This window comes from Sebastes fasciatus, chromosome 17, assembly GCF_043250625.1.
Source record: "Sebastes fasciatus isolate fSebFas1 chromosome 17, fSebFas1.pri, whole genome shotgun sequence".
Lineage (NCBI taxonomy): Eukaryota > Metazoa > Chordata > Actinopteri > Perciformes > Sebastidae > Sebastes > Sebastes fasciatus.
In genome coordinates, this window is record NC_133811.1 from 8,921,441 (window position 1) to 9,065,619 (window position 144,179).

A 144,179-nucleotide genomic window follows, 5' to 3' on the forward strand; every position below is an offset into this window, starting at 1 on the left:
CTTTGACTAGTGACAAAGAAAGTGGAGAGATGAGCAAAAAAAAAGAGGAAAAAAAGAAACTGGAAATTTGAGACACTTGTATATATTTCCAATTTTTTTTTTTATTTACTTATTTTATGATTTTATTTATTTATTACAAATGTATTCTTTATTATGGCACTCCTATGACTCCACTTCGGTTGGCTCATTTGGTCCAGATCGTATTCACAAAGAAAGCTGTAAATATGAATTCATACAGACATACAGGTAACTAAGTGATTGGACAGTTTTGACCACATCCATCCCGCATCATCATCAGGACCCGCATGGGAGAAATCAAATTCCAGTGACAGACAGACAGACAGTCGTGCAACACTTTGGTGCGTTCAGCACATTTTCTCTCTTGTCATTTGGAAGAATTTGACCGCTGTGTTTATTCGATCCAAACTTAATGTACCAACTGTACGTTAGCTGTAAACCAGCTGGCAGCAGATGTATTTGTGTGACAGCTCAGCCTCTGACTGAACTCACCAGAAACTCCACTTCTTTCTGTTATTTCCCTCTTGTGTCTTCATGTTGATAAAGCAGATTCAGAAAGCCCCGGGATACAAATGTTTCGCTCAAGTTGAAACATTTTCAATCACACAGACAGCTCTCCGTGGGTTCACAAAGAAATAACTGATTAGGAGCGTTATTAGTATCATTAGACTGCAAATCAACCACATGCTACAGTGCACGGTGTAATGATAAACAGGTGGAGGCAGGACGAAAAAGAGTCGTGTACAGCAGTACTGCAGAGGAGTATTACTGTGGGATCACGATGTTGCTCTTTTTAATAGACTCAATGAAGTCATGCTAAAATCACATATCAATTATCACTAAATCCTGCGGTTGGTCTGAGGTGGACCGAGACCCTGCTGTTCAAGATGTTTTGCTGCGGTTGTCTAGTCCGCTCCAGAGTATGTTGAACCAAACATGTTATATGTGAATCTATTATAGTGTGGGACGTTTTGGTGACCAGCAGGACTTCTGTTCATAATTATTCGGCCCAGCAGTTCGTGAAATAGTCACGTAATTTGATGTATTGATTCATGTAAATTTTTTTCGTGATGGTCAGCATGAAATCAATTCATACGTAATCCATGTAATTGTGAACCGGGAAGTATAAAGAGTGGCAAACGCTGCATAGAGAGGAGGTTGGGGTGTATGGAAGGCCCAAAAAAACACACTACTTTCACCCAGGAAACCGGTGTTTGTGTCCCGTTAGAAACCAGAAGTCAATGTTGATTTATTTGTCACGTTACTTCCGTACTTAAGTTACGGCACTTCTGGTGTTATTTTAACCCAAACTGCCATCTATTCCTAAACCTAACTAAGTAGTTTTGTTGCCTAAGCCTATAACCAAGTTGATCTATTCCTAAACCTAAGTAGTTTTATTTTGAAAAGACTGGAGCGAAAACTGACACATGCGTCACGTGTTGCTGGACATTCGTTGGAAAACGCATGAAAAATACGTTGTTGAAAGTCGTGCTGAGCATCACAAAAAAAAGAAAGTAAATTTGTGTCTATGTACACGAATCAAACAGATTAAATTTCGTGACTATTTCACAAACTGCCGTGAGACTGTGTTGAATTATTTCCACACGTTTGATTAGACTTGCAAAAATAATCACAAGGAAATTGAATGAAATGTCAACCAACATTAAATAAACATAGGCAGCTTTTAACCTGCTCTTGAGAAGATAGTTTTATTTTTTACCTCACTATATTCTAGGAGTTACTAGCCTTGCTGAAATAATCTGATGTTAGGTATTCTGGAAACAACTGGTCTTCAACGAGTTGAAAAGCTCATTCCCTTAATTTTTGAATTTCTTACTCGATGAAAGTTTGGAAATTATTTCTACACTGAAATCCTCTGCTGCAGGTCAACACAATATTTTGCCTTTTTTTTTAAATCCAATCTATTTCCTCTAGTGTTGTAGCCTGAATGCACAATGGTGTTACACCCAAAAACTTATTGGCTGCAGTTATTCCTTTGTTTAAGTACAGCAAGCGTTATGTTCTTAGCAATGTTGCTCATCAACCAGATGTGACTAAATTGCTATAATATGTTGTGTTCAGTGTCACTATATCCCTAGAAGAAGTTCAGTATTTCCTCCAAAAAGAAAAGTGAACATAAACCAGCGGTGAACCCTCTGTCATCATGTTAGTATAAACTGTCATGACATTATTTAATAAGTTCAAATAATAGTTCAATTAATTCAAAGGTGTTTGCTGGAACATGCAATATGTGGCTGAAGACCCAATGAGTGACACAGCAATTAGACATCATAATTCACATTAAATTAATTTTTAAATTTCTATTTTTTATTTATTTATTTTTTTATTTTATTTTATTTTTACATTTTTTTTTTTAATTTTAAATAATTTTTAAAAACTTTTTAAATTTTTAAATTTTTAATTATTATTTGTCAATCCACACAATCCACAAGGAAATTAGCAGTTGAAATGTATTTTTCACAAATAATGAAATCACCATTCTGCTTCAGAAAATTGTCTTGCATTTGTTTTTTTATTTTCTCACACACAATTCAGCGCATCATCATTCATACAAATATAAATACATCTCTGAATAAGTTAGAGAATAAATTAATTGTTCTATATACAATTCAGCATTTAACAGTAAACTTCTAAGCTGGTAAACCATCCATCGTTTACAGCATTGAGATAGCATTGAGGATGAACATTTCCTGTCTTACAGAGGACTAAAGTGAATAAGGGGAGAAAAACAATTGTTGCATTTTTGGCAAGCTGCACGTCATTGAAACCTGCTGGCTTAGCTTCAATCAAATCATTAAAAAGGAGCTATGCAATAAACACTCGAGCCAACACAATAGACTGTTGTTGTTATGCTTGCAGAAAGTTGAGTGTGTGTGTGTGTGTAGAGGAGCTCACAATGGACTTAAAGTTAATTGTTTGTGAGATAAAATCCCAAAGAGTTGACCTTCATTTCACTGAGGCCGTGTGTGCCGAGAGTGAACAAGCTGCCATTTTCAAGTACTGCCTGATAATTAAAAGCAATTTGCTTATTTGCCCTATAAACGCGAGACAGGACAGCAGATTCCAGCTCTGATACAGAGGAAAATTAAACTGAACCAAAGGCCAGCAATGACATTAGACCATTAGAGTAAACATTGACAGACAATTCCCAATTACATACAGGGTTGATATGACTCTGGAATATGTAATGATCCTATAATCCTCGGTGTAGTTGTTGGATTTAAAACTGTCCATTCAGACGAGTCAAAAGACTGCTATAAGAACCACAGATCAGTGGCTGATTGTAAACTTTCTTGAATGTGGTTCCCCAAAAAGGCGGATTTAATGGATCCTTCCTTGGCATTTGTTGTTCAAAAAAGTTCAAAAAGAGTTCGAGACTCTAAACGTCTCCACCCAGCATTGTTCCTGCTGCGGGGCTTCTGTCTCGGTGAGCTGCCAGGCCTCCGAAGCTTTGTTTTCTTGATCAAACGATTGATCTGCTGCCTCTTTTTGCCTTCCATCTTTCCATTCTTCCACCTCCACCAACATCCCCCAGAGTTGGTAAGACTCTTGACAACCCTTGAAGGTATAGCTGGACGAGTCTCCGGCCCATGGAGGTTGAATCCATGGAAGTTTGAACCGCTTCATGGTGTTTATTCAGTCCTCTACCTCCTTGTTCTGATTCTCAGCCTTTTCTCTTTAGCGATCGCAATGTTGGATTCAACCACAGATCTGCAAGAACAAAAAAAGAAAAAACGGTAAGTTTCATACGTAGAAATGACCATCAAACACACCACATAATGGATTAAAAGCTTCATCCTTAAATTCTTCTTTATAGACTTGCTTTCTGTTGGTAAACATGATGACGTATTTATTTGTGGGCGGAGCATTAAGCAGATGCAGAATAATTCTCCAAACACGTCAGTTAACGCTGGCTACCAAGGATTGTTGGCTTGTTTTTTTAACAATGGCTGAAGACAATGCGGTTTCTCTCAATATCTGCTCTCAAAATTGGTGGGCTGGTGGCCAACGGCAGCGCCGTAAAGATAAATCGAGGGCGTATAAATCTTTGGATGCCTATAGTTAACTATCCTGCAGTAAAGTCAGTCAAAAAGAGAGTCGTACAATATCGGCGGAAGCGTTTCAGAGATGGAGAGAACGGGTTGCTAATACTTTAGCGCAGCCAATGGCTCACGGCTGCGGTTGGCAGAAGGCGAAATATTAGCAACATTTTCTCTCCATCTCTGAAATGTTTTGCCAATATTGTAGCTCGCTAGAGCCTCAAATCAACAGTTTGTCATCTCAAATGTATGTGATATTTAGATTCTGGCTAGATTCTTTCCTTTGTTTTTGCCTCCAGCAAACACCCTGACATAATCATGACACAAAAAGGGTCCATACCTGAAAGATGCCAGCAATTTGTTGCCGTTTGTGCTCGCAGATTCTACCAATGGACCCACGACATTATCAGTCCTTGGATTCTCCGAGCTGTGGACAGAAACAACAACGGTGTTAAAACAAGGACTCAACTCTTCCAATGCCTCGGGGGAATTAAACCGTTAATTGAAGCAAAAGTAGCTCAGGGATGAGTAAGCAATTTCAAACTAATATATCTCTAGATGCCTTATGGGCAGGAATGAAGGGCGCGCCTTCCAAAAAACCACCTAGGATAACATCTATAGAGACGGTGACTAATCCATACTGGCGGTTTCATGAAGGCAATACCTCAAAAACGCAACAGAAATCTAAACTTTCCAAAAATAACAGCATTGCTAATAAAGCCTTTGTGATTCCTGTCAAGGCCTCTGAGGAAATGCGGGTCCATTCTCTGCACTATTATGACTGCCACCCCTATGCTGTTGTAACATTATCACACACTGAATCATTCGGCCTCCTCTCTGACTCTACATCAGCATACTTCAGGCTCGTCACACACGGCTGATACTGGAAGAAGACGCTTCTTTGATACTATCTGGACTCGTGCTGCCGGGTAGGTCTTGTTTTGCTGTAGGTCTACGTAGGTTTGAAGAGGGAAGGGAAGGGCGCTCACCTTTTGTGGCAGAATCCGGAACAGGTTTTATCGGCCGTGTTGAGGCATTCGCAACGCTCAGCTGAACGGCGGCGGCGACGAGACAGGGGATTTCCAAGGCCATAAGGAAGGAGTTTGCTGTAAAGGAAAGCGAAACATATTAGGACAGTGTCGGTGAAAGCATCTGGGAATCAGGGATTAGTTTCAAAATCATCCCTGATGGGGTTAGGGGGGGGGGGTTTACTCCATCTCTCAGCTCTCTGAGTGTATATCTGCAGTATACTCTGCAGCCTCACCTTGGCGTGTTTACCCAGATAATATCCAGGTGGCAGAAGTAGATGCATTCTTTATCATCCCAGCTGTTGCAGGAGCAGCGTTTGGTCCTGACGTGGTGTGGATGTGGAGTCTGAGCTGGCGGCTCTGCCCGGTCTGATAAGGGGAGTCCACAACCTAGAGAAAATAAAACCACACAAAGGATCCCGAGATTAAAAAGCGCCAACTAATCCTACGCAGTATGAGTCTGCAGTTCGTGGCTATCACATGTAAACACAGAGAAATCCACTTGGCGGGTTAACACCCACTTGTGCGGTTAAACAAATGAGATTATGATTAATGGTGGAACATATTTATTATATCATAAATCAAGGAGCTTAATCCAAGTCAAACAAGTACAAATTTTGTGGTAGCGATGTGATTACTTCTCAATAAAAGGTGGGTTATTTAACAAAGGACATTTTCTCTGATCGGCGGTTGAAGATGGATGGATGGATGGATGGACATTTTCTCTGGAAGGCTGAACCCAGATCTTGTATTGGACTTTCTGTGGTGACTGGCAAAGAGTCAAAGGCTGCAGTTAACCAGCATCTTCTTCATTTGCTCAACTCATTTTTACTATTAAATGCTTATTTTTGGTAAACCTCAAACCCTAGCCCTAAAACCTTTATCTAATTCAGCCAAGAAATAACTGAAAATGTATTGCATGAAAGAAAATGAATAAGTTTTTACTGGATTCAACAATCTATAAAAGTATTTAAAAGAAAAAAAAAGTCACTCACCCTCTTGCAGAGCCATGCAGATGATAAATAAGGTCAGTGTCTTGCACATGAAGGAAGCCATCATCGTCATTGTCATCCCTAGTTTGATGTGTAAAAGCAACAGTCAGTCAAGTTGCTCCAAAGAGATGTAGACGAGTCTTTTAGTGTGTTGAGGCTGGAGAGCAGCAACAGGTGCTTTGTGTTCACGTCCCTGCCAGGACATCTACTTATACCCCCCCTGTGGCTGGTATCATGACGGCCCCTCCTACCTCTGTGTACTCGTCAGAGCAGTGTTGTTACACAACACACACATACTCCACCTGCCCTCCTCACATTCCAGCAGTGACCTGAACATACAGCGCTGTCAGCGCCCCCGACAGGCCAAGAAAGGACAGGGACAACATGTATTACTTTTTTTAGAAGGGATAGATTTGAAAAAGTGCCAAGGGCCGGACATTTCTATTTCCTGTCTGATCTACAAAGCAAGGAATTTAAATGTGAAGACAATACACATTATTAATCTTAGTAGATCATTGTTTTAATAATTACAACAATACATTTAACATCTTTTTTTACTCAATTTCTGCAGCTTAAACAGCCTGGGTTCAAACTTCTTAACAAAAAAAAGTGTTTCTGTGCTTAACAAGACATAACAAGACTGCTGCTGAGTAAAATCCCACCACACAGCAAAGATTTCTCAAACATAAAAAAACATCTGATCTAAATAAAGTTAGAATATCACAGAAAATTTTTAATAATTTGATTTAAAATATGAATATGCTGTAGTTGCCAGCTGAGGCAACTTGTAAACGGTACCACTTTCCTTTACATTTTGCATTTTTAATCAATATAAACACCAAATAAATGGATTATAACAGATTAGTTGTAAGCAGATGAGTGTTTATCAATGTCTTTGTCGACAGCTGTAACGTCTCTTATGAATTAACTGTTGTATAATGAATGATTGATTGAACACCGCACAACATAGCTGTGTGTTAAAACATTATTTAACTGTTTAAACACATGTACAAATCAATCATAGGTGGGTTTAAAACTGTTTATAAATGTGTTATTATATTTTATATTCATAGAATAAACTATGAAGTCATATTTTATATCATTACAACTGTGCTATACTGAATCATCCATAATTCATTAACTGTTTATTAGGGCTTTCAGTCGATTAAAATATTTAATCGCGATTAAACGCATGATTGTTACTTTTTTTATCTTTTCAAAATGAACCTTAAAGGGAGATTTGTCAATTATTTAATAATTTTACTCTTATCAACATGGGAGTGGGCAAATGATATTCTGCTTTATGAACATGTATGTATATATTCATTATTGGAAATCAATTAACAACACAAAACAATGACAAATATTGTCCAGAAACCCTCACAGGTACTGCATTTAGCATAAAACAATATGCTCAAATCATAACATGGCAAACAGGCAACAACAGCTGTCAGTCTGTCAGTGTGCTGACTTTTCTATTACTTGCCTCAAACTGCATGTGATTATCATAAAGTGGGCATGTCTGTAAAGGGGAGACTCGTGGGTACCCATAAAACCCATTTACATTCACATATCTTGAGGTCAGAGGTCAAGGGACTTGAAAAAGGCCATGCAAGTTTTTCCTTTCCAAAATGTAGCGTAAGTGTGGAGCGTTATTTAACCTCCTTCACGACAAGCTAATATAACATGGTTGGCACCTTCCTAGATTTTCTAGTTTTATATGATACCAGTATCTTCACTCTAGCTTTAAAGCTGAGCCCGCCACACCTAAAATTCGCAAGTTGAATTCATGGGTTAACGAAATTAGTGGCTTTAAAAACGAATTTGCCTTGACACGTTTGACAGCCCTATACTGTTTATCCACCAGCTACGGAAGCTTCAAGAAATTGTAACAAATACATTAATGAACACTTAAAAATATCCTTATCTGCTTGCAAGTACATCATACTGTATTTACCATTTATTCATTGTTTATATACGGCTTTTAAATTCGGGATGGGAAATAGAGAAATCAATGATTGATGATTAATCTTGATTAATACGAGCATTTGTACAGCAGGCTGACAGAGTCTGTCAGGCAGAATAATAATAATAATACTTTAATTAAGCAGTCAGAGTAGAGTGGCAGCAGATGATGAGGTTATATGAGGCCGTGACATGCCTCGTGTTTTTCTTTCTTTTTTTTCTTCTTTTTTTTCCAGAGGCGTTGGGCATGCAGGATGAGGCCGGAGGCGGCAGAGGAAGAGATGAGCGGTGGAAGTAGAAACAGACAGAGGGCTCGCATGTGCCACGCGGCTGATATGAGGATGATGAAGTCGAGGAAAGCCGTCACCCCCAGGATGGATGGTGAGGTCATGGCACGATCGTCCCACACGCCCCTCCATACTGTCACACAAACAACATCTCAGCGTGTGACACGCTTTGACCTTCGTAAAGAGATACGCCGCCGCCTGCCACATCAGCTCTCTGTAACCCACTCTTTTACTCTGCCTTATCTCTACAAGTGACAAAAACAGACATCATGAAGTTGACCACAGCCTGGCTGCCCACGCAGTCTAAACAGTTATAGTATGGCATGCAAACACCCTCAGGTATTCCTTATACGCTTATCAGCTATATAGAACGGGTTATATATTTAAATGCACAGGTATGTACAGTCATAAGGAACTGATGTGTGTAATATGTGCATCTGATGAGAGGATACCACAGAGAAGAATGATGAACTTGGAATGAGACTCTGTTGATGCAAAGAACAAATTTATTTTTCATTTTTATTCTACTGACTTTAAAGGTTTCATATCAGACAGGAGATTATAGTACACAAAATAGACCGGTTTCAAAAATATGATAAACTGCATATTGCATATTAATATACTATATCATCTGTTATCTGTTATTACAGCCCGGTTGCACGAAAAAGATGTATGAATGAGTCGATAATGCCCAAGGATAACAGCATGCAATATGAACGGCGTTCTTGCTTTTGACAGGTCATTTGTATGCCATGTCTGTGCTGACTGCAAAGTAAATGCATCTAGTAACGTAGAATAAAAAGTGAGAAAGACTGTTTATGGCTGACGGGAGGGTCAACACATTCTCACTCCCAACTTGTCAAATACAGCTGCTTGGTGACACACGAGGATGACGCACGAGGTACCCCTCTTACATTTCTTTTGGACATGTTAGGGATGGCGCGTCAATATACATGCATAGTGTCCTTTCAAAATAAACTTCTGTTTTCACAGGAAGTTAGGTTTAGGCAACACAACCACTTAGGATTTAGGGTTAGGAAACGGACGTGGTTGACGTTAACTTCTCAGACTAGCGACTCATGTCACTCACAGGACCGACCATACCGACGAGTCGAGTGACTTATTTTTTTTTTTTTATTAAACTGTTGTAAACTTAGTTTTCTATTATAAATAAAAATTAAAACATGCACAGTTCAATTCAAATTCCTTGTAAGAGCAAACCTTCCTGCTAAACATGTATATATTATATTTGTATTTATTTATTTAAGCATTGCCAGAGTAGAAATCTTTTAAAATTGTGTAATTCCTTCTTATTGGTTTTCCCGTATACACACTGAATGACGACAATAAATCACAGAATAATGTGTTCCACTTAGGAAAAATCAGCTCATTGATATATTTTCTCTGATTTTCCAGGGTAATTTTCTATGGGTAATTTTTTTCAGGTATATATAAAAATGATCAGCCCGTTCTCATTCTCAGGGCATCAAATACAAACGCTTTGTCACAGCCATCGGCGTTTGATACCGGAGATGCACCGGGTCCAACAAACTCAAGGCTTTCATCCAGGAGACCGTTGTTTGTTTCCCGTGCGTTACGTTTCACTTTCACGTTCATTCAGCTGTTTGTAAGTGTCCCATGTTCACAACATTCAGTCACATTTTCACTGTAAAAACTTAGTAGTTTTAAGTGGTTTTGTTGCTCAATCCTAAGTGTTTTTGTTTAATTTACAACATTAAGCATGTGTTTACTGCGACGGAAAAGTGACGCAGCGGGGTCTGACAATGTATCAGTAGTAGTAGTAGTTTCACACACTCTTTACCATAAATGGTTTTAAGTCCAACTGAAGTAGAAGCCAGACCAAAAACAAAGCTATTAGAAACAGGAAGGAGTACCATTGTTCAGGTCATTCAGCTCAAAGATGGAAAATCTTGCGAATATGGAGGGATTTTACATCAGAGCTCCAGCAGGAATGCAGCAGATAGAAAGAGACACCTCCAAGAACAGGAAAAAACACGGCTGAAACGTGCGTATTTGTGTATAGTCATAGTTTATAAGGGATTACGTGGTGGGTGAAATATGCCAAAAGGATGTCACAATGCAGAAAGACTGGCGTTTGACCAACTATTTGTTGCAGTGAAGAAGAACAATCGTCATCTAGAGCAAATATTTGTCCAGCGGTGCAGACTGGAGGACTGGGCTCAATCTAAGGGATCCCCTTCCTCTACTGCTGCTGCTGCTGCTCTCCAGACAAGGCAGCAAAGGAACACAGTGACTCTGCAGTCGCATCGTAAAACACGTGCTCTTATCTATTTCCCACTTCCGGCTGCTGAGGAATGTGAGGTGGCGCGATGGTAAACAAGTAGCGGAACCGTGATTGCAGAATCCTTTGAAATTCCTCTGGGATGAGGTTAAAACGTATATGGGCTGTGACACAATAACACACAAACAAAGTCCTCACATTCAAGACGCAGTGGAAAAGTTTAAAATGTGTGTTTTTACAGCCTGGTCTCCTAAAAAATACGTTCCCAAACAATAAAACTACATTGTCAATTATGTTTCGAGGGAACATATTTTCTGCTGGATTACGTTTGTATATCAGAAATATGTGTAATCAAAGTTTGCGTAACATAGGGAGGAGGTCGGGGTGGATGGATGCAACCTGATCTCATGGGACGACGTATAAAGAGCACAACATTTTAAGGACATTACGTGTGTCATGTTAACACATTTTAAGCTTTTCATGCGTCATTTATCAGCTATAATAGTATCAGTACAGTATCCTGTACTGACTGCAATGTAAACACATCCGTGTATAAATGCTACGGTAGTATAAAAAGCGAGAAAAGACCACTTTTGCAACCAGAGGAGTCGCCCCTTGCTAAAAAAAGCAAGTTTAAGGCACTTCAGCGTTGGCTTCATTTTTCAGACCCGGAGGTTGCCCACTGGGTCGCTGACTATAAACAAGAAGCCTGCTTTTGTCCACCTCTGTCTAAAAATAGGGGCCAATTGTTCACATAAAAAAAATTTCACACCAGCCTCCAAGTTGTAATTCCGAGTTGGAGATATCAGGAATTTCTTAGAGCAGCGATTTCTCTAAGTCGGTGAAGAGAACTAGAGTCTGTCAACAAACTGTTGGCTAAATGGCTGCAAAGCCACCGTCGCTCGCTGTCACATCTAAATAAAATCCAGATAAATCCAAATAAAATGCTTTGTTATGTTTGTTACGTTCTTAGATCTTCTTTCTAACCTTAACCAAGTAGTTTTGTTGTCTAAACATAACCAATTGTTTCACAGCATAAACCAACGTGGCATTGTGCGTTTCTGCAAGCGTGATACGAGGCTGATACGAAACGTCATCATTCATCAACATTTTTTCTGGCAACTCGGTTAAAAAGGCAATATAAGGGGGACAGACAATTTAACTTGAGCACACTTTCTATATTAGATCAACAGGACTCACTCCCTCACTCATTTTATTCTAACGTTTTTATCTATTCTTTTATCTATTCTTTTGTTTTTATCCATTCTTTTGTTATTATATTGTACTGTTTGTCTCGCACCAAAAATGCCAAAGAAAATTCCTAGTGTATACCTCTTACACCTGGCAATAAACACCATTCTGATTCTGATTCTGATTCTGATCTCGGCTCTAATATTAATCATTACCACCATCAGGAATGTGACACCACACGAGAGAAAAATGCAGACGTCATCATTCTTCCTTTCAAAAAATGTGTAAACGACAGGAAGCAAACTTGGCAACTGTTGATGGAGTCTGAGAAGAGCATGAAACTGTGACTCACACCGACACGACCCTGATGTGAGTGAGGTGAAGAGTATGTACCCCTGCATGAGTAGATGCAGGCTTCGATAGCAACGTCACTTATACAAAGACCGAAACTCACCGAGACGGTTTCGGTGTACATGACACGAGCGATGAGGGTGTCTGCAATGAGCAGTCATCTTCTGACACCAGTTAGACCAATTAAAGGAAGAACACGGCTGATGGAAGCTCTGAGTCATGTCACATATTTCTTCATATGCTTACCAAGAATTGTACCATTCGTGTTCTATATTAATCCAACTAACACAACTTCAGATTAAATTTAACAATGTAAATGATCATATTCTTGACCTTGGAAACAAATATCTGTGATAAAATTTTAACTCAAGGTTCACTAACTAGCTTTATTCCCAACCGGGTATCACGCCAAAGCCGGTAATAGACCCGCCTGTCCACCAGAGGATATAGTTTGTGAAATAGTCACAAAAATTTAAAAAAGAAATGGGTTAAATGCTACCCCGTCACTACTATCATCTTCATATTACAATCACGCCCCATATTACAATCTAGACCCTTTCCTGTACCCCATTTTACACAGTTAAAAATATATATATATATTTATATGTTTCTGTTCTATGTTTGTCAACTCGTTGTTTTCTGTCATGTTGATATTTGTCTGTTTATGTGTCCACGTCCGCTCTTGAACGTTTTTTGTCGTTGTCTGTTTATTTGTTTTTATGTCGTCGCCAGCTTATTCACCCCTGCTTTTTTTAATTTATTTTTTTTATAAGTAATATGGTTGGACTAAGATTATGGTTATTATTATCACTTTTCTTTTCCTTCATTGTCTATGAATTTGAAAAAGAATGAAAACATCCGAGCGTCACAAGAAGAAAGGAAAATTCGTGTCTATGTACACAAATCAAATAGATACAATTTTGTGACTATTTCACATACTCCTGTGAGACCCTCCTTTCCAGTTACCAGAATAAGGTAGAGGAACGCTGGATAGCTAGGCATGAAACTCTAGACCAGTGTTTTTTAAAGTGGGGTCCGGGGACCCCCAGGGGTCCTTTAGGGGGTTCCAGAGGGTCCCTATAGCAACACGGGGAATCATCTATTTTCACTTTAAAGCTTCAGTAGGCAACAATTTTTTGGCATCATTTTGCAAAAATTCCATGATAACCTTTCAGCATATTGTTATTTAAGTGTTCTGAGAGAAAACTCCTCATGGCTGTTTTCAGGCTTTAAAAAATCTAGGGGTGACTTTGACCAAGAGAGAGCGTCCCTATTGGCTGTGCTCCCGCTGGTGGGCGGTGCTTGGTATTTTCTCAACTGTCCTCAACATGGCTGCTGGGTCACAAACTTTTTCATTTTACAGCTAAACAGTACACTACAAGATGTTTCTGAAAACATTTGAGGTGAGAAATAGGCATTACAGTAACAGAATATTGATTCATATTTGATCAGCGCTGCCTAGTTTGACCGTTTGATCGGAGTTTGCGAGTGATTGGCAGCTGCTCAGAGACACCAGCTGGACGGCAGACTCCAGATCAGCTCTGTTTGGTTGTTTTCTCTGTGAAATCTTGCAGATGCCATTAGGAGCACCGGAGGACATTGGGGCACATTATTTTTTCAGGATATAGTGACCGATTTATAAAAATAACTTTTTTTGAATCATATTTGCTCCATTTCTACCCACTGCAGCTTTAATTCCATCCATAATTAACACAATGACCGAATGTGTGACTATTTTGGTCATGGGTTTCATACACTTTCTGTAATAAAACATCTAAAAGCAAAAATCTTAGCAAATGAGGGTCCATGGTCTAATTCAGTGTCAGTTTCAGAGTCCTTTACATAAAGAAGTTTGGGAACCACTACTCTTGTAAATCTGGTAAAAGGAAAGTGAATCTGGGCTGCTATAAGAATGAGTGGCTGACCAGGATAATGAGATCCAGGTGTGGACCTGAGCAGGTGAGAGGAAGGAGCTGATTGGAAGGATGTGTAACGACAGGAGAGTTAGTGAACAGGCAGGTGAACAGATGCAGGGAAAAAAAAGCATGAAAACTAGTCACTGTGGTGAACTCGTGACAACAGCAGCAACATAAAGTCTTAGCACATGGAGCATGTTCATATATGGTCTGTAATGCTCTCAGTTTTGTTGGCCTAAGGAAGTCAAGAATATTTGTAGTTGTCAATGAGCTGTTGCTGTGTTACCATGACACCCGCCGATCCAAATCCCGGTTTGATTTCCACAAGTGGCATAAATCCCCTATTATTCATCATTTATTGTTTCCCATCATGATTATCATATTGTTTTATCTCCTCTTCTAGTGAACCTTATCACAGCTCTCCTCCTCTGGAAGTACGTCATCATATTCAGTTAATAATTGTCTGTAATCACATCATCGTTGGGTAAATGACACTCACTATTTCAAAGGGAGTCTTTGGCTCTTGTTATTTCCGTTGCTGTGGAAAAACAGCAACATAATCTGTTGAACATGGTTTCTATCACTATGGACTTGTTAAGGTACCCTCTATCTGATCAGTCCTGCTGTATATGGAAGACGGAGTTTGCCAAAATAATAAATAAATGAATAAATAAATAAATGACTTGATAAATGAATAAATATGTCATTAAATGTAGCAAAAATAACATTAAAAATAAATGTAGCCATTCATTAATTGATAAAATGTGACATAAATTGATATTTGTTTTAATTTGCTTTATTTATTTATCTATGTATTAATTCCCCTTATTTATTTACTCCTCTGTTTAACTTTCCCTTTTATTTATTTATGTGTAGCTAGCTAGCATATAGTCATGCACCCTGACCTCTTGATGACACACATTTGAGTGACACACCCCTCATTTGCATAATGAAGCAGAAATGTATAAAGGGTACAGAAAAAAATAAGTTCGGGGAAATAAATAAGGGGTGAAATGCAAAGGGAAAATCGGGATAAAATAAATACATAAATAAATAAATATAAAGTAAATAAAAAATAAGTGCAAAAATAAATAAAATGGAAAATTAAACAGATTAGTAAATAAAGAAGGGAATTAATACAAAGATAAATAAATAAAGAAGCAAATTAAAACAGAAATATTATTTTATGTCACATTTTATCAATTAATTAATGACTACATTTAATTTTTATATTATTTTTGCTACATTTAAAGACGTATTTATTTATTTATTGAGGCATTTATTAATTTATTTTCATTTTTTTTATTTTGGCAGGCTCCGTCCTCCATAGCTGTATGTGTGTTATCTCCCGGATGATTTATTACAGTCCAGTACCTTCAGTGTGTGATGTCATCCCTCTCAGTACACAGGCAGCATGAGCCCAGATGGACTTAAAGTAGCTTTCTCCTGCCACCCGGTGGTCACATGTGACACCTTCAGCTCAGGCAAACAAAGACGAGCTGCCTTCATGACCATTTATACACCAGAAGAGAAAATGATGTCGAACACAAGACAATGAAAATACATAAATTACTAAATCAAGATAGGCTATACAACTGATTTTTAGTAAAACTCCATCCTGAGAGATGAACATCAAGTACCACCGCCACAGGGTGGAGCCACATTCATCACCACAGTACCTGGAGGGTTCAGGAAAAAAACAAATTAGTCTCTTCTGCATAGTTTTATCCAGCTGGAATTGAATTGTAAAGTAAAAAGAAAGCAAGATAGTGACTGAACATTATGAAAGAAAACACTGTACAGTAAGAAAAAAGACAAAAGTACAGTTCTGTAAACAACCCATATAATATAGTATTCAAATACTCCATTACAAGTCAAAGTCCTGCATGATAAACCCTACTTAAGTAAAAGTACATAAGTATTAGCAGCAAATTGTAGTTAAAGTATTAAAGTCAAAGTACTGTTGGTCCCTCTGACTGATATATTGTTATATATGACATCATTAGATTATTAATACTGAAGCATCATTGTGTCAGCAGCACGTAGGTTGAGCTACTTTATAATATACTGTTATATATGATAGTTTTATACACAGGGACACCAGATATATCTGAGGGATCGTGACATGATTAATGGGAGACGAAGGAAGGAAAAAAAACAAAGTTCTGATACAGAAATCTGTTTAAAGTTTTTGGACGTTTTTTCTTAACTTTGATTTTTGGTGAGATATTGAATCATTTGAACATTTACTGACACAAAACCATGTGAGAAGTTTAGAGGGGGGGGGGGGAATTATATTTGGTGGAGCTGCTAACAATTTATAGATTTCTGAAATGTGACTCTGACTACACACGGCTTTTTATAAGACGTCAAAAGCCCAAAAGGTTGGAAACCAAAAGCTTGTTATATTATCCATTGTGTTAAAGCTGCAGTAGGCTGAATATTTTTGGCATCATTGGGCAAAAATTCCACAATAACCTTTCAGCATATTGTAATTCAAGTGTTCTGAGAGAAAACTAGACTTCTGCTCCTCCTCATGGCTCTGTTTTCAGGCTTTAAAAAATCTATCGTGACGGGAGACTTTGGCCAATCACAGGTCATTTCAGAGAGAGAGAGCGTTCCTATTGGCTGTGCTCCCACTGGTGGGCGATGCTTGGTATTTCCTCAACAGATTTCAACATGGCTGCCAGGTCACAAACTTTCTCATTTTACAGCTAAACAGTACACTACAAGATGTTTATGAACACATTTTATGTGAGAAATAGGCATTACAGTAACAGAATATTGATTCATATTGATCAGCGCTGCCAAGTTTGACCGTTTGATTGGAGTTTGCGAGTGATTGACAGCTGCTCAGAGACGACAGGCTCCATATCAGCTCTGATTGGTTGTTTTCCTCCGGTCTTTGAAATCTTGCAGATGCCATTAAGAGCACCGGAGGACGCCGGAAGACGCCGGAGGACGCCGTAGGACACAGAGGCACAGGATTTCATCGGAGTTCACGAGTGTTTGACCATTTCTTAATCATATTTGCTCCAATTCTACTTACTGCTGCTTTAAGTCTTCATCTTAAAAGTAAAAAAATAAATGTAGTGGAGTAGAAAGTACAATATTTCCCTGGAGTGGAGTGGAAGTACAAGGTACCAGAAAATAGAAAGTAAAGTACAAAAATTGTACTTAAGTACAGTACTTGAGTAAACGTACTGTTAGTTTCCACCACTGGAAGTATTAACCCTCTTGTTGTCGTGGGCATGCACTGAAAAGTGAGTACTTATTAGACATTAGAACGGCAGTAGGTCATAATTCGTTACAAGTACCGTTCAGATTTTTATTTTTCGGTCCACAGGAAGGGGCGGGACTTCGCCTCTCTATGGCATTTGTAAGATTTCCAAAAACAACCAATCAGAGCCGAGCAGTCTCTACAGCAGCTGTCAATCACTGCTCGCGAAACTCGTTAACTCAAACTAGGCAGCGCTGATCAAATATGAATCAATATTCTGTTACTGTAATACTTATTTCTCCCCTCAAATGTTTTCAGAAAGATATTTCATTGTACTATTTAAGTGTAAAATTATAAAGTTTGCTCCTTCTGATTTCCATTCATTCCTATACATCAATTAGCATTTAAAAAAAAACTAACTCATGTTCCACTCAAAAAAAAAACACACGCGTCGCACAGTTTTAATATAAATCTGTAAAAATGAGAAGTTTAATGGTAAACATGAAAATGACAGAGTGATTGTATCATTTATAAAAGCAACAACACAAAAATACATGTATCTGTTTATGAAAAAAACTGCACCGTAGCTACCATGTACGCGAAACAGGTTTTCCTCTGGATATCAAATTATTTGTCAGTGCACTCCAAATGTCTTGATGTGAAACTTCTTTTCCTGAAGACATTAGAAAAGGAGGTGATCGTAAACCCTGCTTCTTTGAAACACAAACGAAGACGACAACAACAACAGCAACAACAAAAACTGACAAATAATAATAATAATAATAATAATAATAATAATAATAATAATAATAATAATAATAGTCACAGCCTTTAAGAATGACATTTTCAAACCACAATCTTGACATAAAATTGCACTTCAAAATACTGGTCGGGGTGAATAAATATTTGTGGTACCTTTCTATATCCATTTTGGTAATACAGTACATTAACACAGCAATAGTATATTAGAGCTGTCAAAGGGTTAATAGGGAAACTAATTAAAACTTTGTCTATTTTCATTCCAGCTGCTTTTGCATATAGTACAGAATTTGCATAATAGCACGTAAATAAATTAACACCGATGACATCAAACAAGAGGGTAAAAAAAGATTTACAAAACATACTGCATATCTAACATAGTGTCTATATATATATTATTCATATAATTACATAGTAGCGTCATTCAGAAGCGGTGCTGAAGTGCTCTTGCCTTTTTCCGTCTCCGAACCAGCGCTGCGTTTTCACAACACAACTCTGGTTTCCAGTCTTTTGCACTGTCCCTTCAGACTCTCCCTCCTATCAGAGTTGTGTCTGGGAGGAAGGAGCCTTTTTTTGGCCTTGGGTGGACTCGGGGTAAACACACCTCTCTGTAACATCTGCGTCGACCCCCGGATGCCTCGCCTCCGTCCCGGGACTCGACGGTTGCCGGACGCTGGAGCATCCTTGACTGTTTCTGTGTAGTAAAGCGTCCGATCGGCTGCTCCCGGACGACGCCTCGGGGTCCTGCGGGCTGGCTCGGCTGCTGGTCTCTTTGAGGGTATCCTGGCGCTGCAGTGGAGGAAACCTCACCTTTGGAGCGTCACTTAGCCTCCAGGATGTGCCCGCGGCGGGGCTGGCTGCTATGGGGCTGCTCACAAGGCGGTACAGAGGGAGGGTGGACCTGGGCTGGATCATGTGAATCCCCCCGATGGGAATGAGGAGGCTCGGGGCCCTGCTCGGCTGCTGGGAGTGCAGAGGGAGGTGACTCAATAGGTTGTGGGCTCCCCGAGGCCGCGTGGGATGTGGGTTGATGTGGGTCAGACCAACCTCATCCTACAACGAAACAAGATGAAATGAAACTTGAATGATTCCGCTGGGTGAAACTAGGTCAATACAAATGCAGCAAAAATGAATCAGATACAGTAAAGAAAAGACAGAATTTAAAAAGGGCAATAAGTATGATTTTTTAAAGTGCCGGAGCAAACAATGACCATAACTGTTAATGCTGTCGATCAATAGCAATGATTACTTGGCCTTGGCTCTGAGAAAACACCTTTTAAAAGCAGAGCTCTGGGGAGGTGCTGTGAGTTAGCGACCAACAGTGAAAGACATTTTATCTCTGCAGGTTATTAGGGTTCATTCATATGCTAATTAATTAAGTCATAATTAGGGCTGCCCCCCCGCCCTTAGTTGACTAATCGGTCATTTTAGTCGAAGATTTCTTAACTATAAGTCGTTTCCTTATGCTTTTTGATGCTGAATGACTTATTTCCAAGAAACTTCTGAGCATAATCTCTGGTAAACACAAGATTTAAAGGGCCAGTGTGTAACATTTCGGGGGATCTATTAGCAGAAATCGAATGTAGTATTCATAACTATGTTTTCTTTAGTGTGTAATCACCTGAAACTATAGAATTGTTGTGTTTTCATTACCTTAAAATGAGCCCTTCATATCTACAGAGGGAGCGGGTCCTCTTCATGGAGTCCGCCATGTTGCTCTGTCATGTTTCTACACTACACTGGCTCTAGAGAGAGCCTTTCGCGTTTCTACGTTACCTGAAGGACACCGTAGTCAAACAGTATAGAAGCAAAGAGATGAAACTCTGGTGCTTTTTTTGACAATGGGCCACTAGATGCGGTAGCGCTGCCGCCATTTTGGACTGAAAACGCCAAAGAGTCCGTAGACATGATTAAATATAAAGAGATGTCTGTAAATCAGAGGATACATTTTTTTATTAGGTAAATCAACTTCCCAGTACGAACACTTAAATAGCCCTCATTTAAATCATTAAAAGTTGTAAAATTCACTAATAGCTGAATCCAGAGTTATTTTCCTCGGCATAATAAACGTGCATCAGACCCACGGGTCTGCACCGCCCTGCACGCTCATATGACATATCCAGTTCTGCTAGTTTCCTGCTAGCTGTATGTGGCTGTAATAATGGATATATTGGCTTTAATTTATCACTTTTATTATCTTATAATACACCCATGGGCTGTATGCTGTAAGCCTGTAACGTGGTGGACGTAATAACGTCTCTGCTCCCAAACAACCGGCTATCGGCCAGTAGCTAGTAGTGCTAGTAGCATGACATAAACACAATTTAATGTAGTTGTAGGCTATTTACTAACACGCAGGGCAAACGCACAGGGCACAACCTCTTATACATCCATGGTCTGTGGTCTTTGAGATTTGCAGGTGCAACAACGCTCACTTTTGACAACATCCAACCCCCCCTAACTGCTGGATCTAATAGTGCATAGTGCGAGAAAATCTATATGTAAAGTGTGGCCCTTTTTATATTTACATATGTACCCATCAAATATTTAGGTATATAAAAATGGCTCCCCTTACCAGATACACCCAGTTTAAAGGTGTAGCTAACATGTAAACAGAAATGTGTGCAGAGTGTGAATTAGTATCTACTCCTATGAGACCTATATTAGTGTGAGGAGGAAGTGGTGAAGTTACACCATAACATAACCACAAGTTTGGAGTAGACATGTTTTTTTTTTTATTATCATTTCATTCGGGTGAACCGATGATATTCACCCACGTTGTTTTCGTCGTCGACATGTGGTTCCAATCTTTGGTATTTAACGATCGGCCTGCTTCTCGTTTTATCAGCGGCTGCCCAGGGAAAACATGTTGCGTCTATTTGGGAGCTCTCCGGCATTATTTTAAGGCTCGGAGCTGCAGGCTTCGGTTTGAGTGATATAAAACAAGAGAGTTGCCTTTCCTTCCTTTTCCAATAAATGTGCGACTTTTAAATAACCTCGTATGTACCAGCCTATCTATATTTGTTCTAGATGTTGACTTACTGGGATTTAACTGAGCCACACAAGATTAGCTTTGTGAGCCGAAGGCTGATTTATTTAAAACTGTCGGCTAAACTAACAGAGATGGATCAGGTCACAGGTGAGTGAAGACTGCGGTTTGAACAAAAGCCACGGTTTGTCCAGCGTTAATTATACACACGACAAAAACAGAGCATCGTGACAGATTCAGAATAAGAACAAAAAAACAATGGCTGGGTTGAGTTATATGTAGAAAAACGCTGCAGAAGTTGTTATGTCACCATGAAGCAACAGCTGAAGTGACTCACCAGTCTTGCGGCACACGGCCGGCCTCTAGGGTGAGAAGAGGTGTCTGCCAGGGAGCCTGGAGGCCCAGAGGACTCCGATCCATGGGACTGGACTATTATAGGAGAAAGACCTCTAACTGGGGAGACTGGTCTCAGAGTGGAGGTGGAGACCTGGCAACTGGATGGGGAGGGGGAGGAAGGGGGAGCAGGGGACTGGCTAGGCCCGGGTGATGGGCTACGGGGTGGAATCAGCAGTTGAGTAGTTGGAGGATGAGAGTCTCCGGAGGACGCCGACGCTGAAGCGTCAAGGCGTCTGCGGGCGAACAGGGCCCTCCTGGCGCTGGCCGAGATCTTCTGGGAAGAAACCTGGGGGGAAAGCGGGACGGACCGGCTGGGTTCAGGCTCCATCGGCTGGCCTTCTGGATGAGGTTTCTCACTATCAGAAGAGGCAGTGTGAGAGCTTTCAGCCACCTTGGACCTGTTGTCTTCATCACGTCGGCCATCTTTGTCCCTTGAATCGTCATCCTCATCATGACGACTTTTCCCCAGATCAGAGTATTGAGGATCTTTTCGTTCATCAGGGTGAAGTGAACGGTCTTCACAGACTCCTAGGACAGAAAAAAAAGTCTCTTTTCAACACATTTTCTTACACTACAGGACTCCAGACTAATTTTCTACATTGGTTGCACCGGTGCACGTACCTTTTTTCATTAAGAAGCACCAGCACAAAATTTCTTAACACATTATGTAAATGATTGTTAACAGGTATAAAGGTGCAGATAAATGTTTTGTGAGGCAGATGAGGTCATCTCCGCCGAAGATCTTGGATAAGAAAAGCACTGGAAGTAGGGTGGTCCACGGTTAGGTTTAGGAAAAGACTGTGGTTTGGATTAAAATAAGTAAGTTTGCTACATAGTTGAAGGTGCTAAAGTCGATATCCAGAGCATTAATGATTGATTCAACATGCTGAATCGGCCAAAAAACTCCGACACAGGCAGAATAGAGCCGATGGTGCGACACACCGCAAAAACTAGGCCGACGGACGCTCACCAACTGCCCCAAACTGTCCGACGACCGACCATTGTCTGGTGTGCAAGGGCTTTTAGCACTGTTAGCATCATTAGCTACAAGCCGCCAATTCAGCCATTGCCATTTTGAAAGCCGTTGAGAGGCAATAGCAATGCTCTCAATTTCGCGTTTAGCTCCTTTAAGTAGGCTATATTATGTACACGACATAGAGTAACGTTACGTAACTTAAAATAAGTCAGCGTTGACTTTTGGTTTCACACGGGACACGAATAGCGGCCCCCTGGATGAAAGTCTTGTGTTTTTGGACCCAACCATCCACCCCAACCTCCTTGTTACGTGGACTTTATCACTCTTTATACAACACAACCTCCCGACATAACTACAACCATGTAGAGTGTCATAGTTTGACGCACAGGGCCAACTGACCAAGGTGCCATACTTGATGCATTGGGAGTGAGAACGGGCCGCTAATGCACATTCAACGGAGATTTCTTCCTAATTTGGGCTATTTTGTATTTCTACTCAGTCAAGCATAACATTCTGGTGGAAAGACCATGTAAAAGTATTACATTTTCAATGAAATTTCACTTTGTGTTATTAAAGTCTTAACTTTCCTAACTGCATCAATGTGAAGAGCTGTAAAATGGAACTGTAAAGGTGTAAGTGTGCTGCGTTGTGACCAGTTAGTACCACCTAGTACATTTTTTCCCTGGGTGTAACGTATGAGAGCCTCTCCCATGTTTCAACGCCCAACATCTTGATATGCTGCTAACCAATGTTTACATTTCTCTTCAATTGCATGTTGCTCAGGTTACAGCAGTGGATAAATAATCACTAATAAAACGACTGCTTGTGATCTGCTTAAAAAATGAATTAAATAAAGCCAGTAACTTGTTGTACTCTATCTACTGTGTAGAGGGCATTATGAGTAAAATCTTGTAGTTGTTTCTCCATTTTATAATTTTATTATAATATTATTATTCATTTTAATATTCCCAGCATATTTTAAAAGGCCATAAGTTTGAAATTCTTGAAAGGGCTGTCAAAGTCAACGCGATAATAAAGCATTGATGCAAGTTCGTTTTAACGCCACTAATTACTTTAACGAATTAGTATGAGTGAAGATACCAACCATGTCATACTAGCTTGTGGCCAAGGAGGCTAAATAACGCTCCAAACTTATGCTAAATTTTGGTGAGGAAAAACTGGCATGTTTTGTTATGCAAAATGCAGTACCTGAGGGTTTCTGGACAATATTTGTCATTGTTTTGTGTTGCTAATTGATTTCCAGTAATAAATACTGTATATACATACATTTGGATAAAGCAATACTCGACAAATCTCCCTTTAAGGTACATTTTGAACAGATAAAAAATGTGCAATTACTTTGCGATTAATCGCAATTAACTATGTATAAAATATCAAAAGATCATAAAAAGTTACAAAATATAAAAGATCGATCGACAATGAAAACAATCATACTCAGAACATACTCTGCAATCTGCATTTACATTTTATTATAAAATGCTTACATGCACGAACATATACTAAAAGTATGCACGGTTTGCCCGGCGATGTAAACAAAGCACAGAGAAGCTCTGAATACAACACACACAGAGGGAGAGTGACTTCATTCTCTGCTCAGGTAGACATTACTCCTCTATATATTTACACAGCAAATAGTTGTTTGCTGCTATATTAATGCTCTGGATATTGTATAGAGCACTTTTAAACATTCAGTGACCATGTTCTAATAAAGTTTTTAGCATTAAAAGAGCAGTGGCAGAAAATGCTGGTTATTAATACATCAAAAATGAACAACATAGCATACCTTCACCTGGGTGACAACAGGTTTCTTTTCCATGCGACTCAGATCTCAGGTGTTCAAAAAGGCTTCCTGTAAAATACAAAAGAGCTCATGATGGATGCACAGTTAATATCACAAGCTCACTAAAAACATAATAATTCCCTTACCTTTGGCATCGAGAGAAAGATTGCAGTGTTTGCAGTTATATGGCGGCGATTCTGTGATGCGATGGGCGCACTTTTGAAGCACACTGGTGGTATTCTTAAGGTGGAGCCCACAGTCCTCACATTGGCACTTCCCTCCACCTCCACCGTGTGTGATAGGTTGCTTCTCATTTGATCTGCGGGTGTGAGGAGAGTAAGAGGTTTCAGTTTCATCCTCAGAGCTTTTCCCTGTCAGTTGTCTATCGATGCCGCTCCTCTCAGGATGGTAGTCACAATCAATATGAGTGTAACTGGAGCTGACAGACAGGCTGCAGGCCCTTTAGCACCTGTAAGCAGCTTTTTAGTGACCGTATTTATCCAGTGTAAGTACGCTATCTGTTTGGCCTTTACTACACAGTGAGCTCACACTGTGGCAGCTGGGCCCGGGGTCCACCCCTCCATGTAGACTGAGGGTCCCTCAGCGAGGCACCCACTTCAGCTTCAACAGAGCAGCTTTCATAAGCCAAGACCAGACCCCCCCCCCCCTCCTCCCTTCCCTTCCCACTGCCTTATAACCCCATCACAACTCACACCACCACCGAGTCCAAACAAGGGGGAGCCTACGATGTGGCCCAAGGTCCGGGGTTTTGCTGCAGCCAGCCAATATAAACAGGCCAGAGAGGGAGGGAAACCCTGGCCCAGACCAGCTGCTGCTCCAAATAAGCATGAAAAAACACAGAAAATGAAAACACATTCCTACGACAAACAATCGTTGTGATTATAATCGGCTGTTTTTTCTGCTATTTTCACTACAGGCTTTGACGGCTGGATAAACTCGGCAGGTATCATAAACCTGGTGGCCTTTACAGTCTTGAAAAACTTTCAAGTTAATGAAAGAGAAACACTTTGCCGGGACACTATACGCCTACACTATAAAGCAGCTATACTCATAGGCTTTTCATGCAACACCCAAGACTTGAGTCTAGGTGCCTTTCCCCTTCCCAACAACCAAAAAAAATGTCAGTGTTCGACTACCTCGCTGCCTCAGTTTTGTCCCTCAGACAGACTGAACAGACAGAGAGGGAGTAAGCGAGCAGGCGTGAGGATGACTCACTCTTTTAGGAAGGCTGTGAGGAGCGTCAACATGAGTCACAACAGGGAATTTGTTCACAGACACACTCCCAAACCGAAAAGAGACACACAGATGGCACCTCTCTGCACTCGCCTGCATCGCAGCAGTGTTTATTTCTGATGGGTATCAGAAGTACTGAGCGTGTCTGGTTTAACCTCGCCGCAGACTCATTTTGAGAAGTGTATGTGTGTTTCAATTAAAAATAAATAACAGAACTGTGTCCAAATAAATTCACACCTTACATGTTTGCATTCTGCATTTCACTTTACTTTAGAGTGACTTTCTGATCGCTGACAATAACCATTTACAATTCTATAACATGAAAAAGAGACAATATAGAGCAATGTGTCCTGAACTGTGAATATAAAGAGTCCATTATGTTCTATATCAGGACACCTCGGGTGTGTTGTTCACAGTTAACACATTGTTGGTCCATTTCAGTGAGAGTTATTATCTGGTCAGCATTAAGCAGAAGTATGGTTGCTATGGTTACTTGTATTTTAATGTACCATTTAATATGCTGTATTGCAGACTCAGTTTGAACAGTAGTTAAACTGTAGGTTGGATGTTTGTTTGATGTGTCCTGATATAAAGTATAAATAGATACCTGCTAGCCAATCAGAAACAAGCATTTTCTATGGTGTATAAAAAAAAAATTCTGCCCATTTAGAGTAAGATACATTTCGGTCAGACAATGTTCATCCAATTACATTTTAGTAGGGCTGTCAGTTGATTAAAATATTTAATCATGATTATTCGCATGATTGTCCATAGTTAATCGTGATTAATTGCAAATTAATTGCACATTTTTTATCTGTTCCAAAATGTACCTTAAAGGGAGATTTGTCAAGTATTTAATATTCTTATCAACATGGGAGTGGGCAAATATGCTGCTTTATGCAAATGTAACAATATATTTTTTATTGGAAATCAATTAACAACACAAAACAATGACAAATATTGTCCAGAAACCCTCACAGGTACTGCATTTAGCATAAGAAATATACTGAAATCATAACAAACTGCAGCCCAACAGGCAACAACAGCTGTCAGTGTGTCAGTGTGCTGACTTGACTATGACTTGCCCCAAACTGCAGGTTGTAGCAGGTTCAAATGTAAGAATGTCATACTAGCTTGTCGTGAAAGAGGTTAAATAACACTTATGAATATAATAAACGTATGCTACATTTTGGTGAGTAAAAACAGCCTTAGCCATTTTTCAAAGGGGTCCCTTGACCTCTGACCTCAAGATATGTGAATGAAAATGGGTTCTATGTGTACCCACGAGTTCCCCCCTTTACAGACATGCCCACTTGATGATAATCACGTGCAGTTTGGGGCAAGTCATAGTCAAGTCAGCACACTGACAGCTGTTGTTGCCTGTTGGGCTGCAGTTTGACATGTTATGATTTGAGCATATTTTTTTTTATGCTAAATGAAGTACCTGTGAGGGTTTCTAAGAGTTTCAGCAGTTTGGTCAAATTTTGCATATTTTTGCCCTGCTCTGCTGTTAGTTAGTATTTTTTTTTTTTTTTTTCATAAGTGATGAATTTGTAAGGACCCAGCAGTAGAGATGAAATGCTGACCCCTATTTGTTTGGAGTATGTGGCCAGATGTTACACATTGCACCTTTAACCTCCCTGGGAAATACTCAATTCATAATAAAAGGACAGTACACACCTGCCAAACTAACCACAAATTAATACATTTTGAAATTCAGCATGGCAGGCTCCCTTTAATGACTAATGCTATGTACGTACATGTACGTACTGTGTATATGTTAGACTCATTTCATTGGTGTCAGTGTAAGAAAATGAAACGTGCTGCCGCTCCACGTGAATAGCCGTGATGGTCGGTGTAAATGAATCTCCTGGCTTCAGCCCCTCAACAGACGGGCTCTGTTGGTGCAGACAGCCAACCCTTGGCCTCTCCAACATGGTGGACAGACAACGGTTTCCACAACATACCACAATATGTGACGCAAGCCGTCAACACTGTCAGCAATGAGGGATTTAACTCTGTAAATGCAGACAGTATGTCACCGGTAAACTTGATGTTATTCGCTAACGTTCTGAGCCGTCACAAGTTCATACTCACCCTCTCTCAGAGATCCAAACTTCGGGAGGTTGTTTATTTCTGGAGCATGACTGCACTTCCTCCTCCTCCTCCTCCTCCTCCTCCTCCTCCTCCTCGTTCTTCTTCTCTTCCTCCCTCTCCTCTCTTCTGTTTGACCTGTTGTCATCTGCTGTCTGCTGTTCCTTCCTCGTTCCCTCATGGTCTCTGCTGTATGGCCGGCTGTTGTAGACCTACACCCGAAAGAGACATGGGCAAATTCACCAACTCTGCTCCAGCATGCCCAGGGAGACAAAAATTGGGAAGTCTCATTGAACGTTGTGTTTAATAGCATTTGTTAAAGCACATATATTTTTTTTCTTGTGGGTGTCATCATTGTAAAGAATTCATACTCATGTCAACAACATAAATATTTACTGCTGGCAAAGTTAGCTATGTATAATTCCTGCCTTTTTGATCATTGAGGCAACTGTAAGAAATGAAAAGATATAATCTTGCAATGAAACCCACACTTTGCTGCACCTTCTATCGAGCTCAACAGTGATGTCCCGGAAGTGAGAATCCCATTCATATATTCTGAATCGTGGATTTGATTATTAGCCATAATGTCGTAACCATCCATGGTACAGTTACCACGAGCTACGAGATTATGAAACGATGGTATATGCTCCTGTAGAAGCCACAAGTCCGTATGATATCAACTTTGTTTTAAGAAAAACATGTTTTATCCGCGATGTCATGGAGAAGTATCACACTACCCACAATCCTAAGTGTAACAGTGACGTCTCTGATTGGTGGAGCTTGCTGTTACCATGGAAATGTATACCGCACCCGCAAATGGCATATACGCTTGTACGTGCTGCTCCGTGATCTGGTCCTGGATTTCAAACCAGGCCAACATGGCGGCTCATTTGGAAACTTTCTCTTATATTGGAAAAATAGTTCACCGAAATATGTTTCTGAAAACATTTGAGGTGAGAAGGCACGCAGCTGCTGAATCTGTCTTCGTTTTAGTCGCCATTCGCAATGGTTTATGGGATGAGTAGTTCCTTCACTCTTATAATAATTATGTACACAGTCTTGTACCTTTGCCTTTTTTTCCGTTTTACAATGTTTTTTTTGCTCCGAATCAAATGTTTTAACGTCATAACTAATTTCGTAGCTGGTTGGCTTGGTTCCATGCTTAAAACTCTTTATATAAGGATTTTCTGAAAAGTCAATGGAGTAAATGAATGGGAATTTCTCTTCCGTACCCAGAGCCTTTCAAAAAGTGGACAGTCACTGTTGAGCTCTATACACCAGAGGAAAAAACGAAAAGAGGCTTGCAATGGTAACCATGCCCTTGAATCATTTTAACCTGAATTTGGGGTCTTCAGGATCTACCCATCTACCCTCTCCCAGACTTTCGTGTCCTTCTATATTTTGATCGGTTTAATAAATGTGAAATTGTGGTCAATTTTTACACACAGTGCTATCCTGATCGTAATCAGTGGTTAGTGTTGTAGTTACCTCAGTGGAGCATGGTCTTCTGTTGTCCTCTTGCTCCATTGACTCAGTTGTCCTGTCTGACATGGGGGATATGGTGTAGATGGAGGGACTGAGCCTCTGCTTGCAGTGCAGCAGAGAGAGAGCCGTCTTGCTGGAGAGGCCAGGTGGGTTGGGGTCGTATCCGCTAGTGGACCACGATGAATACACTGAGGGCTCCTGTTCATCCAGAGTAGAAGGGTTTGGTTTAATGTAGTTCAAATAACACCAGCTGTTACAGGTGTTGGATAGCAGACTGGGGTATGATGGTCCAACATGGGTGATGGGAGAACAAACACTGGGTAGACATGTCTGATTCTCCCTTTTGAGTTCCTGATTGCAAGTGTCCTCTGACGCCTTGTCAACACGTCCCACCTCCCCCTCTTCTTCTTCCTTTACTCGTTTCTGCTGCTGCTGGGCCTCAGGGAGGAGCTCTATACTGCTTGAAGGGGAAAGCATGCGCTTGTTGCCCCCTGAGCCTGATATCCTCAAACCGTCGTCAGACCACAACTGAAGGTCTGGACTTGTATTCCTATGGTTTCTGTAGTCAGCTGTTGGGATGCCTATATCATGTGAAACAGCATCGACCGCCTCCTGGGGCCTAGGGGAGGTGGACTGAGAAAATGTGGTGTATATGGCACATGCTAGAGTGAGGGTGTCTGTTTGATGACGCACTGCTACTGTTGGAGATGCGACTGGCCTTAGTAATTCCAGACTGGAGGTGATGTGAGGGGCAGAGTGCTGGATGTGGGGGGGACTTACTCGAACCTCTGAATAATCCTCGTGTAGTAGAGGAATCTCTAGCTTTAGTCCAGTAGACATGGGGAGGTAGCGAGCTCTGGCTGCCCCTGATGGTCCATGTGTAGGATAGGCCTGTGGTGCTTGAGGAGGGGGCTGCTCTGTATGGATGTGTGAGGCCTCTTCTTTTACAGGATCTACAGATGTGAGTTCTGTGCTGCCTGTTAACTGAATATTCTGACTGAGTTTCCACTGAGAGAAGATCTCTTTGCATTGCAATCTTACTGGATTACGCACGACTGTGTCACCTGATATCGGGGAAGTAGGGGACCTGCTGCAGTGCACAGAAGTTGGGCTTGCTTGAGAAGATGTGACACGTTCGGGACTACGGCTCGGTTTGGCGCACTGCTCCTCCTCCTCCTCCTCATCTGGATCTTTGATAGCAGTGTGTCTCATAAGGAGACATTTCCTTCTTTCCCTCCAGCCGACTGCAGAGCGCTCAGGGGACAGACAACTGTAGTCAAAAGACTTACTGCGAGTCTCTGCCATTAAGACACTTGGTTGTGGGTCATGAGGCGCCTGCTCAGATGCAGAGCGCCTCATCTCTCTGTGCTGATGCACCCCAGGCACCGTCAACATGTGAGGAGCTCTCGATCTCCTCAGCGGTGTTGATCCCGCTATCTCCATGTCTGGTCTATTTGACTCTTCGAAGGATGTGGAACGACTGGATGCGTAAGATGCGCTACTGTCCTGACTGGGGCTGCGTGGCAGGGATATAGAGTCAAAACTGGATTCCCCTGAGGATTGGGCAGCCTCGGCTAGACGTAAGCGCTTCTTCTTTGGAGGGAGCTTTTCAATGGGGAGCTGGGCCAGAGAGGGGCTTCTCTGTGGCCACTGGAATTCATCAGGTTTCTCTGGATGTTTTGGCTCTATTGAGGTCACTGTGCTCATATTTGAATCCTCCGTGACCAGTATTTCTGGAACCTTTACATTGTGTTGGCGGACCAGTTTCCGACTTGTTAGTTTTGTTGACTGCTGGGGTTGTTTCTGAGGCACCAGTTGATATTCCTCATGAGGTGGAGAGTTTTTTGTTGTCTCGGCGACTTGACTCTCATTGCACAAAGATTCTTGTTTTTCAAATGAACTAGTGTGTTGTATTACAGAGCAGGTTTGTAGTGTAGGTCTCCTGGGCCCCTCAAAAGCCACATTGCTTTCATCTTTACACTGTCCTGACAGGAGGGCAGGAGAGGGTAATGAAGGAGAAGAGGGATCGTCAAATTCAAAACTCTCCTCTTTCCTTCTCTTGCGCATTGCTGAAGCTCCTGCTCTGACTGCGTGGTTAATTAGCTGTGAGCACCCCATTTGACTAATTACCACCTCATTTCTGGGATGATGTGCTAAGCACAGGCTTTGCTTGTGTTTCTTATAACCCTCCCAATCTTTGCATCCAGTTCCACACGCCTCACACTCGTATGGCTGCGGTAGGCTTTGCTTGAGGTCAGGCACAGTGGCAACGCTGTCGGGGTAAAGTGAATGAGAACCCTCATGCTCCTCTTTTGTAAGTTCGGCGCCAAGTGGGATTTCGATAGCCGGCTGCCGTCTTAGCATCCCATAACGACGGGATGAAGGCTGTCGTTCATCAAAGGACTGACTTAGGCGGAACTTACTTAGGCCACCACTGGAGGCGTCGAATGAACTAGCTGCAGACGGCATTGAGTGACTTCTCAGCAAAGGGGCGGTGGATGTTTGGCCAGCTGGCTGCTCTACATTTAGGGATGGATGATGAAATTTTTCACATGGAACTCCCATGGTGATGGAGCCACTGTTTTTATAGCCCAGATCTCCAGCTTTAGGGCTGTGAATTAGGGTTTCTTTCACAGATGAACCCTTTTGAGACTCTGCACTATTCTTCCTAGAGAGTGAGAATCTCCTTGGTTTCACACTGTCAATTTTACTGGTGTCAACCACTGCCTCGTTGATAGTGATGAGTTTGGTGATATGGTCAATGACCTGCTTCTTGGGGACTGTGAACGGGATGCTTTTGTCCTCCTGACCAGGGGGCTGCTGGTTGTGGTGCCGAGACATCCTATGTAGGTGTCCGAGACGTCCATATTTGCCGAGGATGATCTCTGCGTAGCTTTTGGCACTTGTGTTCGGGGGGCTGTCCTGTGTCTGCTCAGTACTTTCAGAGCGAGAGAAATAGCCTGATTCTGTACTGCCTTTACTCCCTAAAATAAGAGATGAGGTCTTTTCATCAGATGAGTCTCGAGCACCATGTTTTCCTCTACTCAGACGCAGGGCCAGTCTCTTTTTCACTGCGTTGGAGTCACTGTTTCCTCCGGTGCAATCTTTGGCCCTGTCTGTTTCATGACTCTTGATTGAGGCTGTACTGCCTTGCCTTTCTGTAAGGGAAGATGCTGATGATAGCTGTCTGGTTTCATCTTCTGATTCAGTGACTTGCTCCTCTAAAGATCTCGGCTCCCCGAGTGCTAGACCTGCCTTCACCCTGTGGGTGTGCGATTTGCGGTGTTTGTACAAGTTACTCTTGGTCTTAAAAGAGAAGCCACATGGGGCACAGGGATAGGGTCTTTCACCTGTGTGGGAGCGAATATGTTTCTGCAGGACACTCGGCTTTGCACATGCACGGCCGCAGTAAGTGCAGACGTATTTGCCTGGTCTCTGAGGCTTGCGCTCACGTTTCTGTTTTGGGGTGCCTTCCTGGGTTTCTGGTTTAGATTGGGTGGGGCCACCTGCTGAGGAAGGCGAGTCTGGTGACAAACTAGAAACCGCGGTTGCTTTCGTTGCCTCATGTTTGTGTTCTGGCGGTGCATCCGAGTCGACGCTCTGCCGCTGGTTCCTGAGACGTTTACGTTCAGGATGCTGTCTTCTGGACTGTTTGGGTGTGCCATGGGGTTTCGGGGAACCAGTTTGCTGTTGCCGACGGGGCTGGGAGGGAGACTTAGCCTGCGGGCCTCGGTGAGGAGACTCTGGTTGACAATGTTCTTGACCTTCGGACTGCTCCCCAGTCGTCAGGCGACTATGCAAGGCCTCCATAAAATGGAAAGGCAGCCTCAGGTAGACACGTGGGATGCGTCTGCCTGTGCCAGGCTACAGAGTTCAAGCCAAATGCGAGCGAATTCTATCAAATTATAGTTGACTTCATAATTTTCACTTGTTTCGCTTAAACTTTATTGCCTGCCAGCAGAATGATGCCATCAAATGTAGAACGACGGCGTCAAAGAATGCAGCCGTGATGTGTCATGTGCTGTGGAGGAAGTCCTCTGCCATAATGACCTAAAGTATCCCATCATGAAGCACTCAGCCAGTCTTGCTGCCACACAGTCTGATGCTCAGTTGACTCAGCTGAGTATATGCGTCTTCTGTCTTCTCCACATGAAGATCTGTGAAGACAAACAACTCATTATATAAAACAAGTCAACTCCGAGACACAGATAACCCTCTGACCCTGTGCTTGCCAAATATAGATATTTATGTTTCACGTGTTACATAATAACTGTATGTGTCATAACATTCAGCTTTCGCTGTACCAGGGCTGCTGAATACTTTTACATTAGAATGGTTTATGTAATATATTTGTGTAAAAATATATCAGCATGCAGCAAATAAAAACGAACATTCCCAGAGAGAATCACTATGTCCAATGACCACGACAGGAACATTTCAATAACAGCATAATCTGAAACTGTCATGGTCTTCAATGATTTCTAGTCATGCATTACTTAGTTCAAAACCGTACAATATTTTTCTATCGGACAGAAAATACATATCCCACCCACTCCCATAAAATGAGTCAATGCTGCAAGACAAAGCAAAAAACATGATGCTCAATGAAGTGTTTGTCATTTTCAGAATGAAATACAAGATGTGTTGTCATTTGGTTTTAATGAAACTACTTTGCATGAAGTTTTCTTTGCATGATTAATTACACTGGGATTAATAAAATTTCTCTCATATTACAAGAATAGTTCACTGAGATGTGTTTCTGAAAATATTTGAGGCGAGAATTAATTTTCGATCAACAACAGTTAGTTTAAACATTTTTTGGGAGTTTCCAGAGGCGGCTAGTCGCCATTCGCAATGGTTTATGGGATGAGTAGTTCCTTCACTCTTAAAATAATAAGGTACACAGTCTTGTACCTTTGCCTTTTTTTCCATTTTTCCAATGTTTTTTTTTGCACAGATTCAAATGTTTTATGGTCACGATTACTCTCGTAGCTGGTTGGCTTGATTCCATGCTGTAGCTCTTTATACATCAGTCCGGCAATACCTCATCCAGAGTAGGCTTGCATGACCACACACCCCTTTTGGGGGAAAACAATCCCGTGTCCCCCATAGATGGTAAAAGGGTAACCAGAAGAAGTTGAAACAGGTCTCCAAACTTTTACTTTAAACAAACCGGTAACAGTAATAGCGCTATGCTGAAGAGTTGCTGTGTAGTTGGTTGCCCCAACAATAAATCCAAAAACGCTGATCTCCGGTTTGTTCCCCGGCCAAGGCTGCGCTCCCCTTTGAGGGAAAGAATCTCGCTGTCACAGGAGAGAAAATGACGAAAAGCTGTTGTGTAGCGGGTTCACTAGGATTGTACCATGTAGTATGTCAACCTTGCAGAGTGTCTCAACCTGCTCTAATTGTTGCATGTATGACGTGTTCTGTCATCCAGTACCAGCTTCCACACTTCCTCAAAATGATGATCATCGATACAGTACTGCCACATTAGAGCACATGCGGATGGCTGCTTCGTTACTTTCATTTTATCTGTGAATTTAAATACTTCAAAAAAGCCAAGAAGCCAAATGAAGGTGAGGGAAAGGCGGTTAGCTGTGAATGCATACACAAGGTGACTCAGTGGAGATACTGTAGAGAACTCCCAATGTTTTTTTTTGTGCCAGCATACTGAAACAGTAAACAAGGCATCCCACACACTGACCAGCTGGTTTCTACACCCACGTTCTGGTGGAAGACGGCAAAGCTGCTGGATTATATCCAAATTACTGATAACAGGTTGATAACCATCTTTGGTTTAACTTGTGGGAAGAGTATACATGCCAGTGGTGGGTGAATATTAAACCAACAGTATTTTTCTTTATAACAAAAGACCATTCACGTCTTAGGCCTAAATCTCCTGCAGTGACTAGTGAGTGCTAAATGTAGGTCAGATAGGTAGTGTAACTAGACTAAGAACTTTTTAGAGGAGAGTCAGAGACTCATTCGTCTTACTGAAAATAACGCCTCAGAGTTCAGACCGTGAGACGTTCAGAGCGCCCGCACACTCTGCATGAGGGTGACAATGACTGGAGTGAAATACATTTCAAATGGAGTACTTGCAGTAAAGAAACCGGCACCTAAAACTAAGTGACATTTTTAAAATCATGCAATGCATATTTGCTCATTTACACTTGCATGTGTCACACTTGTTCCGGAGTTAACTAAAGACTGTTCATTTGCACCTCTCATGGTGCAAATGAACCTAGCAGGCAGTTTTTATTCTCCGACACTTCTCTCCACACGGATCCTGTTTCCCCCCCCCCCCCCGTCCTTGGCACTCAGCCTCTGTGATTTTCTCTAGGTGAACTGTTGCAAGGCTCTGCTAGAAAACACACGTCTGGGTGTAATGTTCCCGGTGTTAAAGTCAGACAGATGTTTGCTGGGGCAAATTACTACATATTTAGAAAGAACTGAATACCAACGTCCTTCTATAGCAACAATAAGGCTGTCCTCGACCAAAGAATACCTTACTTGGCTAACACCCATGCGATTTTGTCGACTAATCGATTTGTTGATTTAAATCGAAAGACCTGTGAAACTGAGTTTCTCCAGAGAATCACACAAAAAGCACCACTTGTGTTTACCAGAGAATTGCTCATAAGATTCTTTGAAATATGTCATTCAGCATGAATAAAGCATGAAACAGGACTAATCGACCAAAGAAATCGTAGTCGACTAAAGCTGAAAATACACAGGCGCCGCAGCGTCATATGACGCGCGTCACATGCCGCACGTATCACCAATACAGGTGTCACACTCTAGCGCGTCTAGAGCATTGATGTATAAAGAGAACTGGATACAGCGTTGTAGGCAGGCTTCAGCGTTCTCCCTCAATAATGGACCAATTTCAAAAGATGTTGTCCCCATTAGTCACTTAGATACAAAAACATGGGAAAATAGGGTCCAGGTTGAAAAATACAGAAGGTACCCTTGTGCAGCCATCATTAATGTTACTAATCACACCTGGGCTTTTCCTGCCATGACCATCAGCCTATTACCAGCCTATAGTGAGAAGAAATGTTGATTGGTTGGTTCTCTTAAAGCATTAGGCAGTATTATGAACAATGTGTATAAATATTTGGGCTGTCAAAGTTAACGCAATAATCACGCATTAACGCAAATTTGTTTTAATGTCACAAATTTCTTTAACGCATTAACAGAATCCATCTTCCGGAGGTTGTAGCGGGCTCAGTTTTAAAGGTAAAGGGAAGATACAGGCATCATATGAAACTAGAAAACCTAAGGAATCCATTGGCACCATGTTATACCAGTTTGTCGTGAAGGAGGCTAAATAACGCTCTAAACTGATGCAAAATTTTGGCGAGGAAAAAATGGCACGGCCATTTTCACAGAGGTCCCTTGACCTCTGACCTCAAGATATGTGAATGAAAATGGGTTCTATGGGTACCCACGAGTCTCCCCTTTACAGACATGCCCACTTTATGATAATCACATGCAGTTTTGGGTAAGTCATAGTCAAGTCAGCACACTGACACACTGACAGACAGCGGTCTATGTCTGTTGGGCTGCAGTTTGCCATGTTATGATTTGAGCATATTTCTTATGCTAAATGCAGTACCTGTGAGGGTTTCTGGACAATATTTGTCATTGTTTTGTGTTGTTAATTAATTTCCAATAATAAATATAAACATACATTTGCATAAAGCAGCATATTTGTCCACTGCCATGTTGATAAGAGTTTTAAATACTTGATAAATCTCCCTTTAAGGTACATTTTGAACCGATAAAAAATGTGTGATTAATTTGCGATTAATCACGGACAATCATGTCATTAATCGTGATTAAATATTTTAATCGATTGACAGCAGTAATAAATATATATTGTACTTAGTGCACATCCCAAAAATATGTATGGGATACTACATCATACAACACTGATGTATTTGCAGTGTTGACGTACAGTTACAATCTGCATTGTGAGCTCAAAATCTGCAGGAACTGAAACACCTCAAGTTGAGTAAAAAAAAAAAACCTCTCTTCTATAAATTTGTGAAATGCTGCATCCATTCATACCCCACACAGAAAGAAAATATTGTATAAATGGCTTTTTAAAAATCTTGTCAATTTCCTCCTCTCACACTAATGGGCACCCAGCGGTGGTTCCTATGGTAACGGCCCTAAACCATGTGGTAGCAGATGGAAGGAGAGCTGGAGGGCTAAATTTATCTTCCAGCATCCTCACCGACTACAGAGAGAGGGAGAGAGTGCGAGGCAGGCGAAGGTGCCTCCCTCCTCGAAGCTACGGCTTTTTTGGAGAGAAAAATCAATACTTTGGGAGTCTTGGATTCGTAGTACACTGATACTCCTCCGTTCTTTCAGGAGGAACCAGAAAGGGAAATGCATACATGGGGATGACAAAGAACCCTGGACCGCTCTCCATGAAAAACTATATTGAAAGCTATATTATTTAAAAAAAAAATAGTAATTTTAACCCTTTTTGTTTGGTTTTCCAAATTACGCCTGACCTAATAAGGCAACATTTGAAGTGAAAAGTGTGCATTATTTCAAAAGGCAAATACAACAGATTTAAAAATATGTATGAATATTGGCTTGAATAAGTGATTTCTAAAATTAGGTTCTGACTAAAACAATTGAAACATTTAAAAGCATCCGGACGAGAGGGGATTTCACAGACTACTTCATGATGAAACACAATGAAAACAGCACGCTAATTTGAACTAGTTTCGCCATCATCCTTAAATCTTCATCTCGCAGACTCATCTGAAGTCAGCAACAAATGCCCTCATCTGTTTGCACCACGATGTCAGCTGAGCAGTTGGCGATTGCCGTCGAGTCAGAGAGCGCAGCTTCATCATCAGCCTGATAGCGGCGCTCTCCGGGGAGAGAGGAGAGCCCTCAGGGGGAGAGTCAGTGCATGCACAGCCGTTCCTCTGTGTATGTGTGCGTGTGCATGCATCTCGGGAGTGCTCCCCAGTCCACGGGGGGACATGCCAAGCATAGGAGGTTGGATGCACAACACACAGGGAGCTCATTCACTCCCAGTCTGAGCTGCGAGCTTTAATACATACACAGCCCACGAACCACTATGCACTCTCCCTCTCCTTCATTCACACACTGACACACATACACACAAACACACAAACACCCTCACTGCAGAAGCTGCACTGTCTGCATATGTTTAAAACGGCAAACAAAAAAAAATTCAGATCATGTCAAAATGCCTCTCTGTGTGCACCGATTTCCACAAATGATTTTTTTCCCCATTGATGTAGCAGCCTTTTGCAATAACAAAGAAACTGAATGGAGAAAAAACCCACCAGTCCTCACATCATGTCACTCACACACACACACACACATCAAAATCACTGCAGATGATAGAAAAAAGGAGATCAATGGGTTATTATTTTTTTACCTGGTAGCAGGTGGTGTTGTCCTCCGATTGTGAATGACTGGAATCGGGGAGAGCAGAGGTAGGTGAAGGGAAGGAGAGAGAGAGAGAGAGAGAGAAAGGATGAATGAGAGTGACGGTGAAGAGAGAGAGGGGTAATCGAGTCTCCGCTCTACGTGCACTGGGCTGACAAACAGGTAGCTGAGTATATTATGCGTATGAATGAGGAGGAGGGGACACTCTCTCGCTGTCTATCTCCACCTCTTTCATACACCCCCCCCCTTTTAGTGTCTCTCTTTCAGGTCAAAGTGAAGTAGCAGCTCCTTATTTGGAAGTTGACGTAAGCTTGTGTTTCTTTTGGCAGCAGTCTCGGGCTGCACAGCTGGCAAAGCGGTGAGAGGTGAGGTGGTTGGTGGTTGGTGTTTTAATTTGACCGGGAAAAGGGGGTGGAGGGGGGGTTACTTCATATTTTTAAAACACAGTTTCCCCATTCAGGTCTCACTTTCCAGCATAGGTGGAGAGCTATTGCTGCTGAGGAAAAACCCTGGAAAATTTGAAAACATATAAGGACCCGCGTGGAAAAAAAAAAAGGCACAGCTAGGGATCCAGTTTTTTAAGAGCAGCTCTGGAGAATGTCCACACACCACAGCACGGCGTTCATGCTCCTGCCAGGGGTCCGGCTGAAACGAGTCCAGGCAGCTCTGACATCACTCCCCGCTCTTTCATGCCACGGGTTTCCCCCCCCCCCCATCCGCCAACGCACTTTTTTCAGCAGGCTGAAAAGCTTGCAGACGTGTGGAGCATTGAGGGAATACCAGCCGGTGGCATGAAGGCAGGCGGTCAGCCGCTCATCTGGAAAAGGGGAAGCTGAGAGGGGAATGGAAGAGAGCCCAGGGTGTCCATCCTGCACCCGGCAACAGAGAGTCTTTGTGAGTAGTAGGGCTGGGACGATACACCTATCTCCCCATTCGATACTATCACGATTTTGAAGTATTGCGATTCGATATTATGATTTATTGCAATTTTTGTTAACTTTCTTAACACTAGACCATGGGAAAAAAGTTGAATCATACCCTTCTAGGGACTTTTGCTTTGGAAAATATCTAAATTAATACACTAAAAATGTTTGATTTCCAGCATGTATGTAGTCAGAGATGTCCTGAAGTCAAATATATCAGTCATTGTCAGGCATTATTTATTACATTTTTTTCCCAGCCTCCCAAAAAATTATTTTATTTTCATTTAGTTCACAATATCGACACAATCTTTGGTCTTCAGTTACACCTCTGTATCTTCCTGTTTCAATATGTAATGGTAATATACCACATCTTAACTGTGCACATAGTGGTGCATGGCATAATGTACTGCCAGGGCTGATGAGGGAAAGTGGAAACAGGTGAGCAGGTGGGGCGGGGAAGCTCAGGTGATGGGACAGGCGGGAAAGGGGTTACTGCAGGGCAGGAGGGAGTGGCTGAATGTGAGAGTCAGGTGACTGGGACAGGTGGATGAATGGGAATAGGCCCTTTTCATAGCAGCAATTTTGACATGTCATTGCAGGGTAAACAGAGGTGTAATAATAATTAATAACATTAATTATGGCCCTTTTTCAAATTAGGAGGGCCAGGCCCCTGGTATTGTGCATGGTGCCTCACTGGAATTGCTGTGACACTAAATAGAACAGGACCATAATCAATTTATCAATTACACCTGCGTTGATCCTGCAATTACATGTCAAAATGGCAGCTGTGAAAAGGGCCTATGAAGGGGCCTGGGGAAGTGGGAATGTGGCTGAATACCCATACTACCATACTATTTAGTATTCCAGAAAAAGATTTATGTATGTCCCATTATGTATTGGGACATACTAATACAGAATGTACCAAAAATGCAGGATGGTCTACTACATCCGGTCGCATTTCGCAGTATGCAAACCAGCATGCTTTTCTGGCTATTCTGACCCACAATCCTCTGCACAGCGGATATATGAGCAAGAGGGTCAAAGTTGAAGGCGTAATGTTGTGACGAAGTAGTAGTGGTGCCTTCAAACGGGGGTTGTGTTTACCGTGTTCATGAGAAGAGTCCATATGAACGCCCCCCTCTTGTTGTATTCACGACCTCGAAAGTTGAAAGTTTCTGAAAGCTCCGAGTTCACGAGTTGTGACGTTTGTTGACGTTGTCAGAAATGTCGGAGGCCATGGAAGTTAATTTTTCGGTGCATAATAAGTTAATATATTATAATTTTAGTCATATATTTTTTTTCTTTTTAATTTTATAATATGTCTGAGGATATTCCCAACGGCCTCATCTTTTTCCTCTGTCATTATGCGTTTGCATTTACTACATTATATTACCCACTTGCTAGCTTGCTAAATTGTTAGCCTCTGTGCTGACAATAATGTTAATATTGCCGTTGCTTAGCAGCAGTGTTCTCCCAACTTAACCACTTGAACGCCAAGCATATTGTGTACACGACTTCCCATGTTGTAAACATGAGCTCACGAGTTTCATTTGAAGGCACCATACGTCTCAATTCACAATATGTCAAATGCAGTATGCCAAAAATACCAGGGTCGCATTTTGCAGTATGCAAGCCAGCATGCTTTTCTGGCTATTCTGACTCACAATCAAAGTTGTGGTAAGTATGCATACTGCATGCAACGGTACATACTTTGTTAGGGCAGCTGCAGTACGTACTAAAAGTAAAAATAAAAAGTATGCGATTTGGAAGGTAGCCGTAATGAGACACATCCTCTGCAATGGTTTAATGGCACCCGACTGGACAATTAGTTCCACTGACTGTTTATCTCGATGAACCAACTCCTAATATTTACATAACAGCAGTGGATGGAAACGTGCATTACTTTGCATTTTCTTTTGCAAATTTTCTGGAATTTTGTTCAAAATTTGTTCAAAATTTGGATGGAAATCTTTCTACTGACCAAAGAAAAAGTCATTGTTATGTGTACAGTGAAGGTCTAATTGATTTTTACTTTTAGGGATTACACAATACCAGAAATTTTGTAGTCAATACAAATACCAGTGAAATTCCACAATTCTCTATGCCCAATTTGATACCACAGTAAAAAACAAAAACAAAACAATAAACACTTAGAGCTAGTGTTATGATGTTAAACAGGTCATAATTCCCTCTCGGTTATCTATTTCATATTGCTGTAAAAAAACGTCTCCTTCAAACAACTATATTTATTCAAGTTTCTCGCCAAAAACTACATTTTACAAGATTACATTTAAACACATCATGATAACGTTATCTACCTAATACTCATTCTTACTGAATGGAGCTTGAATGCATCATAATGAAAGTCAATGCAACCTCCATAAACGTTAACTCTTAGCTCTGTTATTTAGCTCCATTCAGGATTGCCCATCGGCTGCTAACAGCTAACGTTACTAGCTTTCCTCCTGCCGATTTCAACACGCATTTGTTGTTCACAATGTAGCTTCATCACATTTTCTGACTGTATTTCACAACATGTGTTTGGTTTAAGTGTCATACAGATTTGTTTGATATGTCCAGGGCTGCAAGTGATGATTTCCATTATTAAAGAATCATCAGATTATTGTCTTGACCAATTGATTAATCATTTGGAATATAACTATCAGAAAAAAAGTGAAAATGTTGATTACAATTTCCTCTTGCCCACAGTGACAGTCCAAAACCCAAAGATAGTCAGTTTGCTATCTATCACATACGTAAAACAGAGACAGCAGTAAATCCTCACAAATGAGAAAGTGTGACCAGACATTATTTAGCAATTTTGCCAGTTGACAGTTCTGTGGCACAAATTATATTGTAAACTCTGCTCTGGGTGGCCAAGATCTGGATTAGTGTACAATTAGTTTGCTCCCCCAAGAAATATGATTATTCTGGATTGTAGAATTATTAGTTTTTTGGCAAATCCGGGCACCTCAAAATCTTCCCACATTGGATTTTACTGTCTGTTTTAACATTTGATATGAAAACACAATCAAACACGGTATATAGGTGGATATAGTGTTGGGTATGAGAACGAGAAACATTTTTTTATACTTACGAAATCCTGAAAATCATTTGTTCAATGTTGAATTTGGGACTAACTGCACGTCTAGTATGTATATCACCGGTAACGCATGAATCAACATGCATGTATATTAATTTTTGCAAGACAAAAGATATTTTCGTTATTTTAAGTGTTTTTTTTGTTGTTGTTTTTACAAATTACATCCTAAACACTTTGCAATTTATGATGAAATTGCTGTTTATTGAGGCCTACATCTGCTGAAAATAAAGGTGGTTTTTGCTTTCAACATATTTTGGTTTGTTGTCATATTATTTGAGCATGACATGAAGACTAATATTGGCTCAGTAAATCGGTCTTACTCCACTTGTCAGCCTCTGTGGAGATGACAGAGCTGCCAGTGTTGAGCTCTTTCACAGGTTTGCCTCTGTGCAGCTGGGGCTTGTCTGGATGGCCTTGTCACAGTGTGAACATCATGCTACCAAACACGTTTCCTCAACAGGAGTATCTCTTTTTGTTAGGAATGTAGGACAAGGAAGGGATGGAAACAAAAAGATAAGGTCTCACAATACTGTCCTCTTTTTGCTAAGCCAAACACTGCGAATTCATTTTGTACCTCAAGCTATACAATACATTAACATTTAGCAGCGGCTGAATAGAAATGATGGGCTATTTTTAAAGATGCAGATGTAGAGGGTAAATCTGCCTACTTTCAGTTTGGCCACCATTTTATTTGCAGAATAGCGTTTATCCAACGCTGACATAAACCTGTGATGCAGAAGAAAAGGATCTTTTACGGGAAAAAGCACACACTGATGCTGTAATTGAAAATATTTTGTGCTACTGTAAAATTGCAACATAACAAAAGCATGTCTGTATGTAAAAAAATCCCCATTTGTGGATGGTCACACTTAAAGCAGGTCAAGCACTTTACCTCTCTCAACACGATGCTTTAAAGTAAAGCCTTGTGTTTTCATTTTGCATCGTCCATCTCATCAATCACATAATCTCTAACGGTGGTCTACATTAGAACAGACATTAGCAGGTAGGTAACCTTCAGCCTACAAGAGCGCTGGGATACAAGTAAAAGCCTGGGGGCTAATTGCGCTATCAATGCAAAACAGTACGGGTGGGAAAAAAAAACGACTCAACTATGTATCACGATTATTTTTGTTTTTACGATTTTGATATCGATATTTTAATGCCAAAATCAATGTATTTGCTTCATTTGAGTCTATGTGGAGGTAGAAGGAAGTTATCGCTTTTATTGTTGTAGTCTGAGTAACGTGACGTCATATCCGCTCCGTATCCGTCAACCAAAACAAACCGCAACCGGTCGCAGCGAGCCGAAACGAGAAAAGCAGAAGGGTCCGCCTGGATACGACCTCCACCCTCACATGTTAAATCCAACGTGGCAAACACAACACATCCAGTAAAGTATGGAAACACTTTGGGTTTCACACATTACCAGGAAAAGCAGAGCTAGACATCATGGCTAAAGCTGCATGCTAACTCATGGACAGGAAACGTTATCGTACTGTGGTAACATGCGGTCAAGGCAGCCTTCACTCTCATCTCCGTGGTCAAATCAGCCGACGCTACAACTGTAGAGCACCCATATACTGTACTGACTTTTATGTTAAATGCATTCAAACGGCCCCGATGGAGCTGACCATGGATGTTTAAAGAGAATGAAGCTAACCATAAGACCTAACAATGGGTTTGGCGGAATTAGCGGAAGTATACACGTCTGACTATGTCCGGTTTTCAAAATAAGGTGTTAACAAAAGGAAACTGTATATACAAAAATACATATATGGAAATAAGATTGATTGGATTATATTCACCAGCAGTATAAAACATTACATGTCCCTTATAAATTAATAAGAAAATACCACTAATTTGTGAGGGAAATGTCTTTATTCTTTGATTTTGGGGTTGCTGGAAAAATGTAATAAATAATGCCTTACAATGACTGATATATTTGACTTCAGGACATCTCTGACTACATACATGCTGAAAATCAAAAAATTTTACTGTATTATTTAGATATTTCCAAAGTAAAAGTCCCTAGAAGTGTATGATTCAACTTTTTCCAATGGTCTAGTGTTAAAGAAGTTAACATAAATCGCAATAAATATTAATATCGAATCGCATACTTAAAAATTTAAATACAGTACATATCGAATCGGCACCCAAGTATTGTGATAGTATCAAATCGGGAGATTGGTGTATCGTTCCAGTCCTATAAAACACCAAAATACATTCTTGTGTACTATTTGTTCTACTACTTCTACTACTACTGTGCTGTTTTGGCCAAATCGTTGCTCATCACACACTATAGGAACAAAACTGTTAATATTAACATAACATGTCGTTCTGTGTGAGGTCTCTCACACAGAACGACATCTGTTAAGATTTGAAAAATCGTTTAGTGTGGGTCAGCCTTAATAGCATTTGTAAGCAGATAGCCGCATCTCTTTCTGAGAGAGAACAAAAATAATTTGTAAACTTACATAATAAAAAATAAATAAAAAATGTGTGTCTGCAGACAGTTTTTTGTTAATCAGCCTCGTGAGCGCATGCAGGCATTGGCCGGTTATCTCAAAATGGCATTAATCGACCCCTCTTGATTGTCTAATCGCTAATCATGTCTGTGTGTTCATATTTGACGAAGAGGTAGCTTAAGTGCCTTAAGTGTCTCCGTGAGCTATGTATCACAACCACTGCTGCTGTAACTGCTGCGGGCAAAATCAGTGAGCCACACTACAATAACTAACTTCCCATTGTTTTTGGAACATCTGTACACCTGTCCATTTCACCTCAGTATTTTTGCCTCTTCACTGCAGGTCTTAAAGATTAAGTTAAGTAAAGTCTCTGCTTAACGCCTTAACGTCTTCTGATTGACGCCTGACTGATTCTGAGGGACGATCCTCCATTGAATTGGAGGCGGATGACAGTGACTGGTCAATATCAGATTTGATCTAAAAGGCCAATATTGGCAAACGCATATATTGGTCCGACCCTGGTTGGTTTGCGGCGGAGTGTCAGCATCCAAGCCTAGGACGGTGCTGGCTCCATCCTGCAGTGCCACAGAGGGAGTTTCTGGGCATCGTGCCACCTGTCAGAGGAGAGAGAACACAGGCAGTGTCCTCCTCAGCATCCCAGCTGTCCAGGGCTTCACGTATGGCCCTTAAACAGCAGAATCTGTCACTGCCTCCTACTGTACAGGTTGTTCTTTACCGAGTCAGCCTGTAATGCTTAATGACCTCTCAAATGCATTATCACTGTTGAAAACTGCATGTTTGATGTAGGAAACGTCTGTGGGAGTGCATTAGGGCAGGGACGATACGCCTATCTCCCGATTCAAGACTATCCAGATACTTGGGTGCCGATTCGATATGTATTGCAATTTTTAAGTATTGCGATTCCACAAGTATTGTGAATCATTATTATGATTTATTGCGATGATTTTTGTTAACTTCTTCAACACTAGACCATGGGTAAAAGTTGAATCATACACTTCTAGGGACTTTTATTTTGAAAAATATCTTTATTAATACATTAAAATACTTGATTTTCAGCATGTATGTAGACAGAGATGTCCTTAAGTCAAATATATCAGTCATTGTCAGGAATTATTTATTAATTTCTTCCAGCAACCCAAAAATCAAAGAATAAAGATATTTCCTTCACAAATTAGTGGTATTTTCTTATTAATTTATAAGGGACATGTAATGTTTTATACTTCTGGTGAATATAATCCAATCAATCTTATTTCCATACATGTATTTTGTATATACAGTTCCCTTTATTAACACCTTATTTTGAAAACCGGACAGAATCACATGTGTATACTTCTGCTAACTTTGCCAAGTCCGTCGCTAGCTCTCCCGTCAGCTCCGTTCTCTTTATACATCCATGGTCAGCTCCATTGGGGCTGTTTGAATGCATTTAACATAAACATCAGTATATGGGTGCTCTACAGTTGTAGAGTCGGCCGATTTGACCACGGTGATGAGAGTGGCGGCTGGCTTGACCGCATGTTACCGCGATACGATAACGTTTCCTGTCCGTGACAGAGTTAGCATGCAGCTTTAGCCGTGATGTCTAGCTCTGCTTTTCCTGTCAATGTGTGAAACCCAAAGTGTTCCTATACTTTACTGTATGTGTAGTGTTTACCACTTTGGATTTAATATGTGAAGGTTCAAGTCATATCACGCTGTTTTGTACTTCCTAGTTGCGACCAGCTGTGTTTTGTTTTGGTTGACGGATACGGAACGGATATGACGTCACGTTACTCAGACTACAACTATAAAAGTGGTAACTTCCTTCTACCTCTGCATAGACTCAAATGAAGCAAATATATTGATTCTGGCATTAAAAAATAGATTTCAAAATCGCAATACATAGGTGAATTGATTTTTTTTCCCACCCCTAGAGTGCATACTGTAGGTTAGAAAGCAAAGAAGAAGAGGGCCTCTCTCATGTACAGTGTGGGTACCTGGCTATAAAAATAACAGTGTGTCTGGATCTAGAAGGTTGATGTGTACCTTTTCGAGAGTGTAAACCCAGCCACTAACTCCCAACAAATAACAAGAACCACAGGTCCCCTTGCCTCCCTCCAGACGCCCAGCCACAGACAGACCAGAGATCCCCCCTCCACCATACAACCACCAACCAGAAGGGAACAGATGCCCCTCTCAACCTCAACCTGCCCTGATGGCCACAGACAACAGCAGTGTGACCGACACATGGTAGGCTGCGCTGCCACAATTTAAAGAGTCCACAGTGAGAAATAGCCATCTGAGCTCTAAAAAGTATCTGAACAAAAAAAAACAAAAAAAAGGGCTCCACTAGCTGGGCAACCCAACAGTAGACCATGTTAACAGATGATGTGCAGAGCTCAGCTGTGGTGGGTGGTGCTGGTTCAGACCCTGCTACCAAATGTTCCAATAACATACTAATTCCTTGTATGTACAAATGTACCTTTATGGACCAAATAGGCCTGTGTGTGTGTGTGTGTGTGTGTGTGCTCAAGGTGCAATAATTCAGATTTTTACTGTGCACCACATGCACTGTGACCATAATACACTTATACCAGCCCACTGCCTTTTAAAGACACTCCCTATTCTACATGCTTCACAATACATTTTCATTTGTCAAGTACTTTATTATGTTTTTGTTTTAGGGCTGTCAAGTTAACACGATAATAACGCGTTAACGCAAATTCGTTTTAACGCCACTAATTTCTTTGACGCATTAGCGCAATTTGTAGGATGTAGCGGCTCAGTTTTAAAGCTAGAGTGAAGATACTGGTATCATATAAAACTAGAAAAACCTAAGGAATCCATTGGTTTGCAAAGGAGGCTAAATAACGCTCCAAATTTATTAAATTAAATACATACAAATAAATAAAATTTTGGAAAAATAAAAAAAATGAAAACTGGCATGGCCATTTTTAAAGGGGTCCCTTGACCTCTGACCTCAATATATGTGAATGGTATATAGTTGGAATCCCTCAGTTATACTTTAAAGCACATTGTTTCAATATCTTAATCACCTTGTTTGAGATTTGTTTTAGACTTTAGAAACAGTAACAACCGAAGAAGTAGACTGAGAGCTGTCAACACAATCAGTTTAGAATAACTCCTATATTCCGATATAAATGTCAGATCATTATTTTCATAATATAAATGATAATGCTTGTTTTCATTTTTGACCTGCCTGCTCACTTGTGCGGGAACTTTTTGCTAAAGTATCAAAACATGTAGTAATTATCAATTTATAATTGTTGTTTTAGCGTATCTGTAAGTTATTTCATCGTGTTTGGGTTTTGTTTCTATTAGATCATCTAGAGTGTTAGTGACACACACACATCAGCAATCCTGCCATTTACTCATAGTTTGTACACAAAGCAAAGTCTGAGAACCGCCAACTAATCGTCTGCCAGTGAAATTGTGACCAGTTGTCTGATGTGACTCAGAGTCCTGTCAATAATTGTCATTGTATGCATGGCTGTAGCCAGCTATGAGGTCACCGAGGTCCAGACCTTGGTAAATATTTCCTAAAAACCCATCGTCTCTCTCCATCTGAATGATGTGAAACCGCTTGAAACTGGCATCTATCAATAAGACAGCTATCCGTGGTGGTGAAGATGTGCCGGGTGAGATGACTGGAGAAGGCAGAGTGTGTGTGGCAGTCACCGCGGTGTCTCCAGTGCGCTCTGCTCGCCTGACAGCACAGTTGTTGTTCAAGATATTATTGAAAATTATTGACGCTCTGTTCTGCAATTCTTTAATATTATTGATGTTATCTTTGATTTCTACAACCGATGATGATAATTTCATCAGCGTGCGCAGCCACTCACGTGAACTTTGTCTCGTCCAGTGACCAGAGTCCCAAACGGGGTTGTGTGTCTGTCAGACGGTCTGAAGGGGATACTACCTTATCAGCAGACTATAGGGCAGGTTTTTCGTGAAATATTGTGACTTTATTTTCATTAAAGTGCGACTTTACTCTTGTAATATTACAACTTTTCCCTCAAAATATTACAACTTTATTCTCGACTTGTCCGAGAACACAGATACGTGGGATTTGTTTTGAATGTGCAGAAAGTTTTGAACATGAGCAGAAATCTCGCTGGAACACATAAGACCTATTAAAGTCCAGGGGTTTGTAAATAAATTAAAATGCATTAAGGTATCATTGAGGTGAATAAAGAGGTTACTTCCCCAAACAAAGGACACAAAAGAGGACAGAAGAGTAAATTATGCCTACATGTGTTTGTGTGTTAACTCAGCAGAAACAACATTAAAAGTTAATCTCCAGGAGAATAAATATTTGAAAGCAATACAGAATAGGGGTGTAAGAAAATATCAAAAATATCGAATATAACGTTTTGTGATACTGTATCGATTCTCAAAAACACTGTCGATTTTTAATTAATGGCTCACATGCGAAGAATAACTCAGTCAATACTTTATTTCATTTGCAAAGAAATGTGCCCTCTCGGTGTATGCACCCTCTCAAAGTAGCGCTATGATAAATGCAAATGCAGATCCCACTGTTCTGATTGCATAAAAATGTAAACTTTTTTACTCAGATTTTATGCATATGGTGTTGTGTTCTTTATATTATTAGTTTTTTCTAAAATTAAAATCGCAATACATTACCTTAATTACAGTATCGCAATATACTGAATCGTAACCCCTGTATCGTGATACGTATTGTATCGCATTATTCTTGTCAATACACAGCCGTAATACAGAATACCTGAGAGCCTTACTGCATTACATTACATTATATTTTGAATTGTCACCTTCTGCCTGAATTTTGTGTTTTCCTTTAAATCAATAAAAACATTTAGACCATAAACTCGTGCATAAAAATTCACCAGAATGCAGGAAAGACCCTCCGCTTAATATTATCCATTAAAAGAAACATTCTGGACCTCACTAATTTCCGATCCCTGGCTACGGCCCTAATTGTATGTATTTTAATTTTAACCACATACTTGAGGATCACAAATAAATACTGAGAGCCGCTCCATCATCCTTGTCAAAATGTACAGGAAGCTGACAGACGTGCAGCATGGACCACCAAAGCGTTAAGCAGTCCCGTAACAGTTTCAGTCAATCATGCTCCGCATACTGATCTGCACGGGTGGTCCACCACCAAAGCCCTATTTTGAGCCAGGAAAAACCCTTCTTACAGGCCGCTGGAAGCTGTGCCAGACACTGGCTGATGTTTTTGCACTTCCCTTGGTCAGCATCGCAGGCTGATAAAAGTCATAACCTTAAATTCTAAAAGGAAAAGGATTTGAATAACAAGCCACATACTGTACTTGTGACTTCCAAACAGTGACAGTTTACAATTATCATTGCGATCATTGTAATATTGCCATTAAAACGTAAAGAGTAGCTACCGGAGTGGAGACTCCTTTTCTGCTCTTTGAACTTCTCAAACCCAATGTATATTCTACAGGTAAACCAAGGGCAATTACTCTATAAATAAAAATAGTGATATTTACAGACAGACTCACTGACAACAGGTTCATTTACAGAAAGGTGGGGAACGCATATATTTAGAGCAGCAGCAACCCAAATCAGGAACAAGGAGAGCGTGCACAAAGAGCCATAGAATGGCGGGCATTGTGCACGCTAAGAGAAAACAAGTTGAAAATATTTAAAAGGAAATGCTAAATATAGGACAAATGACTAGCCACTTGCTATATTTGTCCCCACATCTAAGTTAGGCGAGTGTTTGTGGTTTCAGGGAGTGAGTGTGGGTTTCGGTAAGGCCGCCGACTGAAACTGTGACACTGTTTGCATACACTCATCACCGTCATGATGACAAAGGCGTACCGCTAAAGGCTACACCTGCAGCCAAATGAATAGCCGGCATCTCGTGAGACCGTGTGAATCAATGCTTCTGGACTTGAACAATCATCCTAAGCAGTAAGATACCCGGTGGCATAAGGAACGGCATCTGCTTACGTACATTTTATGAGCTATGTTTGAGGTTTTCGCTGCGTCATGTGATTCATGCAGTGACATGACATTTCTCTAGCAGGAAACCGACACTCTTCCCAAGTATCTTTAACACATCATACCTGATGACATCAGTTAGTAGTTACTGGCTCTGTCATATCAAACACAAACTACTTAGATATCTATCTTACCGCTGTAAGGCAGATGGCAGAGGCTAACATGCAAAATGCCAACTTTGCCCATCCGTATCTAATCTAAATACTCATTCACACAAGTGTCTTGCTTGAGGACACATCGACATGTGACCGGATTCTCAATTGATTTGATAGACTTGAATGACATTTTATTTGAAACAGTGTTGCTCTGATAAAAAAAACTGTCGACCATTCAACATTCACAACACCCAACATTTATCGTTTAGCACGCGGTTTTTGACAAAATGTCAATCAAAAACCACGTCCACTAACTATAGTGCATGCGAATGTCTGCACAAAATCGAGAGTGCTGTTCGCTGAGTGGGCTTGTTCTTTTTTTTTTGATAGGGCGGAAGTAATAAAAATTGCGTGCTGTAAACGGAAAAATGGCAGCTTTTTCTTGAGCATTCGACTGCACCACATAGTCATCAGCTGCCATAGAGATGGTGGTGATGGTGTTGAAAGCTCTGGAAAAAAAGCTAATAAGTGGACATTGAGTTAGAATTGTTTTGTCCATTTCCAAGGTCAAGAATTAACTTCTGTGCTTAATTTTTAGCCAACATGGGAGAGGAAGCTGCCGAGTTAACGGATCCATCTCCACAACAGCTGAACAAACTCCATCTGCCGATGAAGACTGAGTGATGCTGGATGAGAGCTCCAGAAGGAGCTGGTAAGTGAACCCTTGAGGTGGGATTGTTTTGTCAAACGACAAGGTCAAAAATTAACTTTCATTGTCAAACGTTAAATGATATTAAAACCAGTATGCAACCTCCGGGTCTTAAAAGTGAAGCCGGAGTGGAGGCGCCTTAAACTTGCATTCTTTCTAATAGCCAGCAGGTGGTGACTCCTCTGGTTGCAAAAAGAAGTCTGATTGTATGAGAAAATGAGCCTACTTCTCACTTGATTTATTACCTCAGTAAACATTGTAAACATGAGTTTATGGTCTCAATCGCTAGTTTCAAGTCTTCTTCAAAACAGCATGATGTTCATTTAGTAAATTATGGTCCCATTTAGAGTCAAATAGACCATAAAGCAGGGTATGCTTTAAGGCGTGGCTACCTTATGATTGACAAGTCGCTACCACGCCGTTGTCCGGGTTTTCGTCGTACAACTTTAACCCTTTCACAGTGTGTTTTCACTTTATGGACGTTAATTGTAATATTTTTGGTCGCCTAAAAATGTCTTATTCGTTGTACTTTCTCCACCCTCTCATGTCACTTCTGGTTGCAAAAAAACCAAGATGGCGACGGCAAAAATGCTGAACTCGAGGTTTCAAAACGGCAGTCCTCAAAGCAATGGGTGATGTCATGGTAACCGCATACACTTCTTATATAGTCTATGATAGGGCTGCGTATTGGCAAGAATCTGGCGATATGATACGTATCATGATATTGGGATTACGATTCAATATATTGCGATACTTTAAGCTACGCAATATATTGCGATTTTTTAAAATCAAATTTTAGGAAAACTGTAGTATAAAGAACACATCACCATATGCATAAAATCTGAGTGAAATAGATACTGTGTTTCAATATCACAAAACATAATATCATGATACTCGATATTTTTTATATTTTCTTTCACCCTACTGTGTGCTTGGTTACTTGCAAGAATTGAGTGAGAGTTAATCTTTGCATGTAAACTATATAAACTAACTTTTTATATATAACTGTATAAAATCGATACAGTGTTTTTGAGAATCAATACAGTTTCACAAATCATAATATTGCGATACTCGATATTTTCGATATTTTCTTACACCCCTAGTCTATGATCTAAACACAAGAACTTTTGCAAATGTCTGATTTAAATCAGGAAAGATTTTGGCAGTTCAGTTTTACAATTCAAAATAAACATACGACAGTGGTTTGGCGTTAGTAAGAAGAGACAGTGGCTGGTGCCATAAAGATGTTTCAAACCAAATCACTACCAATATCAGAGCAGTGAAAGTGCATCAGTGCATTCAAAGAGCCAGGAAGAAAAGTTAAATCAGGAAGCTAATGGAAACCAGTGAATAGCTGATAACAACCACATGCAAAGTCTTCATAGGAGCGTGAACGCGTGCAGCGGGCAGTAACTCTGCATGATGTGATATAACTCAGATGGATCAATACTAACACTGTTGAGCCTGATGCATCTGGCTGGGCTGTGCGCTGGGTTAAGCAGGATACGGAGTACAAAACAGTACATCCCAACCTGCTTTTATTTTTAAAGAAGCATGCCAATTTTTTGGTGGAAAACACAGCTCAGATACAACCTACCCAAATACAATGAGCATTTTTTTCCTTGAGCTGGTCTGTAAATGCGAACCAATCTGCTTGGATCTCAAGGTGATGTAATGCAGGGAGAGAGCAGCCATATGCTCTCTTATTTCACCAACAGTGAATCAACAGACAGGGGTGAGGCAGCGTGCCAAAGAGGCTGCGTGTCCAAGAATCTATATCCTCCACAAAGAGGGACAGGGACAAGCTACTGTTACTGTAAGCAGCAGTAATATTTTGACATACTCTCACGATGCAAAGCAATAATTGGGATGTGGCTGCCAATGAGATCTACCTGTGGGTACCAGCTGAGTCAGTAGTAGCTCTGCGTGAAGCCCGGCTATCTACCGGTGCTGCAGTCTCTATCACAGGAGGATCATGGACAACAGACCTACTGTGGGACAAATCTAGAAAAATAGACACAACTGCTGTTACATAACAAAAAAAAAAAGCCTGCGGTCTAGCACCACATAGTCTACTCTGCTCAGAGAGAACACGACCTTGATCAACGATGACAATGTCAACAGGAGTAAGCAGAGGGTATAGGACAAAGGATAGGAGGGTGTGAACGTCAGTGTGATGCACTCCGGTTAGTTTCTCCTCAGAAAAGTAGCTCTGATAACTGAGAGTTACCGGCCTGGCCTCAAACGGCAGACAGACAAACACAATGGAGCATTTAGCAGCTGAAGAGCCAGATGTTTTTCTCAGGAGTTAGTGGAGACCAAAGAAGAGCTAAAAGGTAAATATTGGATTTATATTAACCATGTCAACACAAACACGACTCAAATTGAATATAATGTTGCTAAAATTAACTAATTAAAACTACTTTTTGAATGCATAACGCAACTTGAGATGTTTAGGTTGCCCAGTATGAGGGGTAAGTTTTAAAGCTATAGTGAAGATACTGGCATCAAAAGAAACTAGAAAAACGGGTCATACTCACGAAGGAGGCTAAATAACGCTCCAAACTTGTGCTAAATTTTGGCAGGGAAAATGGGTCCTGTGGGTAACCATGAGTCTCCCCTTTACAGACATGCCCACTTTATGATAATCCCATACAGTTTTGGTAAAGTCAGCACACTGACAGCTGTTTTTGCCTGTCATCATTTTGTGTTGTTAATTGATTTCCAATAATAAATGTATACATACATTTGCATAAGGCAAGCATATATTTGTCCACGCCCATGTTGATAAGAGCATTAAATACTTGACAAATCTCCCTTTAAGGTACATTTTGAACAGATAAAAAAAATGTGTAATTTGCGATTAATCGCGATTAAATATTTTTAATAGATCGACAGCCCTAATATATATATATACTGTGTATATATATATATATACGCAGTATATATATATACTGCGTATATATATATATAATGATATAATAATAATAATATAATCACCATTAAAGATTGTAATAGATTGATAGCCCTAATATTTATATATTCTTATATTTATATATATTTCTTAATCAAAAGGTATAACTACTACTGTTGTTATTATTATTATTATTGTTATTATTATTATTATTATTATTATTAATAATATTATTAATAATAATAATAATATTTAGTTTTTTATATATTTTTTTATTTAGTTTTTTTTGTTATGTTGGGGTCGTGGGCAGGGGTGAGGTGGGGTGGCAGGGATACACTTTGATACATATCTTTTTTCATTCTTTTCAGAGAAGTCAAGTACTGTAATTGATCACAATTCAACAAATAAAGAGTATAAAAAAAAGAAAATTACATCTAGTCAATATTTCAACAATTTGTTCTAACATTTGTTTCTTATTTATCTTATATATTTTGAAAGATAAACAAAAATTTTATATAATTATTTGGAGCTGCATCCAATCTTTTGAAAACACAATACAAGTGTTAAAACAATTAGTTCATTGACAGACAAAAATCGCCAACAACTCTGATTACAGTCATCGTATTTAATTATTTAACAATAAAAAATGACAAACATTTACAGGTTCCAGTTTGTCAAATGTGAGGAGTTGCTTCCTTTCTCTGCTTTATATATAAAATTAATATATTTGGGTTTTCGACTGTTCAAACATCGGATGTGAACTGGGGCTTGTGGGAAAATGTGATGGGTATTGTTTTTACATTTTTATTTTTACTATCATCGACTAAATAATCAATAAAAAAAACAATGAATAGATTGATTGATAATGAAAATAATAGCTAAATACCTGTGTGCCATACTCAAAATCTCATACTGAAAAAGTTTGCCAAGTCCATTAGATTGAGCAACGGCCGAGAAATGGTTGAGAAGCCGTATTTTATACATTTTTCATAGCACAAATTTTGACTTGTCATTGCAATAAAGACACACGTGTCACTAATAATATTCATTATGGCTCATTTTCATTGTGTCACCTCAAGTGTCCCGGTAAGTTATTCCAGTGAGCCATCACACACAATACCAGGACTCTGGAACCAGTTCAGCTACATAGAAAATTCAGCCATTATTAATGTTATCAGTTACACCTGTTGTGAAAAAGGGCTATTGGAAACTCATCAACTCATGACATTTCTAACAATTAGAAGAACACGTAGGAGCAATAATAAAACCCTTACGCATGTTTGTGTTCAATCTGACTATAACACGCTGGCTTTGTAATAACGCCATGATCTTAAGATTGCATGAATTACATTATTCGAGAGAGCAGGGGCAGCATTGGACATGAACGTGGGTACATGTTGTGGCTTATGAGTGTGTGCGTCCACTAGGTGATTTGTGAATGAGAACTGCAGCTGACAGGCCTTCTGCCTGACAGACTGCTCTCTCCACGGGGGTCGCAGAAACCAGAGGCCCTTCCACCTCGCAGAGCAACCCAAGCTGGGTCCATACGCTCGCCTCCAGGGTCACTGACGGCATCCAACCCCTTCCAGCAGAGGGCTGCAGCTCAGCCAAGGGCCTAACAACTCGCAGCGAGCGCACACATGCTCTGATTCCCATGCACCTCTACACACACACACACGCACACGCTGCATGTAAACACAACACCCGAGCATACGGTGTCCACAAAGCACACGTGCAAGCTTTTCTGCCAACACGTTTCACAAGCACATGGGCAAGCAAATGCGTAGGCGAGGATGTAAACACACACAAGCGAGTGTATCCTTTCATTAACAAGGATGAGAGTCAATTTCCGCTCCCGTCGTCGTGGGCCGGTTGCCGGCGGGGAGGAAATCTGTTCGCTTACGGCACTTTTGACATTTAAGATTGCGTCTTTGCTGCTTGGGGGAAGTCCTAATGATTGATGACCAGGGCCACCCTAGGGTCTCCTGCTGCATGACTATAGCTGGAATGTTGTCACCCTTATCTACGCGTGGATGTATGTGCGTTTGCACTACACGTCCTTCCTCGCATGTGAGTGCCGGTTACATGACACATCTTAAATCACGAGCACAAGGTTCTGCGCAAGTACTTTATGATTTATTACTGCTGTAGTCGCTTAGAGTTAAAAAAAAAAAGAAAAAAAAAGTGTGTTTTGCAGGTTTCGAAGGCGAGAACATGGAGTTTGATGATATATTGCATTGGGAAGAGATTTGTTCCAATGAGAGTAATGCAAGTTCAGCATTATGTACAGTAACCACTGAAGGGAATGGTGAATGGTCATTTCCTACTTCCTATTTAAACTGTGGTGGATGGTCAGAATTAATGTTGTGATTTCCTGAACTGGAGGATGCTTGGACACATACAGATTTAATTTGTTTACTGATATGAACATTAGAACACCATAGAGCTTACAGTTTATGTTAACTAAGCCTGTTTAATGAACCTCAAGACTTATTCGGTACCAACCGACTAGAGCTACAACAATTAATCGAGTAGTTGTCAACTATTAAATTAATCTATTTTGATAATTGATTCGAAAAATAAAGTCAAATTCTGTGATTCCAGCTTCTTAAATGTGTGTGTATTTTCTGGTTTCTTTACTCCTCTATGACAGTTAACTCAATATCTCTGAGCTGTGGACAAAACAAGACATTTGAGGACGTCATCTTGGGCTTTGGGAAACGCTCATCGACATTTTTCCCCATTTTCTGACATTTAAAAAAAAAAAAAAAACTAATTGAGAAAATAATGAACAGATTAATCCACAATGAAAACAATTGTTAGTTGCAGCCCTACAACCAACCATACGTGTGTCCATAGAGACAATCATAACATGGCTAACTGAAGGCCAACAGGCAACAACAGCTGTCAGTGTGTCAGTGTGCTGACTTGACTATGACTATCCCCAAAGTACATGTGATTATCATAAAGTGGGCATGTCTGTAAAGGGGAGACTCGTGGGTACCCATAGAACCCATTTACATTCACATATCTTGAGGTCAGAGGTCAAGTGACCCCTTTGAAAATGGCCATGCCAGTATTTCCTCGCTAAACTTTAGCCCAACTCTGGAGCGTTATTTAGCCTCCTTCCCGGTGCTAATTGATTCCTTAGGTTTTTTAGTTTTTATATGATACCAGTATTTTCACTCTGGCTTAAATACTGAGCCCGCTACAACCTAAAAATCACAAGTTGCGCTAATGCATTAGAAAAAAATACAGCCCTATTGTCCATTGATCTGTTGATTAGTTTCTCAATTAATCAATTAATGTTTGGTCTATAAAATGTCAGAAAATGATGAAAAATGTCCATCAGTGTTTCCCAAAGCCATAAGATGACGTCCTCAAATGTCTCGTTTTGTCCACAACTCAAAGATATTGAGTTTACTGTCATAAAGATCAGTGTTGCCAGATTGGGCTGGTTTCTGCCCAATTGGGCTACTTTTGATTAAGTTGGGCTGGGAAAAATAGCGTTGGGCTGGTAGATTAAATTTGGGCTGCTTTCGACAACATTTGACGGGGTTTTGAAAATATTGTGAAAACAATATTACCAAACAAGCTGTTATTTTTATGGTCAAAAACACAGATACAAAATTCCGTAAACTTTGTTGTGACAACTCACTCATATTGTTGACTCATTTAATTTGAGGAATATTTGATTGACATGAGTTGTAGTCAATCATCGTCAGAGATAACGGAGCACCTACTTACCTTGACGTCATCATCGATGACATGGGAATTTATGTATTTGGTTGTCTGACTGCACTCTTTGTGGGTTGCCATAGCCTATTTATCTAACATTTAGTCTTTGGTTATTTGATGTAGATATGCTTATGATGCATTTTATATTGTGCATTTAATAGTTTTACTGTTTTACACGGGTTTCTGGCAAGGTTATGATTTGGGCTGGTTTTTATTGAATTGAGTAGGTTTGAGGTTGTGATTGGGCTGGAAACTGTCAATCTGATCTGGCAACACTGGTAAAGAAACCAGAAAATATTCACATTTAAGTAGCTGGAATCAGACAATTTTTTTCTCTTAAAAAATGACTCAAACCGATTAATCGATTATCAAAAAAGTTGGCGATTAACTTAATAGCCGACAACTAATCAATTAATTGATGAAGCTCTAATTCCCTCCCATCAATACCTTCACTTTGTCCTCAAAGGGTTCAGGCTGACACGGTTATGAAGGACGATTATAAAACAATAATAATAATAATAAAAATCAAAAAACAATTCTACTCTCCCAACTAGAAGACTGTTCACTTTATTTTTCGATTAAGGTTCAGATCGTATGTCTGCTTGGCATGTTCTCCCCGGTACGCATGATACGGACAACATCAGTGAAGCTCTAGAAGTGCCCTCACATTTCACCTGCTACCAAGGACACTGTAATGACTGACGGTTGAGGGATGAGGCGCCCGCCGGTGACTCCATGAGAACGAGCCGCATGAATATCAATGTTGTCCTCTCCTGCTCTGCTGCCCTTGGCTGAACAGAGGGACCTTTGACAGGGCCGTAGCAAAAACCCAGAGTGTATGCCATTTCATAATGCAACAGCACGCCGTGGGATCTCATGACACGCTCTGAGACTCCGCACACCGCGTAGATGTTTACCATACCACCACTGTATGTGTGTTATGAGCCGGGCAGGGTTAACTCTGAGACTGGTTGCCCTTTGAGCCGGGCTGCTTATGTCCAGTGTCAAGAAACCACACACACCATTCTGGCTCCAGTGGAAAACACAGTGAAATCCATTTGGGCTTCGGGCCTATCAGTGCCACAAAGGAGGCCATTATGCTCCCACTTTAGCACCCATGAAACATCAGGATTGATAGAGGCAACTCTAACCTACAGGGATCCATAACAAACAAACAGGAACGTCGATAACGGCGATGATGATGGTTTTGTTTATGCTTGATACACTGGAAGACACATAAAGAGCTTGGTAAGTTATTCTGGATAAAAGTGCTGGCAAAACGCATTACAGCAGGCAGCAACAATATATATTTTGGTCCAAATAAATCATCCCTTTGCTACTTTTCTTCACTTATTGATATAAAACAATAATGATTAGACCTTGATGCAGTTCACCCAATGTTCTAATGGCTGTTATAAACATAAACATTTTTATGGGAAAAACACTAAGACATTATGCATTTCATATGTTCTGTTTGAGTCCAATAAATAGACGCAAAAATGGGTAGTTCATGTGAGCAGCGATAGTTAACAACAACAACAACTTTAGCAGGGAGTCAAACTACTTCATCAATGTAAAATCCAATAAAAAAAACTTGGTTGACAGCAAAGATGGATACAAAAGTGAATGAAAAGTTGCACAGTATCATTTAAAAGGGGTACGCCAATATTGCCCTTCCATAAACTTGAGGCACTCAAGACTATCAAAGAAAGAAAGGTTAAAATCAATACAGCAGAGGTCAAAATATCCTGACTTCTGGTTCCTAGTGTGGATCCAGCTATGGACTACGCACCCAAAAGTCGCGTAGTGACGTCTCTCTCTCTAAAAGCTACGATTCCTGTGTGTTTTCTACTGGGATGCACTCACACCGCGCAGCGCGTCTCGCTCGTTCTTTCCCTTCCCGGCTGATAAAAAAGACCAGGAGTCGCTGGATAAAACACATCAGGTAAGATAACGTTTCATCTGTATGTGGAAACGTAGCTAAGTTAGCTAGCCAGCTAGTGTCGGTGACGTATATTGTGCGAGACGAGGGATGTAGTTCACCGAGCGGTTTCACACAGAACTAAATGATACTACGACAAACCTACAATGAACTGTGACTTTCTTTACTTCATCATATGTGTGATTCATGGCGCTATTCAAACAGGATAAAAAAAAATATTTGTCTCTCGTTGTTGACTACTGTACATATTTTTTCCAAAATAAGGTCACATGGTGGGACTTAGCCGCTCTATTCCCATGAAGCAACTAGATAGCATCCTTTGTCAGACCTGATGACATCATCAGGGTTATTTATTCAGACATTGAAAAGCTTCCCTGGGAGACACAGAAGACATTATACAACCGTCTTTACTCTCATGGTGAGCCAACTGATCACAATGTGTAAAATCGGCGGAGTGTTCCTTTAAAGATGTGTATATTCACACAGATTTACGACATAAAGATTAAATTCTGTGCTTTGAATAGATACATGAGGTCAGTGTTGCCCTGACCAGCCAGCCTACAACAACAAATGACAGGCGCTGCCTCCTGTTCATCATCTGGGCTGTGATTGATGCAGGTACACGGCATCAAACCTGACTGCTGGAACATCGAGTCGTGGATTGTTTTGTCCCCTGTGCATCCTTCCTGAGGTGAAGGACAACTCCGGGGAAAGAAAAATGATAATAAACAACCACAGTCACAGCCGCCGGCGTAAGACAGCACGACATCATGACAGACTGGAGAGGAGCCTCAGGTTCTAGTTAAAGCATGAGAGAGCTACATGTACTGCAAACACTAAGACTTTACTGTAACAATGCAAAGATATAGAGAAACCACTTTACTCCGGTCTGAGTCATTATGTGCATCTGTTTGTATCTGTGCTGTGCAGCAGTGCATTGCTGCCACCATGACAACAACATATTTGCTCAGTTTCTTTTAATAAAAAAATCTTTTACAAGGTCCTTTTCACGTTATGACAAAATATGTTTTGTAACATGCGGTACTGTGCTCAGCTGTGTATGGAATATGTTGCAACAAACAAGCCTAAAACGATCACTTAAAAACTAATATCAAGTCAATTGTTCTATTAGTCAATCGACAGAAAAATTAATCAACATTTAACAACATCATTCATCAAGGAAAATTGTGAAATACTCCAGCTAGGGATGCACCGATCCAACTTTTTCAGTCCCGATAGCGATACCGAATACCGATCCGTGTTCAATAATAAGCTGTATGCCTCACTGTGTGGAAGTGACTAGGATCAGTCTTTTATGTGTAAGACAACATCAGGCTTGACTTAAACATTGCTTTCTTAACTTTGTATAACATGCTACAAATAAATACATAGATATAAATTGATTTAATTGTCATTTATTGTTAAAATAATAAATCATACACCAACAACTGCAAAAAAATCTTCAAAATTAAAAGGGATCACGACTCAGATGTAAACCATTTTATTGCAGCAACAAATTGGTCAAAACTTAAACAGGAATTAAAATTCCAGTATATAATGTATATAGTATATAAACATAGAATTTAATTTAATAGATCGTCCTCATTGTCACAGATATCTGATCAAGTATCGGTATCGGGTGCATCCCTAGTTCCAGCTGCTTTAATGTACTGTAAGGGCTGACCCGAATGCTTCGAAGCTTTGACCGTTGCCATGGTAATCGACCTCCAAATCATTATTCGAATGCTTTGTTTGGGGTTTTCTTTAAATATATGTATGTTATAATAATGTATAAAATCCCATAATAGCCCATTAAATAAGGAATAGTCCCACAATTCATACTCAACATTAATTATTATTAGTTATTCTAAGACGGATATCGCTGTTTGTTGTGTGTAGAGGTGCGTGTGTGTACAGTAGTGCGTCAGCGGCACTGAAACCTGCGGCCCCGTAGTGAAAGCTCGGCTGGAGAGGCCAGACACAATGCCAGCCGATGGTAAATATCAAAGTAAGCACATATACATATACATATATAGAGCATCATCTTTTCTTGTAAAATGTCGGGTGTAATCGGTAACACCGGTGTTATCGCAAGTTTATTAACCGGTGGGAAAATTTCCTTCGAATATTTCTCACTGTAGCTTCGAAGCCCAAAAAATGGTATTCGTTACAGCCCTAAAGGATTCGCTGCTTTTGTTTGTTCTATATTATAAATTCAATACATTTGGGTTTTAGATTGATGTTTACATTTTGTAGATTTAATAAAATTATCAAAAGATTTATTGATAATGAAAATATTCATAATTTGCAGACCAATGCTCCCTCCCTCCCAAGTTGGTAGCATGATAATAGACAATTCATCATGTACACCCAGACAGATAAATCTCCACTTTGTGCCCAGAAATGTTGTGAGCCTTTGGAGAATTAGCTTATTCTAAATCTTGTGATAAACCAATCACATTCACATGGAGGAAATGAAAAAAATGCTTTGTTGTATCGAGTGTTTCTGCAGCAGAGCAAGCCAAGGCTGTCCTCAGATGCCCTCTAATCCAGCAGGCATCATTGCAATGAGGAGTGTTTTATGACTACAGAGCTCATCCTGTACAGTAGGTCATTTTCTTGCTATTTGTAGGCATCATCATCATCATGCATATTTGTTTTTTTATTTCCCCCAGGGATAGACATAGTAAAGGGTTGCACGAAATCCACTGTAACATGGGATGTTAAAGCTTATCCACTTGGCTACTACACCGACATCCAAATCAGCCCACCAATTTAAACTCAGTTGTGATTATGTAATATTATCGGCGATTTGATCCTGCAGCCTCACACAAAAAAAAAAATCCGCCCCTAACGGTACTGTTTCTCACGCATGATGTCATGTTGGATTCCTTGGAAGCAGGTTATGCAGAAATGTCCGAGCATGCAGGAAAGGCATTATGATGCATGCAGTGGTTTCGTTTTCTGTTGCATGTGTGAAACGGCAAACGCCAAATCCCGTTAAAATAATCGCACATTTTAGTCTAAATATGCCTCTCAACAAGATGCATATAATAAAGAACACAAATAATAGTATTTTATAAATACTAAAAGTGTCATTGTTCATTCGGCATTCATAAATTCAGTAAATGTGGACATTTACTGGTTCTCACTCTCACAATCTTCTCCCAACAAAGTCGTCAGTAGGGGCTGGAGTAGATCAAATGGGGGGGGGAATAAGTGCTAGTAGGTGGGTGATATATAGCTGCCAAAAACACCAATAGTTTATAAAACGTCATGCTCTTTAACGGGCATGCGCGCATACAGATGAATTAATACAAATATATTAAAGTGCCAGATTTTTTGAATGGAGTTTGGTGTGTAGCAGGTGATGATGTAGCCCATGCAGTGCAGCATGATGAATGACCAAATATGATGCACACCTGTGTAAAAACAGGGGGTTTTAAAATGAAACTGGCAGTAGCTGCAGACATAAAACACCTGCACCCCTGTGTGTTTTAAAGCAACAACAATGACAGTACTAGGTAATATCGATTCACAAAACACTTGGGCAAACGTAGAGAGCAGACTACTCCAGTTTTTCTAGCAGTGCAGTTCTGCTACTACAATCAACCTAACAGGAACAACAAAGCTTTTCAAATTAAGACTGCAACACAATTAATTCCACTCATGCTATTGTTTCACCACTCTCTGTACTGTAAATAAGAGTATTTGAACATCACATCGGCTGCTCCTAAACGACCAAACTGTGTTGCTGTATTTTTACTACGACATAGACAAAGTCCAGATGTTTTATTTTGACACATGAAATCACTACAACTTCCGGTCTCGTTTTGTCCCATTCTGGCTGACTTGCCGCAGCTCTCCACCTCCTCCTCCTCCTCTCCTCCACCTCTCTCTCTCTCAAAGACAATGAATGAAGAGCCAGTTTTGGGGGAAGAGGAGACAAGCCCCAGGACCAGTCCAGGTAGCTTAACAGCCCTCTAACATGTTATCCAGAGACATTACAGAGACACAGGACAACAGTCCTCTCTCTTAGCTCTAGTGACGCTACCGGACCTTATCTTACCATTCAGAACAAATAGCGATAAGAAAAACATGCATAATAATAATAATACACGTCCGGCCACTCTGTGTGAAATGTTACAATAAAAACAAAGCGATAAAATATGTGATAATGTGTCCAACAACGCCTCAGTGACAGCATGTATGTGAGCTTACGTTACCTGCAGGATGCTCAACTTCACTTCTTCTCTGCGGTGCGACCAACGGCTGCGTCAACCGCCGAGCTGCAGACAGGAAGTCTTCACGGTATGGGCTTCAAAATAAAAGATGAACAAGCCTTTGGGGCGTTGACGACAAATACTCAAATACTGAAGCAGTAATATGCTATTACATGTCTCTAAGTCCACTTATAAAAGTGTATATATATGTATAACTTTAAATTATATTGTAGATGGAACCACATTCAACCGTTTTCGGTCAGAGCTGCATTAAGTGCGTCGTGTTAAGATAGATAACGTTACATTTCAGACCGGAAACGCCTCATTTTATTTTAGCCAGCTTGATGCTACAATGCTGGCATCTTCTGCAACACCATACACAGCTATCTATGGAGGTATGGAGGATGGAACCTGCCAAATAAAAAAATAATATATAAAAAATAAAAAATATATGATATAATATACAAATATAATATATATAAAAATATAAAAAAATATTTTTAAAAATGATTCTATAAATAAATATGTCTTCAAATGTAGCAAAAATATAATATTAAAAATAAATGTAGCCATTAATTAATTGATAATAAAATGTGACATGAATTGATATTTCTGTTTTAATTTGCTTCTTTATTTGTTTATCTTTATATTAAATCCCTTATTTATTTACTATTTTTGCTTAATTTTCCCTTTTATTTAATTATTTATTTTCATCATTTTCAAATTTCTATATTTATTTTTGAACAAATTTTATTTATTTTTGCACATATATATATATATATATATATAAAACTTTAAATTATATTGTAGATGGAACCACATTCAACCGTTTTCGGTCAGAGCAGCATTTAGTGCGTCGTGTTAAGATAGCTAACGGTTACATTTCAGATCGGAAACGCCACATTTTATTTTAGCCAGCTTGATGCTACATTGCTACTGGCATCTCTTCAGCAACACTATACAGCTATCTATGGAGGACAGGGCCGGCCAAAATAAAAAATAAAGTAATGATAAAGTAAATGATTCGATAAATAAAATATGTCTTCAAATGTAGCAAAAAAATTATATTAAAAATAAATGTAGCCATTTATGAACTGATAAAATGTGACATGAATTGATATTTGGCTTCTTTATTTGTTTATCTTTGTATTAAATTCATTGTTTATTTACTATTTTTGCTTAATTTTCCCTTTTATTTAATTATTTATTTTCATAATTTTTCAAATTTCTATATTTATTTTTGAAGACATTTTTATTTAGTTTTGCACGTTTCTTTTTTTAAATTTTATCTTTATTTTTCAATGTATGTGTCTATGAATTCATATATGTATCTATATCTGCATGATTTTCCCTTTCCCTTTTTTTTTCCAAGGGGGGGGAAGTGTGGCGATCGCCCAAATAAGAAATATTATGGTATGTTTTTTTGGTTGTTCTCACTCACCTCCACACACCCACCGGTCCTGTCAACCTGCGAGATGTCTGTATTTACCTACTTTCGGGAAGTCCGGCCCCGTTACGTCCCTTTATGATGAGGCGAAAGAAACAGTATGGCGTGTGACACCACATCTCACCCCTTTATTTATTTCCCCAAACTTATATATTTCTGTATTCTTTTCTTTATACATTTCTTTTTACATTTCTTTAATTTAAGACTCAACAGGTATAAAATATTTGCTTTAGTCATTCATACCTTTATACCATTATTATTATTACTATTAGGTTCTCTATTACTTTTCACTCTGAATCTTGACTTTGTCAGTGTGGGTAATCTTTTTTTAGCGCATCAGGAAACAAAATGTTCAAATGAAACACAAAAAAACAATATGTGGAAGATGTAGCATGCTGTACCCGATTCTGCTGTTATCAGGCCATTAAATAGGTGTTATCAGTCGCTATAAGCACCACAGATGTGGGTCATTAGGGGCCTACTACGTTGTAAAAGTGAAAGCAAAAACTTAAAAGCAACACATTCTAACATGATGTAAAACTGAATGAAACGTTATGTTTTGAACACAAACAAAAAGGCTTCTTTAGGTTTAGCCGACAAATCTACAACTTCTTTATGTTTAGGCAAAAAAAAAAAAATTTTAGATAACAAAACTACAACTTCTTTAGGTTTAGGCAATAAAACTTCAACTTCTTGAGGTTTAGGTAACAAAACTACAACTTCTTTAGGTTTAGGCAATAAAACTACAACTTCTTTAGGTTTAGGTAACAAAACTACTATATCCACTTCTGCTCCTGTCATAATTACTAGTTGCTAGAGGTTGCTGTTGTGTTCTTTTATACCTTCTTTCGGTGATCTACTATGTGAATAGATGATAAAACCTACTAGTGGGTATAGTAGGCCCCTATTGACCCACATTTATGGGGCTTATAGCAACTGATAACGCCTATTTAATAGTCTGACAACAGTCTAATCAGCTGAACATGATCTCATTCTTAATGTGGTCACAATAGAATCATCAAGAGGTGTACTCATTAATTATTTAACAATATTTGATGCTATCATTTATTTTATTGATTTGAATATTGGGTTATTACTATTTAAAAATGTAAAATATTTTCTTCTAATATCGAATCCCACCCGCATCATATTCCAGGAATGTGCAATGTACTCTGACATTATTTTGTCCTCACACTCTGATAAGAAGTGTGACCATACAGGCGACTAATGAAGACTACTGGGGCTTCATGTGTCAGGGCTCCATTTAGCTTGTTTTTCTACCTGGTTGCCAGGTGCTTCAAACCCTCCAAGGAGGCGGGGTGCGGTTGCTGTTGATGATGGTGAAGGTCCCCCAGGGCAGAGCACAGAATACCAAACCACATCAGGCAGAGGAGCATGGTGAGCCCCCGATGAGAGCATGCACCCAATAAATGGCTTATGCAACTGATCAGCAACTCATTCAACATTATGTAACAGCATTACGTCAGGCTGCTGCTCACAGCTGGGCCGGGGACTACCACTGTCACTGTCAGTCATAACAATGCGGGTCAGATCACAACGAGGCATGCATCTACTGTTTATAGATGGTCTGAGTGTGTGAAGAGAGTGTCAAGGTGTAGCAGGGGTGCCAATGTCCATGCATCTAATGTCGTTCAGCACTAAATATTAAATGCAACATGAATGAGCAGGCTGGATTTCCGGAGACGAATTGGACCGAGAGATTACTGACATAAGCGGTCACTGTGCTAAATTAGCCTGCTTGATGTTCTGTATGCCAACAATGAGTTTAGAGGGAACACTAGCTCTGATTGGTTCCCGATGTCACTATTTTGGTTCATCTCTCAGTCATCCGATTGTGATTCCAATGGTGCTGAAGTGCACAGAAGAAGTACAGTACATTAGCTTTTACCTGCTGAGCCCCGCTCACTTCAAACCAGTTAGATAAGCACAAAGAAAAAATTAAATACTGAAATCTGTCATAACCAAAGTCGTTCTAACTTTGGCAGAAAATTGTGTTACTCATAGTAAGAAGCTGATTGAGGAAATACGTTCTCAGGGACTTTAAAAGCTGATCTTTATTAGTGAGGTAATTTTCCTACAGTAGCCTGGTTCCGACCATCTGAATCACTGCCCGCATCTCTTCATTTCTTCAGTAACTCAAACAAGTCTGGCGTTGTGCTCACTGATGGGAAAACAGCTGAGTCAACCAGAGCGTTGTAGGCGAGATTAAAGGGAAACTCCACCAATTTTACACATCAAAGTCTGTGCACAGGTGTTGGAGAGAACTACTCTATCCTGACACACCAAGCTGACAGTCGGCCGTCAGACAGTTTGGGGCCGTTGGTGAGCATCCGTCGGCCTAGTTTTTTCGGTGTGTCCCGCACCGTCGGCTCTAGTCTGTCCGTGTCTGAGTTTTTTTGGCCGATTCAGCACATTGATTTGGTTATTTTTGGCTTAAGCTTGAGGACTTCAAATATTTTTTAAGAAAGCCTGCATTACAAACTGGACAACTTTAAAGACATTTGAATTTCTCAGGCAGTAGGAGTCAAATGAAAAGCTACTATTGGTTGCATTATGGGAAATGTAGTATCCAGTGCTTTTTGGAGTGTGATCTATAGACCATTTAACAGTTGTAAACATTCTAAATGTGTCCCAGTTTATTTCCTGATGCAGTGCAAGGCCTATGGAAAGGGTGCTGGGTCACGTGTCAGCAACACATTCGCAGTCAAATCTGGCCTGCACTCGCCGAAATTGAGCCAATCGCAACGCACGACCGCAGCTTCAGTTACACTGCGCATGTGTTATACCCCATACCACAAGACCCATGTCCACCCGTGACCCAGCCTCCTTTCCATTGGCCTTGATGCAGTGTATGTGAATGACATCAGCTGACAGGAAGTAAACATGGACCCAAGCTGTTGCCTAGCAATGCAATTCTGTTGAAACGGTCTATACTAAGGACTAAAAATCTGAATGTTTCAGTTTCTGCTGCTTTGATTTTTTTCTATTTAAAATCTTTCTCTTGTGGGAGTCTCCTAACTTTAAACCATCACTAGACAGTTTATGTGACGCGAATGCTTTCATTCATCAGATTATGACATAAATAACTGCAAAAACAAACCTACTGCATATACTCAGTCAGTTTATCTATGCTTCTGAAGGGACTATAATCTGGTTGTACTGTACAGTTCGTAATGCACGTAAACTGGTTTCATTTGTAATGTGCAATTGGAATAATTGTAAGATACACATACGAAAATGACAAACAAACAGGGGAAATCGTAGAGGGTGTCCCATGTATGAGAAAATATCATATGAGGACTGTGTGGGTGGACTTCAGAGGCCGGTCATTTGTCGTTCCATCCCAACACAAGCCCTGAATGAATATAGTGAAGTATAATGAAGTGTTCAGCCTCCTGCTCATGCTGATCTTGTGATAGGGGAAAAACACATTCCCTCTACATTACTTGCCAAGTGTGTGTGTGTGTGTGTGTGTGTGTGTGGGCGTGCGCACACTGGGGAATCCTGCATCGAAGGAACACAATAAATCACATTTTAGCAGGATCATGTGATTAATGGAGGGAGAGCAGTGAAGCATTTGGAAAACCCTGCTGCAGACTTGAGGACATTGTGTTACGTTTCTAAAGAGAACACGGGCCGAAACACAAAGTAGAAAGTATTAAAAAAAAAAAACTAACCTAAGAAACCTTACAACACATTATGTCCAAATGGATTCTACATAATAGAATCTACCTTACATAGAAAGTGTAATTTGCTGAACAACAGCCCCACCTATAGGACAGAAACGTTGGCTACACTCTGATTAAAGACATTAAACAGAATGTCAACTTTATTGATTATAATGAAGAGTGTACACATACAGTAGAAGCAGTGAAGGCTGAATGTCCTAAAATGTTTTTAAAGATATCAAAATGGTCCCTCTGAATAACTTGTGTGTAAAATATAATAAGGCACTTTTGTTATAAAATAGAACAAAGCTGTGCAATAAAAAAAGGAATAACTAGGAACAATTTGGACAACACCTTTCCATGAAATCAAACTGATTTAAATGGCACAAGAAAAAGTACAAACAACTAATGAAAATGTAGTGAACCAAAGCCAAAACATCAATTCTCCAAAGTCATCGTCTTATCCTTTAAAAGGCATGTTGTGCTCTCAATTATAAGATTTTTGACAGTGAAGAAAAAATTACTTGGACGGGTGATTAAAGCTAATCTCAGAAAATCTTTTAACGTCAAATTTCAACTCGAGGCACAAAAATTAACATTTAGGTAACGCGTGCAATGGCTTCGGGTCAAAAACAAAGCATATTACCATTTCATTCTCCAATTTTAAACGTGGAGTTGCAAGTAAATCACATTTTTCGAAGCTAAAGCTATCTGTCTTAAAAGGTGCAAATTAGCAACAGGCTACAGGCCACATGTTGACAGACTTCACCGTTCTTAGCTGAAGTCTCTGCCGGTGAGCACCAGCGGGGCCACCAGGGTCCAGAGGAAGATCCCCAAGCCGAGCCAGCTGGAGCAGATCTTCACCCATACGGCCGGCATGGTGCTCTGCATGACCTGGTAGTCGGCGTCGGGCCTGATGAGCCGAGAACAAAAAGTCAGTGTTGCGAAAAGTCAGCCTGTCTGACGGAGTTAACCAAGAAAAAAAAACAGATACTTACATGTACCAGTTGGTGAGAGTCATCATGATGTAGAGGGAGGCCAGAAAGAGGCTGAAGTGGAAGAAGGAGTAGCTGTAGGTGACTCCCTCCTCCTCGTTGTCCACGGCCCGATGGAGTCCGTCCTCCCCTGCCTGGGACTCGATGTTGTTGGTCAGACCCTGGCCCTCCTCAGTCCGCATCAGCTTGTTCACCTGGGTGTTGTTGGAGGAGCGGATGCTGTGACGGACGAGAGCACAAGATGTCATGTTGGCATACAGTGACAGGACAGCATGTAAAGTAAGCAACCATGTCGTTCTTATTTATGACTGACGCATCCACGAGGGTCGCTAGCGTCCGCGCGGCCAAAGTGACGTCACACCATCAGACACGGCCCTTCGCGGTGGTTCTGTTCGACAGGTTTTTGCCGAAATCCAAATTTTACACCAAAAACTATGCGGACAAGAGATGCTAATTTTTTATTTATTTTTTTCTAACCGATAACCGACCCTCGTTAACCGATTATTAACCGTTATCCAACAAGATTACCATAACCCATGCAGCGGTGCTATTTTTAGTGCCTTACAAGCCGCCCAGCTGCAACGATAAGCCGATGCACAAACAGGTTAAATCCATCATTTATCGGCAGCTGCAGTGTATGCGGAAAACAGACAACTGAGTCCCCAGTTCACCTGTCCGGGAGAGTTACTGCAGCAGCCATGACGCTGCGTGTATTGTCCCAGTGAGTCTGCACCGCATCATTTAGTTAGGCTGCGAGGTGGTCAGCAGTGTGTCTGCCTGGCTACTGTCTCCGTTAGCAAGTATCCTAAAGTTTGGTTCCGTTTGGTTTGTGCTACGTACGGAGATGTAGCGTTGCTGGTGACTTCGTGCTCGCCATTGTCACACACATACAGTCGGTCAGCGTGGCGTACCTTAAGCGAGTATCCGACAGGCCATGTGTGTGTGTGTGTGTGTGTGTGTGTGTGTGTGGCGGCGGTGAGTATGGGGTTGTCGGTGGCGTTGTAGCTGTGCAGTGTGTGTACAGTTGTACACAACTTCTCAAAACCCAAGCCAAGCTGCTTTATCTGTAACGCCGGCTGAGACTCACTTAAGGTGGGCTGTTAAGGTGGACCAGCTATTCTCCTTGAAGTGACAAGCTGCTCCTCTTAGGTTTGCTCAGCTTTTTAGCTATTTTTAATATTTCTTTTAACCGATAGCATTAATCGGTTAAAGTTATTAATGTTGGTAAATGGTTAAAAGGTTCATTATTAACATCCCTAATGCGGCAACTTTGAGGATGCCGGTTTGTTGCGAGGAGAAAGGTTGCATCAACCTGCAGTCAGTAATGTATGTGTATAACTTAAAAGTGTTTTCACTTATTTCTAAAAATGTCTTCTTGTAAAGGCAAATCATTGAAATGAAACTTAAAAACAGCAGCAGTTAGAGTAAAATACCTGGCGTAAAGAGTACAGAACAAGAAAATGATCAATCCCACAATGCCCTGTGCGTCCCACCACTGGGTGGTTCCAGGGGCACGGGTGGGAGGAGGTCCCGGTGCTGGAGTTGGGGTGACGGTCTGGACCAAACTCAACAGACTGGGGTTACACTGTCGGTCTGAGGTCGGAAACACAGAAAACAATGTTAAATATGACAACTCATAATTATTACAGCTACAGGGGCGTGTTTTTTTCTTTATACTCCTTCCCAACGTCAGCTATCCCGGTTTGTTTGAGTTGTGAATAAAAGGCCGTTGTGTTGTGACTTACTGGGGTTGTTGCTCATGGCTGACCAGGTGATATACATGGTGTAAAGGGAGATGAATGAGGCCTGGAGCAGGCCTGAGCTGGGCTGAGCCTCCTGTGGCGACATGGGATGAAATGAGTCAGAAAATAAATCACTTTGCCAGTAAAACAAAACTCATTTCACTGAAGTAATTTTCCCACACAGAGATAAAAATGTTAATTTCATATTAGCTTGTCTTCTGGATTGAGCATCATATAGCAGTTATCCTCATGTCTTGCTAATATACATAACATCATCGGTAGAGTATTATACATGAAGGATTAGGGCTCAAATATCAACATTTAGCAGCTACAGTTATGACCATATTAACATCCGTCTTCCATTACCTGAACTTTGGGCACAATGGCCACGATGGACACAGCGATGCAGAATAAGAAGTTGAGGCTGATGAAGACCTTGTGCTCAGTGCAGCCGTCAGGTTGGGTATAAAACACGTAGAAAAGCACGACAGCGGTGAAAGCCAAGGCGTAGAAGAGGATGGTGAAGGTCAGCAGAGCTGCGAGGAAAACATGAGCGAAGAGTGACATCGTTAGACGCATCCCATGAAACCTGACTCAAATCGGTCAGTGTTATCTACTTTCTGACTCGGTGCATTAGAAGTAGTTTGATAGAATTTTGTAAATTCATCACTACTATACTACTACTAGACCTGCGTCAATGCAAACGTATGAATATGCTAGTATACTAATAGTAAAAATGTATTTTATTCCGGTTTTAGTGATTTTATATTTAATATCAATATTTAATTTCATATTTTACGATATTATCACGATATTTGAGTCACGATACGATCTTATTGCGATTTTGTGTAGTGAGTTTGTGAGTACTGCGATAAGACACATTGCAATTTATTACGATTTATTACCTTTTTTCAACTGCAAATAATGCAGTTTGTCAACATCTGTTTTGTCTAATAAGATACAGTTTTCACTCTGTTCATCTCAGAGGTTTCATTCACAGTGTGAGGTCAGAGGTCAAGGGACCCCTTTGAAAATGGCCATGCCAGTTTTTCCTCGCCAAAATTTTGCGTAAATTGTTAGCGTTATTTAGCGATCTTGCCAACAAGCCAACATGACACGGTGCCAATCGATTCCTTTCATATGATACCAGTATCTTGACTCTAGCAATAAGACTGAGCCTGCTACAACCTCTGAAAGACAGACAAGCGTCCGGACCCGCCATCGAATTGTTAAGAGGTTAATAGTTTATGTAATAAAAGATTGATACTTGTCGTCCGTGTAGCGGTACAATATACAGGTATTGCCCTGCAAAGCCTCATTGACCAAACCATTCATTTTAAACTTGCACTTGCAGGTTTACATTGGGATAAATGGAGAGTGTGTTGCCCTTCTACCTGCAAACCAGCACTTGGAGTTTCCATTTTCTGCCCTCTCCAGCCAGGACTGGTTCCAGGAATGGGCGAAGTCCACCAGCAGGATGAGCTGGATGATGATGAAGAAGAAAGAGCCCACCATGCCAAAGTAATACCACACTGAGACCGGACAGAAAAGGATGCAGGACATTTGTTTAGAAGGTTATTAGGCTGTGCAATGGCAGAGACATTCATTTACAGTACTAAACCATAAAGTAGGAGACGCTCACCACAGTATGTGCCATTGTAGGTCAACATTTATCAGTTCTGGTTAACAATGAACATCAGAATAGATTATTGAAGGTTCTTCAATATTTAAATTTTACTCTGTGTTACAAACATATTTTGGAGAACTATTGAGGTTCAATACCGAGCCCTATTTTTGACTCAAGATTCTGCAGCTTTGCACTTGAAACAAGCAGTGTAGCATCTTATTTGTCTGAAGGTGTGTGAGTTGCTGGAAGGTTTAGATAAGAAATAATAAAGCAATAAAGAAACTACAACATCTAATAAGACACTAATAATAGGTGCATTAATACATACCTGTATAAAAGATGCCATGTGGAATGAAGAAAGCTCCCACAGCTATGCCAACCAACAGCAGGAACTTGAAGAACCAGAATCTGAGAAGACAAAAAAGGAAAATTAATCTAAGTATGTATACAGAACAAGTATGTTTTTCTCTCTAAATTAGGGCTGTCAAAGTTAACGAGATAATAACGTGTTAACGCAAATTTTAACACCACTAATTTCTTTAACGCAATCGATCGATCGGAAGTTGTAGCAGGCTCAGTTTTAAAGCTAGAGTGAAGATACTGGTATCATATGAAACTATGAAAACCTAAGGAATCCATTGGTATCAACCATGTCATGTTAGCTTGTCGCAAGGGAGGTTAAATAATGCTCCAAACTTGCCCTAAATTTTGGCGAGGAAAAACTGGTATGGCTATTTTCAAAGGGGTCCCATGACCTCTGACCTCCAGATATGTGAATGAAAATGGGTTCTATGGGTACCCACGAGTCTCCCCTTTACAGACATGTCCACTTTATGATAATCACATGCAGTTTGGGGCAAGTCATAGTCAAGTCAGCGCACTGACACACTGACAGCTGTTGTTGCCTGTTGGGCTGCAGTTTGCCATGTTATGATTTGAGCATATTTTTTATGCTAAATGCAGTACCTGTGAGGGTTTCTGGACAATATTTGTCATTTTTTTGTGTTAGTAATTGATTTTCAATAATAAATATATACATACATTTGCACAAAACAAGCATATTTCCCCACTCCCATGATTAGAGTATTAAATACTTTACAAATCTCCCTTTAAGGTACATTTTGAACAGATAAAAAATAGGTGATTCATTTGCAATAAATCATGATTAAATATTTTAAATCGATTGACAGCCCTTGTTTGAATACAGTCTTAGAGGTGCAGTCCCCATGTTTCGCCAGCAGAGTGCAGCGTGCCTTCATCACACAGGACCGTGTTACTGAGGCTGCAGTGCACAGTACCAACCCATTTTGGATGGTGGCTCGGGGGTCCTTGCTGCTGCGCACTCGGATCATGATGACGGAGAAGAGGAAGAAGAAGCAGGCCATGGCGAAGCACATGCGGTACACGGACTTGTAGCCGACAATGATGTCGCAGTTCACCTTGTTGTCTATGCCAGGTATGGATGTGCCACCGAGACAGAAACCTGGAATCTGACAGTGTGAAGCACACAAAGGAAATAAAAAGTGGATAACAGGCGAGGATTAAACTGGGTCAACTGGAAAGCTTTTTGGTATTGGATGATCTAAAAAAAAAAAAAAAGATCTATTCTTTGTCTTCTGAGACTACTGGTTGAGAAATAAGAAACACATAATCCAAGCTGCCCAGCTGCTCTACAGTATCACTGTTGCTGGGTTACAGACTTATGAAACAAATCTGAATTATTTTCCAATTTTTTTCTTGAATTGGAAATGACATGTGGGTTGAGAGAATTCAAAGATACTTGGGCCTGATTATAAAATGATTAAAGGTGCCTTATGCAACAGCCCAGTGTGGACCATTAAATTGGATCTAATCTAGTCTCATCTAATGTACCTTTTTAAGATGTTCCTCCATGCCTGGGAGAATCATAATGACAGACACCAGAGTCCCGAGCAGCAGCAGGAAGGAGAAGGCCAGCCGGCTCACGGTGGAGTTGAACGTTGACGGGCAGCATGATGACAGGAGGCAAGAGGCCGAGCCGCACAAACAGGACGCCTGGAGAAGAGACGCGGCAGAGAATTAGCTGGGCATTCATACAGATTCATATTTTATGAAACTCAGGGACAGGGCTCTGGGGTGTGGGATAGTCAGAATAATGCATGCATGGCTTGCTGTAATGGAAGAAATAAAAAACAAATAACACTGTGTCTGCTGTCAGGGCAACCATCTTTCTCCTTCTTGTGCACGCTTCCCCAAAAGCAAAAGACAAATAATGATTTACAGAGGCATTAGAGCTGCCAATGCCATCATAACAAATCTCTCTGTTCCTCATCCAGCGCTGTGAACAGGATCACAGAGGATTCCTGCATGATTCAGACGCAGACTACTGAGAGGTGTGTGAAGCGCTGAGGCGGAGACTGTAGCTGAGATCAGCCATCCTTCACTAAATAGGAGTGTGCACAAGAGTACACAGGCCTTCGGTGTAAACATTGCAGCCGTGACGAGAAGAATCCAGTTTCTATGGTTCAGACTGGCCTATGTCCTACTGCCTTGGCAACAAACAACTCTTACAAAGCAGTCAAGAGGAAACAACACAATTACCGAAACAAAACCCAGAGTTTACTTAAAAACATTACAAATAACTCATAGTGATAACACAGGATTGGGCTGTCAAAGTTAACACAATAAAGCAAATTCGTTTTAACGCCACTAATTTCTTTAACGCATTAACGCAACTTGCAATTTTTAGTTTGTAGTGGGCTTTGGTTTAGATAGAGTGAGAGTTGGTATCATATGAGGCTAGAAAACCAAATGAATCCATTGGTATCAACCATGTCATATTAGATTGTCGTGAAGGAGGTTAAATAACGCTCCAAACATACGCAAAATTTTAGCAAATAAAAACTGCCATGGCCATTTTCAAAGGGGTCCCTTGACCTCTGACCTCAAGATATGTGAATGAAAATGTTCCGATATAGTTTGGGCGAGTACTTTTCATACAAACCTTCATACAATTTTAGTTCTCCAAAAACGTTTTGTGAGGATTGCAACTCGATCAGAGTCACACATCTCTGCTCCTCTATTTCAGAAACTCCAGATTCTTACTATTTATGATATAATTATTTCTCAAATATGTGTTTTTATTTATAAGATACTTTCTGGTGGGAATATTCCTGAGCAGTTCAAGACCTATTTTAAAACAAATTCTCAGGTCCATTTTTACTCAACCCGTCAATCTCTAGATCTTCATCCTCCTAAATGTTTCACTAGTAGAGGTCATTTTTCAATGAGATTTAGGGGAACCAAATTATGGAGTAGCTTTTCACATCTATCAATAAACTGTTCATCTGTCAAATGTTTCAAAAGTCGCTTAAAGGGTCATTTAAATTGCTGTTTTGTAATTTCTTTTCCCCATGTTGTCCATGTATCTGTTTTTATGTTTTTTTATTTGTTCCCACTCACAATGTTGTTTGGTTACAATTGCCCAGAAATCATTATAGATATTTAAATAAATATCCTCCTCACAAACACTGACCATACACTTCCACGCAACACACACTTGTCTTTTTTGATATATTTACTATATTGTTATTGTTGTTATTATATATATCTTGTTCTAATTGTTTGTTATCACTATTATGTAGTCATATTATTTCTTCATATTAATCTTGTCTCTAGGTGAAGGCTTCAGATAAGCCCAGTGGGTTTTTTGCCTCTTCCTGCACTGTATAGTATTCATTTATTTTTTTGTTATGTTGTGTAGTCTTAAATTGCGCAAAATAAATAAACAATATTATGGTGGGCACGCACATGAATATAAAACAGTTTTTTGATATAATAAATATAAAACTGTTATGTTAAATAAATAATTATTATTTTATTAGTTATAATAAATATAAAACTTATGTTAAATAAATTATTATTATTTTATTACTTATAATAAATATAAAACTGTTATGTTAAATAAATAATTATTTTATTAGTTATAATAAATATAAAACTTATGTTAAATAAATAATTATTATTTTATTACTTATAATAAATATAAGACTGTTATGTTAAATAAAATTATTATTATTTTATTAGTTATAATAAATATAAAACTGTTCTGTTAAATAAATAATCATTATTTTATTAGTTATAATAAATATAAAACGATTATGTTAAATAAATTATTATTATTTTATTAGTAATAATAAATATAAGACTGTTATGTTAAATGTATTATTATTATTTATAATAAATATAAAACTGTTTTATATCTGTGGGCGGCACAACCAGGAAAGAGCGACGCAACAGAGACGCCCTTCTCCAAACTCAAAGGGGATGACGTAATGAGCCCAAGTTAAACCCGGAAATTGCGCATTTTTAGAAAACACACAGCATATCTAACAAACAGAGTTACATTTTGTAAGAATTACTCGTTGACTGCATTAATTCCTAAACATTAACAGACGAATTACCCTCTAAATGAACTGTAAATAAAGTCAAAGGACAACAAAGACGCTCCTGTTCTCACAACAAACCACCTGATAGTTCACCGACACCTTCACGTCCTTTAATAAATAAACAAAACATCTTAAACGTCGGTCTAAGAGTTAGTTTAAGTCGGGTTTAACGTTCAACTTTACAAGGTTTGTCATCTTTAAATGTGTGGGTCTCTTATTAGGCTGGCAGCAGTGAGATATAAAGGTGTTATTAGGTAGTTTCACTTGATGTTGTTGTGTCGATCATAACGTGTTTTCTCGGCTGAACAATGCCTAGCTTAAATTAGTCAAATAGTATGAAATACTAAATAAACATGTTTCATACAGCAACACTACAAACAATATATGTTTACTTACACAGCTGGCAAGGGAACCCAAAGCCAAACAAGCTCCCATGTTGGTTTAAATCACAGTTCAGACGAAAGTCGTGAAATCTTCAGAAAAGTTCAGGAAGAAACTGAGACACAAAATGGCGACGTCAAGTAATTTAACAAGAACAGAAGGAAATCCGGTTGTTCCCTTCAAAATAAAAACTTTTTGTCATGTATACACTTTTTTATGTTATAAATTATACTATTTCAGTTTGTTTATTAATGAATTTTAAGGGTAAATATCCATATGACACACAATGAATCCGTGGAGTATTATAAGATATTGTCCAGAAACCCTCACAGGTACTGCATTTAACATAAAAGATATGCTGAAATCATAACATGGCAAACTGCAGCCCAACAGGCAACAACAGCTGTCAGTGTGTCAGTGTGCTGACTTGACTATGACTTACCCCAAACTGCATGTGATTATCATAAAGTGGGCATGTCTGTAAAGGGGAGACTCGTGGGTACCCATAGAACCCATTTTCACTCACATTGCCAGTTTTTCCTCGCCAAAATTTAGGGCAAGTTTGAAGCATTATTTAACCTCCCTTGCGACAAGCTAACATGACATGGTTGATACCAATGGATTCCTAGGTTTTTTAGTTTCATATGATACCAGTATCTCCACTCTAGCTTTAAAACTGAGCCCGCTACAACTTCCGAAAGATCGATTGCGTTAATGCGTTAAAGAAATTAGTGACGTTAAAATTTACGTTGACGCGTTATTATCACGTTAACTTTGACAGCCCTAATTTAAATATAGAGAAAAACATACTTGTTCTGTACAGAACCCATTTTCATTCACATTTCTTGAGGTCAGAGGTCAAGGGACCCCTTTGAAAATGGCTATGCCAGTTTTGCATTTGCCCAAATTTTGCGTAAGTTTGGAGCGTTATTTATCCTCCTTCGCTACAAGCTAGTGTGATGGACACCAATGGATTCTTTAGGTTTTCTAGTTTCATATGATGCTTCACTCTAGCTTTAAAACTGAGCCCGACACAACTTAAAAAAAGTCGTGGCATTAAAACTAATTTACGTTAACTTTGACAGCCCTAGTTCTAATGCATCATACATATTATTTTAGGGTCTTGTTATTTAGCTGTGATATGTGTACGCTATTCCTCAAATAAATTAACTTCACTCACTTCACATTTAGTACATTTAATGTGCCATGTTTCACATATATGCATACATATATATATATATATGACATTTCGGGGGATCTATTAGCAGAAATGGAATATAATATTAATAACTATGATTTTATTAGTGTATAATCACCTGAGACTAATAATAGTTGTGTTTTCGTTAGCTTAGAATGAGTCCTTCATATCTACATAGGGAGCAGGTCCTCTTCACGGAGTCCACCATGTTGCTCCGCCATGTTTCTTCAGTAGCACAGAACAGAAAAACCAAACACTGGTTCTAGGGAGAGTCTGTAGCATTTTTACATTACCTGAAGGCCACCGTAGTTCTTTGACACGCTTGTGAAACTGCGGTAGCGTGAGCCGCTGAGTGCAAAACTGTGTTGGAAAAATAGATACATGCAGCAAATTCCTAAGGTCCTTAAGGGTGACACTCATGGCCCTTGAAGCCTATTTCAGTTTCGGTGTTGCAAACCTAGTCAACAAACTTGTAGTGCCTATTTGCGGACAAGAAACCCTAAATGGACAGAAGTGTCAGTCAGACAGATAATGTGAGATATACGACTGTGAGCATGCATGCAAGGTTATAAATGTCGCCAAACGAAGAGACTCAGGGCTCTCAGCCCTGAACATTTATGTTGATGGTTGTTTGCCCACTTGCAAGTGTTTATTAAACCTTTAAAAGACTCTCTCTCTTGATTTTCGAGTCCTTCTTCACAGAAATTGCCTCCACAAAAACCGGGGTACCAGCAGCCACCATCTGACTTCCGTTGCTCCTAAAGTAGTGTTATTATGGTAAGAATGGCCTCTGAACAAGGCGAACAGCATCACCTCGGTTTTGCACTCACATTACCTCAGTCTTGGAAGGGGAGGAGTCAGCAGAGGGGTGCTCAGTTGGTTGTAATCTGCAACCACACCACTAGATGATGCTAATTCCCGCACACTGTACCTTTAAGAAGAATGCAAATAATCACCTCATATCATTACATTATTTCATCTATAATGTCATTAGGGTATTGTATACAGTATCACACAATAAACTCAGAGTTGAGTATGAACACGCTATATGAGTTCCTCTCTTAGCTGTGTCCTTTGAATCTATGTGTGTAGATACTATGTAGTGCAACATGACACATTAAATGTGGTTTACTTATTTGAGTATATTCACTCTAGCTTTAAAACTGAGTCCACACTCAGTTTTAAAGCTAGAGTGAACATACTGGTATTATATGAAAATTAAAAAACCTAAGGAATCCATTGGTATCAATCATACTGCTTGTCGCAAAGGAAGTTAAATAAGGCTCCAAACTTACGCAAAATTTTGGCAAGGAAAATCTGGCATGGCCATTTTCGGAGGGGTCCCTTGACCTCTGACCTCAAGATATGTTAATGAAAACCGGTTCTATGGCTACCCACGAGTCTCCCCTTTACAGACATGCCCACTTTATGATAATCACATGCAGTTTGTGGGCAAGTCATAGTCAAGTCAGCACACTGACACACTGACAGCTGTTGTTGCCTGTTGGGCTTCAGTTTGCCATGTCATGATTTGAGCATATTTTTTATGCTAAATACTTGTGAGGGTTTCTGGACAATATTTTTCATTGTTTTGTGTTGTTAATTGTATGCATGCAAATATTTATTATTGGAAATCAATAATAAATATATGCATACATTTGCATGACGCAGCATATTTGCCCACTCCCATGTTGATAAGAGTATCAAATACTTGATAAATCTTCCTTCAGGGTATTTTGAACAGATAAAAAATATGCAATTAATTTGCGATTAATCACAATCAATCATGGACAATCATGCAATTAATCGCAACTAAATATTTGTAATCGATTGATAGCCCTAATTAGAACAGATTCATATTCTTCCTACTAAAGGGAAATCATATATAGGGAAAAGCACTAGCCCTCTTGCACAATAAGGCCATTGCAAAGTCACAATATAGCCTAATTATATGGCTATATAGGAGCAAATAGGAATAACCAGAAGTAGCAAACAGTGAGTAAACAGGAGTGACAATAAAAGTCAGACGGTGAGTTTAAAGCAACAGGGGGGCAAACCTCCATCTGTTTGTGTCTGACCTTCAGAGAGTGAAGGTGTTCACCTGTGAATAATCAGTGCAAAGATAACGCTTCTCCACTGCTTCTTTGTTTCCCCTCCAGTCTAAAGAGCAGCAGGCTTGTCATATCCTCAAAAGAAAACCAGAATCATGGTTCGCATTAATGTTAATGAGCAGTCAAATGAATTTAATGTTAATCTGATGACAGCTTCATTTACAATGTTGTGCCAACATTCCTCGAGGGACTGATATTTTCTGTATCTTTGACATTTTCATAATAATCCCAGAGTCTGCTTCTAAAGCAGATTATCAGTACAATGTGTTCTCTATTACGGTCCTGTTGGTGGCAGGGAGTTCATTGTGACGTGTGTTACAGGTGTATTAATGGTACACTGTAATAGTCCTCCTAATTTATTTAATGAGATAAACAAAATATATTGAGAATTTAAAAAAAGCCTGTTTACTGAAACCATTACAGCCTTTGGTGAATGCACATTGGACTTACTTTGCTATTACTGGACCACTGTCATAATAATGAGATAAGGAGGAATACAATAATCTATCTGAGGACTGAGGACAAATTAGTGAGTGATTGGCTTCTATTAAATGGCAGGTGAAAAGGTGACTCCATTTCTTAGTATTTGAATGTTTGTGCACCCCTTACTAAAAAGACAATGGTACAAACCTTTGAGCAGCAGCGGCAAGACAAAACAGCTGGAGTTACACAGGAAACTGTACTACTGTGACTTCAAAATAAAACTAAATATTTGAAAATGTATATACATTTTTTAAAAAAATGTCAGAAGTAACAACTTCTATTACTACTGGTAGTAGTAGTAATAATAATAATAATAATAATTATTATTATTATTATTATACATGTAATAATTATAATAAGTGTACCATTCCATAGGCTACAAAAATAAATCTATCATCCATTTAAGTAACTGAATTAGTGAAACCAACACAGGTAAAATGGTATTCTTCAAAGATTACACTGTATTATGATGGCGAATCGTATTTTCAGCTGAAAAAGAAAAGCAGTTTTGTTTATGGTTTTGTTTTTTTGTTATTTGTCTTTCTTTTTTATAATATCCTTTGTTTTTTTATAGGTCCCTGTACTTGTCTTTAACCTGTTTTGTAATCACTTTATCACACAATAAAAAAAAATTAAAAAAAATACAGAAAACGTGATATTCTGTTTAGCTGTAATTGTATTGGTATTAACACAACACAGTGAGAACTTCGGGTCAGACAGAAAAGCCACCCTACCAGGATACGACAGGCTATATTATACCAAGCTAATTTTGTTTATTTATTTATTCATTTATTTATTTTGCTGTACCCTGAATGTTATATTTGTGGTATAATACTTCCTTTAAATTTAAATTGTATTTATTTATTTTTGCTGTACCCTGAATGTTATATTTGTGGTATAATACTTCCTTTAAATTTAAATTGTATTTATTTATTTAGCTTTTCCCCTGAATGTTAAATTTGTGGTATAATACTTCCTTTAAATTTCAATTTCATTTATTTATTTTGCTGTACCCTGAATGTTATATTTGTGGTATAATACTTCCTTTAAATTTAAATTGTATTTATTTATTTTTGCTTTACCCTGAATGTTATATTTGTGGTATAATTCTTCCTTTAAATTTTAATTTATTTTATTTCTATCTCTGTGTTTATATCCTACAATGTTCCACTTTTTCCTCGTGGACACAACTAAAGCATTTTTTTCTCCTCATCTCTCTTCTCTATCTCGACAGCTCTTCATCTTTTTACTTTGACAGCAGGCTCCCGTCTCTTCCTGTCTCCTCTGAGCTGACTGTGCGGTAACTTGACGCTCCTCCCTGTTGCTGCTGCTGGCAATGAGCGCACAGTGAGTCTCTCTGCTGTCCGTGTGGTGTCGGCTCGGTGTGTTGTAGTCCAGTATGGCTCTGGTCCAGCGGTGTCAGCTGTAATGAAGCCGTGTGAAACGTGTCGCACCGGACGGACCCCCTGACACTCTTCTCCTCTTCTTCGTCCCTGCAGAAGATGGTGGCCGGCGGCTAGCTCCAACTTCGGACTCCGTTGGTTTTCTCTCCTCGGTGAAGCGCACTGAGATCAGCTGGTGAGTGAACCGTCGATGCGCACATTATAGTGCTCCACTACAGTCACCTGTTCTGCTCCACAGGTAGGACATCAAGAGTGGCTGCTGCTAAACAGGCTGCTGGAGAACAAGCTGCTGGTTACACTTGATTATTATATTATATATTATTATAAGCTTGAGCCATATGTCTGCTCTGAAACTGACAAATAGAATCTATAAAAACCACAACAGGAGCTGAAACAAAGCCTCATGTGACCAATTTATCTTGTCATATCTGTTAAAATGTAACTCTAAAAAAAGAGGCCCATAGTGACTCCTGCAATCTTATACCTGTCACCTCCATATGGGCTCATTGTGTGTATCAGCAACAGAGAGCTGTATGGCAGCTGGATTATCTACTTTGGTTTATTATAAAGTGCGTAAACAGTGACCTTCAGATGATGGTTATGTGAACTGTGAAACAGTGGTCAGGATTTCACATTTTAAATGTTAAAACTACCCATAATAATCTGTAAAAAAAACATCATAAAATCATACTTTTGGTTATTTATTTATTTTTATTTTCAATATTATATTTATTGTTTTTTTGTTCATTTTGAAACTACAGAACAAACATTCACAAACACCCCCAATAATAACATTCTCGGTACAAAGCAACTTAACAATCCTAATATTAACATAAAATAAGCCAGTATAGATACAGGAAAAACATATTATATACAAAAATAGATATATAAGTAAAAAGAATATACACAAGTAAAACATTTTTTTTTTTTTAAATTAAATTAAATTTAAAACAATAAAATCAAATCAAATCTATTTATATATACATATATATACTTTATAAATATATACAAACATACATACACATATACGCACATGCAGTACATATACATACAAAAACACATATACATATAATCAATTAAAAAAATCAGTGTACAATTCAGTCATCATCCTATTCTATCTCCCTATTCACAATCATCCTGCTCCAGCAATGATACCAATAACAAGCATACTTTTGGTTATTATTTCAGACTCTTATGACTTCAGGAGATCAAAAAAAGTGGGTTCAGTGAGTCATTACCATTTTTGAAGGCCACATCTATATAAGGTCCAGTGGATAGTATTTTGTTATCTGGATGCACCGATACCAATACCGGATCAGATATCGGCTGATACTGGCTCAAACAGGTGGATCGGGTATCGGTGACAATGGGGCCGATCTATTCAATTCACTTCTATGTTTATATACTATATACATTATATACTGGGATTTGAATTCCTCTTTAAGTTTGGACTATCTTGTTGCTGCATTTTACACTTGAATTGTAATTCCTATTAATTTTTAAGATTTCTTTACCAAGTTGCTGTTGTATGATTTATTTTTAAAATAATTTTATTTATTTATGTTATTATTTAATAATAAATAACAATTCAGTAAATTTTATGTATTTATTTGTTGCATTTTGATTTACAAAGTTAGGATAGCGATTTTTAAGTCGAGCCTGTTGTTGCCTTACACATAAAAGACTGATCCTCCACACAGTGAGGCATACAGCTTATTAATTAAACACTGGTATCGGATCGGTACTCGGTATCGGCCGATACCCAAAGCCCAGATATTGCTATCGGGACTGAAAAAGTCAGATCGATGAAAAAAGTTTAAAAAAATAGACCATCATGAGGTGCTGAAAAACTCAAATCTGCAACGTGAAAATAATATTTTCAGATATATTTTTCAAATGTTTATTTATTTATACAACCATAACAGCTTATATGTATGATATATATTATTGGCATATCATGTCTTTATCCTTGGGAGAATATCTATTCCCATTCAGGCAGTTCCACGTTTGCAAAGGCCCGTGAACAAGCCTCAGTCTTTAAGCTTTGGTGAATGTAGAGCAGCAGGAAAGCACAGAATTTAAACCCCTGTTAGGGCGTCTGTCTTTATGTATAGCTGTTATCATCCTGGTCTTCTTCAATGTGCTCTTTAGTGAATCATCAATGTCAAGTAAGGGCAGTGAAGTCTGGGTCTGCTGCTGTTCTATACCAGCAGCTCTTCCCTATCTTTAATATTCACTTAAGCTCCATGGTGCTTCCTTTAATTTGATGATTTCACCCCTGTGTTAATTATACATCCATGAGGTCATTATTGAAAACCAGTCTCGTATCTTGGTCTTGGCTGTCTGCTGCGGTGTTTTTGCTTTGTGATGCAGTGATCACACATCAATCAAACAATACTGTACTTCATTCTCCTTAGATTTTTTGTGTTACTATAACCTCATTTTGCATTTCTGACTTTCAACGAGTTCTTCTTTTGTTTATTAAAAAAAAAAAAAAAGGTCATAAGCCACATCACTTCCTGTGATTTTGGAAATAGGCTATTGTATTATTAGCTTTTACAAACTGGCAACAGGTTAAAGCTGCATTGAATAATTTTTCTGTTGTCACTTGTGGACAGCACAAGCTGTCAACACAACAGTAACGTACTTGTTGCGTCCAAAATTCCATACTAAAATGTTATTTAGTACGCTAAAACAGTTTGTGAGACTTTTTAGCATGTCCGAAGCCTTAGTATGAAACCAATAGTACGCAAATTGCATACTATTTCCAGTGAAATATTACAGTATGCAAACCCTGGACACTACGGTGGCATAAATATCCCACAATTCAATGCGGTAGTGACGACAATAAACCAAAACAATAAGCTAAAAGAGGCTAATGAAAGAAGTGAGTAAACCAAAACAATAAGCTAAAAGGGGCTAATGAAAGCAGTGAGAGTAAATCAAAACAATAAGCTAAAAAAGGATAATGAAAGCAGTGAGTAACCAAAAAAATAAGCTAAAAGAGGCTAATGAAAGCAGTGAGAGTAAACCAAAACAATAAGCTAAAAGAAGATAATGAAAGCAGTGAGAGTAAACCAAAACCATAAGCTAAAAAAGGCTAATGAAAGCAGTGAGTAAACCAAAACAATAAGCTAAAAGGGGCTAATGAAAGCAGTGAGAGTAAATCAAAACAATAAGCTAAAAGATGCTAATGAAAGCAGTGAGAGTAAACCAAAACAATAAGCTAAAAAAGGATAATGAAAGCAGTGAGTAAACCAAAACAACAAGCTGAAAGGGGCTAATGCAAGTAGCGAGAGTAAACTAAAACAATAAGCTAAACAAGGCTAATGAAAGCAACGAGTAAACCAAAACCAGCTAAAAGAGGCTAATGAAAGTAGTGAAAGTAAACCAAAACAACAAGCTGAAAGGGGCTAATGAAAGCAGTGAGAGTAAACCAAAACAATAAGCTAAAAGAGGCTAATGAAAGCAGTGAGTAAACCAAAACAATAAGCTAAAAGAGGCTAATGAAAGCAGTGAAAGTTGTTGAAAGATCTTTCCAATGTGTGACTGTGTTGGTGCTGCGGGGGAAGCAGCAGTATATTGTAGTCATGGGAATGCAGTCATATTTAAACTCCTTTAGTTAATATTTTGTCATGGCAAGTGAAGCTATACTTTGCTCACACCGTCATCGCTGGCAGCCGGCTCTGTTCTGTCACCGCTGGGTGAATCATCTGACTTCCTATCATCTGTTCTCCTTCCGCATCCTGCTCTTTCTTGGAAAATCAGGCTTCGTGTCACTGCGCGTTAACACAGACGATGGCAGACAGATGATGACATCGCACCGGGGTGCGCTCCACCCACCCTGTCCCAGAGGTGCCAGCCGTTCACTAACCTCTTGAACAGTCAGCCTTATCTTTATCTTTTACAAGGAACAAAGGCCGCCACTGCCATCAGTAAACAGGTAGCTGCTTCACCTATAAAATCTCCTTAATCTCCAGTGGCCTCTGCACGACTGAGAAGCTTATCTTCATACCCGTCCAACACTTTCCCTCATTAAAGAGCCAAGACGGACACATCTGCTGTGTATGTATGTGCGATACAGATGTTTTTGGACTGAAGCTGTCAACGGCTGATATTTTGTGTTGATATTGATACACTGCTTGTTTTTTTATCACAGCTTTTGGACTGTAAAGGTGTATTCAGACTGAGCAAAATTTGGCTTTGCGCTATTAGCATGTAAATTGGCCGCAGAACTGTTTGTGTGATAGCTCAGCCTCTGACGGATATCCAAGCACACCAGAAACTTTGGTTCTTTCGGTTATTTGTCTCCAGCAGAGGGCAACTCTGGGGTCTGAAAAGTGAAGCCAAGTGCATTAAACTTGCATTCTTTCTAAAAGCCAGCAGGGGGCGACTCCTCTGGTTGCAAAAAAAGAAGTCTGATTGTATAGAAGTCTATTTCCTTATTGGCTGTTGTGCTTTCAAAATGAAAAGGGCGGGAACAGTCCTTTTATGTAAATGAGCCCGTCCAGTGCGATGCGTCCCGCTCAAGAAACGTGGACCAAAGGTGTCAAACTAAGCGATCTAGTTCTGAAATGAAACCAGATTCCGCAGTAACGTAGCCTATTTCTCGCTTTAAATGTTTTCAGAAGTAGATTCTGGTGGGTTGTTTAGACGGAATAACGAAGAAAGTTTACAAGCAGGCCTTCATGTTGTTTCCTATTTGAAACGGCAAGCAGAAAACCAGGGACCAATCGGGTGCATTCAACGAGAGGGTTCGTCACCACTCGAACGGCCAGCGCGTCCCCTAGTGTCCTCGCCGGACCTGGTGGACATGTAGCGCTGGATTTAACATTATACACATAACCACTGACTATTTGTGTAACAATGTAGCCACAAATTCACAGACTGACCACACTCGGTCCAGCCATATACTCGGGTTTTGAAGGAAGGAAAAGTGTTCTTCCCTTTTTTGTTACGTGTCTCTTTGTGGAAGATAAACGACAGCCAAGTGTAGCCTGTCACTTACAATTTTACCACCCGGCTCCAAATTTAATTTCCATTGATTGCGGGCCTCGCCACTCTGAAGATGGAAACAGTAATTTGCTGTGCTGAATTTTTGCCATTCATTATTCCTATGTATTGACCAGTGACCTATAAGAGGTTAGTCCGAGCCAGTGCTTCTGTAAAGCCCATTGCCCTTTACTGTGACCTATGTGCTGGCTGCCATTTGGCTACTTTTATCTTTCCGCCATTAAAACACGTCAGTCAGTTCTTTCCCCCACCTGCGTCTGGAGGACGTGTAAGACAGCGGGTATGTTTTGCAGAGATGTAGAGGACGGAGGATGATAATAGGAACAGAGGGGAGTTTCCTATGAAGCTGTATTCTGACCTCTCTGGTCCGTGCCCATTTTCCCAGCATCCCAGCCTGGCGAGAGGCAGAGGGGTGGCGGTGGCGGTGGCGGTATAACTCAATAGACTTCCCCCCCCAGCACGCCTCTATGGGAAAGGACTGTGGTTCGTCAATGTCGTCTCTCCTGCTGCCAGCCTCTCCATACTGATTAGATGGGAAAGGAACAGTAGGTGATATGGAATGGCTCCTCTGTGGAGACAAAGGGTTTATTGTAATTCCCGCGGCATCCATTCACTCCACAGATCAGTGACCTTTATCGGACCACGCAATAGAATCAGCTGTTTTGTTCCCCCGTAATTACCGCGTGGAATCCCGTCTGCCCTAGAAACAGGCACGGCATCTCAGCCAGACATCAACCATCTGAAGAGCGCATTCTGTTGATTGGCAAATGGAGAGGCTGTAAGAGGGTGAGAGGTGCTGTTTTGAATAGCGTTTCAATGGGAACCATCAGACGTGGTTTTCACTGAAGACGCTTCTCTACAGCAGCACCCGGACACTTCCACTTCGAACACATTTGCATCTTCAAATGGCAGCAAGAGGGAAATGTTTGAACATTTTGAGTATCATTAGCTAGAAACCGAAATATCCTCCGATCTTCATCCATGTCAGATGCAGAACTAATCAATATTTTATATCAACAATGGCTCAAATGACTAAGGGCTGAACCATTTAGAAAAAATGATAAAATAAAATGATACATTTTATATCATTATTGTCATTTTCATTGAAAAACATATTGATTATTGACAAATGATTATGGTGTGTGTATGGGGACAGCTGTTCTAGGGCTGAAACTAACAATTATTTTCATTAATCGATTAGTTGTTTGGTCCATAAAATGTGGTGAAAGATATTGATCAGATGACCAAGGTGACATCCTCAAATGTCTTGTTTTGTCCACAACTCAAAGACATTCAGTTTACTGTCATAGAGGAGTAAAGAAACCAGAACATATTCACATTTAAGAAGCTGAAATCAGAGAATCCCCTGCTTTATGGTCTATTTGACTCTAAATGGGACCATCATTTACTAAATGAACATCATGCTGTATTGAAGAAGACTTGAAACTAGCGGTCGAGACCATAAACTCGTGTTTACAATGTTTACTGAGGTAATAAATCAAGTGAGAAGTAGGCTCATTTTCTCATAGACTTCTATACAATCAGACTTCTTTTTGCAACCAGAGGAGTCGCCCCCTGCTGGATGTTAGAAAGAATGCAAGTTTAAGGCACTTCAGCATTGGCTTCACTTTTCAGACCCGGAGTTGCCCACTGGATCCAAGCAGTTTTGAGGAATGGCTACTTTTCTTTGTCATATGTGATAATAAACTTAATATTTTAGGTTTCTGGACAAAACAAGAAGCATCTTGGGTATTAAGAGGAAATTGTCGCAATTCAATTGATTACTCAAGAAAATAATCGTCATATTAATCCACAATGAAAGCAATTGTTAGTTGCAGTTCAATGATGAATTTAGATACAGGCAAGAATATCTGAAGTTGGTGGGTTTAGTCTAAGACCATGCACGTGGCACTATATGACCTACTGTATCTGACCTGGGATCACCAATGGAAATGAAATGGCAGGATAGAATGGATGAGTGGGAATCCCGGGGTTTTTATTCCTGGAGATGAAATCCTCCTCTCTTATCCCGATTGCCAAGTGCAGCTTTAATCACAAACACTAACACAACGCAAGAGCTTGACACTTGCGCTGATGCAGGGTGGCAGTGTGTGTGCTTCCTTTATAGCATTTTATTGTGTCTGTGTGTGTGTGTGTGTGTGTGTGTGTCTCAGCTGATGCCTCGCTTGCCAGGGTTGATGTCAGAGAGTGCTAGAGGCCAATGGGTGGTAGCCAGCGTGCAGGAGCACCACGTGCAGCCGCAGCCACCCAGGCCGCATCGCTGTTGCCACGAAGGTCTAGTTCGGAGAGCGCCCGAGGAGGAGGACGGCCTCGGTTGCTCTCCTCCAAACAACAGGCTTTGTGCTGAAATATTGATGTGACGGCAGTGCACACTGTCCTCCCGGTGTCACACGTATCGGACATGTGTAAATTTATTCTCCTGGCCTTACTGCAGCTACTAGGGTGCAACTCATAGATGGATCAGGAAAGCTGATACTGATTAGGATGTGCTGAAACAAGTAGTTAATCGGCAGAACACTCTTTGTCAAAACTTTGATAAAATTCGTCGACATTCGTCGAGAAAAAATGCCAAACATTCTCTGCTTGCAGCTTCTTGAATGTGAATATTTCTGCTTTTCACTGTTTTATATCAAGGTGAATTCAATTATTTTTGTGTTTTGGACAGTTAGCACTTTGAACATGTCTCTTTGGGATTTGGCAAATTTTGATGGGCATTTTCCAGTCCGAGGGACGGTTATAGAACCTCAATACTTGATTGCATCATTCCTGATTAAAATCAGATGTTTCCAATTTTATGCATGTTTTTAGGCAGTTTGTATTTATTTTATTTAAGAATGGACAATGCAAATTAATTAACATGAGCCTTCATGTAAATGTGCCAGCTTTTTCATCTGCAGTCCCTGGCAGGTTGATGGCATTAAAGAAAACATACAAGAGCACATAAGCACAATTAAAAGCACATAAGCACAAACAAATGCACAGACAGTAAAACATTGACGTGTACAGCTGATTGTGTTTTGACTAGAAATGCACCAATCCCGCTTTTTAAGTCCCAAAGACTATAGCGATACCTGGACTTTTGGTATCGGCCAATACCGAGTACCGATCCGATACCAGTGTTTAATTAATAAGCTGTATGTCTCACTGTGTGGAAGTGACTGCTCTTTTATCTGTAAGGCAGCATCAGGCTTGACTTAAACATTGTTTTCTCAACCTTATAAAACAAAATGTAACACATAAATTTGAATTTTTATTTTATTTATACAAATACAATTTTGTATTTATTATCAAAAGAATAAATTGTACACCAGCAACTTGGTAAAAAAATCTTCAAAAGTAACAGACTTTTTTTTATTTATTATTAAAATAATAAATCGTACACCAGTAACTTGGTAAAAAAAAGAATTACAAATCAAGTGTAAACCTTTTTAATGGCAATTAAAATTCCAGTATATAAACATAGAATAGAATTGAATAGATCAGATCCATTGTCACTGATATCCGATCCAGCTATTAGAGTCAATAGCGGCCCGATATCCGATACGGTATCTGTACCGGTGCATCCCTAGTTTTGACAACAGTTAAGCTTAGCTTTTGGCTTCTTTGTTAAATCAAGGAGCACCTGCTCGGACTACGCTCTTACAATTTCTAAAGTAATATCTAATCTAAAGTATCAATTTTGTATCAGCATCTAAACTTAGGTATCATATCGGCACCAGTGTCAAAAAGGTACGAGTGTTACCCCCAGGAATCATAGGATACAAAAGCTGTCCTGATTCTAGCACTTCGACTCCTAATAATAATAGTCATATTCATGCATGCTTGTGTGAACTGTGGTGAAAAAGTGCAATCAAAGTAGGTTAAGTGTGTCCACATAGGTGCATTAATTAAATAATAAATACACTAAAATATTGTGTAATTCTTGTAGTTCGAACTTCCCTTTTTATAAGAGTTTTACAGCCGTGTCTCATCTCATTACAATAAATCATCCTTTGCAAAAATTAAAGTTGCAGTCCAAATGATTGATCGTTGGCATTACTCTGGTATTAAAAGAGTGCTCCAGTGATTTAGTATTGCACTTCCACAAAGTCGGGGAACTCGCAAGAGACAGATTAAAAAATAATGGTCAAACTTGACGTAGGAAAGTCAGAGATATCCTGACTTTTAGTTCCTGGTACGGGTCAGTGGGCAACTCCGGGTCTGAGAAGTGAAGCCAGCGTGGAACTGCCTTAAAACTTGCATTCTTTCTAACAGCCAGCAGGGGGCGACTCCTCTGGTTGCAAAAAGAAGTCTGATTGTATAAAAGTCTATGAGAAAATGAGCCTACTTCTCACTTGATTTATTACCTCAGTAAAACATTGTAAACATGAGTTTATGGTCTCAATCGCTAGTTTTAAGTCTTCTTTAATACAGCATGATGTTCATTTAGTAAATTATGGTCCCATTTAGAGTCAAATAGACCATGAAGCAGGGTATGCTTTAGGGCGTGGCTACCTTGTGATTGACAAGTCGCTACCACGGGGTTGTCCGGTCTGGGAGTTGTCCGTGTTTTTGTCTTACAACTTTAACCCTTTCACAGTATGTTTTCAGTTCATCAAAGTTAATTGGAACATTTTGGTCGCCTGAAAATGTCTTATTCAGCGTTCAGTTGTACTTAGCTCCACCCTCTCGTGTCACTTCTGGTTTCAAAAGACCAAGATGGAGACGGCCAAAAACAAAGATGGCAACAGCCAAAATGCCGAACTCAAGACTTCAAAACGTCAGTCCACAGACCAATGGGTGACGTCACGGTGACTACGTCCACTACTTATGTACAGTCTATCGCAAAGACTTCTATCAAGCACGAATGAACTGAATGGAAATAGAGCTGCAGCTACAACGTTGTTACAGCATGTTTCACAATACAAACACTGCATAAAACACAGTAAAAAATGATGAAAAGTAATTCATTGTGTGCGTTGCCATGTTGTTGGTGTATTTATGTCGGCGAGTACAATGGACTGCAGCATTAGATCTTGCCTGCTTGGTAAACATGCTGACATCATCGGTGGGTTATTTTCTCAGACTCTTGCAGAGGCCAGAGCAGTGCTCCTAATGACAAGTAAACTGGCTGTGATGCGTAAAATCGGTGGAGTTCTCCTGTACACTACTGTGATTGAACCAAACGGGTAGATATAGGGAGTGAGAGGCCACCAATCTGTGCTCACTTTCACTCTAATTAGATTGAGAGTATAGATACATCAATGGCAACACTGGTGTCACGTGTGCAGCCACCACCAGGCAAAAAATAGGACATTCACAATGTGATTTTTTTTTTCACGTTTGACCTTTCCAATGGAGCAAATTGGAGGGCCATTTGTGTATGCGCAGGATTATGTGATAATCAGAACAAGCAGTGCAAAAGTCGTACATCCCCCGAAACAGTCTGTTCTTGCTCGACATGTTGTGTTCTTCAGATCGTCCCCGAGGCCTTTGCCAGCGCTGCCTGCCAGCCATTCTTTACAGCTCTCTGTCAAGTGTGCTAATTGCTGTAAATAGCTGGGTGCTCTGTTGTTGTGATTGACCCTCATGAAACCTGCTCAATCTGTCTCATATTTGGCAACGTGGAGGGCACTTTGTTGGCCTCATTTCATATAATGGCTTGTTGTTATTGCACATTAAACGCAGTTAATTACAAAGAGGGCGGACTGCTTTTAGGTGCTGTTTGAAGGACTGTGACGGGAGGTCCTCTTTGGACCCGTGTATAGCAATAAACAATACAGTTGAATGGCATCAGTGGGTGCTTGTAACTTCCTTTTTAGTGTTTGTTGGTTGTTTTCTACACTGCTGAAAACTGGCATTAGTAATTGAACTTCAAAATATAGAATGCTCCAGGGATGTATGACTATGACGTATTTTTGTAGGCCAACCAGGGAAGTTAGCATCTCCCTGGTTCCCTCGATAAAAATCCAATGGGATTTTTCCATTGGATTATTGCAGAAAATAAACTCAGTGGCAAAACAAAAGTTTATGATACTTATACGTTTTGTTCAGCAAGATAATCTCCACAAATAAACACCACTTTTATGATTTTTGAAGCGTGAATCACCAGAAAAAAGCTAACGTTAGGCTAAAAAACGAACTACTTGACGGTCTCATGAGTGCGAGTATAAACAACGAGGCTGTAAAGGCGGATGTGTCGATGTGATGACGTTTCATTTAACCACTTGTTAGCAACCCCCTTTTTTAAGACACATAAAGGCTTAAAAATTCACATGTGGGGTATTTATTGATGTATTTTATGTCGTAGAACAAAACGTTAAAATCTCTTAACCTTGCGTTAACCACAGACCTTATTTCAGGCATATAACTAAAAACCCATTCAAAAAACCCATTGACTTCCAGCTGAGGGAACCGGAAGTGCTAAAATGCTAACTCCATTTCTAGCTTTTAGGCTCATTCTTGTAGCACTCTATAGATATAAATTGTATTTTTTCACTGTTTTTAGAATAGAAAAGACAAAAACTGACACTTCCCCAACACCGGTCACGCCTTTCCAATCTAGCACGACACATATGCAGTTTACAATGATAACAGATTTACTACTTGAAATTCATCAGTCATTTTTGACACAATAACTCTTTAATGTCACACAGAAGAAAACAAAAAAGCAACCTTCTAATTTCTCGCCCTTGAGCACTGATTTTGTTGACTGACATGACAACTGTTGCTTATTAGCTGTAGCTAGCTAGCTTAAGGCTAACTCCAGGAGTTGTAGGGCTGTCAAAATTGGCCAAAAATGGTGTTCGAATGTTCGTTCTAAAATAAAACACATAGGTTCAAACTATTCAAATATCTATTTTTTGCGCATTATGTCCATGTTATCTTGTACTACTGGCCGCGAACGGCACAGCACTGTGCAGCGCACAACTTTGGTCTTTTTCTATGCAACACAGTCTCACAGCAGTCCGTGAATCACAAAATTGTATCTATTTGATTTGATGAGCACGACTTTCAACAACATATTTTTTGTGCTTTTTCCTACGAATGTCCAGCAACATGTGACGTATGTGTCAATTTCCACTCCAGTCTTTTCCAGATAAAACTACTGAATTAGGTTTAGGAACTTGGTTAGGATTAGGCAACAAAATTACTTAGTTAGATTTAGGAAAATATCGCGTTTTGGGTTTAAATAACTCCAGAAGTGTCGTAACTTAAGTACGGAAGTTATGTGACAAATAAATCAACGTTGACTTCTGGTTTCACACGGGACACGGACACCGATCTCCTGGGCGAAATTCTGGAGTTTTTTTTACCCACCCCGACCTCCTGCCTACGAGACGTTCGCCTCTCTTTATACTTCCCGGTTCACAATTACGTGGATTACATACAAATTGATTTATTGCTGACCATCACAAAAAAGAATATAAATTTGTGTCTATGTACATGAATCAATACATATCAAATTGTTATTTTAAACATCGGTATCGGCCCAGAATTTCACAATCGGTGCATCCCTGGTAATAATAATAATGATAAGAAAATATCAACATCCATTAGATTCTTTTAGAAATGGGTGATACTGACTGGTGGATTTCTAATAAAAGACCTTTAAGAAAAGATTTCATTTCATCTGGGTTATACTGGAACTTGTAGCACAAGACCTGGGCGATTTCTCTCTCAAAAGATTCCCCCCCCCCCCCCACCCCCCCCAAGCAATTTCTCTACAAAGTAAAAGCCTGCGCTGATGCGTTTTTGTCTGTGATTCCTGGCTTCTGAAACATGAAAGAGCAGGCAGCCATAGTCAGAGAAAGGGCTGCGCGGATCAGCGGAAAAGACGGGAGGATCTGCCCAGGATGTTTGCGAGATCTGAAGGGAGGCTGTGATCACGCTGTCTCATTAGATCAGTCTCAGCTCTCTGCTTCTTTCTCTCTCTCTCTCTCTCTGCTGCTGCTTCTCAGGGGTAAAAAAAACAACACAGCTTTTTTGAAAATCAACTGCTTATATCAGAGTTCACCTTCCAGCTTTTGTGCATATGCATGACCTTCTGTGCACCTGTTAATGTGAATGTGTCGCGCGAAGCCTTTCCTCACATTTCTTTGCTGCATTTTGCAGACAACTTGATATTTTTGCACTGCATATAATCTCGTTTCAATATGTTTTTGCAACATAAATGCTGAATTCTCCATCAGTCTTCTATTTAATCAGTTTTAATAGCGATTATGCATTCCTACATACAGCTCTCATTGTGTTGCTGCATTATTTTCATTGCTACATTACAATTCCCCAAACTTGATGTCAAATCTGACGTTATCATATCAAAAGACATCTCCGTGAGCAGAAAAATAAAACAATGCAGTATAAAGATGCTTCTTCCTTGGCTCCCCTCCTCCACTATATGGCTGCCTTTAGAGTGGTGCAGTTTCCATGGCAGCTAGAGCACGTTAAGCTTTAGGATAACAGTGAAAAAAAGTGGGGAGAAGGACAGGGAATAATCACAGGGTATGAGGGACTAAAAATAGCGAGGGACTTAATCCCAGGCATTATTTATTCATCTAAAACGTCTCGTGTCTTCGTGTGTGTAAACATCATTTCTTCTGCAGTTCCTCGTCGGCGGGCTGGCGGGCTGGCGGGCTGGCGGGCGGGCGGGCATGGCGTTTTCTGACCTAAACCCCCACAGTCTTACTCACTGACTAATGCCATGATGACTATAGGGAGATACAGTGTGCAACACAAAGACATCACACTCTGGATGGACATGTAGGGGTTGGATTTGCTGTCTGGAGAGGGAAACCGGTTGTGGATTATTACAGCAGTCTTTTACTATTCCTATTTCTTTATTATTATTATATGAAGCATTAGAACCAGACTGTGTATGTAGAGAGTGAAAATGAGCACCATCTCTCTAAATGAAAATGGTCAATGTAATCATTGCCAGTGCATGTGTTGTACATCCACTGATATGTAATGTAGAGACTGTAGAGAAGCTTCCGTGTCTGTCGTACAGTGAGTGTGTTAGACTGATGAGAAGCAGAATAGAGGTCAGCCTCCGGCAGCAGGCAGGACCAGGCTGATATCTATCATAGTCTCTTGTTTGGAGACAAGAGAGCTTTGACTGATGTGGCTTTTTAAAGGACAGCACCAGCGCTGACATTGTTGTATTGAAGCTGCCAGTATCTTATATTTTGTGCTAGTATTTTTTTTTTATAAACAGTTTAGGACTATTTTAATGCCTAAAATAAATTCACAAAAGTGGAGGTACTGTTTCATTTAAATTAGGGCTGTCAAAAGAATCAAATATTTAATCACGATTAATTGTGTGATTGTCCATCATGATTAATCGCAAATTAAGCATTTTTTATCTGTTCAAAATATACCTTAAAGAGAGATTTGTCAAGTATTTAATACTCTTATAAACATGGGAGTTGGTAAATATGCTTGCTTTATGCAAATTTATGTATATATTTATTATTGGAAGTCAATTAACCGACCGTGAGCTTTACAGCACCCCTCGCCCTGACCTCGCCGCTTCCCAGGACCGTAGACTTAATACTCGCTGCGCCCTTTCTCTCTATCAGCCAATGTATCCTTATAAATTTCTTTTTTTTAAACACCCATATATTGATGTTTGTATCCGACTCAAAAATCCACTATCTGTCGGGTTATAGTGCACAGCAGATCAGCTGAAAGTGCAAAAATGTTAAATTATATTCTGCTCTCAAGGTTTACTCACTAGCTTTTTAATTTCTATCTGAAACATTTCTGGAAATCCAGCCTGCAGGTGTTCTTATATGGGAGTTCAAACAAGTTGATGAAGAAGGCCATGAGATACAGTTGAAAGAAGAAAAAATAGCGAGTGAGCCTTGAGTGTAGAATATTTTAAGCAGATATGTGTACCCCAGGTTACGAATTATTATATTTTCCTTTTTGAAACAGATCCTTAAGACAAACTTAAGAGTGCGTTCAGCTTTTAAATGACTTTATAAGAAACACAATTGAAAATTTAAATAAATAATAATAATAAAATGTGCAAAGGAAGGTAGTTTTCGTTGCTTTCACGTACTGTAGCTCTAGTTAGTGATGTACACTCCAAACTCTCCTTGATTATCAGCCTATATGCAGCCTTTACACACACAGAAGTGTAAAACAGACATGAGAATCAGACATTCCTGACCCATTTGGAGAGTGGTTTTCCCAGCGCTTCCTCCTGGTTTATTGCTAAACAACACCGTTTCCAAGTGTCTGCAATCACTCAAGGAGATGCAGAAAACATGTCACATTTATTTTGACATAACCACCGACTGTAATGGACGTGACATTTTAAAACACCTTCGTTCATGAACACAGCAGGTGGATCCTTAAAAGCTTCTTTTTATGCAAGAATCATCCATGTGTCAAAAATGACCATTTATTGAATTATAGTTTTGATATTGTACCTGATTGCTGATGATATATTTTTCACGCCTGAAACACCTATCTCCCGATTCGATACTATCACGACACTTGGGTGCCGATTCGATATGTTTTGCAATTTTCAAGTATTGTGATTCTACAAATATTGCGATTCGATATCATGATTATTGCGATTCTTGTTAACTTTTGTAACACTACACCATGGGAAAAAGTAGAATCATACACTTTTAGGGACTTTTACTCTGGAAAATATCTAAATTGATACAGTAAAAATGTTTTATTTTAAGCTTATATGTAGTCAGAGTTGTCCTGAAGTCAAATCATTGTCAGGCTTTTGTTTTTTCCAGCAACCCAAAAATCAAAGAATAAAGACATTTCCCTCACAAATTAGTGGTATTTTATTTTTAGTTTATAAGGGACATGTAATGTTTTATACTTCTGGTGAATATAACCCAATAAATCTTATTTCCATATATGTATTTTGTATATACAGTTCCCTTTGTTAACACCTTATTTTGAAAACCGGACATAGTCTCACGTGTGTAGGTCTGCTAACTTCGCCTATCCGTCGCTAGCTTTCCCCATCAGCTCCGTTCTCTTTATACATCCATGGTCAGCTCCGTTTGACTGTATTTAACATAAATGTCAGTATATGGGTGCTCTACAGTTGTAGCGTCGGCCGATTTGACCACGGAGATCCGAGTGACGGCTGGCTCGACCGCACGTTAGGATAACGTTTCCTGTCCATGACAGAGTTAGCATGCAACTTTAGCCGTGATGTCTGGCTCTGCTTTTCCTGCAATGTGTGAAACCCAAAGTGTTTCCATACTTTACTGTATGTGTCGTGTTTACCACTTTGGATTTAAAATATGAGGGTTCAAGTCGTAAATAAAAAACGCGATACGTGGGTGAATCGATTTTTTTTCCCCCACCCCTAGCTTGCAAGAGGTGGTCTCGGGCCGGTTGTTTAGCTCCACACCAGAGTACGATTACTGCGTTCAATATGCCCAAACGAACCGCACCAGAGTTTAATTAAAACGGACTAAATGTCAGGAAACCACTGGTGAATTTAAGCGCATTGCTGCTGCTCTACATCGTGTGTTTTGGTGGCAGAAGTTTGGTGGAATGCCTTCCAAAATACTTTAAAAAGTTGAAACATTAGTGTACTAAGAGCTTCTTGGGTACCGAGGAAATATTTGTTTGCCAGGTTCTTGAATAGAGATTGGTTTTGACATTTTCTACACGCAACAGAAAGAGGCAATTTATCGAGCTCTCAGCATCTCTTTCTGTTTCTTGCTCTGTCTGTGGTGCTGAAAGCCTCTATTCGCCGTCTGAGAAAATGTCTGTTGAGACGAGCTTTCTTTCTCGGGGGTCCTTGGACTTGTATTTCCATTTAAAAAAAAAAAAAAAGCAGGCGCTCTCTGAAAAAGCCAGCAAGGCGTCTTCTGAATAGAGCCACTCTCAATGGCGTTGAGAGCACTGTGAGGTTTGAACGGAGACAATACCCTTTGCTGTTGTGGTCAAAATTACCCTTCAACATTGAATGTGATGGTCAGTTCAAGTTCAGCGATACAACGGACCTGCTCTGTTAAACACATAGAAGAACACAGGAGTGAACAGGCCTTTTTTCATTTTCACATGTCCAACTGACAAGATATGAGAGGGAGAATATTAGCTGCATGATTATTTACACATCCTGCAATGTAGAGGATGTTTCAAGTACATACTGTGTTGCTAAATTACAGGCCCCACTGTGTTTAGAAATAGCCCAGGTAGCAATTTGCAGCGTTAATGAGCTCTTATTTAATTGAAGAGCTGTCACGTGTTCGCAGTTTTAAAGAAGAAACGATAGCCCTTTTGTCCTCTCTTTCTGCTCGGCATCTTAGCACACTATCTGTGTAAACAACCCTTGACCTTTGACAGTTCTTCCTCTCAAAAGGCTTTTATAACTCTACCTTATTGCGTAACATACCTGCAGCTTGGTAATGTGTCTGACTGAGCCGGCGCGGATGTCATAGTATCTAGGTCAATTTCCTTGACAAGGTAATCCTATCTAAACTGTTGTTGGATTATCAGCTAAAATAAACCTGTTCAGTTGATGGGTCACTGCCTGTTCAATGTTTAATCCGACGGCTTAATGAAAGTTACCAAACAGATGTTGTAATTAGGACTGGACTAATGGTGGAGGCTATAAAGAGCTGCAGGAATGAGCCCTAAAACCCCGAAATGAGTTAGCATTTCCGGGTTTCCCTCGTCTGGAAGTCAATGGGGTTTTTTTAATGTTTTTTTTTTTGTAGATGCCTGAAATAAGATCTGTGGTAAACACAAGCTGAAGAGGTTCTAACGTTTCGTTCCAGGCCAGACATAGAGGAAAATATCTGTCTTTAAAAATATCTGTATTTGTGAAGAGGGGGCCTAACATCACGATTACGATTTTATCGACTAATCGATTAGTTGATTTCGTTTTGATTGAGTTTCTCCACAAAGAATCACACAAAAGCACCACTTTCTATCTTTTGTTTACCAGAGATGTGCTCATAAATTCCTTAGAAATAAGTCCTTTAACATGAAAAAGCATGAAAAAACGACTAATCAACAAAAGAAATCTTAATCGACTAAGACCATAATGACCGATTAGTCGACTAAGAGGGGTAAATAAAATACAAATAATTCCAAATATATATATATTTACGGTATATATAAACTTCTTTTTGGTTTCTGGTCAAATTATTCTGAAGGGTGTGTTTGGAGGACTCATGACGTCAGTATTTAAATATTTAAATCATGGCCCTGATGGTGTTCAACAAGACACAACATTAAATGTGCAACAGCATTTGACATCAATAAATTATTACTGCATTAATTATTAGTATCTCACTGTATGTTTATCTTGTACAGTAAAGCCAGTGATGCTGCGGGGTGGATATAGTGGCTTTTTGGGTGATGTGGTTATAGATTTCAAAAACACTAACATTATTATATTAAATGACAAAGATGACAGTTTTAAAACTAATTACATACTTGTTTATTGTTACATGCGGAACAAAGAAGGGCAATGAGGCGCAGCTTTTTTTTCAGCTGGGACGCTTTGTGGTGCCTTCAAGCGGTGTCGTGTTTACCGTGTTCACGAGAAGAGGCCATATGAACGCCCCCCTCTTGTGGTATTCAGGACCTTGTAAATTGAACGTTTCTGAAAGCTCAGAGTTTACGAGTTGTGACGTGTTTGTTGACGTTGTCAGAAATGGCGGAGGCAATGCAAGTTCATTTTCTTGGTGCATGATAAGTGTAATTTTAATCGTATATTGTATATTTCTTCGTATTTTTATAATATGTCTGAGGAAAATGTTGATATTCCCAACATATAAATTCATGACTTTGCATTTCCTGCATTTTGTTACCTGCTTGCTAAATCGATAGCCTCTGTGGCATCTAGACGCCAACAGTAACGTTAATATTGCCGTTGCTTAGCAGCGGTGTTCTCACGACTTAACCACTTGAACGCCAAACATATTATGTACACGACTTCCCATGTTGTAAACACGAGCTCACGAGTTTCATTTGAAGGCACCATTGGTTGCGTCGGGTTGCTATGATACGGAATATCCAAATGTCGGAACAAGATAGAGCGCTTGCTCTGGATGAAGGGAAGGCTGAAGCACATAGGGAGAGAGGACGGACCCGCTGGTCTACAGTATGAGTGTTGATTTTTCCTCCATTGTTGTTGTTGTTGTCCAGCACGTGTAGCTACATGTAGGAGTTTACCCAAAGTTGAAATTTTTTCAACTCTCGGCAACCAGAAAAAAAAACACCAAACGTGCAGAATAGACGCTCAGTACTTCGTCACGCTGCTGGCGTTTGTAGCAAAGTGTAAATATGCGGCGCTCCCATTGCAAAGAATTCAAGAAACTAAAAAACGTGAACATTAAAGTTGTGGCAGTTGCTTGCCATCCCCTGTGGTTGGCTTGTCAATATCGCGGTATTGCAACATTGCGACAGCCTTAATTATATGTTGAAGTTCACAAATGTATACGGGTACTTTGCAAAAAGTCAAGGCCCCGCCCCCTTTTGGGGGATAGAAAACCAAAGATCCCAAAGACTTCAATGCAATTTGACATTTGTTTGGATTGTAATTTTGACAAGTTTGTATGCATTCATTATACAAATGTTTGTTTTATACACATGTCTAATAATTATTTTTCAATCTTGTCTGAACCTGAGCGATTGCGATACCTTAATAAAATAAGGTTGATAGCCGTCATGCCCCTTCTTGTCTTCCCCCATCCAACACTGTGGCCGGATAGTGCTTATCCAGACTTCTATACATATTTGATTGAATCCTGTCAGGCTAAGTGTTGTCTGTACATAACCAACCTGTTAATAGCCAACTGTTTAATCTACAGGCTGAGATGTAGTAGGAGACGACAGTCTGATGCTTCTATAACGTTAATGTATGACTGTATTACTGCAGCAGCCTCACACTCAAGCTAACGTTATCTAGCCATGCTAGTCACTGTCACCAGCATCACTTAGTGATTTACCACACTGACGGTGAATATTCACGTATCGTATGAGCCTCAAATCTCAGTGTGAAAGCCTCGGTTAACCCGCAACACAACAGCCTACTCTGGATGACGTATTGGCGGTCTGATGTATGTGCAGAGTCACAAGCTTAGTGGTCGACATGTGATTATGTGAAAGTGTTGGAGGAAATATGTTTGAGTACTCGTGATTGTGTTTAAAAAATAGGCCACGACTCGCTACTGTGGCTTACATGAGCTCAATGGCTACGCTACAATAGCGCTTGAGGCTAACAGATGGCCAACCTGTGGCCCTTTTTCTAGGGATCTAAATTGTGTGTGTGTGTGCAAGTGTGTACGTGTCTGAATTTATAGCTGCAAGTGCGCATTAACTCACATGTCATTCCTTTGTTGAGGGAGAGGGATGGGGGGAAATGGGATTTTGCTCCACAGAATGGTATGGTTATTTAAAGCGAGGCAACACAACAAAAGAGGGAGACTGGGAAGAGAAAGTGAGATAGTGAGAGAATGGATTTGAGTCATATGTTTACCTGCCAGTGCTGCTTTTTCTCTAGTGTTGCCATAGCAACAGCGGCTCGCTGTATTTGTGTGTGTGTGCGCTGTGTGTGTGTGTGTGACGAGGGATGTAATTCTGCCTGTCACCAGTGTAGCCTAGAGCTGACTCCCCAGCTGCTGGTTGCCATGAGACCAGACAGACACATCCTCCGCTTCAGTGATAAATCTTTTCTCTTGACGCTCAAATCGCTAAACAGATTAGGTACATTTTGTTTTGTGAGATATGTCAAGATAAAAGGCCACCGCTGTGCTCTGTACTACTTAAAATGTGACATATCAGTCATGTACAATGTCACTCAAATTACCAGGCTTTGGGGGGAAAATAGTAGGCTAACTACATCATTTAGAATATAAGAAATAAGACCCAGAACCCCATGTCATATATGTCAATCTGTTAAAATGCACATCTTAATTATGCAATGTTACAGCTGTATGTGTTCCTTGTGCTGTTGTCCCTTTCCCCCTCCAGTAGCTCTGCCCAGGTGGGCTGTATTGCTCAACAAGGTGCACTTGGCTTCCTTAGGAAGTGCTTAAATGCTCCTGTGCCAGCAGCAGCAGCAGCAGTAGCAGAGAGACCTCTGGTGTCTCGCTTCCTATGATTTTGTATTGTCTTATTCCTATGTCTTCGTTAAAAGCAATCCTATGAATTTGAGTGTTTTAAAGGTGTCTTCTGTGGTTGACTTGGGTCAGTGGTGGAGTGTTGTTCGCCCAAGGGTGGGGCGTAACATGCAACATTACAACAACAGAGTGCTACAGGAATGAAAACCCGGAAATGACTGAAAAAAAGCGAAATGGTTGTTTGGATTATTATTTAAGATATGCAAGAAAAGGGCTATCCACAGAGCGTTCCCTCTCTGCTAAACAGCCTTGTCCTGCATTAGAAAAGTACGCAGTTAAAACAACCAAAGAGCTGATGGAACAATGGCCAAGCGTCAGGGAGAAGAAAACACTGGACTGATTGTTGAAATTAAAAAAAAAAAAATCTGAATTATACAGACAGAGAATTGTATTAAAAGTTCCTAAAAATAACTCATCTGATGGTATTCACAGGAAATAATCTGCTCAAAATACATAAAAATGACTCGTTTTACACAAACTTCCTGCAGTTATTGTGTTCACTATTTGGCTTAATTGTACAGTTTATCAGTTGTTCTGTTCTGTTACTATTATGCATTGATTAAATATGAAATATCCCTTAAATATCTCACTTAGTCAGGAGCCGTCAGTTTGATAGAAAGAGGGTCGCTAAAGGAAAAAGGTTGGGAACCACCTCGCAGTAGGCAACAGCTAATAATTCATCTAATATCACGCATAAATTAACACTGAAATATAGTCAATTAATGATGATCCCATTGCATGTTGGCACAGAAAGATATCTACTGAATTTATTGTGAAATATGTTACTTATTAAACACAACACTCTTACTGTAATTTACAAGCTTTGGTATGGTAACAAACCAGGGGGTTCTTTGAGTCCTTCCTGGTACAGAACTGCTACGCTAGCCAATGAGTGCAGTTTCTTTCTTGTTGTAGAGCACTGTTTTCAAAAATGTAACATACTCTGTCCCTCTTTTTGTCATAGAGGGGTCCTGAAATGACGGAAGTAGAGCCAGTGTTGGACTTTGCCTCCTCGGGGCGCTCGGGGAGGAGAAATGCCCTGCCTGACATCCTGGGCTCGCCGGCAGGCGTAAACCCTGGAGACCTGCCTCTTAAGCTGGCTGAGCTGTCCCTCAAAGGTAAAGTACGCAAGGTGTTCTTTTTCTTTCTTATATTATTGAGCACAAAGGAAATTCAAACTGTAACGAACTTGTAAATTGAATTTGTGATCACGGTTACAGTGATCAACCGCTCATATGGATCAAAAAGCTCGAGATAGAATTATTCCTTTACAAATGCTGTTAAAATAACTCACTTTTAGTAATCAAGTAGTCCGCTTACAGTGTTCATTTTGGGTCTCTTCATACATGACAACATCTGGAAAAACATTTTAATACTACGTTAGACTAACGTTAATTGAATTTGGTTTTGTTTTTTACTTTACCCCCGTGATACTTTGCCTCGTGGCCCGTCTGCTTCCTGGCTGAATACCTGAGGCTGATGCTGCGTGCACATTGATGTCATGACGGGAAAAGGAAAGTAATTTTTCCGATTCTGAACAAAAACGGCAATGCCTCGCCCTTGGTGCAGGAAAAGGCAGAAGAGTTGGCAGCGAGCCAGTAAATAGCGAAGCGGTCCGTTTCATTACTTTATATTCATGTAAGAAATGTACAGATTTCAATAAGATGGTAATCTGCATTGGAAATGATGCACAACAAAGAAATTTGGTTATAATGATCATCCGCTTACAGTGATCAATTTGACCCGGACAGACGTGATCACTATAAGTGGTTTCCACTGTACTTTCGGAGCAACGGAAATCAGATGGCAGCTGGCGGTACCGCAGTTTTGCCCTCTACGGCTCACGTTACCGCAGTTTCACAGAGCGTCAGAGAACTACGGTGGCCTTCAGATAACGTAAAAACATTTGGTTTGTCCGTTCTGGGCTACTGTAAAAACATGGCAGACTCTGTGAAGAGGACCCGCTCCCTTTGTAGACATCAACGAACGTATAGTGCCAAGAAGTGAAAGTCAACTGTTTGTTCCATTGCAACATCACCATCCAGCAGCAGAGCTACGCGTCCGCCATTTTGGACTGAAAGAAACTAGCGGACGGCAGTAAAACATTCGCCTAAAAAGTGCCTTTCTATTCTATTGTCATATTCTACCAAAATGGCCTGTGCTGAACAATAAAATATTATAAATAATAAGCGTTTTCAGTCCAAAATGGCGGCAGCGGCTGTTGTCAAATAACACCAGAGTTTCATCTCTTTGCCTCTGTACTCTCTGTAGATATGAAGGGCTCATTCTAAGCTAACGAAAAGACAACGATTCTTAGTTTCAGGTGAAATTACACTAATGAAAACATAGTTTTAATGAATATTATATTCTCTTTCTGCTAATAGATGAAAATGAAATGCTACACACTGGCCCTTTAAGGCCAAGAAAAGACGATGGGAAACACTGGAAATAGCCCAGTCGAGCATGATGACACATCACTTCTAATTCAAATTCAACCCAGGACCGACACTGCTAGCTACCCATGTAGTTGAGCGCACCCTGCTGTGACATTCGGTCCATATATGGCTTCCTGATACAGCAAAGATTTGTGTCTGAAGATTTAGGGTTGAGAATCAGCTCCAGTAAGAAGCATTCGGGCCATCTTTGGGCCAGGATTGCCACTTGGGAATTGGCTATAACTGGCCAGTTCCATGCCAGAATCATCCCAAGTCATTCATCACGACTCTGGCATGAGCGTAGCTACCGGGCGTGCCAAATTTAGACCACCGTTGTGCTGAGTATATTTGACTGCATGGAAAGGAAATGAACATGCTGCTAAATCACATATAATGACACCATTTGTCTTGCATGCTCCAAAAAATGTATTAAGAACTCCTCTCTAACACTCTTTCTATCCTTACAAGCCTGTCTCTATGGCAAGCCGTTTTAACATTTAATAGCTAAGCTTGACTATCCTGAATTAACATATAGAGATATCTACAATTGCATTTCGACTAGTCGTAATTACATTGTGACTAGTCAGAATTCTTATTCAAGATATCTATAACAAAGCATTTAACTTTAAAATATAGCTAACAAAAGGGTAGGGTGAATATTACTGTATTTTTTCATATTGTAATATATATATATATATATATATATATATATATATATATAGCAGAAAAACAATATTGCAATGTCAGTTTTTTCCAACATCATGGAGCCTCTAATTAATACATTAACAGGAATGTAGCACAGCATGGAGGTGAAAACAGTGCTCTGTTTATTTTAATGTGAAAGTGCAATAAAAATATGTTGTGGCTAAAATCAATGAATAATCCGGGATAAATAATCGTGATCTCAATATTGAGCAAAATAATCTGGATTATCATTTTGGCCATAATCGTGCAGCCCTAACTCAAAAGCGAAAACATGTCAGCACCTAGTGATGTAATAATCATGAAGTCATTGGTACTGATCAACACTAGCTTTGAACAGTCTTTCTCTTTTGCCCTTGTGATTGTCCACAACATGTTTCTTATTGTGTTCTTTTTGTACGCAGATGGTCCGGGAGGGGCCCAGTCACCCACGGCGGAGGGGGCTCCGGCGCCGGCGGAGAGCTCGGAGGGGAAAGAGGGATCGTAGGGACTCGTTTATTTACCTCCCCCCCCCGGAGACCTGCAAAGATAACCTGAGCGACGGGACGAGTTAGAGGGCGACCTGCGGGAGAAAGAGTGATTATCTGTGGAGAGTCAGTCTGTTTTGTGAAGCAGCTGAGCCACGGAGAGAGAAAGAGTGACGAACCGACTCCCCAAGGGACTGGAGCCGGGGCACTCAGCGGCACTATCTGAAAAGAGTGAGATGTCACTTAGTTATGAACCAGTGAGTGTGTGTGTGTGTGTGTGTGTAGAAGTGAGTTATACACTCACCGCGGACACTGAGAATCAAAGGGACCATGACAGATTGTATACTGTACACTACTATTTTTATATGACTTATTTAAAAGTAAAGAAAAACTCATAAGTCAAACTGGAATATGTACCATTTCCTGCTGATTTTCTTTTTTGTTTTATAGTGACGTATGTTATTTTGACAACAGTAGGGGGGGACTTTAAGGGTATAGTGGCTCGAAGCTTTTTAATTCAGCTGGATGCAAAATGTCACATGTGTGACATAAGAAAACAGTAGAGTTAAGAAAACTCTTTGTGTTGTCTTCTGCTTTTACACTAAATGTGCTGTACGTTTTCAAATCTGAGGCTGTTGTACAGTGTGTACACATTGTAAATGTACAGTTTTTACCCCTCATCGCAGACTGTTTTGATCCTAGCGACAACGACCAGGGATTTGATCCATATTTTTTTTTTTTTAGGGTGATAACGTGGAAGAATATCTTGAGACATTCCTTTGGAGAATAGTGTCCCACTGCCAGCAATGTACACACTTGCTTCATTATAATACTGAGAAAATGTCCTTTTGGTTGCTGCTCAAGGCTGCTTTTGAAAAGTCTCTTCACTTTCCAAACCTCTGAAAATGTGCCTAGTGGCAGTTCACAACCCAAAACCGTGTGTTGTGTTCTTTCTCTGTGAAGTACTGTTATCGACTATTCTGGGCTACTGATATTTCCTCAGCTTTAACAGGAGGTATCGTGACACATCTTTACTGCTTGAACTGAGAAAAAAACAAACACTTTTGTAACATTCTGCAGACTTGCAGATCCTATACAATTTTTGTCAGGAAAAGCATTCAGTTTTTTTGCATAAAATTTCTGCAGGGCTTCTCGGGGCGCCTCGCTACGTGCTTCTCGCGGGCGGCATATGCCCGCCGACTGGGCACGGGAGCGAGCATCGAGCGACACCACAACCGCCACAATGTGTTTTTTCGAGTGCCGATAATGGCAGCACCCTCGCCTTCTGCCTCTCCGCACGGAGAAAAAGTCTGTTCACACTCATCAACACATAAGCAGAGCTGTGAATAGGATGCACGACGGAGAAACAGAGTCCACATTTCTCAGCTATCCACTCACTTCTACTGTGTATATATATACTGTATTGTAGTATAATATCCATGTGTGTGTGTGTGTGTGTCATACATGCAGACTTTATTCACATACTGTACCCACAAAGAAATTATGTTCTGTAATTGTCTCTATTTGAAGATGTTTTGCCGGTGACTGTGTCTTTATGTGGATGTGTTTCACTAATGCAACAAGGAAAGCCTGGTGTGCTGCTGCCCAGCCTCTGTTTTTGATGCTGTCCTTCTACTAATTCTGATCAGAAAGTGTTCATGGTCCACACAAGCTGTATGATCAACACCTTTTTTGGGTGGGGGGTGGGGGTGTCGATGCATCAGAGGTGTATTTTGTAGTGTCCTGATCTCTAAGTGGTGCATATATTTTACTTAGCTGGATTGAATCCCATGTGTTGATTCTATCTGGTGGTGAAAATTGCCATATTAAACCCACAAGCTTTACATATACAACTGTGTGTTGAGTAGTTTCATTTCCATGCAAGGCGACCCTCAGTCCAATAGGGCTTGATCTTTACATTTGAACCCCCTGAGACTGACTTTTACTATCTTTCAGAGGCTGTAGCAGGCTCAGTTTTAAAGTCAGAGTGAAGTTACTGATAGCATATAAAACTATAAAACCTAAGGAATCCATGGGGTACTATGTCATGTTAGCTTGTCGCGAAGGAGGTTAAATAACGCTTCAAACTTTACTTTACTTCAATTTTGGCAAGGAAAAACTGGAATGGACATTTTTTTAAATGGATCCCTTGACCTCTGACCTCAAGATATGTGAATGAAAATGGGTTCTATGGGTACCAACGAGTCTCCCCTTTACAGACATGAACACTTTATGTTAATCACATGCAGATTTAGGCAAAAACACATGCAGTACAAATGTGTTGTTTTTGCGTATTCTAAAAATGGTGTATTTGAATATTTCTGCATACTGGGGTCCCTAAACTGTCTTGGAATTACATAAATTGGGTATCACTGTAAAGCTGAAACTCTTGTGGATCCAATGAGCCCTGTTGTATTAATGTGTGATGATGTTAGTCCCCCATAGTAGCCATTTCATTGCAGTGAAACCATTTTATCAAATTTGACCTCACTGTATAAAATGACCTGTGGTGACCTCTAGGATAATCACGGCCTCATGAAATGTTAAAATGACAAACTACAGACCTAGAGCATTCAGAGGATGTATGGCTTTCCTAGGTAGATTGGCAATAAGGGGGTTTCTGAGCAGTTTCCAGAACAGAAGTGTTCGCTATCCAATCGCCGAAAAATGCGATTCTTGCAGAAATCTCCAAATGTAAAAAGTTTTTCTATGGTGTTCCTCAAGGTCTTGGTGTCTTTACGTGGTATTTTGGAGGGATTATTGATCATTTTTATCAATTCTTGAGTGGCAAAAAATTATTCAATTTAGCACCAAATCTGTGTAACAAATGGTATCAACCCCAAAAATTGCTGCAGCTACTTATGAGACATAGTAGAGCATGGGAATGGACATCATATACTTCTATCATAATGTTCTAAACCCTTATGCACTTTCACAATTGATTTAATTCATTCATTCATGTTTATTTCTGATTTATGACTCGAACAACTACAACCCCCATACACTATACATCTCATATTAATCTTCAGGTTCCCAGCTTTCAGATGATGTACACCACTTCTATGTGACAACTACTGTTGACCTGCTATCTCTCCCTAAAGACCCCCTGTTCCCTCCCCTAAAAAAGACAAAAACAGGTCTATTACTTTTATCTATCTATTATAATGTAATAAGGATAATATTTGAAGTCTAGAAAAATGCCTTTTTAACCCTTCAAGATCACATCCCCGGGCATACTGTGAACATATTCAACAATATGCAAAAAAGTTTGACAAAAAATCTTTGTATTTTTATATCAAAATCCAATCATCTTTTCTTCCTGTAAAACAAAATATGACGTGCGCTTATGTGAGCTAGAACCAACCAATTTCAACCAATAATATCATGACATGCATCCATCCATCGATTAATCTAAAGTGTGGTGTGTGTGTGTGCTGTTGCTCCATATGGTGCTACATTTCTACACTCTTTAGCGGGCCAACAAAATATGAAGGACTTGATTTAAATCCCTCTTGTAACCGTTCACCGTTCAAATATTACATTTCACCCGGACTTTAAATGATTTTGATATCATTTCAGTATTTTAGCCACACTAGCGGCAGGGCTCTGGGGAGGGCAAGGTCAGTCCACCACTTTGGTCCAGACTGAAATAGCTCAACAGCTACTGAATGGATTGCAATGGAAACTTTGTACAGACATTAATGTTCCCCAGAGGATGAAACCTACTGACATTGTTGATCCCCTGACTTTTCATCCAGGCCACCAGCAGTTTAAAGTTTTGTCATTGACATCATCTTCAGCTGTAATTTGTGTTTAGTGTTGTGAAGCAAATATTAGCATGCTAACACACTACTAAGATGACCATGGTGAACATCATAGAGAGGTGAAGTCCCGCCCCTTTCAGTGGATCCCACGGTAGTCAACGCCGAGAGAAAAATATCTTTTTGATCCCATTTGAAATGCGGGCTGAATCACACAGATGATGTTTTTCAATTTAAAACATAATTGTGCATGTCAAGAAAGTCGCAGTTTACTCACGTAAGGTCACTTACGCGACTTTAAGGTCTTATATTTCAACAGTTTTACGACAAACTGCGACTTTCTTGACTTGCAAAAGTATGTTAAAAATTGACAAACATCATACGTGTGAGATTCATGGCGCAATTCAAAAAAATATTTGTCTCTCGCCGTTGTCTCTAGTTTGTGGTTGTAAAGTTTCATGAGGCTGTCATTATCCTAGAGGTCACAGCAGGGGATTTTATACAGTGAAGTCAAATTTCAAGAAATGGTCTCATTATATGAAATGGCTACTATGGGGACTAACATCAATACACATGAATACAAATGGGCTCATTGGATCTATAAGAGGCTCTTTCCAGTGATACCCAATTTATGTCATTCTAAGACTGTTTAGGGACCCCAGTATGCAGAAATATTCAAATACACCATTTTAAAATAGGTGAAAATAACACATTTATGTCTCAGTGTGCTGACTTGTCTATGACTTGCCCCAAACTGCATGTGATTATCATAAAGTGGGCATGTCTGTAAAGAGGAGACTCGTGGGTACTCATAGAACCCATTTTCATTCACATATCTTGAGGTCAGAGGTCAAGGGACCCCTTTGAAAATGTCCATGTCAGTTTTTCCTCGCCAAAATTTAGCGTAACTTTGGAGCGTTATTTAACCTCCTTACCGACAAGCTAACATGACATGGTTGGTACCAATGGATTCCTTAGGTTTCATTTGATATTTGTAGTCAATCGGGATCGCAGGCCTCAGGGGGTTAAGCTTTTAGCAAATGAAATAACAAAACAAAGTACACAATATTCAATACACTTTTCTACTTCTCTTCCTCTGCTAAGTGCTACATAGGTCCATTTCATTTGATTGCAGCCACCATCTCTGATGAGAGGCACTTAATATGGCGCCAATCATTTTTTTTACATCTCCTGAAGTGTAAAGTAAGAGCGTGTATAAGGAGCACTTGAAGGGGAGCACAAGGCAAGACATGCGCTCTTCCTCTTCCCTCCTGAATAGCCATGTTAACAACACACTCCTGTTACATAATGCAGCAGTTGCTTTGGGCGTGCAGCAGATGGAGACATTCACTAAATTATCATTCACCCCACATCACGCTTCCACACCCGACGGGGGAATTTCTTTGTTATGTCTGGTACAAAGAAAACGGCTGAAATGCAATTTTTTTTACGACGATATGCCTTAAATTACATAAATATGGTGACTAAAATCATGATTTGGAGGTTGTGGTTTCACATTCCTGCACACATCTTATCTTTCAGTTGAGAAACCAAGTGAAGAGTTGGTCTCGGACACACCCAGTATTGTCTCGATGCTCATGCAGCAGTGGGGAGTGATTTGGCGCTTTTTGAATTGGTTGAATCCTCTGAAGCCTCCTAACCTGTGGAGGTGGAGGTTGATAATGTGTCTACAGAATGTGTTTGGAAGCCATGTGTGAACCCTTGTGATCATGCAAACTGGTTGTCTGGCTGCGTCTCAGCATCCCTGCTGACAGGAGATGAGAACATGCATGCATGCACCCAAGGGCTCTTTGTCTCTCTGCAGACACGACCACGGCAAAGCACTTGTGTGTGTGAGGCGTTATGTTTGTTATCTGATGCTGTAGATTATGTAACAGAAATTATTAAATGCATAGCAGTGGCTCTACTGCATGCCATGTGGTGCATTTACATCTTAATGTTGGCCGTTTATTCAAGCATAACAGAAATGTGTAATCCGCTTGAGACTTATTGTTTTTTGCTAAAACATCCCTGTTAGACTCCACCTCCGTTCTCAGGCAGCCTCCTCTGAGGTAGCTCCTTCGCCCAGACTGCGTCTACGTAACTTGTTGCTAGGGTAACCTAGCCCTGAGAGAAGCTCGGGCCTCGTTGGGTTGTATGCAGTCATGCTTTTTTAGAGCATGGGGGGAAATTGATTTGAAGGCTTTGGCTGCAGTGAGGACAGGAGGCGTATGCATGATGTCAGCTGGGTATGGCAAGGTGTGAGGCCATGTTAGCTTCAAGTGAGTGCAAATATAGACTCTTTTGTACTGTGACTATGCACACTTTTATGTTTATGTTTATGTGTTTCACACATATAAAAAGAAAAATACAATTCACATGAAAGGAATGGAAAATACATGTGAGGGTGTGGTAGAAACCTATGACGGAGTATTAGGGCCACATTGAGGAAAATAAATAAATCTGAGACTTTGAGAATAAATTCATAATATTACGATAATAAAGTCATAGGTTTACAAGAAAAAAAGTTGTAATATTATGAAAAGAAAGTCAGAAGTTTACGAGAAAAAAAATTGCCTCTTTTGTGGAAGAGGAAATTACTTTCTTTCTCGTAAAGTTATGACTTTATTCTCTTAAAAAAAAAAAATCCCGTACAGTTATGACTTTATTCTCATTAAATTACGACTTTATTCCCGTAATATTATAACTTTATTCTCGAAATCTCTGTTTTTTTTCCCCTCAACGTGACCCTAATACTAAATATGGATAAATTAAACTATAATTTAATGTTAACAGACATGTATTGTGTACAAAAGCTCTTATTTTTCTCAGAATCCCCAGAGATTTGGTGACCTTATTGCAGACAAAACCAACCTGATTTCTCCAAGAGAGGTTGTCATCTATCAGAACACCTCAGAAACATGTTGATGAAACTTTAATTATTTCTTCATTATGAATATGGAGTTTAATTTGCTCACTATCATATTTTATATTTCCTTCAAATAATATGAAATTAGACTTTTTGACATTTAATGACAACTTATTTTTTTAAAACCATATTGAGTAGTTGTGAAGATCACAATTTAGTTCTCTAATTGGCATACTGATCATAATGAGCAGGTTTCAAAACCAAAGTGGTGGTCTGGGGGTTTCAGAGACTTTGTTTCCTGCATTCTGGTGACTTTTAAAGAATGAAAATATCAAAATAATAAGCACTGCAGCATTTCTTTGTTAAATAGGCCTACTTTTAATTTTACTTTTAATTCTCAGAAAAGAAAACTGAATAATTCGACCCTCTGGTGTGAACTTCTTGTTCAAACGAGGCTAATATTCATCAGTTTTTATTGATTCAGTCATTTTTTGCCCTGCTTGAGTATTTCTTTCTCTTAGCTCTCTCCATTTCTCTCTCCTTCTCTCACTCACTGAAGGTCTTTTCAGACACAACGCGACCACTGCGCCCTGAAACCTGTTATTTCCAATGGTTTGTGCTGTGCCACGACTGCTTTTTGCTGCGTCCAGTGCCATTGACTGCATCCAGCAAAGCCCAACTTGGGCGCTGCACGCCGTGATGTGCGGCGAGCACAGATCAAACCGTGTTGTGTCGCGAGCGTATTTATATATCCATGGCCGTGAACAGCTCTCTCCCGCCGGGAAACAACACTTGGTGTAGCTCTATTGCCGTCCGGGTGGGAACAACAGAGCTTATACACGCTGTTCAATGCCAGAAACAGGTTGAGATAATGAAGAGGAAAAAAAATTTGAAAAGCGGGAGAAAAACGGGAAAGTTCGCAAGTATGCTAACGAGAGTTGGCAAATCTCTATTTGAGGCAAAAAGGTTGGTGTCATCTGCAAAGAGCAATGGGAATGTGATGACCATTTATATAAATTAAAAATAATTAAGGTCCTTATATGGATCCTTGAGGAACACCATATTTCATTATATTTCTTTTTGACTCACGGCCATTAATAAAAACATATTGATTCATGTTAAGAACATAGTTTCTGAGCCACTTATAAACACCATGAAAGCCATATCTATACATCTTTGAAAGCAAAATACCATGGTTAACAGTGTTAAAAGCTTTGGAAAGGTCTAAAAATATACCTATTGTATACTCGTTATTATTCAACGCTGTATATATTCTAAGTGCCATATAAGTTGAATGATTTTTACGCAATCCATATTGATGATTATCGAGAATATTAAATTTTTTTATTACACGGCTTTATGAATACTCGTTTCTGTTTGGTCAATCATTGGTCTGTTACTTCTTTATAGCAGACCGTTGCTATGTATAACAGACCGTTGCTATGGGCGCAGTTCTGATGTTGGAATCTAGCAGGCCGTTTTTGTGTCAAATTATTGATTTCTTCAGTAAGTAGCCGTGTAATAAGCGGGATAATGTACAGCGAGCCGGTCATTGTTGTGAAAGAAACCCCTTCAGGGAGATGAGAGACCCCTCCGTTGGGGTGCGGTATCGCCCTGTCGGGGTTTCTTTCACAACAATGACTGACTTGCTGTACATTATCCCTTAATTCAGTGTTCCAGTATTCTTTTATGCACTAGTTTTTCCAAAATCTGGATTGAAATTGGACGATAGTTAGTAAAGGATCCTGGACTTTTACAAATCTAATATAACAAGACGGCGTGTTTCTAATTCCACAGAGCAGGAAAGCAGCGGAGAAGAAAGCTCTCTGTCTTCTTACATAATTGAATAGCATGGTATAAGCGGTTAGCTACTGACTTTCCTCAAGGAAATTGTTGTGTAATTGCCTCACATAAATGCACTGTGGTTCCTCTCGCAGACAGGTTATATAGCCAATCGAAGCAAAGTGAATGAGCAGCAGCAGCATTTAGCTGCTCCACCACTCTCTCCTTTTCAATCTCTATCCTCTATCACCCTCCCATGACCAGGCCAGTGAGGGTGTGATCCAGCTGTTGTGGAGGAGAGGTACATAGAGAGCCATGAGGAAGGGAGGGAGGGCGGATGATAAGACTGCCACTGAGGCGACGCAGAGAGGATGCCAGGCAGCCCAGCAAATAGAAAAGCCTTCACGTGGAAGTCAACGTGCCATTTCCGACACACAGCAGCAGCCTCGGGAGGAAAGATGGAGAGGAGAGGAAAAGATGTAAGAGAGAATAGAAACACAACGTACAAGAGCTGCAGCAACATCAATTCAACAAAACTCCTAAAAGCCACGCTGCATTTCTTATCATTCACCACCAAAATACCTGCTCATGTCAACAGTGCGTTAGTCTGTTTTTTAAAGGGCCGGTGTGTAGAATTACAGGGGATCTATGAGCATAAATGTAATATGTTATTCATAATGTGTTTTCATTAGTGTATAATCACCTGATTTCGTTAGCTTATGCCCGGCACACACTACACAAGAAAGACAATTTTGGGCCCCGATTCCCCGCTCCTGTTAATGGTCAGCAGCTAAAGATTATTTTTCCAGATATTCCTGTGGTGTGACGTATGTTAAGAGTGTTTTTTACAAGTCCATCCTGGCCACACTGATTTCAAATTGCAAATATTAAACATGTTTAATATTTACGATCCGATATCCTGTTGTGTGTGGGGAACCCCGAGGACAGCCGATGATATGTGGGAAACAACGAAAGCCAACTGAGAACCAAGCTGACTGAAGGACAACTACCGCCGTCATGAGCTAATGCCAAACACGAAGCATAAAGTAGAAGTAAGACGGACCTCAGAAATTGAGGACCAACTTGTTAATATGTGGCAACAACACAAGTGTTTATTTAACGTGTCTCAATGACTTCATCTATATATTTTTTCTTTGTGAATTTTCAGTACAAAGTAGTGCAAAAACTAACATCGCTAATTCATCCTGCCCGACATCCGCCATGTTTGTTTACACCAAAGTCACGTTTTGAGAGTCGGGATTCTTGTTGTTCATGAATGTATAGGCTAATCTGTTAGTCTGGGGTGTTTTCGGCCAAATCGTTGCCCTCCACACACTACAGGAACAAAACTGTTAAATTTAACATAACATGTCGTTACGTAGCCCTGTGATGGATGGATGTCATTATGTGTGGGGTCTCTCATATTTTCAACATCTGTTAAGATTTGAAAAATCTTCCCCCTGTGGGTCAGCTTTTACACGTTTCTACAGTAGCACAGAACGGACAAACCAAACAGGGCTGTCAATCCATTGAGTTATTTAATCACACATTTTTTATCTGTTTAAAATGTACCTAAAAGGGAGATTTGTTAAGTATTTAATACTTTTATCAACATTGGAGTGGGCAAATATGCTTGCTTAATGCAAATGTGTGTATAAATCTATTATTGGAAATCAATTCACAACACAAAACAAAGACAAATATTGTCCAGAAACCCTCACAGGTACTGCATTTAGCATAAAAAATAGGCTCAAATCATAACATGGCAAACTGCAGCCCAACAGGCAACAACAGCTGTCAGTGTGTCAGTGTGCTGACTTGACTATGACTTGCCCCAAAATGCATGTGATCATCATAAAGTGGACATGTCTGTAAAGGGGAGACTCGTGGGTATCCATAGAACCCACTTTCATTCACATATCTTGAGGTCAGAGGTCAAGGGACCCCTTTGAAAATGGCCATGTGAGTTTTTCCTCGACAAAATTTGGCTTAAGTTTGGAGTGTTATTTAACCTCCTTCCCGACAAGCTAGTACGACAAGTTTGGTACCAATGGATTCCTTAGGTTTTGTAGTTTCAAATGATGCCAGTATCTTCACTACAACCTTAAAATCCCAAGTTGTATTAATGCATTAAAGAAATTAGTGGTGTTAAAACAAATTTGCGTTAATGCCTTATTATCACGTTAACTTTGACAGCCCTAGTTACAATCTATTCATATTCCTTAGCTTCTCACCTTTCAAATGAGACCAAATATATACATATAAGCCTTATGGTTGGAGAGCTAGTCCCGTTTAATTTTGGGTAATTATTTTAGGCGTTTTAAACAAAAATATGCCTCCATTTCTAAGAGGATAATGAACATGAACATAAAGGAGGAAAACAATAAACTCAAAGCATTTGGTGCCTGTGATTTGACCTTTTGACCTGAACAGCTGCTGAGCAGAAGCCAAGCATCAATCAAGATAAGTAACTGTAACCAAAACAGTCTGATCCTCTGTCCTCAATGTATGGAAGATACCAAATGAGGAAGGTTGAAACTGATCAAACCTAATGTGCTAAAAATCAGTTCAATTTGTTATCAGATTTTGTTTCTAAATGTGCCTCCTCCTCTTCCTTCCTTCCTTCCTTCCTTCCTTCTTTCTTTCCTTCTGCTGCATCCAAGCTTGGCAGTGGCTTCATTCTTTGTCCGGCGATGGATCACAAGGCTGCAAACACACACACACATATGACATCACCCAAGCAGTGACGGGGCGGAGACTGGCAGCGTAAGCCTGGCATCACACACACACACAGTGGGCACAACTCCTCTGCCTGCATAAGCTCTCTGTCAGACAGCTCAGCTTGGCATCACTCTCTCCCAGTGAGATGAAACGAGCATTAGCCTGACCCCGTTCTCACGGAGACCTTGCACCAACATTATGTGGCGCAGTCTGGCCTTTCTGATATCTTCCTCCTCTTTTCCGGCATGTTCTTGATACTACTTGATGAAGTGGGCAGACTGTTCCCACCCCCAAAACCCTGACCTCTTCCTTATCTTTCAGCTGGAGTCTGTCCTTAATTGGTTATCTTCAACAGCAGCCTCTGACTGTCCCTGTTCCATCTCATCAATATTCTCTGTGCACAGTCATATGTCAGTGGATTCACTGTTAGCTATACGCTGCAGATTTCCTTTTATGGACTTTTAGTGGGGACAGCACCACTAACATTTACAGTTGTATTTTACGCAGGGCTGTCAAAGTTAACGAGATAATAACTCATTAACGCAAATTTCACGTCACTAATTTCTTTAACGCATTAACTTAACTTGCGATTTTTAGGTTGTAGCGGACTTTTAAAGCTAGAGTAAAGATACTGGTATCCTTTGAAACTAGAAAACCTAAGGAATCCATTGGTACCAATCATGTCATGTGAAGGAGGTTAAATAACGCTCCAAACTTAAAACTGGTATGGCCATTTTCAAAGGGGTCCCTTGACCTCTGACCTCCAGATATGTGAATGAAAATGGGTTCTATGGGTACCCACGAGTCTCCCCTTTACAGACAGGCCTACTTTATGATAATCACATGCAGTTTGGGGCAAGTCATAGTCAAGTCAGCACACTGACACACTGACAGCTGTTGTTGCCTGTTGGGCTGCAGTTTGCCATGTTATGATTTGAGCATATTTGTATGCTAAATGCAGTACCTATAAGGGTTTCTGGACAATATTTGTCATTGTTTTGTGTTAATTGATTTCCAATAATAAATATATACATACATTTGCATAAACCAGCATATTTGCCCATTCCCGTGTTGATAAGAGTATTAAATACTTGACAAATCTCCCTTTAAGGTACATTTTGAACAGATCAAAAATGTGTGATTAATTTGCGACAATCAAGTGATTAATCACGATTATATAGTTTAATCGATTGACAGCCCTAATTTGATGTCTACTAACAGTCAGAAGCATACAGCTGCAGTGCAATCTCAAAGGAACGACGAATACCCTGTTCAGGGCATCAAAAATATGTTATGTCTAACGTACTCCAGGAGCTTTTCTTGGGATGTTGGAATTAAATTTTCTCTTGACTTGCCATGCCTACATCTACTTAAGGGGGGCATATCATGAAAAACTCACTTTTTCAGTGCTTGTGTTCATACATTTGGGAATCTGTAGTATAGATGTACAGTATATACATAGATAGCGCTTCAGCCCTTTGCTGCCATACGTCAGCGTCACCGCCATATTGGGAAGGTCACGACTGGCCTGTAAACACATACAAGTGAACGAGGGAGCTGCCGTTTTTCTGGATAAAAGCACTATCACCAAATTCAATGAGTAGTTTTTATACTCATATTACACATATTTATTATATTATTATTAGACACTCAAAAGAGTATGTCTCAACGTTAGCTAAAGCTATGCTTAACGTTACATGAACTGTATAAACTAATATTAGTGTTGGTCGAGGATTAGCTAACAATAACAAACCCTAGCTTTTCACCTGTCACGTCTTGCTGTATTGATTGGTGATGATGTATTGATGACTCAAATTTAAGCCAGATATCCTTAACTGCTGCATGTCGCAGCAACTTATAGGAACAAAAACCGATTGCAAATACTCAAACTTGGAAGCAGCAGTCAAAGCTGAGATAACGAAGGCCACATCGGTTCCTCCTTACACACCTTTATATAATTTCTTACGGTTACAGACAGCTACATGTGATCTCACAACATGGCTAAAGAGATCAGTGTCATGTCTGGGAGCTAAAACGCTCGGACCGTCTGGGATAATACTGAGCCTCACATGCAGACATCTGGCTTGTATGAGTAGATGTTGGTATGATAATATCGGGATAACACTAATCGCCCAGATTGGGATTATGATTATCACTCACCAGGATGTAAACAGAGTTCCCTCCATACCTCAGGACCAGTGGGGGAATATAACTACTACAAATACTACTTTGACGTACTTGAATCCTTACTTGAGTACCTTGTTTTCATGCCACTTTCTACTTCAACTCCACTACTTTTCAGAGGCAAATATTGTGTTTCTTACTTCACTCCAATTATTTGACAGCTACTAGTTACTTCTAGTTACTTTACAAAGTAAGATTTTTGCATACAAAACACACAAAGAGCTTGTAACATATGATGCTTTGTTATAAATGAAACTACCCTACAGTATATAAAAGTACAGCTGGAAAGATTAGTCGCTAAATAAACTAGTCGATTAACTTATTGAATTCTCTATGTTTCTAATAGTAGTAAAGTAATTTTTTCATGCAGAAATGACAAATGAAATGTATATTTCCAGCTTTGCAAATGTGAGGATTTGCTGCTTTTCATTTTAATTAAAAATAAATCAATTAAATCTATTTTAAATCATTTTGAGTTTGGTTCATTTTTTTTTTTTTTTTGCATAAGTATTTTTACTTTTAATACTTTAAAGGGACTATTTGTAACTTTCAGAAATGCTTCTTAACAGCGACACCTGTGGCCGTGAAATCAACGAAAGTCAGCATCAAGCTCGCGCTTGCTCGCTCTAAATATACCTGAACGAGCATCGCTCAACACAGTGAGGCGACACAAGTCAGCTAAAACCACAATATCACTCTATATTTCAGCTGCTTGGCAGTAATGTTAGCTGACCAGACGAAGGTCTCTCCATGAACATGATTTAGATCTGATCTTAGTGTTGGCTTTTACTGCCTCAGCGCAGGCTGATGCAGCGGGGCTCTGCAGCGTGTCTCCCTACTCTCTCCGCCCGCAGCCGGAGAGAGCAGAGGAGACACCGGCACCCGGTCGGTAACGAGACGATAACGTTACTAGCTGAGGAGCTCCGTCACTTCACAAGACACGGGAAACCTCTGTTGGTCTGGAGGAGCTGCAGCATTTATTTCTGCACAAACGTCCACTGTACATTCACTAGATATTCTCAGAGCTAAACTAACTCTTCTGCAGTGTGGAGTGAGCGCGCGTTCACGTCTAGAGGTGGAGCGAGCTGAGAACGCGCGCTCTGTCTGAGTGAAGGCAGGCAGGCAGAGGAGGAGAGGCAGCGGCCACACGCGAACGCGCATATGCGAGCGCGCATGTGTGGCGACCCGCTACATTTATACGCTTAAAAAGTTACAAATAGTCCCTTTAAGTACATTTTCCTGATTAAACTTACATACTTTTACATAAGTAACTTTTTTACTGCATGACTTTTACTTGTAACAGAGCATTTTTACAGTGGGCTATTAGTACTTTAACGTAAGTAAAGGATCTGAATACTTCCTCCACCACTGCCCAGGTCTAACATGTCAGTTTCCATGGCTGAGGCAGTCCAAGTTTGGGCCATTAAGTAATATGAAAATAAGCAACACAGTGTCACAACAGTTCGGGAAATAGTCACAAAATGTAATCTATTTGATTCGCGTACATAGACACGAAAGATCATGGTTTGGATTCAAATAACTCTGGATGCCATAACTTATAAGTACAGAAGTTCCGTGACAAAAAAAATCAAGCTCTGGTTTCTAACTGGACACGAACACTGGTCTCCAACCTCCTCCCTATGGCGTTCGCCGCTCTCTATACTTCCCGGTTCACAATTATGTGGGTTACATGCGATTTGATATTGTGTGAAATTCGTGTCTATGTACGCAAATCAATTCATTAAATTTCGTGACTATTTCTCGAACTGCTGTGCGACTGGGCTGAAATAAATTAAGCCAATCAGTGTAATTGAGAAGAAATCAATAACAAGTATCATAAAACAAATTTCATCATGGGGGACAAAAATGTGATTTGCAGCTCTCTAATACATCTCCATTGTGTTTGCCTGCAGCTTTCAGCAGCCATCTGTGGATCGTCTGCAGGTCTTCTTTGTCAGTCCCCGTGTGGTTTCCCCTCTCCACCTCCGCCTCCCTCTCGTCCCTCTCATCCCTTTGTTTGCCTCCCCTCCTCTCCCCGTCCCAGGGCTGACATCATAGTCTCAGAGGAGCCCTGTGATGGTAACAAGCCCTGATTCAGCACACATCTATGCCCCCACCCTGCATCACTTCTCAGGCCATGGTTGCTCCCTATCTGTATTGCATCCCTCGCCTCATCTTTCTTTTTATCCTCCCTACCACATGCCCACCCCTCCCATCACCCCACCTCTTCGGCCTTAAGCAGGCTCCGGGGCTCAGACTGCTTTTACCGTGCTGAAAACAAGCTCTCCCAAGTGGGCTCTTATTTCACCATAGGCTGTGCCTGGGACGGCTTGCTGGAAAACATCAGGGCAACACCAAAATGAAATATTTATCTAAAGCATGAATATGGAGGAGGACATCAAAGTATTACCTTCTACATTTCACCTTCTTTTCAGACTAGATTGCTTCCCATTTTCAAGTCAGAGCACTCGGGTCTGACTTGCAGCAAAGAAATGTCAACCAAAGAGTTGAGTGCTTGATGCATAAAAGAATCCTGCACGCTGGCCAGAAACGGCTTCAACCTGACAAACATGAACATATTAATTTAATGGGACATGATGCAAACAATAAAAACAACAAATGATGACAAAGAAGGTCTGAGCAACACTTAAGCTCAAGCTGTAGACCATTATCATCTAATGCCGCCTTAATTATGCATTCTTAAAGGAACAGTGTGTAACATTTAGAGGAATCTACTCGCAGAAATTAAATATAATATGAATAACTATGTTTTCTTTAGTGTATAATCACCTGAAAATAAGAATTGTGTTTTCGTAACTTAAGCCTCTTAAGCTCGACAGACCCGGTACCGGGTTCAAATGGGTCGTACCCTGTTGCCTAGTTACAAAAAAGTCAGGATGGAAGATGATCTATTTATGGAACATATGCATGCATTTCCGTTTATGGCATCATTATCTATGGGATCTTTGTTATAATGGTGATAATGCCTTTGAAATTAAGATTTTATGCTAGGCAAGGATAAAAAATCTTATTTTTTTTAATTGCTTCTCCATTGTGATCTCCATGGAAATATAGTTTAGTTTACTTTTGATTCATCCTTATTCCTTAGCTTCTCACCTTTCAAATGAGACCAAATATATGCATCTAAGCCTTATGGTTGAGGAGCAAGTCCTGACTAATTTTGGGTAGTTATTTTAAGTTCGATTTTTTCCCGAGGGTTAGGGCAAGGGCTTAAGCTGAGCCATTTATATCTACATAGGGAGCAGGTCGTCTCCACAGAGTCCGCCATGTTGCACCGCCATGTTTCTACAGTAGCCCAGAACGCTTGCAGTCGATAATGTTACTCGCTCTCGTCGACGCCGCTCTCTCTCTCTTGCTTCACCACTCACTTCACACGTACACGCACACTCTAAGCACTCTACTCTTACAACAACTGGCTCTAGAGAGGGACATTCGTGTTTTTGCGTCGGCCACTGTAGCAGTCCTACACGCTTGGCACAAGGGAGAAGTTGTAATCTTCATCCTCACCGCAAAATACCGCTAGATCCTACACACTGCTCCTTTAAACATATTTTAAATTGTAGAAAGAAAATAAAAATGTAGTAATGTGCTAATTCATTGCTACTCCGGTGGTTTCACTGGGGTGCAAACATATTCAAAACATTTAAAAAACAAATTAGTAGCAATCGGTTGATACCATTTGTTACACAGATTTGGTGCTAAATTTAACCATTTTTTTAACACTCGAGAATTGATAAAAATTATCAATAATGCCTCCAAAATATCACATTAAGACACCAAGACTTTGAGGAACAGCAAAGAAAAAGCCATGCTGTGATTTGGTATCAAAAACTTTTGACATTTGGAGATTTCTGCAGGAATTGCATTTTTCGGCGATTGGATGGCGAGCACTTCTGTTGTGTAAACTGCTCAGAAACCCCCTTATTGTTAATCTAGCTAGGAAAGCCATCCATCCTCTGAATGCTCTAGGTCTCTTGTTTGTGGTTGTAAAGATTCATGAGGCTGTGATCATCCTAGAGGTCACCACAGGTAATTGTATACAGTGAGGTAAAAAAAAAATGGTCTCACTATGTGAAACAGCTACTATTAAGGACCAACATAATCACACATGAATACAAAAAAATGGAAAAATTAGATTCTACGACTCATAAGGGATTACAACCGATTGCTATCTAAAGGCCAAATAGACTTGAATGTCTACTGTCAACAATTGCTGATGAGGCAAAGCCAGCCATTATGCATTATTAATCCTGTCATTTAAGGCTAATATCAACCACTGCTCGATGTTTTGTTCCTGCTTGATGTTCTCCCTCACGATAGCTGTACAAACTACTGTACAGTGACTTGCACCGCTGCTCTCTGTGAGTCAGTGCAACAAAAAGGTTTATCAGTCTGCTGTTTCAGTGAGTCCCATCTGTTGGGCGTCATTAGCGAGAAAACCCCAAACAGGACTATTGTGTCAAGACTGAGGCGACAGGACTGTGGGAGGTGGACACCAAGGTGGAGGGGTGGGTGGGGCTGGAGGGGTAATGCAGAGACTAAAGGCCCAGACACACCAAACCGACATCAAAGAACTAGCGGCGATGAAGGCTGACTGTTGCGTCACCTCACGCCGCCTTTGTCTTGTCTTGCACTTGAACACACTGCAAAGACTACAGCCGACGGCCAGTTAGCACGTACCTTCTGCGCCTGCGTGAGATGAAATAACTCTCCACACCAGCAGGCGGCGGTAGTCTGAAGTTGTCATTCAAAAAGGGAAACGGGAATACCGAGGACTGCGGATATACAAGCCGTCGTTATGATATGTACATGAAACAAAGCGGCGTTTGCCGACCATTTTCACACCACTCTCACTCACCGCTTAGCTTCATTCCAGACGGCCATGTCGTTGTGAAAATATCCGTGTATTGGAACGATCAGATGAGATGAAGATGACAAATGAGAAGAGCTTTCTATGTTTTTCCTCTTGACTTTACTCGTTGGCTTGCTTTCCTCACTTCCATTTCTCTTCTCGTGCACTGATTTGTTTAAGCTGAACAGCCAATCAGAGTGAAAAGTTGAAAAAACTAAACCGACAGACACTCACCGATTGCCCCAAACGTTCCGGCGGCAGACCATCGGCTTGGCGTATCAGGGCCTATAGGATTAGCTGCAGCTTTACTGCAAGGCACTGAAGGATGGGTGGTAGTTGAGGTTGAGGATCTGGATCTTGACAGGGGAAATCGCTTTGACCTCAGGGGTCAGCAGGTGAGTCTGTATCTTTTACATCTGTAAAAGACAGCAAACACTCAACTGCTTATTCATAGGTCAACGTACTGCATATGAATCTTTCCACCTATACCTTGCACTATGGTCTAAAAGAAAGCTGCACTGAGCCAGTCCTCTTTGATCAGTCCTTAGTTGTCTTTAGTCAGAATAGAAACATGTATGTAAATAAAATTTAATAAGTCAAATCTAATCTCTATGCAACACTATGTCTCCATCTTTTTCTCTTCCTTTTTATATGGGTTACTATTTGTTTTCTTGGCTCTGGTGTATGGGCTACACTTTTACAGTGCAGTCTTTATATTAAGTATACAGTATGTAAATGTTTATGTTACATAAGATGATACAGGCTATGGCATTATGAAAGGCATTTATCTTCATCATGTCACATCTACAGTACACTTGTTTTTCTTGGAGATGGTCGTGCTTAGCTGAGAGGAAGAGTTCCACAGGATACTGTCTTATCTCATATACCAGCCGATTAGACTATTGTCAGGCTATTAAATAGGCGTTATCAGTTGCTATAGGCCCCGTAGATGTGGGTCAATAGGGGCCTACTACACTCGCTGGTAGCGTTTTATCATCTATTCACATGTTAGATCGCCGAAAGATGGTATAATAGAACACGACAGCGACTTCTAGCGACCGTAGTAATTATGGCAGGTGCAGAAGTGTAAGTTCGGCACTGTGGTACAGACAGCACAAAACTCCATAATGGGTGGAGATCGAGGACAATGGATGAGACACAAAACAGGGTTTTCACCCAGGAGACCGGAATTTGCATCCCGTGTGAAACCAACAATGTGTAGTTATCTTTGTGTTTGTAGTTGTTTTAACCCAAAAGACGACGTTTTCCCCTAAACTTAAATAAGTGGGTTTTGTTGCCTAAACCTGAAGAAGTTGTAGTTTTGTTGCCTAAACCTGAAGAAGTTGTAGTTTTGTTGCCTAAACCTAAAGAAGTTGTAGTTTTGTTGCCTAAACTTAAAGTTGTAGTTTTGTTGCCTAAACCTGAAGAAATTTTTGTTTTGTTGCCTAAACGTGGAGAAGTTGTAGTTTTGTTGCCTAAACTTAAAGAAGTTGTAGTTTTGTTGCCTAAACCTAAAGAAGTTGTAGTTTTGTTGCCTAAACTTAAAGTTGTAGTTTTGTTGCCTAAACGTGAAGAAGTTGTAGTTTTGTTGCCTAAACCTAAAGAAGTTGTAGTTTTGTTGCCTAAACTTAAAGTTGTAGTTTTGTTGCCTAAACCTGAAGAATTTTTTGTTTTGTTGCCTAAACGTGAAGAAGTTGTAGTTTTGTTGCCTAAACCTAGAGAGGTCATAGTTTTTTTGCCTAAACCTAAAGAAGTTTTAGTTTTGTTGCCTAAACCTGAAGAAGTTGTAGTTTTGTTGCCTAAACCTGAAGAAGTTGTAGTTTTGTTGCCTAAACCTAAAGAAGTTGTAGTTTTGTTGCCTAAACTTAAAGTTGTAGTTTTGTTGCCTAAACCTGAAGAAATTTTTGTTTTGTTGCCTAAACGTGGAGAAGTTGTAGTTTTGTTGCCTAAACTTAAAGAAGTTGTAGTTTTGTTGCCTAAACCTAAAGAAGTTGTAGTTTTGTTGCCTAAACTTAAAGTTGTAGTTTTGTTGCCTAAACGTGAAGAAGTTGTAGTTTTGTTGCCTAAACCTAAAGAAGTTGTAGTTTTGTTGCCTAAACTTAAAGTTGTAGTTTTGTTGCCTAAACCTGAAGAATTTTTTGTTTTGTTGCCTAAACGTGAAGAAGTTGTAGTTTTGTTGCCTAAACCTAGAGAGGTCATAGTTTTTTTGCCTAAACCTAAAGAAGTTTTAGTTTTGTTGCCTAAACCTGAAGAAGTTGTAGTTTTGTTGCCTAAACCTAAAGAAGTTGTAGTTTTGTTGCCTAAACCTGAATAAGTTGTAGTTTTGTTTCCTAAACCTGAAGAAGTTGTAGTTTGTTTGCCTAAACCTGAAGAAATTTTTGTTTTGTTGCCTAAACCTAAATAAGTTGTAGTTTTGTTGCCTAAACTTAAAGTTGTAGTTTTGTTGCCTAAACCTGAAGAATTTTTTGTTTTGTTGCCTAAACCTAAATAAGTTGTAGTTTGTTTGCCTAAACCTAAAGAGGTCATAGTTTTTTTGCCTAAACCTAAAGAAGTTGTAGTTTTGTTGCCTAAACCTGAAGAAGTTGTAGTTTTGTTGCCTAAACCTAAAGAAGTTGTAGTTTTGTTGCCTAAACCTGAATAAGTTGTAGTTTTGTTTCCTAAACCTAAAGAAGTTGTAGTTTGTTTGCCTAAACCTAATGAAGTCGTAGTTTTTTTGCCTAAACCTAAAGAACCTTTTTGTTTGTGTGTTAGAACTTTAGAACGTGTTTCTTTTAAGTTTCACTTTCACTTTTACAACACAGTAGGTGTAATAGGCCCATAATGACCCACATCTATGGTGCTTATAGTGACTGATAACGCTTATTTAATGACCTGACAACAGTCGAATCGGGTGAGGCTCCTGTTCCTCATAACCAATGGTTATTGGTGGTTATTAGGAACAGTATGGGGGAAAGACCACAACCCTGCTGTATGCTTCATCCCACTCATATTATTTTGTCATGTGTTCACTATGGAGTTTTTTGTTTCTTATTTCGTCGCACAACATGTTTATACTTGTTTTGATATAAAAAACTAAAATTTGAATAAAATTAAAATCAAGAATAAGAATTATCAATAGTTTAATATTATTTGGCAGGTCACAAATGTTGCCCAATATGATTTTATCAATGCTATCTACATCTACACAAGGATCACAATTGCTGGCCTTGTTTTGAGTTAACACAACATATTTCTGCAGTACATACTGCATGTCATGCATGGGTGGCGATGCTGAAACCACTTCTAGACAGCCTGCAGCCTCACAGAGAGGAAGGCAGCTGAGTTAGTGATTATGTAACCCACAGTTACATAAAAGTTATCACCACACTTAAACATGACTGCCCTACAGATTTAGCGTCATGGTAACGGTAAGACATACTGTATCGCCTTGCATGCAATATTTACAAAAAGGGCTTTCGTGTTCCTTGTGAATCAGCGTTTGATTACTCAGAGGGTTGAATTCTCAGCAGTAGCTTATCATCGCTCATCACGAGCAGCAAATGTCACTGTTTTTCTTCATCTACGCTTGATACTTAATGTGTAATTTCTGTGTTACGGCTACCTGCACATGTAACAGCCTCAGAGAGAAACAATGCGCCTGCCAGGCTTCCTATGTGGACAATTACAGCACAAACTGATAACATTGAGGAGTCCCAGCCCCCCATTCCCTGATCTGCTCACTATTGGATCCCACTGCCTGTGATGACGGTGGGGGTGGGGGGTGGATAGGGAGGTAGCTGTGTTTATGTGGACTGAAAATGGGTCAGACTTCCAGCTCCAGTCACAGCACACACCAGCATGGCTGAGTGCTCCTGAAAGGACGGTCCCACTCCTCTGCGGTCTTGGGAGGAATGCTTCCCATGGATCAGCTGTCGATGTGCGTGAACCATGGTGTGAGACACAGTGGCATCCCAGTAGGAGATGCATAGATTAATAATAACCCCCTTGTTTCCCATCATGCAACCACTTGTCTGGTCTTTTATCACAAAGCTTTGAAATCACCATGCGGTTAACCCTGTGCGCCGTTTTGTCGGACAGCATCCGTCTTCAGCACGAAAATGTTTTTCCAACACATTCACAATGCAGGAGACTCATTTCTGAGGAGACAGCAGGAATAAATCTAAACTAAACGTCTTCTAAACATATACATCAGAGCCGGCACATACAGGTACTTCGCAAAAAGTCAAGGCTACGCCACCTTTTGGGGGATATAAAACTGGCGTGGAGACATAAAGCCCCTCTATTATATCTTTTTTAGGACACGGCAGAGGAAGAAATCAGAGATAAGCATTTTTGGATTTATTGTTAGTGCAACCAACTACACAGCAACTCTTCGGCATAGCGTTATGACTAGTACCGGTTTGTTTAAAGTAGAAGTTTGGAGACATGTTTCAACTTCTTCTTTTTACGCTGTTACTGTCTACGAGGGACACTGGATTATTTTCCTCCAAAAAGGGACGTGGTCATGAGAGCCTACTCCGGATGACATGTTGCCAAAATAAGAGAAATACACTTTTCACCCCTGTAACTCTCTTTCTCACACTTTTTCATTTGGGGGGGGCTCCAAATCCGAAATTTAGAGCTGGCCCTGCCAAGGGGTCTGACAGAGTGTCAGTATATGACGAGGTGGGATGAGAACACATTGAATTAGACCATGAATCATTTCTGTCAAGCTGTTTTTGGAAAAGTGAGGCATAGAAAATGTTTGCTGTTGAAAACTCATCGAAAAATGCTAATGAGTAAGCAAGTTTTCTAATTCAAAGCAATGACCTGAATACCAAAACTCACTTTTTTTCAATCTGAGCCGCGAGGCTGAATGTATGAAAAGATAATCAGCAACACAAACACACACATAAACAAAACCTCGCCCCGCCAGACACAGCCGATTCTCTACCGAGACCCAAATCCTCTTCCACACGCACACATCTGCAGATTTTGGCTGGTGCTGCCACTGGACCGTGCTGACAACCCCCCCGTGCATCCTCCTGCCCTCTCGGGCTCTCATTCGCCCGTCTTTGTCCTGTGAAGCACCACAGATCCAGTTAGAGGGGGGAGACTGATGCTGGCAGGCCGTGAACACCATCTGTTCCTCTTCACGAGGACAGAGCAGCTCAGCCACACTGAACTGACTGGGACTGAACTCACAGGACACTACAGGCATATTGATAGGTGAAAAACACTATATGACACTCACACTCACTGCTAGTGAATAGTTCTGCATGACAGTATTGTCAGACATGTCGGAGCAGAGCAAGTTAGTATACAGTACTGTAAGACTGTAACAGGGGTGATATTTTTGGAAATATGCTTTCTTGCAGAATGTCTCATATCTGGACCACAGATTAGTGGACATAGTCACTAAAACGTCACCCATTAGTTTGTGGACCACGGTTTTGAAGCCTCGACTAACTATTTTATTTAAGTTGTAGTTTTATTGCCTAAACCTAAAGAAGTGAAGTTGTAGTTTTGTTGCCTAAACCTAAAGAAGTTGTAGTTTTGTTGCCTAAACCTGAAGAAGTTGTAGTTTTGTTGCCTAAACCTAAAGAAATTAAGTTGTAGTTTTGTTGCCTAAACCTAAAGAAGTTGTAGTTTTGTTGCCTAAACCTAAAGAAGTTGTAACTGTGTTTCCTAAACCTAAAAAGTTGTAGTTTTATTACCTAAACCTAAAGAAATTAAGTTGTATTTTTTTGCCTAAGCCTAAAAAGTTGTAGTTTTATTGCCTAAACCTAAAGAAGTGAAGTTGTAATTGTTTTGCCTAAACCTAAAAAAGTTGTAGTTTTGTTGCCTAAACCTAAAGAAGTTTTTGTTTTTTTTGCCTAAACATAAAGAAGTGAAGTTGTAGTTATGTTGCCTAAACCTAAAGAAGATGTAGTTTTATTGCCTAAACCTAGAGAAGTTGTAGTTTGGTTGTCTTAACCTAACACCGCACCACAACGTTCCATTCAGGTTTACAACATGTTAGAAGGTGTTGCTTTCACTTTCACTTTTATAACATAGTAGGACCCTAATGACCCACATCTATGGTGCATATAGCAACTGATAACCCTTATTTGATGGCCTGATAACAGTCAAATCGGGTGCTTCAGAAACCTATGGGTGTCGTCACAGAGACTATGTCCATATTTTATACAGTCTATGAGATTGACTCGCTTTATGTGTCGTGGTCTTGGTCCCTTTTAGTTCAAATGTTCACATTCTGCTGATGAAGACTGGGATGTGATGGGAGTTTTTACGAAAACTCTTAAGGGCTCCTCTTTCGACTTAATGACTGTTCAGTTCGTAGAATCAGTAGATAAACAATTTTGGACTGTTGTGTGACTGTTTTCAGAAATATGTGCATTACATTCACACAAGAATCTGCCCAGTATACAACTGCGCTCTCACATTGTTGACCACTGCGCAGGTCCTGCAGTGACAACTGCATTAACAGCAGCTCAAAGGCACCTTGCCCCTTATCTGTGAGTGTGTGTTATTCTTTCAATTTCCCCAGCCACACCCTGGGGGGATTTGTACCAGTGACCTTTGGGGAACGAAGAATCATGTCTGAGTGCTGATGTGAGTAATTATGTTTCCTCTCAGACTGTGAAAGCCCTGTTGGTGACTCTGCTACTGTAAAGTGTGAGACTGAATCAGGCTGTCCGTAACTATCTGACCAGTCCAGTCAGAGCTACACTCCTGATGGAGGAGAGGATGTTATACATGCCTCCAGTGTGCAGCAACTGATTTCTCTCTCACTGCACTGAAACATCCCACTGAAAGCTTCAACAAAAATATAAATCAGTGGCCTAAATCACAAGATGAAATGACATCCACATGGCAGCAGCAGTAAAAATAGATCTAACTGTAGGCCTTGTGGTTACAAATATTTCCAGCATCACCGTGACTGAACAAACACTGATCTGCTCCTGCTTTGTCGTCAGAATAACGTTAAGCTAAAAATAGTCTGAAATCAAACAGTCTAGGTTAGGTCGATTGGAGCTGAATTCAGTCCAAGCATTTCCATTTACATAATGCTTGGCAGTTTTATTGGAGAGATATTTGAAACCATAGAGCAGGAGCCACAAAGATTCAGAGATATCACTTAAAACCTAATATTTAACACTGATTTGACCATAAATTAAGAGGTAGGCAGCGGCACACAAGGTACTTTAACTTCTGGGCAACATAAATTATGAACAATAGCTTTGACAATTAATCAGATTAAAAGGGACAGAAAATTTTATCTGGGGACAAAATGATTTTAATTATTTGTAAGAATATTGACAAATAAAGCAAAGGGATGATAGCAAGAATAAGAAATATGATTCCTTTCCTAAAGCACAGGAGATGGCAATGTTATTCAGCTGTTTCTGTGTCATCTGGTATTTTTGCGCTCTTACCTTGGGTGAAGCAATATAACTTGTTTAGAACTCGAAACTTGGGGCTTGTCATTGACTCTGGACTTGCCTGTCTCGACTTGGGACTTGTCTGTCTGGACTTGGGACATGACTCGCAGCTTGTCAGTCTTGACTTGGGACTTGACTTGCGGCTTGTCAGTCTTGACTTGGGACTTGGCTTGGGACTTGTCAGTCTTGACTTGGGACTTGACTCAGGACTTTACTGTCTTGACTTGGGACTTAACTCAGGACTTTTCTATCTTGACTTGGGACTTGACTCTGGACTTCCCTGTCTTGACTTGGGACTTGACTCAGGACTTTACTGTCTTGACTTGGGACTTGACTCTGGACTTTCCTGTCTTGACTTGGGACTTGACTCAGGACTTTACTGTCTTGACTTGGGACTTGACTCTGGACTTCCCTGTCTTGACTTGGGACTTGACTCAGGACTTTACTGTCTTGATTTGGGACTTGACTCTGGACTTTCCTGCCTTGACTTGGGACTTGAGTGCAAAGACTTGAGATTTACTTGTGACATGCAAAACAATGCCGTGGTCCCACCTCTGCCTATGACAGACTGGGTAGTACAATTTCTCTATCACTGTCCTGCCCAGCATGTTGGTCCTCCAAATGCAGCAGTGTAGCCCTTAAACTAAGCACCAGTTGTTATTGCTAATTCAGCATTGGTAACTTACACAGTAAAGGCTGTATGTGCTGATGTCACTGCGGGCATGTATCAGCAGAACAGGAACAGTGTGCTGCAGCAGTCTGCTACCAATCGATTCCTGTAGGACAGTTTGCTTCAGGCCTCCTGCTGTCTGCAGGATAACATTCATGACATTTATCTTATTATAATTTCCTTTATTGACACCACTCCCTCCTCCTTTTTCCTCTCCCCCAGTAGGGGTCAGATGTCATGGTCAGAACTGGAAGGGATCAGCTCCAACATCTAAAACCACTGGATTATTAACTAGGAGAAAGTCCTAAAATACCAAATATATCAAAATATGTTTTTTTTCAGTTATGGTGACTTTGATTACAGTTTCCAGAATTATTTTAAGGAGTTGGAAAATAGATTTGTAATGATTTTATGAGTCTATTTGAAAGCTTGGTAGTTTGGAAGTTGGGATCTCTTTGGGTGACCTTTTTTTTATTAAAAAATAATAAGTACTATTGTTCGATTTATTATTCTAGGTGACGTATGTAGACTTAATTTATGATAGTGTTCTCTTTTGCTAGTTATTTGTTTAGTTGAATTATTTTCTTGTTTTGCGTAGGCTAAGTAGTCTTTTGTTTTCTTTTGTTTATGATTTGGGTAACACTGTCGGCAACTGCGGGTTATGTAATAGGTAGGAAGATAGGACCAGCATGCACCTGGGTGAGGCAGCGACATCCATGTTTTCTTTGTGCTTTGTTTGCTTGCTTGCTTTTTGGATTAATAAATCATCAATAACACATACATCTTGAATGGACAATAGACTATTTTACCTGCGTATATCACATACCCATATTGCGTCAGTGGCCTTTTGATTTAAGCTAAAACAGTGGGCCAAAGGCCCTATCATCATTGTGTTAACCTCATTTGTAGCTGTAGGCAAGATTGGAGCAAATATGATTAAAAAAAGTTATTTTTATAAAACGCTCACTATATCCTGACAGTAGTGCATGAAACAGGTAATTTGTGAAAAAAAAAAATCATGTGCCTCCACTGCTCCTAATGGCATCTGCAAGATTTCAAAGACCGGAGGAAAACAACCAATCGAAGCCGAGCTAGAGCCTTGCCGTCTCTGAGCAGCTGTCAATCACTTGCAAACTCCGATCACACGGTCAAACTAGGCAGCGCTGATCAAATGTGAATTTATATTCTGTTACTGTAATGCCTATTTCTCGCCTCAAATGTTTTCAGAAACATCTTGTAGGGTGCTATTTAGGTGTAAAATGAGAAAGTTTGTGACCCGGCAGCCATGTTGAGATCAGTTGAGGAAATACCAAGCACCGCCCACCAGCTGGAGCATAGCCAATAGGAATGCTCTCTCTCTGAAATGACCTGTGATTGGTTAAAGTCTGAAAACAGAGCAGTGAGGAGGTGTAGAAGTCTAGTTTTCTCTCAGAGCACTTGAATTACAAAATGTTGAAAGGTTATTATGGAATTTTTGACCAATGATGCCAGAAAACACACTGCCTACTGCCACTTTAACAGACATTTACCTAATGAAAATCTTCTAGATTGGCACTTTAAAACCAATTATAACCTAAATGCCAAAAAAAAAAATCCATTTGTGATGGTTGTTTCATTCTGTTCCGTTCTTCATAAACCATACAGAATGGACGGTTAAAGCATTGTACTTGCTTACTTGTGACTTTATTCAGTACGACAGTCCACATGTTAACTCAGCTCTAGCTAGCATTACTTTGGTCTGTGTCACACTCTAACAGTTCCCCAGAACAACATCAACGAGGAACAAACAATCCTATTGTTACAATGGTGAAATTGTCTGTCAATGGGTGGGGCAATGACAAAAATCACTGTAAGAGGGAACAATGGCCATAACAATTGCCATTTTTTTTCCTATAAACTGCTTTCCAATATATTAGTGTGGATTGCTACCTCACCCAGTTTGCTGTCCACTGCAATAACAAAACACTATTAATCAATTTTTGACCAATGGAATAGTTGAAGCTCATTGTCTAAATGAAAAAAAATCACAAAAAAACTAGTCAGCTTGTCAGTGCAGCTTTTGCCCTTTTTGAAATTAGCAGTGTGTACTTATCCTTTTTGAGAAAGCATGTTTCTATGCATAGGTCTTTTATCCCTGCCTATTTCATAGTGAAAAATGTCCCTGTGAACCACACCTGTTCTCGGCACTTAACTGTATATTAAAATAAAAAGACGTAGCACAAGGTTTGATCAAGGCGTTGGCTGTTATACATGCCAGACATGGAAATGGATGCCATCTTGAACATCACTACACAACGAGCAATACACTTTGGCATCTCAATAGATACAGTGGCTAGTTGACTTGAAATCACAAAAAACTACAATTCCCAGAAGCACCTCGGAGTGGAGTAGCCAACCGATGATTGGCCACAACCGGCGTGACGTCACCCACCCTGGTTGCATTTATGTGCTCGCCTGTGGTAGCTCGAGCAGAGGGTTCACCGCTACACTCAGTGAGAGGAGCACAGCATCCACAGCTCGAGGAGGTGGGTGTGACACACAGACAGACAGACAGCATCATCTTTACCACCGAATAACAGCACGCAGGGATTGTTTACTCCGTCTGTAAGTACACATACTGCTGAGTTAATGACGTTGTTAAGAGATGCAGGCGAAAAAAACGGGACAGAAAGGTCTGTTGTTTGTTCTCTTAATGTGGGCTGGTTGGCGGGTTTTAGTCTATTGTATTGTATGGTTGGTGGCAGACAGTATGGGGTTGTATGGTGTTTTTATGGTGGCAGACAGTATGGTGTTGCATGGTGGCAGACACTGCTGGCACAGTTGGTACCGACAGACAGACAGAGAGACAGACAGACAGACAGACAGACGGTGGGTGAGGACTTTGTCTCATGTCTGTGGATTTGTGGGTAGCAGACAATCGCATTTTTGTAAAATTTTTTATTCACCCCCTCAACAGCACCAATGCTCGATTTATTCGACATTTTTCTGTGTATAATAACCCTCCTGCCTCCTGCGAGCTCCTCTTTTGTGTTGCAGCTGCTGTCAAAAGGCGCCTTTGTCTGATGCTGCTGCAGCTAATGACACCACAAAGATCTCATTTAGATCCATACATCATGTTCATTTAGATCATCTAAATGAACATGATGTATGGTTATTTTCAGCGAGGATCATTGTTAAGGCGACAGTAAAATGTAAAAATATCAATTTGGCATTGCAAAGGTGTGGGCTTTCACCTATAACCTTTATTCTAATCAAGTCAAAATGAGATTTAGGTAGTTATTTAGTTTTGGCATTAAAGCAAACCTCATACAAATGCTACAAGTTGGTAGTCTTTATGAACAATTAAGGGAGGGGTCTTTTCACTAATTCGATTTTTCATGATGACTCATTTGATCAAATGACATGGCAGCTGCTACCAAGTCAATATTACATTACATTTGAGCACAATGATCCAGCTATCCGCCTTCTGCGCCTCAAACACATGGTTGTGCAAGGAACAGGTGCTCCCTGATGGATAATTCTCCTCCATAATATATGCTCATTTCTCACTAATCTTCATTTCAGATGGTGCATTATTGTCTGCTTGACTCCAGGCCTGTCTGCACCTGGCACTGCCAGCCGTACCCACCCTGATCACAGCCTTTTGTCTCAACAAAATGTGACTTGTGTCGTTCATTAACAATTAGCTTCTGAAAAAGCCCTCCTCCTCCTCCCTCTTGTCTGGTGAAGCGGTTTCCGATTCCTCACAGATTGATCTGAATGTCGTTGCTCTGCCACAAGTTAGGAGATAAACAATGGTCTGTGCCTTTTGTGTGGATTGATGGGCGGTGGTTGCTTGCAGTGCTGCAGAAGTCCACAGGGTGTTACCATTGCTCTGGAAATGGTGTAAAACCTCCGCTAGAGGTCACTAATGTTAGAGCCATCTGCTAATATGAATTCATCAGACAGTGAATCACAATCTGACCTTTTTCTTATATTTCCCCTTCAGCTAAATTGACCTGCAACTCACTCTAAAGATGGCAGCTCTCGAAGGTGAATTATATCTCTTAAGTTAATATTTGAATTTGCTTAATTGTGCATTAATGCATTGTTTTACCTATTTTTTTATGTGTGCGTTTTCAGATATCCAAGTGAAGGAGCTCGACAAGCGTGCCTCTGGCCAAGCCTTTGAGGTCATCCTGGGTACTCCTGCCCCAGATGCCAAGGGCGAATTCCCCCTGTCGCCTCCCAAGAAGAAGGATGTCTCACTGGAGGAAATTCAAAGGAAGCTGGACGCTGCGGAGGAGAGACGCAAGGTAAAAATTTATTCATTGTAATAAATCTTGAGCCCAGAGATTGTAATTTCGCGCTGTTTAAATCTGAAACCCTTTTAGTCTCTTACACATCAGCATTTGGATGTTGGGTGGGGAAACAAAAATGTGTAGTAGCTTATCTTTTAACCATCCTATTTTCAGAACCATGAAGCCGAGGTTCTGAAGCACTTAGCTGAGAAGCGCGAGCATGAAAAGGAAGTGCTCCAGAAGGCTATGGAGGAGAACAACAACTTCAGTAAGATGGCAGAGGAGAAGCTCAATCAGAAGATGGAGGCCAACAAAGAGAACCGTACAGCACTTATGGCAGCGATGAATGAGAAATTCAAGGAGAAGGTCAGTGTTTCCGTTAAATGTTAAATGGATGAAGTTGCACCAGTTTCCACCAGGTTGTTGGAACTTAACCCTTTATTTTTTTTCCTGTTCTTTAATAGGACAAGAAGTTGGAAGAGGTGCGAAAGAACAAGGAAACCAAAGACGGCACTGAAGAAGCCTAAAGGCTGCAAACGGGATTGTATAGGGTTTTTTACGTATCCAAAGATTGATTTATTTTTTGTTGTGTTCACTACCCACCTTTTTTAAAATACATCCAAGTTCCACTTTGTGAATTTTTCAATTCTCCTGCTATAAGTGTATTTGCGCTGTGGATCATTTCCCCCACTTGTTGAGTCTATTCCATTTGATATGTAGCTTGTCAGTGCAGCTTCTGCCCTTTTTGAAATTAGCAGTGTGTACTTATCCTTTTTGAGGAAGCATGTTTCTATGCATAGGTCTTTTATCCCTGCCTATTTCATAGTGAATAATGTCCCTGTGAACCACACCTGTTCTCGGCACTTAACTGTATATTAAAATAAAAAGACGTTGGCTGTTATACATGCAGGTGTTTAGTGCGGCTTTGCTACCCAGATTCTGCTAGTTTGCTGTTTTCGTGCCGCTGCTGATTCTTCGCTTTTGTAAAAATATTGGGTTGTTTTCAAAGCACATAACTTCTTGCTGTATAGCTGTGAATTAACATGCCAGACATGGAAATGGATGCCATCTTGAACATCACAGAACAGGGGGTCTACACATGGAATGCAAACGAGCAATACACTTTGGCATCTCAATAGATACATTGGCTAGTTGACTTGAACTGTTGTACTAAAACAAATAAAAAAAAATGTAAACACACTGGTTTTGCTTGCTGTGTCTTGTTCTATATGCTTGGCATAGTTCTACTGTGGCAGGTTGAGCAACAACACATGCACTCAATGAGCTGATTAGCACGCAAATTATGAGACAGCATGTGAGGTTTTTGATTGCTTTTTGATATTGATGTCACCCTGTAGAGCACTGGTTCCCAACATGGGGGTCGCCAAAGTTACAGCACTGTGTGCCAAGTTGGTTTAGTCATACAACAGAAATAAAAAATTATGAATTAATCAAAATAAATTGTGAAAGTGTCTAAGGGTTAAGAACATTATGATAGAGGTATATAATGGTCATTCCCATGCTCTGTCTCATAAGTTGTTGCAGCAATTTTTGGGTTGATACCATTTGTTTCACAGATTTGGTGAATTAAATTAAACCATTTTTTAACAATCGAGAATTGAGAAAAAAAATTATGAAAAATCCCTCAAATACCACATTAAGACACCAAGACCTCGAGGAACACAGTATAAAAAGCCATGTTTTGATTTGGGATCAAAAACCTTTGACATTTGGAGATTTCTGCAAGAATTGCGTTTTTTGGCAATTAGACGGCGAGCACTTCTGTTGTGTAAACTGCTCAGAAATCGGCTTATTGTCAATCTACCTAGGAAAGCCATCCATCCTCTGAATGCCCTAGGTTTTTAGTTTGTAATTATAAAGTTTCATGAGGCTGTGATTATCCTAGAGGTCACCACAGGTCATTTTATACAGTGAGGTCAAGTTTCCAAAAATGGTTTCACTACAATGAAATGGCTACTATGGGGACTAACATCACACATGAATACAACAGGGCTCATTGGATCCACAAGAGTCTCAGCTTTCCAATGATACCCAATTTCTGTAATTCCAAGACTGTTTAGGGAGCCCAGTATGCAGAAATATTCAAATACACCATTTTAGTATGGTTGGAAATAACACATTTATATTGCATTAAAAAGACTGCATGTGTTTTGCCCCAAACTGCATGTAATTATCATAAAGTGGGCATGTCTGTAAAGGGGAGACTTGTGGGTACCCATAGAACAAATTTGTGTCAGAGGGTTAAGGAAAACGGTTGGGAACCACTGCTGTAGAGTAAAGTAACTGATCATATCCTGGTTATTACTGTCTCATATAGTTACAGACTGTTATGTAAGGATGCTCAGATTGCTCCCTGCTGGACGAAAGCTGGAAATACTTGCCCTCAGTGTTCATCACATGTTCTTTAGTCATGTGAAACAGTGTGTCATCATCACCGATACAGTGAATTAATACTTGATGATGCTGCTTGTGTGAACTGAAGACCCAACACTTTGAAAGGGACAACCCTTCAAGTTAATGGTGATATATTGTACATGTGTGACATCACATCTAGTCCCTTCTGTGGACCAGCATCCGAAAACCTGCAGTCTTTGTCTCCCTCTGTTGGCGATTTAATTAAAGTCCCGGGTGTCAAACATAATTGGGAATCATGCACATAGTTTGTTAATCATGCTATTTACTTTATTCTAGCTCAGACATATTAAACAATTCAAACAATATTGCTACAGATAGTCCAATTACAAAGATGTGAAGATACAAAGTACTGAGATGCACATACAGTTTTATAAATGGATATTTTTTTTTAGTTGGGAAGAGCAGCAATTAAAGGGAAGGTTATCTTACAATGTTATACAGTATATGAAGCTGGTGTCTATGAGACTAAAATAAACAAGATATGGATTTAATGATTCACTTACAAAAGTAACGGTCAGGTTTCAAAGACTTGAAACTTGACTTGGACTTGCAATAAATGACTTGTGAGCAGCCCTGCTTTTTAGTTCATGAAAGTATACTTTGTATACTTATGAGATTCAAAAAAATAATAATATTTTGTTCTTGTATGCGTCCACGGTGAACGGATAATACAAAAACTTGATGAATTGAAGTAAATTCATATCAAAACATCCTTTTACAAACTCACACACTTTAATAGTCTTCTCTATCAAAAAGTAAGCACAACTACAAGTCAAGTATTCTTTTCTGTAGGCCTATGAGGCAAGAATACTTAATTATACTTTTCTTAAGTATATCTTGATCAAAAGATTAAGTAAAAAGACCTATAAGCCAAGTATACTTAGACTTTTAAGTATACTAGTCAGCATCAGCCAAGTACACTTAGACTTTTTTGTATACTTGTCAGTAGAAGTCAAGTATACTTACACTGTTCTGTATACTTGTCAGTATAAGCCAAGTATACTCAGACTTTGTTGTATACTTGTCAGTATAAGCCAAGTACACTTAGACTTTTTTGTATACTTGTCAGTAGAAGTCAAGTATACTTACACTGTTCTGTATACTAGTCAGTATAAGCCAAGTATACTCAGACTTTGTTGTATACTTGTCAGTATAAGCCAAGTATACTCAGACTTTGTTGTATACTTGTCAGTATAAGCCAAGTATACTTAGACTTTTTTGTATACTTGTCAGTATAAGCCAAGTATACTTAGACCTTTTTGTATACTTTTCAGCATAAGCCAAGTATACTTAGACTTTTAAGTATCCTTGTCAGTATGAACCAAGTATACTTAAGTATACTTTTGTTATGTATATCTCTGATAAGTACATAAAAATAAACTGAAAGTATACTCTCTTTTTTTAAGTTCCAAAGAAGTATACTAATAGCACACTTGAATAAACTGCATTTTGGTAAGGGATTTCAAGTCTAGTCACTATTATATAGCCCTCTCAAAAATATGTCTCAGAAGACTATATATTATATGTAAAAAACACATGGCACCCTCTATCTTTAAACCCTTCATCTAGATAAAGAAATGTATTTAAAAAATCTCACTAATGAAAGTTGCGCCTGTGATTGGTTGCCATACTGACAGAAGTATTCAGATCATTTAATTCTTGAGTAAAGGTAGCAATAAAAAATACTTTACAAGTAAAAGCCCTGCTTTAAAAAAAAAATTAAAAGTACAGAAGTATTAGCAGAAAAATATACTCAAAGTATTAAATGCAAAAGTACACTATTATGGTAAGCAGTACTTTTATGTTGCACTTGTCTAAGATGGAGCTAATTCTAATTGCACTGGGTAGTTAAATCTATTGCAGTGCATCATGATTAACTAATCATATGTTTGGTATGTAAAATCCTAACCTGAAAGGTAACTAGTAACTATAGTTGTCAAATAACTGTGATGGAGTAAAATGTATATTATTTAAGTATAAGTTATATATGCACCTCAAAACTGTACTGAAGCACTTGAGTATATGTAATAAATTACTTTACAGCACTGCATTTGAGACGGGCACAATGTCTACAGAGACACTACAACCAAATCTGAATGGTGTAGGGTGTTTTATTGATAGTCTGAGAGGTGAGATCTAGGTGGATTGATTTTTATTGTCATGTCACACCTCAAAGTTCTGCTCTTCTGTCACATTGTAGGAATTTGAATTTGGTTTTGTTCTTTTATAGTAGTCAGTTTAACAGACCAGTAGAGGGCAATGTTGTTCTTTACTTCCTCTCTCCATTA

The 144,179-nt window shown here is 39.9% G+C and overlaps 5 protein-coding genes and 1 long non-coding RNA gene across 11 annotated transcripts; 3 read left to right on the top strand and 3 right to left on the bottom strand.

Annotated features, from left to right (window-relative positions):
* Window positions 1–2,534: 2,534 nt before the first annotated feature.
* Window positions 2,535–6,280, bottom strand: edn2 (endothelin 2). The gene is made up of 5 exons (XM_074614440.1): window positions 6,103–6,280; window positions 5,344–5,497; window positions 5,069–5,185; window positions 4,420–4,506; window positions 2,535–3,750 (listed from the first exon to the last, which is right to left on the bottom strand). The coding sequence occupies exons 1-5, from the start codon at window positions 6,176–6,178 to the stop codon at window positions 3,684–3,686; spliced, it is 501 nt and encodes a 166-aa protein (XP_074470541.1). The 5' UTR covers window positions 6,179–6,280; the 3' UTR covers window positions 2,535–3,683.
* An 11,471-nt stretch (window positions 6,281–17,751) lies between these two features.
* On the bottom strand, window positions 17,752–64,710 carry hivep3a (HIVEP zinc finger 3a). Of its 3 annotated transcripts, XM_074614538.1 has the most exons (8): window positions 64,651–64,710; window positions 38,483–38,519; window positions 29,050–33,203; window positions 27,565–27,773; window positions 24,360–24,532; window positions 24,217–24,282; window positions 21,378–21,964; window positions 17,752–19,104 (listed from the first exon to the last, which is right to left on the bottom strand). In XM_074614538.1, the coding sequence occupies exons 3-8, from the start codon at window positions 32,854–32,856 to the stop codon at window positions 18,592–18,594; spliced, it is 5,355 nt and encodes a 1,784-aa protein (XP_074470639.1). In that variant the 5' UTR covers window positions 32,857–33,203; window positions 38,483–38,519; window positions 64,651–64,710; the 3' UTR covers window positions 17,752–18,591. The 3 variants fall into 3 exon arrangements, with proteins under 3 accessions (XP_074470639.1, XP_074470640.1, XP_074470638.1); XM_074614539.1 differs by lacking the exon at window positions 38,483–38,519 and having other exon boundaries at window positions 64,651–64,706; XM_074614537.1 differs by lacking the exon at window positions 64,651–64,710 and having other exon boundaries at window positions 38,483–38,643.
* On the top strand, window positions 62,751–74,056 carry LOC141755011 (uncharacterized). 2 transcript variants are annotated; one of them, XR_012590755.1, is made up of 5 exons: window positions 62,751–63,030; window positions 64,286–64,391; window positions 64,623–64,735; window positions 67,387–67,492; window positions 73,875–74,056. It is a non-coding gene; the product is annotated as an uncharacterized LOC141755011 (long non-coding RNA). The 2 variants fall into 2 exon arrangements; XR_012590754.1 differs by lacking the exon at window positions 62,751–63,030 and having other exon boundaries at window positions 63,646–64,391.
* Window positions 69,918–79,130, bottom strand: serinc2 (serine incorporator 2). Of its 2 annotated transcripts, XM_074614548.1 has the most exons (11): window positions 78,971–79,130; window positions 76,020–76,181; window positions 75,450–75,637; window positions 74,476–74,555; window positions 73,915–74,052; window positions 72,887–73,056; window positions 72,524–72,614; window positions 72,212–72,371; window positions 70,782–70,997; window positions 70,518–70,696; window positions 69,918–70,464 (listed from the first exon to the last, which is right to left on the bottom strand). In XM_074614548.1, exons 1-10 carry the CDS (start codon window positions 79,007–79,009, stop codon window positions 70,558–70,560), a joined length of 1,383 nt encoding a protein of 460 aa, XP_074470649.1. In that variant the 5' UTR covers window positions 79,010–79,130; the 3' UTR covers window positions 69,918–70,464; window positions 70,518–70,557. The 2 variants fall into 2 exon arrangements, with proteins under 2 accessions (XP_074470649.1, XP_074470648.1); XM_074614547.1 differs by having other exon boundaries at window positions 69,918–70,696.
* Window positions 79,131–84,039: 4,909 nt separating this feature from the next.
* pkib (protein kinase (cAMP-dependent, catalytic) inhibitor beta) lies at window positions 84,040–110,744 on the top strand. The gene is made up of 3 exons (XM_074614555.1): window positions 84,040–84,325; window positions 106,252–106,405; window positions 108,829–110,744. The coding sequence occupies exons 2-3, from the start codon at window positions 106,264–106,266 to the stop codon at window positions 108,909–108,911; spliced, it is 225 nt and encodes a 74-aa protein (XP_074470656.1). The 5' UTR covers window positions 84,040–84,325; window positions 106,252–106,263; the 3' UTR covers window positions 108,912–110,744.
* A 26,851-nt stretch (window positions 110,745–137,595) lies between these two features.
* On the top strand, window positions 137,596–140,655 carry LOC141754312 (stathmin-like). Of its 2 annotated transcripts, none has more exons than XM_074613268.1 (5): window positions 137,596–137,700; window positions 139,164–139,207; window positions 139,298–139,470; window positions 139,630–139,821; window positions 139,920–140,655. In XM_074613268.1, the coding sequence occupies exons 2-5, from the start codon at window positions 139,192–139,194 to the stop codon at window positions 139,980–139,982; spliced, it is 444 nt and encodes a 147-aa protein (XP_074469369.1). In that variant the 5' UTR covers window positions 137,596–137,700; window positions 139,164–139,191; the 3' UTR covers window positions 139,983–140,655. The 2 variants fall into 2 exon arrangements, with proteins under 2 accessions (XP_074469369.1, XP_074469368.1); XM_074613267.1 differs by having other exon boundaries at window positions 137,638–137,779.
* Window positions 140,656–144,179: the final 3,524 nt, after the last annotated feature.

Coding starts and splice junctions, on each gene's coding strand:
- LOC141754312 (XM_074613268.1), top strand. Junction 139,471..139,629: donor CTGCGGAGGAGAGACGCAAG/GTAAAAATTTAT, acceptor TCCTATTTTCAG/AACCATGAAGCCGAGGTTCT. Junction 139,822..139,919: donor ATGAGAAATTCAAGGAGAAG/GTCAGTGTTTCC, acceptor GTTCTTTAATAG/GACAAGAAGTTGGAAGAGGT.
- edn2 (XM_074614440.1), bottom strand. CDS start 6,178: ATGACAATGACGATGATGGCTTCCTTCATGTGCAAGACACTGACCTTA. Junction 5,498..6,102: donor CTGCATGGCTCTGCAAGAGG/GTGAGTGACTTT, acceptor TATTTTCTCTAG/GTTGTGGACTCCCCTTATCA. Junction 5,186..5,343: donor ATCTGGGTAAACACGCCAAG/GTGAGGCTGCAG, acceptor TTTCCTTTACAG/CAAACTCCTTCCTTATGGCC.
- pkib (XM_074614555.1), top strand. CDS start 106,264: ATGACGGAAGTAGAGCCAGTGTTGGACTTTGCCTCCTCGGGGCGCTCG. Junction 106,406..108,828: donor GGCTGAGCTGTCCCTCAAAG/GTAAAGTACGCA, acceptor TTTTGTACGCAG/ATGGTCCGGGAGGGGCCCAG.
- serinc2 (XM_074614548.1), bottom strand. CDS start 79,009: ATGGGAGCTTGTTTGGCTTTGGGTTCCCTTGCCAGCTGT. Junction 76,182..78,970: donor TGGGTTCCCTTGCCAGCTGT/GTAAGTAAACAT, acceptor TCTCTTCTCCAG/GCGTCCTGTTTGTGCGGCTC. Junction 70,697..70,781: donor ACTCTCACCAACTGGTACAT/GTAAGTATCTGT, acceptor TCGGCTCATCAG/GCCCGACGCCGACTACCAGG.
- hivep3a (XM_074614538.1), bottom strand. CDS start 32,856: ATGGAGGCCTTGCATAGTCGCCTGACGACTGGGGAGCAGTCCGAAGGT. Junction 24,533..27,564: donor GTTTGGATCTCTGAGAGAGG/GTGAGTATGAAC, acceptor TCACACCCGCAG/ATCAAATGAGAAGCAACCTA. Junction 21,965..24,216: donor CTGTTGTCACCCAGGTGAAG/GTATGCTATGTT, acceptor TTTCTGTCCTAG/GAGTCTGTGAAGACCGTTCA.